General features: G+C 39.0%; 3 protein-coding genes and 1 long non-coding RNA gene across 5 annotated transcripts in view; 1 reads left to right on the plus strand and 3 right to left on the minus strand.

Annotated features, from left to right (window-relative positions):
• Positions 1 to 1281, minus strand: part of LOC135476148 (fatty acid-binding protein, liver-like) — a 2796-nt gene extending 1515 nt beyond the window's left edge. Inside the window, exon 1 of the mRNA XM_064756069.1 lies at positions 1165 to 1281. Within this exon, the coding sequence (XP_064612139.1) occupies positions 1165 to 1234 (70 nt within the window). The 5' untranslated portion in view covers positions 1235 to 1281. The remainder of the gene's footprint in view (positions 1 to 1164) is intronic.
• A 3670-nt stretch (positions 1282 to 4951) lies between these two features.
• LOC135477249 (fatty acid-binding protein 1-like) lies at positions 4952 to 96272 on the minus strand. 2 transcript variants are annotated; one of them, XM_064757431.1, is made up of 4 exons: positions 96098 to 96272; positions 93399 to 93586; positions 6029 to 6127; positions 4952 to 5125 (listed from the first exon to the last, which is right to left on the minus strand). In XM_064757431.1, the coding sequence occupies exons 1-4, from the start codon at positions 96147 to 96149 to the stop codon at positions 5075 to 5077; spliced, it is 390 nt and encodes a 129-aa protein (XP_064613501.1). In that variant the 5' UTR covers positions 96150 to 96272; the 3' UTR covers positions 4952 to 5074. The 2 variants fall into 2 exon arrangements, with proteins under 2 accessions (XP_064613501.1, XP_064613500.1); XM_064757430.1 differs by lacking the exons at positions 93399 to 93586; positions 96098 to 96272 and adding exons at positions 6516 to 6703; positions 7178 to 7286.
• Positions 31587 to 40995, minus strand: LOC135476304 (uncharacterized). Its single transcript, XR_010445113.1, has 3 exons — positions 40882 to 40995; positions 31905 to 32003; positions 31587 to 31670 (listed from the first exon to the last, which is right to left on the minus strand). It is a non-coding gene; the product is annotated as an uncharacterized LOC135476304 (long non-coding RNA).
• Positions 85506 to 89012, plus strand: LOC135476095 (uncharacterized). Its single transcript, XM_064755993.1, has 4 exons — positions 85506 to 85572; positions 86021 to 86208; positions 88352 to 88450; positions 88680 to 89012. The coding sequence occupies exons 1-4, from the start codon at positions 85548 to 85550 to the stop codon at positions 88728 to 88730; spliced, it is 363 nt and encodes a 120-aa protein (XP_064612063.1). The 5' UTR covers positions 85506 to 85547; the 3' UTR covers positions 88731 to 89012.
• Positions 96273 to 117053: the final 20781 nt, after the last annotated feature.

Here is a 117053-nt window from a genome sequence, read left to right on the forward strand (position 1 = left end):
ATTTCTATTAGTTGTATGTATGACTAATGTTTGTTTTGTCTTGTACACATGTTGTCGAGGAGACCCTGAATGGTCATTAGGCTGTGGGGAATCCTCGCTAAACAAATAGAGTATTACATTACATGACAGAATGTAGAAAAAAGTATTTGAAATGCTTATGAGAAAGTACGGAACTATGGAAGGAGCATACGAAAAAAACCTCTTTATACAACAAAGACACTTTAATCTATAATCATAATAAAAGTATAAAACTGCCTTTTTAAGGGAGATCCTAAACAATTTTTTTTACTCATTATTGGCGGAGTAAAAATGAAAAAAAGTCTTTGAAAAGGTGCAAAACAGAGATTTTTTTCTGAAGAGTTACTGTTACAATAAATTATAGATCATTCAGCAAAGATCAAGTTTTCATATGAAATGCGCCAGACAAGATAACGTACTTCATTGATACAAGGTATGCTGTATGCTTGTAAAACCAAACATGCATCATCCCTTGGGCTTACCCTATGATACATGTATGTTCAAACAAGTAAATGAATCTATAAAAATTTAGCAAACTTAACTAGCGGTAGAGGTACGTGTACATTTACGTTCAAACGCTGATGGTCCCCAGTTAAAGTAAGTCAACGTTTTTATTTAATACATTCAAGCAACTCTGAAAACCGAATTAGCTAGGGTTGGATATATCCTTCACGGAAGCTGGGAATCTCTTGTGTCACCTTTGTGGAGAATCGCTCATACGGCATAAGTGCTACATGTATAGGGTAATACAGTATTACTGGGTTTCACTTAAGAACTGATTTTGATATGCTTATTTAATTGGGGCCACAATACTATCTCAGGCCTCGCGATAATCATCCAATGAAAAGTAACCATTTGGGACGTACGTTCCTCTATAAATAAATTCTCTTTTTGTTGAGCCTTCAAAAGGATAATTTTTTTTCTCCTTAGCTATAAAAATTGGGTATAAAAAATTCTCTTTTTTTTTTCATCTTCGAAAAGACAAATTTTTCATCTTTACTGTGACAATGATGAGTACAAAACTCTTATTGCACCCCCCTTTTCTCTATAATTATAACTATTTATTAATATGTCTTTTTTGTATTCAAAAAAAAATTTTGCATGTCCTATCCATCGGCTCGGGACCTGTCAACACAGGTCACTTACCTGTTGCCTTCAGATAGTTTTCCATGTTCTCTGTGGCTGTCTGTTCCCACTTTCCAACGAATTTGTCCATGGCGACTGTTCAACGTGAGTAGGTCTACAAGATCGGAGAGGTCAGATAACTCTGCTGTGGAGGCTGTTTGCTTGTGACATCGCTGAGATTCTGTCCCGTTTTATAGGGTCCGGCAGGCTTCACTTTGGTAACATCTGTACAGGTGTGTTTCACTTCACCCCGCCCCCACGTGCGATTCCCAACCCTTCGACACGCCCATCAATCTCGCCAACCAATGGTTCCAGGCAACACGTGTTTAAAGCATACAGTGTTTTGTTTCATCTCGCAGCTGTCTAGTCCTGGAGTGCAAATCAGCCTGGATGGGTAAACACGGGATTTGGCGTGAATGTTTTCAATTACCATTTGGACCATCGACACCTATCGTTGGTTTAAAACAAGTGTTTTACATAGTTTTACATAACAAATGCTGTCTTGGATGTATACAAAGTGAAACTTATTTATAAATGTAAAAACACAGTCAATAGAGAAAAGCGCAGATGTTTCTTCAGGTTTCCGAACAGTATACCGCACCAGTTATCAGTGTCTCCACACTAACTTACTATCAGAAAAAGGAGAACATTTCACTCACTGATCTCATTTGGCTAATCAATACTTGTCGTGTTCGAGGTAGTAGGAACAAGCTATGATGTTGTGAGTTTTTATGATATTTTCATCAATCTTAAATGAACAATCTTTTCTATATGAACTTTCTGCTGAACGAAGTTGACTCCAGCTGCTATGTACGCCATCAATGAGTGACGTTGTTCAGCTCAGGGGAACCAGTATGTCCTAGGACAGATGCGGCATGTTGGGTCAGGAATTTAGTTTCTAAATGAGTTAGGCATTAAGTATTCTAACCATCACGTGATGTAACTTTCTGCCTGCTGTGAAGATACAGATTAGATTCAAAATGCTAAAAAAATTTTAGAAAACACCACGTACAAATCAATGTGAGTAAGTGTTTGGCCCAATATAATGTATAGGAAACTGTGCATCTTTAAATATTTATTTGATTGGTGTTTTATTCAAGAAAATTTCACTTATACGACGGCGGCCAGCATTATGGTGGGTGGCAACCGGGCAGAGCCCTGGAGAAGCCCGACCATCTGCTACTTGCAGACAGACCTTCCCAGGTACGGCCGTAGAGGGAGCCAGCATAAACTGGACTTGAACTCAACGCGACCGCATTGGTTTTAGCTCCTGGGTTTAGCGCGCTAACCAACTGAGCCACAGAGGCCCCTGGATCTTTAATGAATTCGTATAAAAGTAGACTACCCAGAATGCAAAGCGGCATACTTCCGGCAAGTCACATTTGCAATGGGTAACCCACAAAAGACATGTCATGAAACAAATGTTGCTATTTCTATTGTTTCAATCCTATGGCGGCGAACAAAAGCATTTTACATCACGAGTTTTGTTAATTTCCTACGAAATAAGCCACGACTCGCATAGACGTTTTCATTTTATTTAAAGCCTTTTGGCGGTTCAGATAAATCGTAAAGTTTTGGTTTTGACAGTTACGTAAATGAGCTGACCACTGAAAACGGCATCTATAAAACGGCGCGTCCCATAGATGCGTAAAAATGCATGACTAAAAGTTGATTTATATAGTTGTCATGCAAGTCATAAAGAAAATGTCCGTGGACTTTTAGGTGTGTTTTTACCCCACTTCCTAAATACATCAGGTTTGTTGCTTTTCTTTTAAATTTAATAATTATTCCATAATTCCAGCGACACCAAAACATTAACCTAAGACCTTGTCTCGCCTCTCTGACAGCTGACGTTAGGAGTTGACGTTTATTTCTATGATGTGAAATCTTGATTCTCCGTAGAGAAGGGATCTTGTCGTTAAAGCTCTGACGTGCGTGTCTGCGAACAACTTGCCTTATATGGTCGCGTTTTCTAATTTGTCGAAATTTCTGCACTGATGCAGATAAAATTTTAGTCACCCCGATACAATGATTCCAAAGCTTGGCTCTGTGTACTAAAAAATCGGTACAATGAGCGATTTCTACACCTGCTTGTGGTCGAGTAAAATGGGTTATAAAGAATGCTGTTTGTATACACTGTAAATATTTATTAGAATATTTTCATTCCTGATTTAGTTTCCAAAGTTTTCTAATGCATTTAAACTAATAATAATTGCACAGTTACGTCTCTATTTTCGACCTTGAAAACAATTTACATGGAACAAGAAAACGATAATCGGTGCGACATGGACAAATATCATACATCATATATATATATATATATATATATATATATATATATATCGTTCTCGAACTACTTTTGTTCGATCTTGGTCAGCCATCATGGTATTCATCAAAATGGACGAACGTCAGACATATCCATCGGCCTCAGATCCATTCAGGCCTCAGATTCATAAAATTTCATGAAACCTAGAACATGAGTATTGCGTGAACTTTCTTTCATAAATCACGTTGCCCACGGTTTTACAGGTAACGCCACTTCCTAATGAGAAGAAGCTGTAAACAGGAAGCTGGTGCTGATTTCAGATTTCATTTCGGATGTCATTTAATAGGTGAAATATTGATGTTTACATTGTAAGCCACTGATGGAATTCGCTGTCAAACTGGAAATCTACGCATAGCACATGCATCGGAACTATGTACTTGTTTATTCATTTGGACTGTTGTTTAAGCATGAAGCTCAAGAATTTTTCACTTATACGATGGTGGTTAGTTTTACGAGAGGAGGAAAACGACGAACCCGGAGTAAACCACCGGTCTTTGGTAACCTACTGGCCAACTTTCCCACACTTGATATACAGACATTCACACCAAACGGGATGGAAAGCTAGTGTGTCTTCAACGAATGTAAGGCTGCGCAAAGTGCACACGAGATCCGTCGTCAGCAAGGTTCCATGAGCAGTTCCATAAGGTTCCACAGCCAGTTCCACAAGGTTCCACAACCAGTTCCACAAGGTTCCACAAGGTTCCACAAGGTTCCACAACCAGTTCCATAAGGTTCCACAACCAGTTCCACAAGGCTCCACAAGGTTCCACAAGTAGTTCAAGGTTCAACAAAATCGTACACTTATGTAGGTGAACAGTCACTCAGGCCTATCTCGCACACGATAAGAATTTCCATGTGGACAACCTAACAAACTTCCCGGCATTTTTGTTTACTTATTTAATTGATTGATGACAAACGCCATCCTCATGAATATTTCTCTTATACGATGGCATTGTGATGGGAGGATACCGGGCAGAGATCGGGGGAAACTCATGACCCTACGCAGGCTGTCGCCAGATCTCCCCACGTAGACAGTATGAACTGGACTTGAACTCAAGACGACCGCATTGGTGAGAGGCTTCTGGGTCATTGCGCCGCGATGGCACGCTAGTCGTCCTCTTGCCGACATTAAAGTGTCGATTTGCCAACAGAGGCTGAATTTCAATAACATCTGCAACTCCAGTTAAGCATCTTTGCACACGTGGTCATCAGGAAGTGTTAGTGTTCTGAGTGATCGTCTTTTTCATATATCATGACGACATCGAATAGAACGTAACTTAGATGAAATAGTTAAAACATTTACCCTGCTTGGCAGATCTGAATATTATCTCGGATCTCCAACTGCTGCTACTATAAGTACTGAAAAGCTGATCCACCTGTAACACATGGCCCCGGTGGGTATCGAATCCCGTGATGTATGAGAAAGGCCATCGTCCCAATGATAACAAATCTCACAGAGGAAATACACCATAGAGTGTTCATATAGATCAAATTTATTTTCAGAAGTACACATTCATATTCATCTCTTTAAGAAAAACAAGAGTAACATCATGCGCTATTACTGATGACGTGATGAGTCATCTTTCTCACGTCGCATCTGCCCACTCACGCCTTTTTAAACGTGCGCGTTGCTGTCACGCCACCGGCTGTCAAAACCTGTATGGTTGGAAAAACATATTACATGTTTTGCTTAAATTTGCATTATTTAATATGAAGGTATTAAATGAACTGAAGGTGAACGAACAGTTTTAGATTCGCCCTGTTTATATAAATGATCTGCGCAATAATGTACCTCCCATTGCTCTATGCAATATTTATTTATTTATTTGATTGTTGTTTAATGCCGTGCCCAAGAATATTCCATTTATACGACGGTGGCCAGCATTATGGTGGGAGGAAACCGGGCAGAGGCGGGGGAATCCCACGATTATCCGCAGGTTGCCAGACCAGAACAGAGAGGAAGCCAGCATGAGCTGGACTTGAACTCACAGCCACCGCATTGGTGAGAGACTCCTGGGTCATAACGCTGCGCTAGCCCGCTAACCGACTGAGCTACGGAGGACCCTCTCTATGCAATATGGTTGACATGTAATTATTTACATGTAATGTTTAATTTGCCATCTTGTAGCATGCTATAGCTGTATCACCATTAAACAAAAGTTTAAATCGGCATTTTGTTTAAAATATTTCCTTTAAATTCCTTACATGAGCGAAAAGAGTTGTAGACCGCTCATGTCTGTATACACTGTCTACGTAAAAAAGTAGCTTCAGTCCTTTTACACAATCTGATTTACAAGTAGAAAATACATAATGTATAGTTTGTTGTTTTTTGTCATGTTATATTCAATTAACTTGTAGGGGAAATATTTGCTTTTGTATCTGAGAGAGACATGGGCTTAGAGCTTAAAACCCTTTAGGGAAAAAAACGAATAGGATTTTTAATAAAGGCCTGACTTTCACTATCTACATACATAATAATATATTCAAAAATTTACGAAATAAACCTATAACTGACAACGAAAATCTGACTGTACTCTAGACAGACAGCTGTGCGCTTACATGTGTCATTGTGCTCCCTTCGACCTGCCGTACAACCCGTGTGGCGTGTGTACCCTTTGTTGTCTCCACCAAATCGCCACCCTCCAAAGTGAATGACAACTGAAACCAGAAAAAAAACATTATGTTAGCCTAAATGTTTAAATGGGGTATAGAGATGAGCTCTCAACAGTGGTGTTGTCCTGACGTTTGCTGAATGACAGTTCCGTACCTTCAGCTCGCTCCTTGTCCTTATTTTGTTGAATAAAACAAATGAAATTGTGTTTTCTTTGCATTGGCAATATGCCTCGAGGGACACGAGAGTAGCCGTACGCAAAATCTAAGTGCTGGTGGAATAAAATGTGAGACAAGTTCTGTAACATTGATAAAACACAAGAACATATTTATGTTTACTTTACTTTTAACTCATAAAGACAGATAAATGGTAAATGCCTTATCAGTAACAATCGCGGCTGTCAAATAATCAGAAAATTGTCACAGCTTTATTTACCTTGCAGGTTTGCCCCGAGCGGTATGTGAAGTCCACTTCCTTTCCCAGGGTGCCTTTCTTCACCTGCTGATTGGTGGAAGTGTTGCCACTTTCAGTGATGGTGACGTCATTTCCGGAAACTTCGATTGTCTCGTGCAAACCGGAACCCAGTAGTTCCATGGTCTTCATGACACCAGTTTCAGAAACATCTACAAATTTGAATAAAGAGTTTTTTTTAATTACTGCTGTTTCTTAAGCAGAGTTGTCTCTGAAAATCTGGAGAAAAATAAGTTTTGTGGCACTAAAATGATCAAAGCTTTACTGTAACTGTCGCTCGGGTTCTTTAGATTGCCACAATAAACGCTAACTTTGTCTTCAATCGCTGCAACAGAATGTAGAACAAAAGTAAACTTTAAAGTGATCACTTGAAATAAAGCCTTCCACTTACAGAAATACCCAAATGAAATGTTTAACGCGCATGACATACAGTTCAGAGCATGTATCAACGTTATGATATATACCTGTGCATCCGAAATACAATCTGGTAGACCAGCAAATGAAAACTATCGTCTATCGTACAGTCGCTGGTCTGACAGAAACTAAAGTTGTTACGTATGTTGCTAATATTAATTCGTTACATCTTTTACTGGAAACAGTCAGTTCAAATGCAGGTTTATACTTACCTGTGGCCTTCAGATAGTTTTCCATGTTCTCTGTGGCTGTCTGTTCCCACTTTCCAACGAATTTGTCCATGGCGACTGTTCAAGGTGAAAACAAGGTTGGTAATATGAGATCACTCTGCAGTGGAGACTGTTTCTGTGTGACATTCCTGAGAATCTGTCCCTTAATATACGGTCTGGCCTGCTTTACTTTGGTAACACCTGTACACGTGTGTTTCACAACTCCCCACCCTTCGCCACGCCCATCAATTTCGTGGACCAAAGATTCCATGCAGCACGTGTTTAAAGTATACAACATTTTGTTTAAACTGACAACTGTCAAGTCCTAGACTTCGCGTCAGTCTGGAATGGTCTATGCAAGATTTGAAAGCAAACGAACAAGAGAATGTTTACAATCATCATTTGGATCATCAACAATTGTTGGTTGTTTAAAACATGTGTTCATATTTGATCATCACAAAATTGTTTCTCCTATATCATTTATTAACAGAGAGATGACAAAGAAAAGCACCGAAGTTTTTTTCAGGTTTGTGAACAGTGTGATCAAAAGTGTATTAGGGGTCTCCGTAGATCTGTGGGTTAGTAGCGTAATGACCCTGGGGAGGTCTGGTTCCAACCTGCGGCTGGTCGTGGGTTTCCCCCGGGCTCTGCCCGGTTTCCTCCACTATAATGCCGTCGTATAAGTGAAATATTCTTGAATAAGTCATAATATGTATTTATGATTTTAAGAATACCCATCAACAAATACAACTCTACAGAGACCAAATAAACAGCAGATTTAGTTCATATATTTTTGTAAACATCATTTATTGTGTTTAACAAGTAAATAAGGCGAAGACTTATTTTGTGCACATAATCATGATACAAATAACAACAAATATCTTGTAACATTACCCTATGCCCCTAGTTCATATTTAATTTTCCTTCTAAAACAGTTAGGCATTACGGGTTCAAACAATACCGTGATGTAACATTTTTATTCGTTGCCAAGGGACAGATTAGAGCGAAAACCGTGAAAAAACTTCGCATGCGTCGGATAGACATGAGTAAATATTTTGGCCCTATATAATGTATAGGGAAGTGTAACATAATCTTAAATCGCTCGAATAAAAGCAAACTTCCCAAAATGCAAAGCGTCACACTTCTCGGAAATCACGCACAGAAGATATGCAGTGAGTGACCCTTTATCAAATTTAGTACAAAAATATTGTCATTTTTATTATTTATTATTTTATAATGGATATTACATCAAAAGTTTTGTCAAATTTGTACTACATGTGTTATGACTCGTACAAGCGTTTTAGCTCGTAATTTTCTTTTAAAAACAGAAATAATTTTGTCATTTTCGTGAACAGATTACCAAGTACTATAAACTGGTGGGTAATTACTTCATTAAATTTAACTTTTATTCCAAACGCCACATTTTAAAACGACCTATTTACCAAAAGAGTTTGACACGAAGGCTTTGACCTTAATCTAGCTCTCTCTGACAGCTGACAGCTGGTCAAAAATGTGCTGATACCGATGCAATGGCCGATTTCTGGAGATGTGCTTGTGGTCATGTGAAATTGCTGACAAATAATGCTGTTTTATACTTATTTTATTTATTTATTTCATTAGTGTTTTACGCCGTACCCAAGAATACTTCACTTATATGACGGAGGTCAACATACTGATGGGAGGAAACTGAGAAAAGCCCGGAGGAAATCCACGTCCATACGAAGGTTGCTGACAGACCTCCCCACGTACGACCGGTGAAGAAGACAGCGTGAACTGGACTTGAACTCACACTGACTGCATTGGTGAGAGGCTTCTGGGTCATTGCACCTCCTGAGTCATCGCGCCGCTCTGACGTGCTAACCACCTGGGCCACGGAGGCCTCTGATGTTTTATAACCTACACTCTTAATATTTTCAGCATTCATTTAGATTTTGTAATATACTTAAGGAAAACTGAAAGATTTCAGATGAATTTGTACGTGTGCATTTTGACTTTGAAACTTTGTCCAAGAATTTTCGGTCAACCAATCAAACTTTGCCATTTTTATAACACACATTTACCATAAAAAAAATTCATGACAGAACGAAAGGTATATTCTCTTGGAGATACATTTTAAAAACACCACTGTACACAACACTTGTCCTGTCACGTGACGATATACATCATAAATAGTGCCCACTTTTTAAACTTATACAATGGTGATTAGTTTCATGAGCCAGAGATAAACCCCTGATCTCTGGTAACTTACCCGCAAACTTTCCCACACGTGATACACAAACTTTTACACCAACACTCAGTACTGGTGGAAAACTAGCGGTCTTCCACCAATGTAAGGCTGGGCAAACTGAGACTAGAGATAAGTTGTCAGAGCTGTGAGATATATGGATAATCACTGAGGCCTGTCTCGTACAAGGGAAAGAGTATCATGTGACAACATGACAACTTAGCGATATTAAAGGAGTCAGCGGTAGCTGAATTCCAATAATACAAGGCGATCCAGGAAAAGCTCCTGTGCTAACCTGTTCATCGGTGAGTATCACAGTCCTTGGTGATAGTTTTTTTTCTCCAGATGTTCTTATATGTACCTATTGCGATCAGCAAAATTGGCCTTACGACCACATCGAATTGATCGTAAATCAGATGTAACGGTTAAGCTTTCACTCTTTGGGTCAAATCAGGATGAGCAGTCCTTTGTCCAACTGCTGCTAATAAAAGCTAGAAATCCGAATCAGATGTTTTACATGGTCACGTGACGTGTATGGAAATAGTGTATATAGAATGTCATGACCCTGATAATAGTAATATCTTGCAGAAGAAACACATGATGCAGTGTTTATAGAAAGCAAATTTATTTCCTGAAGTGCACATCCATGTTCATGTCATCAAGCAGACAAGAGTAGAATCCGCCATTTCTGGGGTTTTTGATCATCCATCCTCTTTACGTCACTTCCTCCAAATCACGCCTTTTTAAACGTGCGCGTTGCTGTGACGTCACCGGCTGTCAAAACCTGCATGATTTAAAAAAAACAAAACAGGCGTTTTATTAACCGGTACTAAACAAAGGTTTAAGTTTGCATTTTTGTCATTCAAGTTCTTAAGGTGAGTGAAAAGATTTTTGGATTCTCGCCGTGTGTATAGATGGAGTACGTAAAAAGTAGCTCCCATTGTTCTATGCATTGTGGTCTACATGATGTTATTTGTACGTAGTGTATAACTTGTCATCTTTTCCCATGTTTATATTCATTAAGAACTTGTAGGGAGAATTTAATTCTTCTCTATCTAAAATAGAGTAATATAGGATTACAGATTCTCCAAACAAAGGAATAATTTACTCAAGAACTGACTCAAGTGTCTACATACATAATAATATTTCAGACATCAATTATATCAATAAATCCACGCCAAAAGCCAGTGACTGACAACGAAAACACGACTGTTGTAGAAAGACAGCTGTGCACTCACATGTGTCATAGTGTCGCCATCGACCTTCCGTACAACCTGTGTGGTGTATTTACCCTTTATTGTCTCCACCAAATCACCACCCTCCAAGCTGAATAACAGCTGAAACAAGGAAAACATTATGTTAGGATTTAAATAGGGCGTAGATAGGGCTCTAAACGGCGTGATTGTCACGGCGTTTGCTGAATGATATATCGGGCGCTTCAGAATGGCCCGTCTCGTATTTAATAAATGGACTAAATCAAATTAAACGTTTTCTTAGCACTGGCCTCACGAAACGAGAGTATCTCCACGCAAAATCCAAGCCAATAAGTGGAATAAAATATGAGGAATACATTTGCGTTCAGCTGCATACCACTGAAGAATTTTTTTCCATGTTACCATAAAGACAGATCAACGATAAACATCCAATCAGTGAAAACCTGTGCAACAACCATAGTGCTCTCAGATGTATTTACCTTGCAGGTTTGGCCCGAGTGGTATGTGAAGTCCACTTCCTGTCCCAGAGTGCCTTTCTTCACCTGCTGATCGGAGGAAGTAGTGCCACTATCATTGATGGTTACGTCATTTCCGGAAACCTCGATAGTCTCGTACACACCAGAACCCAGCAACTCCATAGCCTTCTGAATACCAGTTTCGGAAACATCTGCAAATAAGTCAAATAAAGAGTTTTTCTTTAATAATTGGTGTTTATCAAGAGTTGTCTCCGAAAATCTGCAGTACAGTAAGTTTCGTGGCACAAAAATAACAAGAGCTTCATTGGAACCTTCGCTCACATTGTTTAAATTCCCATCATATCTCCATGGTCTTTTTAATACCAGATTCGGAAACATCTACAAAGACAGAGTTTTTGCATAATTATGGCTTCTTAAACAGGATTCTGTCCAAATACCTGCCGCAATGAAATTTTTGGCCAATAAAATAGAGCCAGATCTTTATTCTAACTGTCCCCCACTTGATTTAACCGGCTACACTAAACGCTCGTTTAAGTTTTAGAAATGTCTGAAACAGAATGTAGAAAGACTATTTTCAAAAATGCATGTAAGGAATGCCTTTCACTTACGGAAAAATTTGAAAGAAAATGTTATGAAGTTATAAATAAAGGAAGCATGAAATGAGCTGTGATTTAGAACCAGTAAATGTAAAATATGGTCCCTGGTGTGGCAAAAAATGAAATTGTTACATGTGCTGTTAACATTAATTAATGACATCGTTTAGTCCGAACAGTTCGCACATGTGTAGGTTTAGTCGCTGTGTCATCCATGCCTGCCAAACTCGGGACTCCACTCACCTGTGGCCTTCAGGTAGTTTTCCATGTTCTCAGTGCCTGTCTGCTCCCACTTTCCAACGAATTTGTCCATGGTGACTGCTCAAGGTGAGTGCAATATCGGTAAGGTCAGATAACTCTGCTGTTGAGACTGTTCGCTTGTGACATCGCTGAGGTTCTGTCCCGTTATATACGGTCCGGTCGGCGTCACCTTGGTAACACCTGTACAGGTGTGTTTCATGTCTCCCCGTCCCCACAGGCGGCTCCCACAGCGTTCGTCAGGCCCATCAGTCTTGCTAACCAAAGGTTCCACTTGTTTAAAGTATACAGTATTTTATTTCATCTGACGGCTTTGAAGTCCTAAACTTAATGCATGATGTGCAAACAAACAAGCTTGGAAGATCAAAAGTTGTGGCTTGTGTAAAACATATTAATAATTAATATTTGTACATAAAAATTGTTTACTATATAGAAAGTAAAAATCCTAATTCTAAAGCGCGGAAATGTAGGTAACTTTTCAGTTTATATCTGGTTGTACCTTTTTCTCTTCACGATGTTCGAAGGTCGTCATATAACTGTTGCATTTTATCACAGGTTGTTAGAGTTTTGTGAACAAGGTGGATGTTGGTTTTGTTACACATACATGTATATGATGCAATAAAACTAGCAGAAAGAAATTTATCCTGATAGAGAATGAGTTAGTTCCTCAAAGCCAGAAATATATTGCAGTAGATCGAGACGACCAGATTGAGCACAAATTATTTTTATATTGGCCTTTTTTTCCATAAAATTGAGAGAAATATCTTGCACTGTAAAGTTTGAAAACTGTGAAAATTGTTTCATGGAAATATCAAAGGACAGCCCGCGTATCTTGGGTTGATCAGTGAGGAAAGAAATAGCTAATAGTTTCAGTTATGAGATTTTTAATTACACTTCCTTGGACGGCAATATACGAAAGGGTCTTTGATATTACATATTTCGCGTGCTAGAATTAATTGGATTTCGTTGCTTTCAATCATCGTCACAAGTTAATATACGAAAAGTATACTGTGTCAAGGATATTTCAGCTAACGCCTTCAGTGACAGATCGTAATTGGTTGTTAACAGCACCGCTTGTTTTTGCCCTTTTATTAGTGCTAAGGTGCTACTTTTTGAGTATTTACATGAACAGTTTTAATAAACCTCCTAATTAACAGGAAGCCGTATATAACCGGTTCCGTCTCATTACTGATTTACCCACTATCACAGTGTGGTCGATGCTGTGGTTTTACTCTCCGTGCTGTAGTCTTTTTTTTTAAATTTAAGACTACAATAATACTACAATGAAACCTAGTGTGTTAGTGATATTCCAGGAAAGTCCTGTCTCTTAGTTTGTTGACATTTACGTTGAGTTGTTCTCCGGAATGTAAGTAGCTAAGAATGTTCAAAATCTCTGGCACTCTGCTTCATAACTGTGTCTAATTCCGCTTAACCTAACACAAGGTGGGGTAGTTGGGGTGGGGTGCAAAACAATACCACATTGCATTGTATGTATGAATAGTTGAAATTAAAACGCACCTGTGGTATATATTTTAAATGACAGCTTATAATGGATTTAGTTCTCGACTTGGATACTGATCGATTTTATGCACCTAGAACATTCCTTTCGTCTCATCGGCATTATTGAAATCTGCTTCTCTTTATAAGAATCCATCTTAAACTTCTTACTAAGTTTCTTTGTGGTTTGTTATCAGTTTGTTATTGAAACTTGGAATAACCATTTTGGTTGATGACGGGATACAAAAGTTTTGACCCCTGAATTTTTAGCTTCCATATCTTAATACCTTTTTCTGACAATATTAAATTCCTCATTCTATGCACGCCTTAATTATTGTACAGTGCAATCATCAGCACACGGGATACACAACAGGTGCCATTGTTGGTGACGTCAATAATGAATTCCACTAGCTGTATGGCTTGAATCGCTAGGGTCGCTAAGTTACCCTGCTCTGAAGGAATATGTGTCCGTTTATCTGGCCGAGGATCGGTGTGTCTATGTGAACAATGTGTCGATGGGAAAACGTAACTAATAAAATCCGGTCTCTTGTCTTGTTTATCTCGGTTATGATTTTATTCCAACTGTCCATGTATCTGTAAAGAAGGTAACAACCTGTGGAAGGTTGTCTGTTTCCCTAGGACTCTGGCCAGTTTTCTCATGTCATAATCCTGGCAGCCGGCGTGGAAGTGAAATATTCTTGAGTACGGCGAAAAACATCAATGAAATAAAAAGGAAATAAATATCTTTTATATTCGCAGATTATTCAAAGTTCTAAATGAACACAGCATGACTCTGAAAGCTGAAGTCCACTTTTAATACAAGATTGCTCCGCCATTAGGTTCGACAAAATTTGGTTCAGCCATTGATGGCCCCAAAACAACGCCAGAGCGCGCTCCATTTAAATTTCTGATGCAATTGCCGTAGCACTTTCCACAGAGACAAAACTTCTTCGTCCAACACGTCTGCACGGAAATAAGTTTGCAGTAGCACACATGTCAGTAAGCACAACGGCCATTGGTTATTTCCAAGGCCTTTTGGGCCAGAGATTCTTTGGTAATGTTCAAAGTGATCCACTGTATTGAGACTTTGGAATATTTGACAAGAACAGGTAACTGCATCAAGTTTTCAATTGGAGCGCGCTCTGACTTTGGTTTGGCTTCATCTTCGGACAAACAAAAGTTTGCCAAAGCTAACGTCAGAGCAATCTCGGACTCGCCACTTTGTCTACGACATTTTGTAGTGTAAGATTCCCACCAATGCTGCAATCCAAAGATCATTACTGCCAGGAACGTTGTTCTCATGTGCACTCCATTTCACCACTTGAGATCAATATCCAAATAAAAATATTCATCTTAATTCATCTTTCAACTTGGCAGTTCATCCCCTTCTGTGTGACTAAAGTCAAACGTTACATTTCCTTAATTTATATACAAGTAATTTCCGAGAGTGAAAATGGGCGCGACGAAAAGAAATACATGTATGTCCACATTTCTAAATTTATTTATTTATCGTTATTTTAAAAACGTGACTGGATCTAGAAAGATTTCTGAGTAATCTAAGTAGCTATCTAAGCGGACAACTTGACCTACAAAGTCCAGTGTGACAGCTCGCGAATGAGCCGGCTGCGTCCTTATGCCAGTGGGATTGTCACCGAATAGCCGAGGCGTGGTGGTTTCCTATGGCGCAGTCCGGAGTTTCTCATCGCTGCACGGTACAGATATCATAGTCATGCGTGCAATATAAATCAGGTGCATCGGAACTTAAGATATGCTGATATCACTCAAGTTTATATCGAACGGGCGAAAAGTTCCATGTAAGCAATCTAAAAAATTGCCAGTATAGTGGTAGGTGAGCTCTAAAACAAAGACAACAGGTGAAAAAACATGTGTTAATGCAAATTTTATTCACAATATACATCACATCGTATACATTAAACATGTGTTTTAAGATAATCAGTTGTCAGACACATTTCAGCTTTTGTTGAATCTCCATCCTTTCCACTCTCTTCACATCACATCCGCCCAATCACGCCTTTTTAAACGTGCGCGTTGCTGTCACGTCACCGACTGTCAAAACCTATAAAATAAAAGAATTCTTTTTATATACCCGTACTAATGAAAAATACAATTTTCTGTTGCCCTAAATGCATATTTCGCTGAAATCATTTTAATGGATGAAATGAATTTCGCCTTGAAGTCGTGCCCGGCGCTCGAAGTCATGGGCTAGCCCTTATTTAAAAACATACTTGATAAAATAAGTTTCATAAATGAATTTGAAAATATGATAGAAAAACGGCTGTGCACTCACATGTGTCATTGTGTTCCCATCGACCTTCCGTACAACCTGTGTGGTGTGTTTACCCTTTATTGTCTCCACCAAGTTGCCATTCTCCAAACTGAATAACAACTGAAACAATGAAAACATTACGTTAGTCTGAAATATTTAAAAAGGGTATAGAAAGGTGGGCCTACACTACAACGCCGATCTTGACATAAGACAAAACTTAAAAGGTTTTGGTACTGGAACAAATTTCTCTTCAGATGACATAGATGAGGTGGACAAAAGTTTAAATTCCAAACATCAGATTTAAAATTGCATTAAAATGTTAAGGTAAGTCAGAGACGTTGTTGCTGTATCGCTTACAGGTCATTATCTGTATGAAGCAAAACCTCAGGAGGCTTGTTGTCTATTGGGCCGTTCTCGACAAAAATATGAAAACTATATTTAGGTAGTCATGTCTTTGGCACACTTCCTGACGTAAAGCTGCAACTTGGACCGCGACACCTGTGGCCTAGGTGTGTCTGATTACATGAAATTACACATAATATGCAGCATAAAGAACCATGGCAGTCCCACGGATTTATTTACCTTGCATGTTTGCCCAGAGGAGTATGTGAAGTCCACTTCCTGTCCTAGAGTGCCTTTCTTCACCTGCTGATTGGAGGATGTGGTGCCACTTTCAGTGATGGTGACGTCCTTTCCGGAAACTTCGATAGTCTCGTGCAAACCGGAAGCGATTAAAACCATCGTCTTCTTGACATTATCATCGGAAACGTCTAAAAAGACAAACCAAAAGCTCTGTTTTACTGTTCCTTACGTTCGTTGTGCAAAATTCTCAGACTAAATAAAATCTTTTTCCAAATTTTTTAAAGAGAATATTTAATACATCTGAAATGCAATTCGGGCGACACGTGCCTTTAAAGTCTCTTTTGTCCTATGTAGTTGCTGGTTTTCAAATTCACACAGCTAGCATTGATTTACGAAAACTTCACCGCAAACACTATGTAGTCAATATCTATTAAAGTCTATTATAACCATTAGTTGCAGAAACATCTAATAAAGGACCAAATCAAAAGTTTCTGATAGGCATGAATAAAGTTTGCGAAACAGCTAAGTACCCAAAAAATGTAGGAAAAAATTTTAACTTATTTAAGATTACAAGATTCTATCTGGTATTTGGTTACACAAGCAAAGTCAGGGGACTCTCTGACAATTTCTGACCTTGTTTGTGCGAACTGTCTAGATGAAATAAAACCTTTCACTGAAGTCTTCAAAAGAAAATGTTTACTGTCAAAGGCATTCAGTTGACTGAAAGGACTCAAAAAGAAAAAGAAAATCAGTTTGAAACATACGCCTGAAATGCAAACAGCCGGCATCAGCCAATGAAGTCTTTTGTCTCATATATTTCTCGGTTTTGAGGGAAGAAAGTCGTTACTACATCTCAGTAGTTAACATTAATTTAGGACAGCCTCTAATATGAACTCTCTGCGCACTTACAGGTCTGTACATAGTGTCGACGCCATCTGTCAGGACACTTACCTGTGGCCTTCAGGTAGTTTTCCATGTTCTCTGTAGCTGTCTGTTCCCACTTTCCAACGAATTTGTCCATGGCGACTGTTTAAGGTGAGTACCAGATCCGAGAGGTCAGATAACTCTTGCTGTGGTGACTGCTCGTTTTTGACATTGGTGAGATTCTGTCCCGTTATATACGGTCCGGCCTGCTTTAATTTGGTAGCATCTGTACAGCTGTGTTTCACATCTGCCTGCACCCACGAGCGACTCCCCACACGTCGACACGCCCATTTCAATCTCGCCGACCAAAGCCTCAATGGAGCACGTGTTTAAAGAAAACAAAGTTTTATTTCATCTTTCGCATGTCAAGCCATACACTACTTATCGGCCTGGGAGGGTCAAAAAAGGGTCTTTTCAATCGCCATTTAAATCAATGACAGTTGTCTTGTCGTAAAAACATGTATTAAAACAGTGAGAAGTCTTAGAAGAAAATATTGAACGCGTTTTAGACCATAATAAAAAAAGATGTCATTATCGTACGAGACCTTAACGAGAGCCTTCTAGACCTTTCAAACTTTAAGTTGCGAGATATTATTTCTCGTTTGGGATTGAGTTCGATCCGGCAACATAAGTAAAAAAGGATGGTGGAAAATAGCTAATTCATTTCGAACGGGTAAACTAGGTCAGGCTGTCACTTTTCCGCCACTAATAACCGATGATGGTTCATACGAGTATAACTCAAGCACAAAGGCCACCATATTAAATAACTATTTCTCCAGCATATGTACAGTAGAAAAATCAAAAATAGATCTACTAGCTCAAACACTGTAATCTGAAGCAATTCTGCAGGAAATCGTTATCACACGAGAGGATATAAATGATATCATACGTGGTCTCGACACTTCCAAAGCCTCTGGCCCAGATGGAATAAGTCCCAAACATCTAGTTGAAGGAAAGGACACTCTCACACCTGTATTGTCGCACCTTTTTTAAGATGTCCCTCACTGTAGGTAAATTCCCAAAGTTATGGAAAATTGGAATGTAACTCCAATTTATAAAAAAGGAAATATATACGATCTTAGAAATTACAGACCCATATCTCTACTAAGCTGCTTAAGTAAAGTATTTGAAAGAGCTGTGTTGAAATATGTTTTCCAGTTTTTGCAAAATAACATCTGTACAACGCAGCACGCATTTCTTCCACTTAGATCAACGGTGACTCGACTGCTAGATATATATTTTGACACAGAGATCTACAATTGTTCAACAGCTGACGAGAACTTATTTTACCTTAGACTATCGGAAGAAGGAATTATGCACAAACCCTTTATCTGGCTTGCAAGATAAATAAATCTAAAAGATTTTTAATTTAACAGCCGCAGTTTTCACTTATTGCACATTTATCTTTGGTAAATCTCTATGCATTCAAACTAAACATGTTTCAATAATGTACAGCTTAATCTAAATATGTACTTGTGTTTGGTAAATGTTACAAAATACTCTTGTCTTATGCTTTGTTCCACTAGTATATCGATTTTACATTTCCCTACTACCTTTCCATTGGGCATATTGCCAATGACAACAAAACATTTAACTTTATTTCTTTGATTTATTCAGTAAGGGCTTGGGGCTTTCTAAATACGCCGATGTTTAGGCAGTCACAATCTTTAGAGTTCTATCTGTACACCATTTAATACTTGTGCTAATATGATAGGGTTTTTTCTGGTTTCAGTTGTTATTCAATTTGGAGGGTGACGAATTGGTGGAGACAATAAAGGGTAAACACACCACACGTGTTGTGCGGAAGGTCAATGAGATGACAGTGACACATGTAAGTCATATTTTCTTTGTCATTCATAGGCTTTTGGCGTGTATTGAATTATGTAATTTGATTCTTGAAATCAAAAGTCATATTATTATGTATATAGGATCTAAAAATCAGTATTATGTTTTGCGAAACCCTGTTCCTTTTTCAATATACAATTGTTTAGTTTTTGATGACTATAGGCAAATATTAGGCAGATATAGCTACAGATAAATTATCTCAGATGTAGGACAAAATCTCCGTACCAATTATTTATGACTACATCCCTTGTCAAAAGAGGACAAATTGTGCACGTATCAATAACTCTTTGTATCAACCATAATCCACAGACATATAGAACATATAGACTTTTTGCGTACATCATCTATACATGCAGAGCCCTCTGATTCGTTGATATTAGGAATTTTGGCAAAATGCTTTAACACAATATTCAGGTTTAAACCTTTGTTTATAACTGTCTTTATGGTGGGGAAATAAATAGCATTTTTTAATCCTGAAGGTTTTGACAGCCGGTAACGTGAGAGGAACGCGGACGTTTAAAAAGGTTTGATTGGGCGGAAGTTACAACACCCGGATGTAGATATACACGATCCACACCACCGGAAATGGGGGATTATTTTACTCTTAATATATCTTAAACACATTCCTACCTTGATGTGTACTTCAGAAAATCAATTTGATATATATTAACACTCCATCGTATATTTCATCTGTAAGATATACTATTATTGGCTTGTTAGTGATGGCCTTTCGCATACACCATTTGCAAAGATTCCATGAGACCACGGGTAACAGTTCGCGGGATCAACATTTCAGTACTTTCAGCTGTAGCAGTTTTAGATCCGAGTCCACATACTGATTTGACCTAAAGAGTATATATGTTAACCATTACATCAGTGCCTTCAATGTCGTTGTGATAATGATTTTTCTAATCGCAATGGGTACATGTGAGAACGTGCTACCCAAAAAAGACCATTGCACCGGCGTCTGATACTTGCATTTGTGTCGACAGATTTGTCAGGTTGTCACATGGAACTCCTTCTCTCTCCCTCTGGATCATTTCGATAGCCCCTTATCTACGATTCCGATCCGCACAGATACAGTTTGAACACAGTGTGTTATCGGATAGTGCACTCCGTTGAAGATTTACACTGAACACAAAATAAGTCAACTGAGGTCTTTCATGGCTTTCATACAACAACACCCCGAAAGGTCACCTCAGTGATAATAGACGAATATCATTTTTCACTTGTTAGAGTTTTCGCGTTGGTAGTGCAACTCTTGTACATGACAATGACCGTTATGTTTAATACTGGACATTTGCGGTGTACAAGCAAATTATTTCCCCCATCAATTGGTTCTGCTAGTGAGATTTATTTCATTTAATGTTTTATGTGCTTATCAGAACATTTACTAATAAGCGTTTTACAAAAGCATGACTACACGATGTACTACAATTGAGTTGAAAGAAAGACAACACCAGACTAGATATTTTTAGGGTTAGGCATCGATAACGGTTCTCACATGGAGTTTAAAACCACAACTTTTTGCGTTTGTGATGTTGCATAAGTCAAATTTTTCAGTTCACAGTAAGCAAAATTGTGCACACTGAGAATCTCGAAAGCGCCACGATGTTGTCAGTCTTGCCCAATCAGGTGCCAGTTACCCAGGTAGCTGACAAGATCTTTGACAAACAGCCGCAGATGACCAGCGCGATATGAAGTCGAGAGCGTCAGTTTGAGCAAGATCAAAACTTGCGAAACCGGCCCCAATGGCTCAGTTAGTCGAGCGTCCCTTCGGTAGATCCAGGGTCAGTCCTGGGTAGGGTCACACCTAAGACTTTAAAAGAGAAAGCTATAGCTTCTTCGCAATATATTTGCTCGGGTGAGGCGGCTTATTTTCTTTCGTTAAGTGGTCTCAGTGAAGCAGCGTTAGATAAAACAGCTGTAGAAATCTGACCTGCAACAAAGAGGTACTTATACTTATATGCACTCTAAGGACTCCTTCGTCGTCATATGGCTGAAAAATTGTTATGTACAAGGTTAAAATCTAAGCGCTGACTCACTCACGGCCTACGACAAGACACTACATCAATGATGGAATTCCTCAAAATTCTGATGACTTCTTTGGTAGAAAGTTAAACCATTTTCATTTGCCATGGATAGCAATTTTTCCCATCTTATTACCTCCTCATTTGGTGCACATTTTATTGTACGTGTTCGTGCCTTGTGTTTAACATCGCATTTGACAATTTTTCAGCCACATGACGACGAGAAATAATAAGGTGTGTGTCCATGGCGTCAAAGTGCTGCCAACACTGAGGTATCATGCCCAAGACACCAGACGTGACACCCCAATTACTCAGATTACGCTGTCTCCGGGCCAACCAGTTCTCTTTCCTTGATGTATAACTTTCATTGCTGAGCGAGACAGCAAAAAGTACCATTTTAAAAGTCTTTTTCATAACGGTTCTCCTGAATAGGTGGACGACACGCTATCCATTAGCCTACCAAAGCCGTTCAAATCTGATTGTACACCTATTATGTGTTGGGAAAAACGCATTTCTTCACAGAAATATTTTAAAAACTAAAAGTGGTCATGAAAAAAGCTTATGTGTTATTATTCACTCTTTGTCTACACATCTCATTCATATGTTCAATAATTCGAAGCCCTCATTGGTGAAAAGTAAAATTTGCTCAAGTTATTAGATCAGTCTCACAAATTTAGTCAATTAGTTTTACTAATTTCTTAAATCACGGTTTGGAAGCGATGTCTTTAACAAATTCACGTCATAAAAATATGACCAAAGGTTGGATTAAGGAAGTTTCCTCAAATTGCCCGCTCGCTCTGAGCCAGCTGCGTCCTTGTGTCAGTGGTATTGTCACCGAATATCAGCCGAGGCGCGGTGGTTTCTCATTGGCGCAGTCCGGAGTTTCCCATCACTACACCTTACAGATATCATAGTCGTGCGTGCAATATAAATAAGAATTTAATCGGAATTTAAGATATGCGGATATCACTCAAATCCATCTCGTGCAAGGCCAAAAGTTCCATGTGAGCAATCTAAAAGATTGCTAATATAGCAGTATGTGAGCACTGACACAAAGACAACACGTAAATTAATTCAAAGATGAAAACGTGTTTAAAACACAAATTTTATTTACAATTTACATCACATCATATACATCAAACATGTGTTTTAAGATAATCAGTTGTCAGACACATTTCAACTTTTGTTGATTCTCCAACCTCTCTACTCTCTTCACATCACATCCACCCAATCACGCCTTTTTAAATGTGCGCGATGCTGTCACGTCACCGACTGTCAAAACCTATAAAATAAAAGAATTCTTTTTATATACCGGTAGTAATGAAAATTTTAGTTTTCTGTTGCACCAAATGCATATTTCGCTGAAATCATTTTAATGCATAAAAGGGAATTTTGTCTTGAAGTCGTTTCTAGGCGACCAAAATTTAGCCCTTATTTAAAAACATACTTGATAAAAATAAGTTTCATCAATGAATTTGAAAATGTAATAGAAAGGCGGCTGTGCACTCACATGTGTCATTGTGTTCCCATCGACCTTCCGTACAACCTGTGTGGTGTGTTTACCCTTTATTGTCTCCACCAAGTCGCCACCCTCCAAGCTGAATAACAGCTGAAACAAGGAAAATATTACGTGAGTATAAAATATTTTAAAAAGTTAGAGAGAGAGAGAGCCGTCAGCGGTGTAATAGCCGAGGGCCGACACCACAAAGCCGATTGTGACTTAAGTCAAAGATTAAATGTTTTTTCTACTGGAAGTTTAAGTTTAGACTATTTTGTCTTCAGATAAAGCAGTTGAGGTGGTCAAAAGATTAAATTCCAAACATCACATTTAAGATTGTATTAAAATGTTGACTTAAGTAGGAAACGTTGTTGCTGTATCGGTTACAGGTCATTATCTGTATGAAAGAAAACCTGAGGAAGGCTGGTGTCTATTGGTCCGTTCTCGACAAAAATATGAAAACTATAGTTAGCCGATCTTAACACTGGGGATAACGTCAGAAAGATTGATATGCATTGGGCCATTCTCAACAGTGAGGAAAAACTCGTAATACGCATTTTCCATTTGACCGTTCTCAACCATGTTTTACTTGTGTGATAGTAACATTTTCGACAGTGATCAAAACTGGAAAGAAGCCGGATGGAAACCACCGCAAGTAGTCATGTCTCCGGCACACTTCCTGACGTAAAGCTGCAACTTGGACCGCGACACCTGGTGCCTAGGTGTGTCTGATTACACGAAATTACTCATAATATGCAGCATAAAGAACCATGGCAGTCGCACGGATTTATTTACCTTGCATGTTTGCCCAGAGCAGTATGTGAAGTCCACTTCCTGCCCCAGAGTGCCTTTCTTCACCTGCTGATTGGAGGAGGTGATGGCACTTTCAGTGATGGTGACATCATTTCCGGAAACTTCGATAGTCTCGTGCAAACTGGAAGACAGTAACGCCATAGTCTTTTTCACATCATCTTCAGAAACGTCTGAAAAGACAAAGAAAAATTTCTGAAAAGCTGGTGTAACTGCATGCAATGGAAAGACTTGGATTACAATTTTCATCTGGAATTTGGTCGCTGAAGAGAATGTTTAATACATCTGAAATGTAATCAGGCGACACGTGCCTTTAAAGTCTCTTTTGTCCCTAATAGTTGCTGGTTTCAGCATTCAAACAGCTACCACGAATTTACGGCATCTATCAAAGTCTATTAAAACATTAGTTTCACAAACATCTAATAAAAAACCCAATCAAAAGTTATGATAGACACTAATAAAGCTTGCAAAACAGCTAGGCACCACAAAAATGTAGGAAAATTTTTTTATCTTATTTAAGATTACAAGATTCTATGTGGTATTTGGTCACACAAGCAAAGTCAGGGGACTATCTGACAATATCTGATCTTGTTTGTGCAAACTACCTAGATAAAATAAAACCTTTCACTGAACACTTTAAAACCAAATATTTACTGTCAAAGGCATTCAGTTGACTCAAAGGACGCAAAAAGAGGAACAAAAGGAGTAAGGAAAACACATCCGAAATGCAAACAGTCGGCATCTGCTAATGAAATCGTTTGTCTATTAAATATTTCCCGGTTTCCGGAAAAGAAAGTCGTTACTACATCTCAGTAGTTAACATAGATTTAGAACAACCTCTAATATGAACTGTCTGCGCACTTCCCGGTCTATACATATTGTCGACGCCACCTGTCAAAGTCAGGACACTTACCCGTGGCCTTCAGGTAGTTTTCCATGTTCTCTGTGGCTGTCTGTTCCCACTTTCCAACGAATTTGTCCATGGCGACTGTTCAAAGTAAGTACAAGATCAGAAAGATCAGATAAATCTGGTGACTGCTCGCTTGTGACACCGCTGAGATTCTATCCCGTTATGTACTGTCCGGCCTGCTTTACTTTGGTAACACCTGTACAGGTGTGTCCTGCACCCACGGGCGACTCACCACACTTCGCCACGCCCATTTCAATCTCACTGACCAAAGCTTTAATGCAGCACGTGTTTAAAGTAAACAGGGTTTCATTCCATCTTACGCCTGTCAAGCCATACACTACTTATCGGGACGGATGGGTCAATAAAAAATTAGACCAAACAAGCGAATCTTTACAATCGTCATTTGGATCAATGACAGTTGTCTTGTCTTTAAAACAAGTATTCGTATTTGTACAAGAAAAAACTATATCGAAGTTTTGATTGAAAACTACTAATGCACAACTAATTTGTAGGTATTGATTTCAACGTGAGACGTGAGGTTATTTCTTGAAGTATTTCTTTCTCTCTCTCGCCTTCTAACATTCTAATTTTGCTCTTACACGTCACAACAGCGGAAACTGTTGATATGTAGTCCATTCAGCACTGTACGTTCCCACCAAAAGCACTTTGTCTTGCACATGTAATTCGCTAGCCTGATTACATTGTATATATATACACACATACAGTTAATTATCTGTCAAATTCTTGTACTCATCAAATGGGTCACAGTATAAGTCAAGGCTTATTGTGGTCCCAAAGATTACTAAATAAAAGACTATATGAAAAAAAAAACATGCATTTGTATTTGCACAAGGAAAACTATATCGCATGTATAGACATTGAAAACCACTTATATAGGGCTCATTTGCAGGTATTAACTTCCACGTGAGACCTGACGTCATTTCTGGAAGTATTTCTTTCTCTCCCTCATTTTCTAACATCCTCATTTTGCTTTTACACGTCACAACAACTTGTTACACTTGTGTTAACATTGTAAATGTGTGTTGTGTTATTGGGAAAAGATTCCTGATTGCGTAGCTTTTGGTTGACAGCTGGTGTACGAAAGTCACTTCTGACGTTTAGATGCAAACGATTATTATCCTCAAGCGAAAGAATTATCAATAAAACGACAAGAGTACATAATCTCATTTGGCTAACTAGCTCATGGTTCAATTCATAATGCTTTAAGTGGTATGAATAAATTTTTCTGTCGCCATTATCTGCATCAGTTTTAATAAAACCTTCTCGTTTATATGGATTCTCTTTTCATCAAAGCTGACTCATGCTGCCATACAGGCCATAACAGTTTGTGTGGACCAGTATGGCTGAGCACCGATACGGCATATTGAACAAGCAATGTTATTTCGAACAATCGGGTTTTGGTTTTTTACACTACGACTTCAAACCATCAACTTATGTAATATTCTGTCCGCTGTGAAGTTACAAATTATCAGGGAAATTCGCAGAATCCTTCGACTACGCCTTGTCATGTACACACCGATATGTGTATAAGTGTCCTTACTTATATCATGTATAACTCCGTTTTTGTTTTATTGAATTGTTCTCCAGAACTATTTAGATAGAGTATGTCGTCTGGTAGTAACTATTTTACAAATACTGATATCAGTGTGTAGTCACTGTAAATACCTGACACAAACCAATAGACGTTGCTATTTGCTTTCATTGCCCAAATCAAGATAAAATAAATTGAGGAATAAACAGGCTATATAGAATGAGTGAGTGCTTGGGGTTTAACGTCGTACTCAACAAATTTTCAGTCATATGACGACGACGGAATCTTTAGGGTGTATGTAATGTGCCTCCTTGTTGCAGGACGGATTTCCATAGCTCTTTTATCTAGTGCTGCTTCACTGAGACCACTTACCGAAGGCAAGTTAGCCGTCCAGCCTGAGCCATTATACTGATACGGGTCAACCAGTCGTTGCACTATCCCTGTACGCCGAGCGAGGAAGTTACAACTTCCTCTTTTAAAGCCTTAGGTGTGACTCGACCCAGGATTGATCCTGGATGTATAGCGCCCGAGGCGGACACTCTACCAACTGTGCCATCTGGCCGTTAACAGGATATGTAAGCGATGCCGTCAAATAATTCAAATATATAGTCAACTATGTAGAACGTTTGCTGAACATGATAACAGTCTACACAGTGAACCAGAATATGTTCGCTGTAATGTTGATCATCGCATGGAACAACCTTACAGGCAATGTCCCATCGAGGAAAACACTTTAAAAACCTTTAAAACAACTGTTGATAGTCCAAATGGTAATTGTCAACATCCGCTTGTTTGTTTTCTACTCTTGTATTGACATTCTGCGCTGATGCGTAATCTAGGACTCGACTTTCCATGGATGAAATAAAATACTGTACACGTTGGTGTACAGTATGGTGTAGTAAATCTTTTATGGGAGAGATGGAATGGGCGCGGCGAAGGGTGAGGGTGGGGGTGGGAGTAGCCTTTGAGGGGGTGGGATTTGAGACACACCTGTGCAGGGGACATATAACGGGACAGAATCTCAGCGATGTCACAGACGAACAATATCTACAGCAGATCTTACCCATAGTGTACTCACATTAAACAGTCGCCATGGACAAATTCGTTGGAAAGTGGGAATAGACAGCTACAGAGAACATGGAAAACTACCTGAAGGCCACAGGTAAGTGTCCTGTGTTCACGACAAAGCTTTGGTCCTGAACATCCGCAGGCTGTTCTCAGTAAAAGATGTCATAAATGTTGTCATACGTAAGAGCTTTTTTTCTGTCAGACAAGCGACTGTACCAATAGCGACTGATGCCATTTGATGGTCTTGCCTGCCTGCATTTTGAAAGCACATGTAAAAATCAAAATGAATGTTTTACTTATTTGGTCCATGGTCAGAACAGTAGTTTTTTTTCTACATTTGGCTGCTGCAATTTGTAGGACAAAGTAAGTGTTTATCATGGCAATTTATACAATGTAAGACACAGTTAGAAAAAAGTCTTTTCTCTGTTCTACTTACCAAAAACTTATTTTATCGTAGATTTCTTTTAGATTAACTGGATTAGGAAACAGGAGCTATGGAAAAACTCTGTACTTGTTTTCGTAGATGTTTCCGACACTGGCGTCAACAAGGCGATGGAGCTACTGGGTTCTGGTTTGCACGAGATTATCGAGGTTTCCGGAAATGACGTCACTATCACTGAGAGTGGCTCCACATCCTCCAATCAGCAGGTGAAGAAAGGCACTCTGGGACAGGAAGTGGACTTCACATACCACTTGGGGCAGACCTGCAAGGTAAATGAATCTGTAACAGATCTAGAATTGTTCAACAGCTGACGCGAACTTATTTTACCTTAGGCTATTGGAAGCAGTAATTATGCACAAACTCTGTATCTCGCCTACAAGGTAAATACATCTAAAAGTTTTCTAAGTTTTGAACAGCCGCACTTTTCACTTATTGGACATTTATCTTTGGTATATCATTATGATTTCAAACTAAACATTCCTAAGTGATGTACAGCTTAATCCAAATATGTACTTGTGTTTGATAAATGTTACAAAAGACTATTGTCTCATGCTTGGTTCCACCAGTACTTCGATTTTACGTTGGCCTACTACCTTTCCATTGGGCGTATTGCCAATGACAACAAAACATTTATCTTTGTTTCTTTTGATTTATTTAAAAAGGGCCTGGGGCATTTTCAATTCGTCGATGTCGTGACACTCACACTGTTTAGAGTTCTATCTATACCCCATTTAATACTTATGCTAACATAAGTTTTTTTCTGGCTTCAGTTTTTATTCAATTTGGAGGGTGACGATTTGGTGGAGACAATAAAGGGTAAACACACCACACGTGTTGTACGGACGGTCAGTGAGATGACAATGACACATGTAAGTCATATTTTCGTTGTCATTCATAGGCTTTTGACGTGTATTTATGTATGTAATTTGATTCTTGAATCCGAAAGTCATATTATTATGTATAAAGGCTCGAAAAATCAGTATTTTGTTGAATAAATTATTCATTTCTTTTGGGAAATCCTGTTCCTTTTTTTGCCATTAAATTGTTTAGGTTGTGTAGACTGTAGGAAAATATTAAGCAGATATAGCTACAGATAAATTATCTCATATGTAGGACAAAATCTCCCTACAAATTATTTATGACTACATCCCTTGTCAAAAGAGGACAAATTGTGCACGTATAAATAACTCTTTGTATCAACCATAATCCACAGACATATGGAACATTTTTGCATACATCGTCTATACATGCAGAGCCCTGTGATTCGTTGATCTTAGGAATTTTTGCAAAATGTTTAAACACAATATTCAGCTTCAAACCTTTGTTTATTACGGCCTTTATGATTTTTTAATCATGTAGGTTTTGACAGCCGGTAACGTGACAGGAACGCGGACGTTTAAAAAGGTGTGATCGGGCGGAAGTTACAGGACATAGATAGATATATAGATATACACTATCCACAGCACAGGAAATGGCGGATTACTTTACTCTTAATATATGTTAAACACATTCCTACCCTGATATGTACTTGAAGATATAAATTTCATACATATTAACACTCCATCGTATGTTTCATCTGTAAGATATACTATTATTAGATTGTTAGCGATGGCCTTTCGCATACATCATTTGCAAAGATTCCATGGGACAACGGGTAACTGTTCGCGGGATCAGCATTTCAGTACTTTCAGCAGTAGCAGTTTTAGATCCGAGTCCACATACTGATTTGACCTAAAGAGTATATATGTTAACCACTACATCAGTGCCTTCAATGTCGTTGTAATAATTATTTTTCTAATCGCAATGGGTACATATGAGAACGTGCTATCCAAAAAAGACCATTGCACCGGCGTCTGATACTTGCATTAGTGTCGACAGGTTTGTCAGGTAGTCACATGGAACTCCTTCTCTCTTCTTCTAGATCATGACGATAACCCCTTACCTACGATTCCAATCCAAACAGATACAGTTTGAACACAGTGTTTTATCGGATAGTGCACTCAACTGAGGTCTGAAACGTGCATGTGCCGATAAAATAGTGCATAAAAAGGAAAGCACCGCACGTCACCAAGTGTGCTGACAATTCTCATGACTCTAGGCTACAGTCGACAAATATCGTTGCTACATGCCTTTCATACAACAACAACACCCTGAGAGGCGGCCGAAAACCTGATTGATAACAGACGAATATCACTTTTCATTTGTTTGGGTTTTCTCGTTGGTAGTGCAACTCTTGTACATGATAATGACCGTTATGTTTAATACTGGACATCTGCCATGTACAAGCAACTTATTTCCCCCATCAGTTGGTTCTGGTAGTGAGATTTATTCCATTTAATATTTTATTTGCTTATCAGAACATTTACTAATAAGCCTTTTACAAAAGCATGACTACACGATGGACTACAATTGAGTTAAAAAAAGACAACACCAGACTAGATATATATTTAGGGTTAGTCATCGATAACGGTTCTCACATGGAGTTTAAAACCACAACTTTTTGCGTTTGTGATGTAGCATAGGTCAAATTTCTCAGTTCACAGTAAGCAAAATTGCGCACACTGAGAATCTTGAAAGCGCCACGATGTTGTCAGTTTTGCCCAATCAGGTGCCAATTACCCAGGTAGCTGACAAGATCTCTGACAAACAGCCGCAGATGACCAGAGCGATATGAAGTCGAGAGCGTCAGTTTGAGCAAGATCAAAACTTGCGAAACCGGCCCCAATGGCTCAGTTAGTCGAGCGTCCCTTCGGTAGATCCAGGGTCAGTCCTGGATCGGGTCACACCTAAGACTTTAAAAGAGAAAGCTATAGCTTCTTCGCAGTATACTGGCTCGGGTTGGGCGGGCTTATTTCCCTTCGTTAAGTGGTCTCAGTGAAGCAGCGTTAGATAAAACAGCTGCAGAAGTCTGGCCTGCAACAAAGAGGTACTTATACTTACATGCACTCTAAGGACTCCTTCGTCGTCATACGGCTGAAAAATTCTTAAGTACAACGTTATAATCTAAGCGCTCACTCACTCACTGCCTACGACAAGACACTACATCAATGATGGAATTCCTCAAAATTCTGATGACCTCTTTGGTAGAAAGTTAAACCATTTTTATTTGCCATGGGTAGCAACTTTTCTGATTTTATTACCTCGTCATTTGGTCCACATTTGATTGTATGTGTTTGTGCATTGGGTTTAACATGGTATTTGACAATTTTTCAGCCACATGACGACGAGAAATAATAAGGTGTGTGTCCATGGCGTCAAAGTGCTGCCAACACTGAGGTATCATGCCCAAGACACCAGACGTGACACCCCAATTACTCAGATTAAGCTGTCTTCGGGCCAACCAGTTCTCTTTCCTTGATCTATAACTTTCATTGCTGAGCGAGACAGCAAAAAGTACCATTTTAAAAGTCTTTTTCATCCCGGGTCTCCTGAATTCGTGGACGACACGCTATCCATTAGCCTACCAAAGCCGTTCAAATCTGCTTGTACACCTATTATGTGTTGCGAAAAACGCATTTCTTCACAGAAATATTTTAAAAACCAAAACTGGACATGAATAAAGCTTATGTGTTATTATTCACTCTTTGTCTACACAACTCATTCATATGTTCAATAATTCGAAGCCCTCATTGGTGAACAGTAAAATTAACTCAAGTTATTAGATCAGTCTCACAAATTTACTCAATTAGTTTTACTAATTTCCTAAATCACGGTCTGGAAGCGATGTCTTTAACAAATTCACGTCATAAAAATATGACCAAAGGTTGGATTAAGGAAGTTTCCTCAAATTGCCCGCTCACTCTGAGCCGGCTGCGTCCTTGTGTCAGTGGTATTATCACCGAATATCAGCCGAGGCGCGGTGGTTTCCTATTGGCGCAGTCCGGAGTTCCCCATCACTACACCTTACAGATATCATAGTCGTGCGTGCAATATAAATTAGAATTAAATCGGAATTTAAGATATGCGGATATCACTCAAATCCATCTCGTGCAAGGCCAAAAGTTCCATGTGAGCCATCTAAAAGATTGCTAATATAGCAGTATGTGAGCACTAACACAAAGACAACACGTAAATAAATTCAAAGATCAAAACGTGTTTAAAACACAAATTTTATTTACAATAAACATCACATCATATACATCAAACATGTGTTTTAAGATAATCAGTTGTCAGACACATTTCAACTTTTGTTGATTCTCCAACCTCTCCACTCTCTTCACATCACATCCGCCCAATCACGCCTTTTTAAACGTGCGCGATGCTGTCACGTCACCGACTGTCAAAACCTATAAAATAAAAGAATTCTTTTTATATACCGGTAGTAATGAAAATTTTAGTTTTCTGTTGCCCTAAATGCATATTTCGCTGAAATCATTTTAATGCATAAAAAGGAATTTTGTCTTGAAGTCGTTTCTAGGCGACCAAAATCATGGGCTAGCCCTTATTTAAAAACATACTTGATAAAAATAAGTTTCATAAATGAATTTGAAAATATAATGGAAAGGCGGCTGTGCACTCACATGTGTCATTGTGTTCCCATCGACCTTCCGTACAACCTGTGTGGTGTGTTTACCCTTTATTGTCTCCACCAAGTCGCCACCTTCCAAACTGAATAACAGCTGAAACAAGGAAAATATTACGTGAGTTTAAAATATTTTAAAAAGTTAGAGAGAGAGAGCCGTCATCGGTGTAATAGTCGAGGGTCGACACCACAAAGCCGATCGTCACTTAAGTCAATAATTAAATGTTTTTTCTACTGGAAGTTTAAGTTTAGGCTATTTTGTCTTCAGATAACGTAGTTGAGGTGGTCAAAAGTTTAAATTCCAAACATCACATTTAAGATTGTATTAAAATGTTGACTTAAGTAGGAAACGTTGTTGCTGTATCGGTTACAGGTCATTATCTGTGTAAAAGAAAACCTGAGGAAGGTTGGTGTCTATTGGGCCGTTCTCCACAAAAATATGAAAACTATATTTAGCCGATCTTAACACTGGGGATAACGCCAGAAGATTGATATCCATTGGGTCTTTCTCAACAGTGAGGAAAAACTCGGAATGCGCATTTTCCATTTGACCGTTATCAACCATGTCTTACTTATATGATACTGACATTTTCGACAGTGATCAAAACTGGAAAGAATCCGGATGGAAACCACCGCAGGTAGTCATGTCTCCGGCACACTTCCTGACGTAAAGCTGCAACTTGAACTGCGACACCTGGTGCCTAGGTGTGTCTGATTACATGAAATTACTCATAATATGCAGTATAAAGAACCATGGCAGTCCCACGGATTTATTTACCTTGCACGTTTGTCCCGAACAATATGTGAAGTCCACTTCATGTCCCAGAGTGCCTTTCTTCACCTGCTGATTGGAGGAGGTGGTGCCACTTTCAGTGATGGTGACGTCCTTTCCGGAAACTTCGATAGTCTCGTGCAAACCGGAAGAGAGTAACGCCATCGTCTTTTTCACATCATCTTCAGAAACGTCTGAAAAGATAAACAAAAATTTCTGAAAAGCTGGTACAACTGCATAAAATGGTAAAACTGGGATTACAATTTTCATCTGAAATTGGGCCACTGAAGTCAAGGGTTTATTCTACCTGTTCATCACGTTGGCTGTGTAAAGTTCTCAGATTAAATAAAATCTTTTTCCAAATCTTTGTAAAGAGAATGTTTAATACATCTGAAATGTAATCAGGCGACACGTGCCTTTAAAGTTTCTTTTGTCTCATATAGTTGCTGGTTTCCACATTCAAACAGCTACCATGCATTTACGGCAGTTTCACTGCAAACATTTTATGGTCAACATCTGTCAAAATCTATTAAAACATTAGTTTCAAAAACATCTAATAAAAGACCAAATCAAAAGTTATGATATGCATGAATAAAGCTTGCGAAACAGCTAAGTAACCAAAAGATGTAGGAAAAATTATTAGCTTATTTAAGATTACAAGATTCTGTCTAGTATTTGATCACACAAGCAAAGTCAGGGGAGTATCTGACAATATCTGATCTTGTTTGTGCAAACTACCTAGATAAAATAAAACCTTTCTCTGAACACTTTAAAACAAAATATTTACTGTCAAAGGCATTCAGTTGACTCAAAGGACGCAAAAAGAGGAATAAAAAGTAGGAAAGACACGTCCCAAATGCAAACAGTCGGCATCTGCTAATGAAGTCGTTTGTCTATTAAATATTTCCCGGTTTCCAGAAAAGAAAGTCGTTACTACATCTCAGTAGTTAGCATACATTTAGGACAACCTCTAATATGAATTGTCTGCGCACTTCTAGGCCTATACATATTGACGACGCCACCTATCAAAATCAGGACACTTACCCGTGGCCTTCAGGTAGTTTTCCATGTTCTCTGTGGCTGTCTGTTCCCACTTTCCAACGAATTTGTCCATGGCGACTGTTCAAGGTGAGTATAAGATCGGAAAGATCAGATAAATCTTGCTGTGGTGACTGCTCGCTTGTGACACCGCTGAGATTCTGTCCCTTTATATACGGTCCGGCCTGCTTTACTTTGGTAACACCTGTACAGATGTGACCTGCACCCACGGGCGACTCACCACACTTCGCCACTCCCATTTCAATCTCGCTAACCAAAACTTCAACGCAGCACTTGTTTAAAGTAAACAGGGTTTTATTTCATCTTACGCCTGTCAAGCCATACACTACTTATCGGGACGGATGGGTCAATAAAACATTAAACCAAACAAGCCAATCTTACAATCGTCATTGGGATCAGTAAGACAGTTGTCTTGTCTTTAAAACAAGTATTCGTATTTGTACAAAGAAAAAACTGTATTGCATGTAAAGACATTGAATACTACTAATGCACAACTAATTTGTAGGTATTGACTTCAACGTGAGACGTGACGTTATTTCTAGAAGTATTTCTTTCTCTCCCTCACTTTGTAACATTCTAATTTTGCTCTTACACGTCACAAGAACTTGTTACACTTGTTTTAATATTTTGAATGTGTACTGTGTTATGGGGTGGTATAATAAAAACAGCAGAGAAAAGGCTCGTGACTGAGCAGCAGTTTGGTTGACGGCTGGTATACGAAAGTCTGTGATGACGTCTAGATCCAAACGATTATTATCCTCAACCGAAAAAATTACCAGTGAAACGAGTACATAATCTCACTTAGCTAACCAGCTCGTTCTTCAATTCGTCATGTTCTGTCAAGTGGTGTGAATCAATTTTTCTGTCACCATTATCTGTATAAGTTTTACTAAAACCTTCTCGTTTATATGGATTCTCTTTTCATCAAAGCTGACTCATGCTGCCATAGAGGCCATAAAAGTTTGTGTGGACCAGTATGGCCGAGCAATGTTAGCAATGTTATATCGAAAAATCAGGATTTGTGTTATTCGCACTACGACAGAAGTGACCATTTTACAAATACTGATATCAGTGTGCTGTCACTGTAAATGCTTGACACAAACCAATAGACGTTGCTATTTGTTTTCATTGCCCAAATCCAGATAAAATAAACCTGCTATATAGGCGACGCCCTCAAAAAATTCAAATATAGAGTCGAAGTCGACTGTGTAGAACGTTTGCTGAACATGCTACCCGCCTACACGGTCAACCAGAATACTGTCGCTGTAATGTTGATCATCGCATGGAACACCCTTGGAGGCATGTCCCATGGAGGAAATCATTTGTGTTAGACGGCACAAGGGTCGTGTATCAGGTTTCACTTGGTACGCACGGCAGGTTTCACCTTTTACGCACGCGAGACGGTTTTGTTACGTATAAATGTAAACACCTTTAAAACAGCTGTTGATGGTCTAAATGGTAATTGTTAACATTTGTTTGTTTGCTTTCTACTCTTGTATTGACCTTCCAGGCCGATGCGTAAGCTAGAACTTGACAGTCCTTTGATGAAATAAAATACTGTATACCTTAAACGGGTGTTTTTGTAAATCTTTAGTGCGAGACATTGAATGGGCGCGTCGAAATATTGGGGGAGTAGCCTTTGAGGGGGGGGGGGGGGAATGTGAGACACACCGGTGCAAGTCAGACTATATATAACAGGACAGAATCTCAGCAATGTCACAGACGAACAATATCTACAGCAGATCTTGCCCATAGTGTCCTGACATTAAACAGTCGTCATGGACAAATTCGTTGGAACGTGGGAACAGACAGCTACAGAGAACATGGAAAACTACCTGAAGGCCACAGGTAAGTGTCCTGTGTTCACGACACAGCATTCATCCTGCACATCCGCACACTGTTTTCAGTAAAAGATGTCATAAATGTTGTCATACGTATGTTAACAACATACGTTAGAGCTTTATTTTCTGTCAGACAAGCGACTGTACCAATGCTAATTGATGCCATTTGATGGTATTACCTCGCCTGCATTTTTGAACGCACATGTAAAAATCAAAATGAATTTTTTACTCTGTATATACTCTGTATTTATCTTTGCAGATGTTTCCGACACTGGCGTCAAGAAGGCGATGGAATTACTTGGTTCCGGTTTGCACACGAGATTATCGAGGTTTCCGGAAATGACATCACCATCACTGAAAGTGGCACCACATCCTCTCAATCAGCAGGTGAAGAAAGGCACTCTGGGACAGGAAGTGGACCTTCACATACCACTCGGGGCAGACCTGCCAAGGTACATTGAATCTATAAGAGTTCTAGAATTGTTCAACAGCTGACGCGACTCATTTTACCTTAGGCTATTTGAAGCAGTAATTATGCACAAACTCTGTATCTCGCTTACAAGGTAAATACATCTAAAAGTTTTCTAATTTTTGAACAGCCGCACTTTTCACTTATTGGACATTTATCTTTGGTATATCTTTATGCTTTCAAACTAAACGTTCCTCAGTGATGTACAGCTTAATCCAAATAGTACTTGTGTTTGATAAATGTTACAAAAGATTATTGTCTCATGCTTGGTTCCACCGGTACTTTCGATTTTACATTGGCCTACTACCTTTCCACTGGGCGTATTGCCAATGACAGCAAAACATTTATCTTTGTTTGATTTATTTTATTTGAAAAGGGCCTAGGGCATTTTCAATTCGCCGATGTCGGGACACTCACACTGTTTAGAGTCCTATCTATACCCCATTTGATATTTGTGCTAACATAATGTTTTTTCTGGCTTCAGTTGTTATTCAGTTTGGAGGGTGACGATTTGGTGGAGACAATAAAGGGGAAACGCACCACACATGTTGTACGGACGGTCAGTGAGATGACAATGACACATGTAAGTCATATTTTCGTTGTCATTCATAGGCTTCTGACGAGTATTTATGTATGTAATTTGATTCTTGAATCCGAAAGTCATATTATTATGTATAAAGGCTCGAAAAATCAGTATTTTGTTGAATAAATTATTCATTTCTTTTGGAAAATCCTGTTCCTTTTCTTGCCATTAAGTTGTTTAGGTTTTGTAGACAGTAGGCAAATATTACGCAGATATAGCTACAGATAAATTATCTCAGATGTAGGACAAAATCTCCGTACAAATTATTTATGACTACATCCCTTGTCAAAAGAAGACAAATTGTGCACGTATAAATAACTCTATGTGTCAACCATAATCCACAGATGTATAGAACATATAGACTTTTTGCGTACATCGTCTATACATGCAGAGCCCTGTGATTCGTTGATCTTAGGAATTTTGGCAAAATGTTTAAACACAATATTCACATTTAAACCTTTGTTTATTATTGTCTTTATGGCATGGAAATAAAATGCATTTTTTATCATGTAGGTTTTGACAGCCGGTAACGTGAGAGGAACGCGGACGTTTAAAAAGGTGTGATTGGGCGGAAGTTACAAGACCCGGATGTAGATACACACTATCCGCAGCACCGGAAATGGCGGATTATTTTACACTTAATATATCTTAAACACATTCCTACACTGATGTGTACTTCAGAAAATAAATTTCATATATATTAACACTCCATCGTATATTTCATCTGTAAGATATACTATTATTGGCTTGTTAGCGATGGCCTTTCGCATACACCATTTACAAGATTCCATGAGACCACGGGTAACAGTTCGCGGGATCAGCATTTCAGTACTTTCAGCTGTAGCAGTTTTAGATCCGAGTCCACATACTGATTTGACCTAAAGAGTATATATGTTAACCACTACATCAGTGCCTTCAATGTCGTTGTAATGATGATTTTTCTTATCGCTATGGGTACATGTCAGAACGTGCTAGGCCATTGCACCGGCGTCTGATACTTGCATTAGTGTCGACAGATTTGTCAGGTTGTCACATGGAACTCCTTCTCTCTCCTTCTGGATTATTTCGATAACCCCTTATCTACGATTCCGATCCACACAGATGCAGTTTGAACATAGTGTGTTATCGGATAGTGCACTCCGTTGATGGTTTACACTGAACTCAAAATATGTCACTTGTCAACTGAGGTCTGAAACGTGCATGTGCCGATAAAATAGTGCATAAAAAGGAAAGCACTGCACGTCACCAGGTGTACTGACAACTCTCATGACTCTAGGCTACAGCCGACAAATATCGTTACTACATGGTTTTCATATAACAACACCCTGAAAGGCGGCCGAAACCTGATTGATTTACAGACGAATATCACTTTTCACTTGTTGGGATTTTCACGTTGGTTGTGTCACTATAGGCACTTGATAATGACCGTTATGTTTAATACTGGACATCTGCCATGTACAAGCAAATTATTTCCCCCATCAGTTGGTTCTGGTAGTGAGATTTATTCTATTTAATGTTTTATGTGCTTTTTTGCGTTTGTGATGCAGCATAAGTCAAATTTCTCAGTTCACAGTAAGCAAAATTGCGGACACTGAGAATCTCGAAAGCGCCACCATGTTGTCAGTTTTGCCCAGTTACCCAGTTACCCAAGTAGCTGACAAGATCTCTGACAAACAGCCCCAGATGACCAGCGCGATATGAAGTCGAGAGCGTCAGTTTGAACGAGACCAAAACTTGCAAAACCGGCCACAATGGCTCAGTTGGTCGAGCGTCCCTTCAGGTAGATGCAGGGCCAGTCCTGGGTAGGGTCACACCTAAAAGAAAAAGCTATAGCTTCTTTGCAGTATAATGGCTCGGGTGGTGCGCTTACTTCCTTTTGTTAATTGGTCTCAGTGAAGCAGCGTTAGATAAAGCAGCTGCGGAAATCTGGCCTTCAACAAAGAGGTACTTATACTTATATGCACTCTAAGGACTCCTTCGTCGTCATATTTTCTGAAAAATTGTTATGTACAAGGTTAAAATCTAAGCGCTCACTCACTCACGGCCTACGAGAAGACACTAGATCAATGATGGAATTCCTCAAAATTCTGATGACCTCTTTGTAAGAAAGTTAAACCATTTTCATTTGCCATGGGTAGCAACTTTTGCCATCTTATTACCTCGTCATTTGGTCCACATTTGATTGTACGTGTTCGTGCCTTGGGTTTAACATGGCATTTGACAATTTTTCAGCCACAAGAGGACGAGGAGTAATAAGGTGTGTGTCCATGGCGTCAAAGTGCTGCCAACACTGAGGTATCATGCCCAAGACACCAGACGTGACACCCCAATTACTCAGATTACTCTATCTCCGGGCCAACCAGTTCTCTTTCTTTGATCTATAACTTTCATTGCCGGGCGAGACAGCAAAAAGTACCATTTTAAAAGTCTTTTTGACCCCGGGTCTCCTGAATTCGTGGACGACACGCTATCCATTAGCCTACCAAAGCCGTTCAAATCTGATTGTACACCTATTATGTGTTGGGAAAAACGCATTTCTTCACAGAAATATTTTAAAAACTAAAACTGGACATGAAAAAAGCTTATGTGTTATTATTCACTACTTGTCTACACATCTCATTCATATGTTCAATAATTCGAAGCCCTCATTGGTGAACAGTAAAATTTGCTCAAGTTCCTACCTAAGTCTCACAAATTTAGTCAATTAGTTTTACTAATTTCCTAAATCACGGTCTGGAAGCGATGTCTTTAACAAATTCATGTCATAAAAATATGACCGAATGTTGGATTAAGGAAGTTTCCTCAAATTGCCCGCTCGCTCTGAGCCGGCTGCGTCTTTGTGTCAGTGGTATTGTCACCAAATATCAGCCAAAGCGCGGTGGTTTCCTATTGGCGCAGTCCGGAGTTCCCCATCACTACACCTTACAGATATCATAGTCGTGCGTGCAATATAAATTAGAATTTAATCGAAATTTAAATATGCGGATATCACTCAAGTCCATCTCGTGCAAGGCCAAAACTTCCATGTGAGCAATCTAAAATATTGCTAATATAGCAGTATGTGAGCTCTAACACAAAGACAACACGTAAATAAATTCAAAGATCAAAACGTGTTTAAAACACAAATTTTATTTACAATAAACATCACATCATATACATCAAACATGTGTTTTAAGATAATATGTTGTCAGACACTTTTCAACTTTTGTTGATTCTCCAACCTCTCCACTCTCTTCACATCACATCCGCCCAATCACGCCTTTTTAAACGTCCGCGATGCTGTCACGTTACCGACTGTCAAAACCTATAAAATAAAAGAATTCTTTTTATATACCCGTAGTAATGAAAATTTTAGTTTTCTGTTGCCCTAAATGCATATTTCGCTGAAATCATTTTAATGCATAAAAGGGAATTTTGTCTTGAAGTCGTTTCTAGGCGACCAAAGTCATGAAAATGTAATAGAAAGGCGGCTGTGCACTCACATGTGTCATTGTGTTCCCATCGACCTTCCGTACAACCTGTGTGGTGTGTTTACCCTTCATTGTCTCCACCAAGTTGTCACCCTCCAAACTGAATAACAGCTGAAACAAGGAAAATATTACGTGAGTTTAAAATATTTTAAAAGTTCTACAGAGAGAACCGTCAGCTGTGTAATAATCGAGGGCCGACACTACAAAGCCGATCGTGACTTAAGTCAAAGATAAAATGTTTTTTCTACTGGAAGTTTAAGTTTAGACTATTTTGTCTTCAGATAACGTAGTTGAGGTGGTCAAAAGTTTAAATTCCAAACATCACATTTAAGATTGTATTAAAATGTTGACTTAAGTAGGAAACGTTGTTGCTGCATCGGTTACAGGTCATTATCTTTATGAAAGAAAACCTGAGGAAGGTTGGTGTCTATTGGGCCGTTCTCGACAAAAATATGAAAACTATATTTAGCCGATCTTAACACTAGGGATAACGCCAGAAAGATTGATATGCATGGGGCCTTTCTCAACAGTGAGGAAAAACTCGGAATGCGCATTTTCCATTTGACCGTTCTCAACCATGTCTTACTTATATGATACTAATATTTTTGACTGTGATCAAAACTGGAAAGAAGCCGGATGGAAACCACCGCAAGTATTCATGGCTCCGGCACAGTTCCTGACGTAAGGCTGCAACTTGAACTGCGACACCTGTTGCCTAGGTGTGTCTAATTACACGAAATTACTCAAAATATGCAGCATAAAGAACCACGGATTTATTTACCTTGCATGTTTGCCCAAAGCAGTATGTGAAGTCCACTTCCTGTCCTAGAGTGCCTTTCTTCACCTGTTGATTGGAGGAGGTGGTGCCACTTTCAGTGATGGTGACGTCCTTTCCGGAAACTTCGATAGTCTCGTTCAAACCGGAAGCGAGTAACGCCATCGTCTTTTTCACATCATCTTCAGAAACGTCTGAAAAGACAAAGAAAAATTTCTGAAAACCTGGTGCAACTACATAGAATGGAAAGACTTGGATTACAATTTTCATCTGGAATTTAGTCGCTGAAGAGAATGTTTGATACATCTGAAAATGCAATCAGGTGACACGTGCCTTTAAAGTCTCTTTTGTCTCATATAGTTGCTGGTTTCCACATTCAAACAGCTACCATGAATTTACGGCATCTATCAAAGTCTATTAAACATTAGTTTCACAAACATCTAATAAAAAACCAAATCAAAAGTTATGATAGACATGAATAAAGCTTGAAAAACAGCTATGCACCACAAAAATGTAGGAAAATTTTTTTTATCTTATTAAGATTACAAGGTTCTATGTGGTATTTGGTCACACAAGCAAAGTCAGGGGACTATCTGACAATATCTGATCTTGTTTGTGCAAACTACCTAGATAAAATAAAACCTTTTACTGAACACTTTAAAACAAAATATTTACTGTCAATGGCATTCAGTTGTCTGAAAGGACGCAAAAAGAGGAATAAAAGGAGTGGAAAAACACGTCCGAAATGCCAACAGTCGGCATCTGCTAATGAAGTCGTTTGTCTATTAAATATTTCCCTGTTTTCGGAAAAGAAAGTCGTTACTACATCGCAGGAGTTAACATACATTTAGGAGAGCCTCTAATATGAACTGTCTGCGCACTTCCAGGTCTATACATATTGTCGACACCACCTGTCAAAGTCAGGACACTTACCCGTGGCCTTCAGGTAGTTTTCCATGTTCTCTGTGGCTGTCTGTTCCCACTTTCCAACGAATTTGTCCATGGCGACTGTTCAAAGTGAGTACAAGATCGGAAAGATCAGATAAATCTGGTGACTGCTCGCTTGTGACACCGCTGAGATTCTGTCCCGTTATATACGGTCCGGCCTGCTTTACTTTGGTAACACCTGTACAGGCGTGACCTGCACCCACGAGCGACTCACCACACTTCGCCATGCCCATTTCAATCTCGCTGACCAAAGGTTTAATGCAGCACGTGTTTAAAGTAAACAGGGTTTAATTTCATCTTACGCCTGTCAAGCCATACACTACATATCGGGACGGATGGATCAATAAAAAATTAAACCAAACAAGCCAATTTTTACAATCATCATTTGGACCAATGACAGTTGTCTTGTAACTACTTGTTGTCTAATACTACACAACTTATTTGTAGGTATTGACTTCAACGTGAGACGTGACGTTATTTCTTGAAGTATTTCTTTCTCTCCCTCGCCTTCTAACATTCCAATTTTGCTCTTACACGTCACAACAACTTGTCACACTTGTGTTAACATTGTGAATGTGTGTTGTGTTATTGGGTTGTGTAATAAAACCAGAAGAGAAAAGGCTCGTGATTATGCAGCCTTTGGTTGACGGCTGGTATATGAAAGTCTGTATTGACGTCTAGATCCAAACGATTATTATCCTGGACCGAAAGAATTATCAGTGAAACGAGTACATAATCTCACTTAGCTAACCAGCTCGTTCTTCAATTCGTCATGTTCTAAGTGGTGTGAATAAATTTTTCTGTCGCCACTATATGCATAAGTTTTAATAAAACCTTCTCGTTTATATGGATTCTCTTTTCATCAAAGCTGACTCATGCTGCCATACAGGCCATAAAAGTTTGTGTGGACCAGTATGGCCGAGCAATGTTAGCAATGTTATATCGAAAAATCAGGATTTGTGTTATTCGCACTACGACAGTAGTGACCATTTTACAAATACTGATATCAGTGTGCTGTCACTGTAAATGCTTGACACAAAACCGTCAAAAAATTCAAATATAGAGTCGACTGTGTAGAACGTTTGCTGAACATGCTAACCGCCTACACGGTCAACCAGAATATGTTCGCTGTAATGTTGATCATCGCATGGAACACTGTTGGAGGCATGTCCCATGGAGGAAATCATTTGTGTTAGACGGCACAAGGGTCGTGTAACAGGTTTCACTTGGTACGCACGGCAGGTTTCACTTTGTACGCACGTGAGACAGTTTTATTACGTATAAATATAAATACCTTTAAAATAGCTGTTGATGGTCTAAATGGTAATTGTTAACATTTGTTTGTTTGCTTTCTACTCTTGTATTGACCTTCCAGGCCGATGCGTAAGCTAGAACTTGACAGTCCTTTGATGAAATAAAATACTGTATACGTTAAACGGGTTTTGTTGTAATTTTTTAGTGGGAGAGATTGAATGGGCTCGGCGAAGTGTTGGGGAAGTAGCCTTTGAGGCAGGGGGTGTGGGGGGGAGGTGGGGGAGATGTGAGACACACCTCTGCAAGTCAGACCGTATATAACAGGACAGAATCTCAGCAATGTCACAGACGAACATTATCTACAGCAGATCTTGCCCATAGTGTACTCATATTAAACAGTTGCCATGGACAAATTCGTTGGAAAGTGGGAACAGACAGCTACAGAGAACATGGAAAACTACCTGAAGGTCATAGGTAAGTGTCCTGTGTTCACGACACAGCTTTGGTCCTGAACATCCGCAGACTGTTCTCAGTAAAAGATGTCATAAATGTTGTCATACGTAAGAGCTTTATTTTCTGTCAGACAAGCGACTGTACCAATGCTGATTGATGCCATTTGATGGTTTTGCCTTCCTGCATTTCAAACGTACATGTAAAAATCAAAATGAAATTTTTACTTATCTGGTCCATGGGCAGAACAGTAGTTTTTTTACATTTGGCTGCAGCAATTTGTAGTACAAAGTGAGTGTTTATTGTGGCAATTTATACAAAGTAAAACACAGTTAGAATAAATTCTTTTCTCTGTTCTACTTACCCAAAATTTATTTTATAATAGATTTTTTTTACATTAGTTTTTTTAAGGAACAGGAGTTATGGAAAAACTCTAAATTTATCTTTGCAGATGTTTCCGACACTGGTGTCAAGACGGCGATGGAGTTACTGGGTTCCGGTTTGCACGAGATTATCGAGATTTCCGCAAATGAGATCACCATCACTGATAGTGGCACCACATCCTCCAATCAGCAGGTGAAAAAAGGCACTCTGGGACAGGAAGTGGACTTCACATACCACTCGGGGCAGACCTGCAAGGTACATGAATCTATAAGAGTTCTAGAATTGTTCAACAGCTGACGCGAACTCATTTTACCTTAGGCTATTTGAAGCAGTAATTATGCACAAACTCTGTATCTCGCTTACAAGGTAAATACATCTAAAAGATTTCTAATTTTTGAACAGCCGCACTTTTCACTTATTGGACATTTATCTTTGGTATATCTTTATGCTTTCAAACTAAACATTCCTCAGTAATGTACAGCTTAATCCAAATATGTACTTGTGTTTGATAAATGTTACAAAAGATTATTGTCTCATGCTTGGTTCCACCGGTACTTCGATTTTACATTGGCCTAGTACCTTTCCACTGGGCGTATTGCCAATGACAATCAAGCAAAACATTTATCTTTGTTTGATTTATTTTATTTGAAAAGGGCCTAGGGCATTTTCAATTCGCCGATGTCGGGACACTCACACTGTTTAGAGTTCTATCTATACCCCATTTGATATTTGTGCTAACATAATGTTTTTTCTGGCTTCAGTTGTTATTCAATTTGGAGGGTGACGATTTGGTGGAGACAATAAAGGGGAAACGCACCACACATGTTGTACGGACGGTCAGTGAGATGACAATGACACATGTAAGTCATATTTTCGTTGTCATTCATAGGCTTTTGACGAGTATTTATGTATGTAATTTGATTCTTGAATCCAAAAGTCATATTATTATGTATAAAGGCTCGAAAAATCAGTATTTTGTTGAATAAATTATTCATTTCTTTTGGGAAATCCTGTTCCTTTTCTTACCATTTAATTGTTTAGGTTTTGTAGACCGTAGGCAAATATTAGGCAGATATAGCTACAGATAAATTATCTCAGACGTAGAACAAAATCTCCATACGAATTATTTATGACTACATCCCTTGTCAAAAGAGGACAAATTGTGCACGTATCAATAACTCTTTGTATCAACCATAACCCACAGACATATGGAACATTTTTGCGTACATCGTCTATACATGCAGAGCCCTGTGATTCGTTGATCTTAGGAATTTTTGCAAAATGTTTAAACACAATATTCAGCTTCAAACCTTTGTTTATTCCGGCCTTTATGGCGGGGAAATATAATGCATTTTTTAATCCTGTAGGTTTTGACAGCCGGTGACGTGAGAGGAACACGGACGTTTAAAAAGGTGTGATTGGGCGGAAGTTACAAGACCCGGATGTAGATACACATGACCCACACCACCGGAAATGGCGGATTACTTTACTCTTAATATATCTTAAACACATTTCTACACTGGTGTGTACTTCAGGAAATAAATTTGATATATATTAACACTCCATCGTATATTTCATCTGTAAGATATACTATTATTGGATTGTTAGCGATGGCCTTTCGCATACACCATTTGCAAAGATTCCATGGAACCACGGGTAACAGTTCGCGGGATCAGCATTTCAGTACTTTAAGGAGTTAGCAGTTTTAGATCCGAGTCCACATACTGTTTTGACCTAAAGAGTATATATGTTAACCATTACATCAGTGCCTTCAATGTCGTTGTAATGATGATTTTTCTAATCGCAATGGGTACATGTGAGAACGTGCTACAAAACGAAAAGACCATTGCACCGGCGTCTGATAATTGCATTAGTGACAGATTTGTCAGGTTGTCACATGGAACTCCTTCTCTCTCCTTCTACATCATGGCGATAACCCCTTTACCTACGATTCCGATCCACGCAGACACATTTTGAACACAGTGTGTTATCGGACAGTGCACTCCGTTGATGATTTACACTGAACTCAAAATATGTCACTTGTCAACTGAGGTCTGAAACGTGCATGTGCCGATAAAATAGTGCATAAAAAGGAAAGCACCGAACGTCACCGAGTGTGCTGACAACTGTCATGACTCTAGGCTACAGCCGACAAATATCGTTGCTACATGGCTTTCATACAACAACAACACTCTGAGAGGCGGCCGAAAACCTGATTGATAACAGACGAATATCAATTTCACTTGTTTGGGTTTTCTCGTTGGTAGTGCAACTCTTGTACACGGCATTGACCGCTATGTTTAATACTGGACATTTGCGGTGTACAAGCAACTTATTTCCCCTATCAGTTGGTTCTGCTAGTGAGATTTATTCCATTTAATGTTTTATGTGCTTATCAGAACATTTACTAATAAGCCTTTTACAAAAGCATGACTACACGATGTACTACAATTGAGTTAAAAAAAGACAACACCAGACTAGATATGGTATTTAGGGTTAGGCATCGATAACGGTTCTCACATGGAGTTGTCACAACTTTTTGCGTTTGTGATGTAGCATGAGTGAAATTTCTCAGTTCACAGTAAGCAAAATTGTGCACACTGAGAATCTCGAAAGCGCCACGTTGTTGTCAGTTTTGCCCAATCAGGTGAAAGTTACCCGGGGAGCGGACAAGATCTTTGACAAACAGCCCCAGATGACCAGCGCGATATGAAGTCGAGAGCGTCAGTTTGAGCGAGACCAAAACCTGCGAAACCGGCCACAATGGCTCAGTTGGTCGAGCGTCCCTTCGGTAGATCCAGGGTCAGTCCTGGGTAGGGTCACACCTAAGACTTTTAATGAGAAAGCTATAACTTCTTCGCAATATATTTGCTCGCGTGGGGCTTATTTCCCTTCGTTAAGTGGTCTCAGTGAAGCAGCGTTAGATAAAACAGCTGCGGAAATCTGACCTCCAACAAAGAGGTACTTATACTTATATGCACTCTAAGGACTCCTTCGTCGTCATACGGCTGAAAAATTGTTATATACAAGGTTAAAATCTAAGCGCTGACTCACTCACGGCCTACGACAAGACACTAGATCAATGATGGAATTCCTCAAAATTCTGATGACCTGTTTGGTAGAAAGTTAAAACATTTTGATTTGCCATGGGTAGCAACTTTTCCGATCTTATTACCTCGTCATTTGGAGCACATTTGATTGTACGTATTCATGCCTTGGGTTTAACATCGCATTTGACAATTTTTCAGCCACATGACGACGAGAAATAATAAGGTGTGTGTCCATAAAGTGCTGCCAACACTGAGGTATCATGCCCAAGACACCAGACGTGACACCCCAATTACTCAGATTACTCTGTCTCCGGGCCAACCAGTTCTCTTTCCTTAATCTATAACTTTCATTGCTGAGCGAGACAGCAAAAAGTACCATTTTAAAAGTCTTTTTGATCTCGGGTCTCCTGAATTCGTGGACAACACGCTATCCATTAGCATACCAAAGCCGTTCAAATCTGATTGTACACCTATCATGTGTTGCCAAAAACGCATTTCTTCACAGAAATATTTTTAAAACTGAAAGTGGACATGAAAAAAAGCAATTGTGTTATTACTGACTATTTTTCTACACGTCTCATTCATGTGTTCAATAATTCGAAGCCCTCACTGGTGAAAAGTAAAATTTGCTCAAGTTCCTACCTAAGTCTCACAAATTTAGTCAATTAGTTTTACTAATTTCCTAAACAAGAGCCTGGAAGCGATGTCTTTGACAAATTCATGTCATAAAAATATGACCGAAGATTGGATTAAGGAAGTTTCCTCAAAGTGCCCGCTCGCTCTGAGCCGGCTGCGTCCTTGTGTCAGTGGTATTGTCACCGAATATCAGCCGAGACGCGGTGGTTTCCTATTGGCGCAGTCCGGAGTTTCCCATCACTACACCTTACAGATATCATAGTCGTGCGTGCAATATAAATTAGAATTTAATCGGAATTTAAGATATGCGGATATGACTCAAGTCCATCTTCTGCAAGACGAAAAGTTCCATGTGAGCAATCTAAAATATTGCTAATATAGAAGTAGGTGAGCTCTAACACAAACACAACACCTATATAAATTCAAAGATCAAAACGTGTTTAAAACACAAATTTTATTTACAATATACATCACATCATATACATCAAACATGTGTTTTAAGATAATCAGCTGTCAGACACATTTCAACTTTTGTTGATTCTCCAACCTCTCCACTCTCTTCACATCACATCCGCCCAATCACACCTTTTTAAACGTGCGCGATGCTGTCACGTCACCGACTGTCAAAACCTATAAAATAAAGGATTTCTTTTTATATACCCGTAGTAATGAAAATTTTAGTGTTCTGTTGCCCTAAATGCATATTTCGCTCAAATCATTTTAATGTATAAAAGGGTATTTTGTCTTGAACTCGTTTCTAGGCAACCAAAATCATGGGATAGCCCTTATTTAAAAACATACTTGATAAAAATAAGTTTCAATGAATTTGAAAATATAATAGAAAGGCGACTGTGCACTCACATGTGTCATTGTGTTTCCATCGACCTTCCGTACAACCTGTGTGGTGTGTTTACCCTTTATTGTCTCCACCAAGTTGCCACCCTCCAAACTGAATAACAGCTGAAACAAGGAAAATATTACGTGAGTATAAAATATTTTAAAAAGTTAGAGAGAGAGAGCCGTCAGCGGTGTAATAGCCGAGGGCCAACACCACAAAGCCGATCGTGACTTAAGTCAAAGATTAAATGTTTTTTCTACTGGAAGTTTAAGTTTAGACTATTTTGTCTTCAGATAACGTAGTTGAGGTGGTCAAAAGATTAAATTCCAAACATCAGATTTAAGATTGTATCAAAATGTTGACTAAAGTCGGAGACGTTGTTGCTGTATCGGTTACAGGTCATTATCTGTATAAAAGAAAACCTGAGAAATGTTGGTATCTATTGGGTCGTTCTCGACAAAAATATGAAAACTATATTTAGCCGATCTTAACACTGGGGATAACGCCAGAAGATTGATATCCATTGGGCCGTTCTCAACAGTGAGGAAAAACTCGGAATATGCATTTTCTATTTGACCGTTCTCAACCATGTTTTACTTATGTGATAGTAACATTTTCGACAGTGATCAAAACTGGAAAGAAGCCGGATGGAAACCACCGCAAGTAGTCATGTCTCCGGCACACTTCCTCACGTAAGGCTGCAATTTGGACTGCGACACCTGTTGCCTAGGTATGTCTGATTACACGAAATTACTCATAATATGCAGCATAAAGAACCATGGCAGTCTCACGGATTTATTTACCTTGCATGTTTGCCCAAAGCAGTATGTGAAGTCCACTTCCTGTCCTGGAGTGCCTTTCTTCACCTGCTGATTGGAGGAGGTGGTGCCACTTTCAGTGATGGTGACGTCCTTTCCGGAAACTTCGATAGTCTCGTGCAAACCGGAAGAGAGTAACGCCATTGTCTTTTTGACATCATCTTTAGAAACGTCTGAAAAGACAAACAAAAATTTCTGAAAAGCTGGTGCAACTGCATAAAATGGTAAAACTTGGATTACAATTTTCATCTGTAATTGGGTCACTGAAGTCAAGGGTTTATTCTACCTGTTCATCACGTTGGCTGTGCAAAATTCTCAGATTAAATAAAATCTTTTTTTACAAATTTTTCTAAAGAGAATGTTTAATACATCTGAAATGTAATCAGGCGACACGTGCCTTTAAAGTTTCTTTTGTCTCATATAGTTGCTGATTTCCACATTCAAACAGCTACCATGAATTTACGGCAATTTTACTGCAAACAATTTTTAGTCAACATCTATCAAAGTCTATTAAAACATTAGTTTCACAAACATCTAATAAAGGACCAAATCAAAAGTTATGTTATGCATGAATTTTTTTAGCTGATTTCAGATTACAAGATTCTATCTGGTATTTGGTCACACAAGCAAAGTCAGGGGACTATCTGACAATATCTGATCTTGTTTGTGCAAACTGCCTAGATAAAATAAAACCTTTTACTGAACACTTTAAAACAAAATATTTACTGTCAAAGGCATTCAGTTGACTGAGAGGACGCAAAAAGAGGAGCAAAAGCAGTAGGAAAAACACGTCCGAAATGCAAACAGTCAGCATCTGCAGTCGTTTGTCTATTAAATATTTCCCGGTTTTCGGAGAAGAAAGTCGTTACTACATCTCAGTAGTTAACATAGATTTAGGACAACCTCTAATATAAACAAGGTGAGTACAAGATCGGAAAGATCAGGTAAATCTGGTGACTGCTCGCTTGTGACACCGCTGAGATTCTGTCCAGTTGTATACGGTCCGGCCTGCTTTACTTTGCTATCACATGTACAGGTGTGACCTGCACCCACGGGCGACTCACCACACTTCGCCACGCCCATTTCAATCTCGCTGACCAAAGCTTTAATGCAGCACGTGTTTAAAGTAAACAGGGTTTCATTTCATCTTACGCCTGTCAAGCCATACACTATTTATCGGGACGAATGGGTCAATAAAAAATTAAACCAAACAACCCAATCTTTACAATCGTCATTTGGATCAATGACAGTTGTCTTGTCTTTAAAACATGTATTCGTACTTGTACAAGAAAAAACTGTATCGCATGAAAAGTACTACTACACAACTAATTTGTAGATATTGATTTCAACGTGAGACGTAGCGTTATTTCTTGAAGAATTATTTTCTCTCCCTCGCCTTCTAACATTCTAATTTTGCTCTTACACGTCACAAGAACTTGTTCCACTTGTGTTAACATTGTGAATGTGTGTTGTGTTATTGGGTGGTGTAATAAAACCAGAAGAGAAAAGGTTCGTGACTGTGCAGCATTTTGGTTGACGGCTGGTATACTAAAGTCTGTTTTGACGTCTAGATCCAAACGATTATTATCCTCAACCGAAAGAATTATCAGTAAAAACGAGTACATAATCTCACTTAGCTAACCAGCTCGTTCTTCAATTTGCCATGTTCTAAGTGGTGTGAATAAATTTTTCTGTCACCATTATCTGCATAAGATTTTATAAATCCTACTCGTTTATATGGATTCTCTTTTCATCAAAGCTGACTCATGCTGCCATACAGGCCATAAAAGTTTGTGTGGACCAGTATGACCATTTTACAAATACTGATATCAGGGTGCAGTCACGGCAAATGCTTGACACAAACCAGTAGACGTTGCTGTTTGTTTTCATTGCTCGTCACCGGATAAAATAAATGATGGAATAAATCGCCTATATAGGCGACGCCGACCAAACATTCAAATATAGAGTCGACTGTGTAGAACGTTTGCTTGACATGCTAACCGCCTACACAGTCAACTAGAATACGGTCGATGCAATGTTGATCATCGCATGGAACACCGTAGGAGGCATGTCCCATGGAGGAAAACATTTGTGTTAGACGGCACAAGGGTCGTGTAACAGGTTTCACTTGGTACGCACGGCAGGTTTCACCTTGTACGCACGCGAGACGGTTTTGTTACGTATAGATGTAAACACCTTTAAAACAGCTGTTGATGGTCTAAATGGTAATTGTTAACATTTGTTTGTTTGCTTTTTACTCTTGTATTGACCTTCCAGGCCGATCCGTAAGCTAGAACTTGACAGTCCTTTGATGAAATAAAATACTGTATACGTTAAACGGGTGTCGTTGTAAATCTTTAATGGGAGGGATTGAATGGGCTCGGTGAAGTGTTGGGGGAGTAGCCTTTGAGAAGCGGGGGGGGGGGGGAGATGTGAGACACACCGGTGCAAGTCAGACTGTATATAACAGGACAGAATCTCAGCAATGTCACAGACGAACAATATCTACAGCAGATCTTGCCCATAGTGTCCTGACATTAAACAGTCGTCATGGACAAATTCGTTGGAACGTGGGAACAGACAGCTACAGAGAACATGGAAAACTACCTGAAGGCCACAGGTAAGTGTCCTGTGTTCACGACACAGCATTCATCCTGCACATCCGCACACTGTTTTCAGTAAAAGATGTCATAAATGTTGTCATACGTATGTTAACAACATACGTTAGAGCTTTATTTTCTGTCAGACAAGCGACTGTACCAATGCTAATTGATGCCATTTGATGGTATTACCCGCCTGCATTTTGAACGCACATGTAAAAATCAAAATGAATTTTTTACTCTGTATATACTCTGTATTTATCTTTGCAGATGTTTCCGACACTGGCGTCAAGAAGGCGATGGAGTTACTGGGTTCAGGTTTGCACGAGATTATCGAGGTTTCCGCAAATGAGATCACCATCACTGATAGTGGCACCACATCCTCCAATCAGCAGGTGAAAAAAGGCACTCTGGGACAGGAAGTGGACTTCACATACCACTCGGGGCAGACCTGCAAGGTACATGAATCTATAAGAGTTCTAGAATTGTTCAACAGCTGACGAGAACTTATTTTACCTTAGGCTAATTGAAGCAGTAATTATGCACAAACTCTGTATCTCGCTTACAAGGGAAATACATCTAAAAGATTATTAATTTTTAACAGCCGCAGTTTTCACTTATTGGACATTTATCTTTGGTAAATCTCTATGCATTCAAACTAAACATGTTTCAATAATGGACAGCTTAATCCAAATATGTACTTGTGTTTGATAAATGTTACAAAAGACTATTGTCTCATGCTTGGTTCCACCAGTACTTCGATTTTACGTTGGCCTACTATCTTTCCATTGGGCGTATTGCCAATGACAACAAAACATTTATCTTTATTTCTTTTGATATATTTAAAAAGGGCCTGGGGCATTTTCAATTCGCCGACGTCGTGACACTCACACTGTTTAGAGTTCTATCTATACCCCATTTAATACTTATGCTAACATAAGGTTTTTTTGGCTTCAGTTGTTATTCAGTTTAGAGGGTGACGAATTGGTGGAGACAATACAGGGTAAACACACCACACATGTTGTACGGTCGGTCAGTGAGATGACAATGACACATGTAAGTCATATTTTCGTTGTCATTCATAGGCTTTTGACGTGTATTTATGTATGTAATTTGATTCTTGAATCCGAAAGTCATATTATTATGTATATAGGCTCGAAAAATCAGTATTTTGTTGAATAAATTATTCATTTCTTTTGGGAAATCCCGTTCCTTTTCTTCCCATTAAATTGTTTAGGTTTTGTGGACTGTAGACAAATATTAGGCAAATATAGCTACAGATAAATTATCTCAGATGTAGGACAAAATCTCCGTACAAATTATTTATGACTACATCCCTTGTCAAAAGAGGACAAATTGTGCACGTATAAATAACTCTTTGTATCAACCATAATCCACAGACATATAGAACATTTTTGCGTACCTCGTCTATACATGCAGAGCCCTGTGATTCGTTGATCTTAGGAATTTTTGCAAAATGTTTAAACACAATATTCAGCTTCAAACCTTTGTTTATTCCGGCCTTTATGGCGGGGAAATATAATGCATTTTTTAATCCTGTAGGCTTTGACAGCCGGTAACGTGAGAGGAACGCGGACGTTTAAAAAGGTGTGATTGGGCGGAAGTTACAAGACCCGGATGTAGATACACATGACCCACACCACCGGAAATGGCGGATTACTTTACTCTTAATATATCTTAAACACATTCCTACACTGGTGTTTACTTCAGGAAATAAATTTGATATATATTAACACTCCATCGTATATTTCATCTGTAAGATATACTATTATTGGCTTGTTAGCGATGGCCTTTCGCACACACCATTTGCAAAGATTCCATGGGACCACGGGTAACAGTTCGCGGGATCAGCATTTCAGTACTTTCAGCAGTAGCAGTTTTAGATCCGAGTCCACATACTGTTTTGACCTAAAGAGTATATATGTTAACCATTACATCAGTGCCTTCAATGTCGTTGTAATGATGATTTTTCTAATCGCAATGGGTACATGTGAGAACGTGCTACAAAACGAAAAGACCATTGCACCGGCGTCTGATAATTGCATTAGTGACAGATTTGTCAGGTTGTCACATGGAACTCCTTCTCTCTCCTTCTACATCATGGCGATAACCCCTTACCTACGATTCCGATCCACGCAGACACATTTTGAACACAGTGTGTTATCGGACAGTGCACTCCGTTGATGCTTTACACTGAACTCAAAATATGTCACTTGTCAACTGAGGTCTGAAACGTGCATGTGCCGATAAAATAGTGCATAAAAAGGAAAGCACCGCACGTCATCAGGTGTGCTGACAACTGTCATGACTCTAGGCTACAGCCGACAAATATCGTTGCTACATGGCTTTCATACAACAACAACACCCTGAGAGGCGGCCGAAAACCTGATTGATAACAGACGAATATCAATTTCACTTGTTTGGGTTTTCTCGTTGGTAGTGCAACTCTTGTACACGACATTGACCGCTATGTTTAATACTGGACATTTGCGGTGTACAAGCAACTTATTTCCCCTATCAGTTGGTTCTCCTAGTGAGATTTATTCCATTTAAAGTTTTATGTGCTTATCAGAACATTTACTAATAAGCCTTTTACAAAACAATGACTACACGATGGACTACAATTGAGTTAAAAAAAGACAACACCAGACTAGATATGGTATTTAGGGTTAGGCATCGATAACGGTTCTCACATGGAGTTTAAAACCACAACTTTTTGCGTTTGTGATGTAGCATGAGTGAAATTTCTCAGTTCACAGTAAGCAAAATTGTGCACACTGAGAATCTCGAATGCGCCACGTTGTTGTTAGTTTTGCCCAATCAGGTGAAAGTTACCCGGGGAGCGGACAAGATCTTTGACAAACAGCCCCAGATTACCAGCGCGATATGAAGTCGAGAGCGTCAGTTTGAGCCAGACCAAAACCTGCGAAACCGGCCACAATGGCTCAGTTGGTCGAGCGTCCCTTCGGTAGATCCAGGGTCAGTCCTGGGTCGGGTCACACCTAAGACTTTTAAAGAGAAAGCTATAACTTCTTCGCAATATATTTCCTCGCGTGGGGCTTATTTCCCTTCGTTAAGTGGTCTCAGTGAAGCAGCGTTAGATAAAACAGCTGCGGAAATCTAACCTGCAACAAAGAGGTACTCATACTTATATGCACTCTAAGGACTCCTTCGTCGTCATACGGCTGAAAAATTGTTATATACAAGGTTAAAATCTAAGCGTTGACTCACTCACTGCCTACGACAAGACACTACATCAATGATGGAATTCCTCAAAATTCTGATGACCTGTTTGGTAGAAAGTTAAAACATTTTGATTTGCCATGGGTAGCAACTTTTCCCATCTTATTACCTCGTCATTTGGTGCACATTTGATTGTACGTATTCATGCCTTGGGTTTAACATCGCATTTTACAATTTTTCAGCCACATGACGACGAGAAATAATAAGGTGTGTGTCCATAAAGTGCTGCCAACACTGAGGTATCATGCCCAAGACACCAGACGTGACACCCCAATTACTCAGATTGCGCTGTCTCCGGGCCAACCAGTTCTCTTTCCTTAATCTATAACTTTCATTGCTGAGCGAGACAGCAAAAAGTACCATTTTAAAAGTCTTTTTGATCTCGGGTCTCCTGAATTCGTGGACAACACGCTATCCATTAGCCTACCAAAGCCGTTCAAATCTGATTGTACACCTATGATGTGCCAAAAACGCATTTCTTCATAGAAATATTTTTAAAACTCAAGGTGGACATGAAAAAAGCTATTGTGTTATTACTGACTATTTTTCTACACGTCTCATTCATGTGTTCAATAATTCGAAGCTCTCACTGGTGAATAGTAAAATTTGCTCAAGTTCCTAGCTAAGTCTCACAAATTTAGTCAATTAGTTTAACTAATTTCCTAAACAACAGTCTGGAAGCGATGTCTTTGACAAATTCATGTCATAAAAATATGACAAAAGGTTGGATTAAGGAAGTTTCCTCAAAGTGTCCGCTCGCTCTGAGCCGGCTGCGTCTTTGTGTCAGTGGTATTGTCACCGAATATCAGCTGAGGCGCGGTGGTTTCCCATTGGCGCAGTCCGGCGTTTCCAATCACTACACCTTACAGATATCATAGTCGTGCGTGCATTATAAATTAGAATTTAATCGGAATTTAAGATATGCGGATATCACTCAAGTCCATCTCGTGCAAGGCCAAAAGTTCCATGTGAGCAATCTAAAAGATTGCTAATATAGCAGTAGGTGAGCACTAACACAAAGACAACACGTAAATAAATTCAAAGATCAAAACGTGTATAAAACACAAATTTTATTTACAATAAACATCACATCATATACATCAAATATGTGTTTTAAGATAATCAGTTGTCAGACACATTTCAACTTTTGTTGATTCTCCAACCTCTCCACTCTCTTCACATCACATCCGCCCAATCACGCCTTTTTAAACGTCCGCGATGCTGTCACGTCACCGACTGTCAAAACCTATAAAATAAAGGATTTCTTTTTATATACCCATACTAATAAAAAATTAAGTTTTCATTTGTCTTAAATGCATATTTCGCTACAATCATTTTAATGCATAAAAGGGAATTTTGTCTTGAAGTCGTTTCTAGGCAACCAAAATCATGAAAATGTAATAGAAATGCGGCTGTGCACTCACATGTGTCATTGTGTTCCCATCGACCTTCCGTACAACCTGTGTGGTGTGTTTACCCTTTATGGTCTCCACCAAGTCGCCACCTTCCAAACTGAATAACAGCTGAAACAAGGAAAATATTACGTGAGTCTAAAATATTTTAAAAAGTTCTACAGAGAGAGCCGTCAATGGTGTAATAGCCGAGGGCCGACACCACAAAGCCGATCGTGACTCAAGTCAATAATTAAATGTTTTTTCTACTGGAAGTTTAAGTTTAGACTATTTTGTCTTCAGATAACGTAGTTGAGTTGGTCAAAAGTTTAAATTCCAAACATCACATTTAAGATTGTATTAAAATGTTGACTTAAGTAGGAAACGTTGTTGCTGTATCGGTTACAGGTCATTTTCTATATGAAAGAAAACCTGAGGAAGGTTGGTGTCTATTGGGACGTTCTCCACAAAAATATGAAAACTATATTTAGCCGATCTTAACACTGGGGGATAACGTCAGAAAGATTGATATCCATTGGGCCGTTCTCAACAGTGAGAAAAACTTGGAATGCGCATTTTCCATTTGACCGTTCTCAACCATGTCTTACTTATATGATACTAATATTTTTGACAGTGATCAAAACTGGAAAGAAGCCGGATGGAAACCACCGCAACTATTCATGTCTCCGGCACACTTCCTGACGTAAAGCTGCAACTTGAACTGCGACACCTGGTCCCTAGGTGTGTCTGATTACATGAAATTACTCATAATATGCAGCATAAAGAACCATGGCAACTCCACGGATTTACTTACCTTGCATGCTTGCCCCGAACAATATGTAAAGTCCGCTTCCTGTCCTAGAGTACCTTTCTTCACCTGCTGATTGGAGGAGGTGGTGCCACTTTCAGTGATGGTGACGCCCTTTCCGGAAACTTCGATAGTTTCGTGCAAACCGGAAGCGAGTAACGCCATCGTCTTTTTCACATCATCTTCAGAAACGTCTGAAAAGACAAACAAAAATTTCTGAAAAGCTGGTGCAACTGCATGCAATGGTAAGACTTGGATTACAATTTTCATCTGGAATTTGGTCGCTGAAGAGAATGTTTAATACATCTGAAATGTAATCAGGCCACTCGTGCCTTTAAAGTTTCTTTTGTCTCATATAGTTCCTGGTTTCCACATTCAAACAGCTACCATGAATATACAGCAGTTTTACTGCAAACATTTTATAGTCAGCATCTATCAATCTCTATTAAAAATTAGTTTCACAATCTAATAAAGGATCAAATCAAAAGTTATGATAGACATGAATAAAGGTTGCAAAACACCTAGGTACCACAAAAATGTAGGAAAATTTTTTTCTTATCTAAGATTACAAGATTCTATCTGCTATTTGGTCACACAAGCAAAGTCAGGGGAGTATCTGACAATATCTGATTTTGTTTGTGCAAACTGCCTAGATAAAATAAAACTCAACACTCAACACTTTAAAACAAAATATTTACTGTCAAAGGCATTCAGTTGACTCAAATTACACAAAAGAGGAATAAAAGCAGTAGGAAAAACACATCCGAAATGCAAACAGTCAGCATCTGCTAATGAAGTCGTTTGTCTATTAAATATTTCCCGGGTTCCTGAAAAGAAAGTCGTTACTACATCGCAGGAGTTAACATACATTAAGGACAGCCTCTAATACCAACTCTCTGCGCACTTCCAGGTCTGTACATATTGTCGACGCCACCTGTCAAAGTCAGGATACTTACCCGTGGCCTTCAGGTAGTTTTCCATGTTCTCTGTGGCTGTCTGTTCCCACTTTCCAACGAATTTGTCCATGACGACTGTTCAAGGTGAGTACAAGATCGGAAAGATCAGATAAATGTTGCTGTGGTGACTGCTCGCTTGTGACATTGCTGAGATTCTGTCCCGTTATATACGGTTCGGCCTGCTTTACTTTTGTAACACCTGTACAGGTGTGACCTGCACCCACGGGCGACTCACCACACTTTGCCACGCCCATTTAAATCTCGCTGACCAAAGCTTCAATGCAGCACGTGTTTAAAGTAAACAGGGTTTTATGTCATCTTACACCTGTCAAGCCATACACTACTTATCGGGACGAATGGGTCAATAAAACATTAAACCAAACAAGCGAATCTTTACAATCGTCATTTGGATCAATGACAATTGTCTTGTCTTAAAACATGTATTCGTATTTGTACAAGAAAAAACTGTATCGCATGTAAAGACATTGAAAACTACTACTGCACAACTACTTTGTAGGTATTGACTTCAACGTGAGACGTGACGTTATTTATTGAAGTATTTCTTTCTCTCCCTCACTTTCTAACATTCTAATTTTACTTTTAAACATCACAACAACTTCTTACACTTCTGTTAACATTGTGAATGTGTGTTGTGTTTTTGGGTTGTGTATTAAAACCAGAAGAGAAAAGGTTCGTGACTGTGCAGCATTTTGGTTGACGGCTGATATACGAAACTCTGTTTTGACGTCTAGATCCAAATGATTATTATCCTCAGCCGAAAGAATTATCAGTGAAACGAGTACATAATCTCACTTAGCTAACCAGCTCGTTCTTCAATTTGCCATGTTCTAAGTGGTGTGAATAAATTTTTCTGTCACCATTATTTGCATAAGATTTAATAAATCCTACTCGTTTATATGGATTCTCTTTTCATCAAAGCTGACTCATGCTGCCATACAGGCCATAAAAGTTTGTGTGGACCAGTATGACCATTTTACAAATACTCATATCAGTGTGCAGTCACGGTAAATGCTTGACACAAACCAGTAGACGTTGCTATTTGTTTTCATTGCCCGTCACCGGATAAAATAAATTATGGAATAGATCGCCTATATAGGCGACGCCGACAAAACATTCAAATATAGAGTCGACTGTGTACAACGTTTGCTGAACATGCTACCCGCCTACACAGTCAACCAGAATACGGTCGCTGTAATGTTGATCATCGCATGGAACACCGTAGGAGACATGTCCCATGGAGGAAATCATTTGTGTTAGACGGCACAAGGGTCGTGTAACAGGTTTCACTTGGTACGCACGGCAGGTTTCACCTTGTACGCACGCGAGACGGTTTTGTTACGTATAAATGTAAACACCTTTAAAACAGCTGTTGATGGCCTAAATGGTAATTGTTAACATTTGTTTGTTTGCTTTTTACTCTTGTATTGACCTTCCAGGCCGATGCGTAAGCTAGAACTTGACAGTCCTTTGATGAAATAAAATGCTGTATACGTTAAACGGGTGTCGTTGTAAATCTTTAATGGGAGAGATTGAATGAGCTCGGTGAAGTGTTGGGGGAGTAGCCTTTGAGAAGGGGGGGGGGGGGGGGAGATGTGAGACACACCGGTGCAAGTCAGACCGTATATAACAGGACAGAATCTCAGCAATGTCATAGACGAACAATATCTACAGCAGATCTTGCCGATAGTGAACTCACATTAAACAGTCGTCATGGACAAATTCGTTGGAAAGTGGGAACAGACAGCTACAGAGAACATGGAAAACTACCTGAAGGCCACAGGTAAGTGTCCTGTGTTCACGACACAGCATTGATCCTGCACATCCGCACACTCTTTTCAGTAAAAGATGTCATAAATGTTGTCATACGTATGTTAATAACATACGTAAGTGCATTTTTTTTTTTCTGTCAGACAAGCGACTGTACCAATGCTTATTGATACCATTTGATGGTCTTGCCTGCCTGCATTTCGAACGCACATGTAAAAATCAAAATGAATTTTTTACTTATCTGGTCCATGGTCAGAACAGTAGTTTTTTCTACATTTGGCTGCAGCAATTTGTAGGACAAAGTAAGTGTTTATCATGGCAATTTATACAAAGTAAGACACAGTTACAATCAAGTCTTTTCTCTGTTTTCCTGACCCAAAATGTATTTTATAATAGATTTTTTTTACATTAATTTGTTTAAGAAACACGAGTTATGGAAAAATTCTGTATTTATCTTTGCAGATGTTTCCGACACTGGCGTCAAGAAGGCGATGGAATTACTGGGTTCTGGTTTGCACGAGATTATCGAGGTTTCCGGAAATGACGTCACCATCATTGAAAGTGGCACCACATCCTCCAATCATCAGGTGAATAAAGGCACTCTGGGACAGGAAGTGGACTTCACATACCACTCGGGGCAGACCTGCAAGGTACATGAATCTATAAGAGTTCTAGAATTGTTCAACAGCTGACGCGAACTTATTTTACCTTAGGCTATTGGAAGCAGTAATTATGCACAAACTCTGTATCTCGCTTACAAGGTAAATACATCTAAAAGATTTCTAATTTTTGAACAGCCGCACTTTTCACTTATTGGACATTTATCTTTGGTATATCTTTATGCTTTCAAACTAAACATTCCTCAGTAATGTACAGCTTAATCCAAATATGTACTTGTGTTTGATAAATGTTACAAAAGATTATTGTCTCATGCTTGGTTCCACCAGTACTTCGATTTTACGTTGGCCTACTACCTTTCCATTGGGCGTATTGCCAATGACAGCAAAACATTTATCTTTGTTTGATTTAATTTATTTAAAAAGGGCCTGGGGCATTTTCAATTCGCCGATGTCGGGACAGTCACACTGTTTAGAGTTCTATCTATACCCCATTTCATATTTGTGCTAACATAATGTTTTTTTGGCGTCAGTTGTTATTCAATTTGGAGGGTGACGATTTGGTGGAGACAATAAAGGGTAAACACACCACACGTGTTGTACGGACGGTCAGTGAGATGACAATGACACATGTAAGTCATATTTTCGTTGTCATTCATAGGCCTTTGACGAGTATTTATGTATGTAATTTGATTCTTGAATCCGAAAGTCATATTATTATGTATATAGGCTCTAAAAATCAGTATTTTGTTGAATAAATTATTCATTTCTTTTGGGAAATACTTGCCTACAGTTTTATAGACTGTAGGCAAATATTACGGAGATATAGCTAAAGATAAATTATCTCAGATGTAGGACAAAATCTCCGTACAAATTATTTATGACTACATCGCTTGTCAAAAGAAGACAAATTGTGCACTTATAAATAACTCTTTGGATCAACCATAATCCACAGACATATAGAACATATAGACTTTTTGCGTACATCGTCTATACATACAGAGCCCTGTGATTCGATGATCTTAGGAATTTTTGCAAAATGTTTAAACACAATATTCAACTTCCAACCATTGTTTATTATTATCTTTATGGCAGGGAAATAAAATGCATTTTTTAATCCTGTAGGTTTTGACACCCGGTAACGTGAGAGGAACGCGGACGTTTAAAAAGGTGTGATTGGGCGGAAGTTACAAGGCCCGGATGTAGATATACACGATCCACTCCACCGGAAATGGCGGATTATTTTACTTTTAATATATCTTAAACACATTCCTACACTGATGTGTACTTCAGAAAATAAATTCCATGTATATTTACACTTCATCGTATATTTCATCTGTAAGATATACTATTATTGGCTTGTTAGCGATGGCCTTTGGCATACACCATTTGCAAAGATTCCATGAGACCACGGGGGTAACAGTTCGCGGGATCAGCATTTCAGTACTTTCAGCTGTAGCAGCTTTAAATCCGAGTCCACATACTGATTTGACCTAAAGAGTATATATGTTAACCACTACATCAGTGCCTTCAATGTCGTTATAATAATGATTTTTCTAATCGCAATGGTTACATATGAGAACGTGCTACCCAAAAAAGACCATTGCACCGGCGTCTGATACTTGCATTTGTGTCGACAGATTTGTCAGGTTGTCACATGGAACTCCTTCTCTCTCCTTCTAGATCATGCCGATAACCCCTTATCTACGATTGCGATCCACACAGATACAGTTTGAACATAGTGTGTTATCGGACAGTGCACTCCGTTGAAGATTTACACTGAACACAAAATAAGTCAACTGAGGTCTGAAACGTGCATGTGCCGACAGTGCATAGAAAGGAAAGCACCGCACGTCACCAAGTGTGCTGACAACTCTCATGACTCTAGGCTACAGCCGACAAATATCGTTGCTACATGGCTTTCATACAACAACACCCTGAAAGGTCACCTCAGTGATAATAGACGAATATCATTTTTCACTTGTTAGAGTTTTCGCGTTGGTAGTGCAACTCTTGTACATGACAATGACCGTTATGTTTAATACTGGACATTTGCGGTATACAAGCTAATTATTTCCCCTATCAAGTGGTTCTTGCTAGTGAGATTTATTTCATTTAATGTTTTATGTGCTTATCAGAACATTTACTAATAAGCCTTTTACAAAAGCATGACTACACGATGTACTACAATTGAGTTGAAAGAAAGACAACACCAGACTAGATATTTTTAGGGTTAGGCATCGATAACGGTTTTCACATGGAGTTTAAAACCACAACTTTTTGCGTTTGTGATGTTGCATAAGTCAAATTTTTCAGTTCACAGTAAGCAAAATTGTGCAGACTGAGAATCTCGAATGCGCCACCATGTTGTCAGTCTTGCCCAATCAGGTGCCAGTTACCCAGGTAGCTGACAAGCTCTTTGACAAACAGCCGCAGATGACCAGCGCGATATGAAGTCGAGAGCGTCAGTTTGAGCAAGATCAAAACTTGCGAAACCGGCCCCAATGGCTCAGTTAGTCGAGCGTCCCTTCGGTAGATCCAGGGTCAGTCCTTGGTAGGGTCACACCTAAAACTTTAAAAGAGAAAGCTATAGCTTCTTCGCAATATATTTGCTCGAGTGAGGCGGCTTATTTCCCTTCGTTAAGTGGTCTCAGTGAAGCAGCGTTAGATAAAACAGCTGCAGAAATCTGACCTGCAACAAAGAGGTACTTATACTTATATGCACTCTAAGGACTCCTTCGTCGTCATATTTCTGAAAAATTGTTATGTACAAGGTTAAAATCTAAGCGCTGACTCACTCACTGCCTACGACAACACACTAGATCAATGATGGAATTCCTCAAAATTCTGATGACCTCTTTGGTAGAAAGTTAAACCATTTTCATTTGCCATGGGTAGCAATTTTTCCCATCTCATTACCTCGTCATTTGGTCCACATTTGATTGTACGTGTTCGTGCCTTGGGTTTAACATGGCATTTGACAATTTTTCAGCCACAAGAGGACGAGGAGTAATAAGGTGTGTGTCCATGGCGTCAAAGTGCTGCCAACACTAAGGTATCATGCCCAAGACACCAGACGTGACACCCCAATTACTCAGATTACGCTGTCTCTGGGCCAACCAGTTCTCTTTCCTTGATGTATAACTTTCATTGCTGAGCGAGACAGCAAAAAGTACCATTGTAAAAGTCTTTTTCATCCCGGGTCTCCTGAATTCGTGGACGACACGCTATCCATTAGCCTACCAAAGCCGTTCAAATCTGATTGTACACCTATTATGTGTTGGGAAAAACGCATTTCTTCACAGAAATATTTTAAAAACTAAAAGTGGTCATGAAAAAAGCTTATGTGTTATTATTCACTATTTGTCCTACACATCTCATTCATATGTTCAATAATTGGTGAAAAGTAAAATTTGCTCAAGTTATTAGATCAGTCTCACAAATTTAGTCAATTAGTTTGACTAATTTCCTAAATCACGATCTGGAAGCGATGTCTTTAACAAATTCATGTCATAAAAATATGACCGAAGGTTGGATTAAGGAAGTTTCCTCAAATTGCCCCCTCGCTCTGAGCCAGCTGCGTCTTTGTGTCAGTGGTATTGTCACCGAATATCAGCCCAGGCGCGGTGCTTTCCCATTGGCGCAGCCGGAGTCTCCCATCACTACACCTTACAGATATCACAGTCGTACGTGCATTATAAATTAGAATTTAAGATATGCGGATATCACTCAAGTCCATCTCGTGCAAGGCCAAAAGTTCCATGTGAGCAATCTAAAAGATTGCTAATATAGAAGTAGGTGAGCTCTAACACAAAGACAACACGTAAATAAATTCAAAGATCAAAACGTGTTTAAAACACAAATTTTATTTACAATATACATCACATCATATACATCAAACATGTGTTTTAAGATAATCAGTTGTCAGACACATTTCAACTTTTGTTGATTCTCTAACCTCTCCACTGTCTTCACATCACATTCACCCAATCAGGCCTTTTTAAACGTGCGCGATGCTGTCACGTCACCAACTGTCAAAACCTATAAAATAAAGGATTTCTTTTTATATACCCGCACTAATAAAAATTTCAGTTTTCTGTTGCCCCAAATGCATATATCGCTGAAATCATTTCAATGGTTGAAAAGGAATTTCGTCTTGAAGTCGTTTCTAGGCAACCAAAATCATGGGCTAGCCCATATTTAAAAACATACTTAATAAAAATAAGTTTCATAAATGAATTTGAAAATATAATAGAAAGGCGGCTGTGCACTCACATGTGTCATTGTGTTTCCATCGACCTTCCGTACAACCTGTGTGGTGTGTTTACCCTTTATTGTCTCCACCAAGTTGCCACCTTCCAAACTGAATAACAGCTGAAACAAGGAAAATATTACGTGAGTCTAAAATATTTTGAAAAGTTAGAGAGAAAGAGAGAGCCGTTAGCGGTGTAATAACCGAGGGCCGACACCACAAAGCCGATCGTGACTTAAGTCAAAGATTAAATGTTTTTTCTACTGGAAGTTTAAGTTTAGACTATTTTGTCTTCAGATAAAGTAGTTGATGCGGTCAAAAGTTTAAATTCCAAACATCAGATTTAAGATTGTATTAAAATGTTGACTAAAGTCGGAGACGTTGCTGCTGTATCGGTTACACGTCACTATCTGTGTGAAAGAAAACCTGAGGAATGTTGGTGTTTATTGGGCCGTTCTCGACAAAAGTATGAAAACTATATTTAGCCGATCTTAACATCGGGGATAACGTCAGAAGATTGATATCCATTGGGCCGTTCTCAACAGTGAGAAAAACTCGGAATGCGCATTTTCCATTTGACCGTTCTAAACCATGTTTAACTTATACGATACTAACACATATGATAGTGAATAAAACTGGAAAAAAGCCGGATTTAAACCACCGAAGGTAGTCATGTGTCCAGCACACTTCCTGACGTAAAGCTGCAACTTGGACCGCGACACCTGTTGCCTAGGTGTGTCTGATTACATGAAATTACACATACCATGCAGCATAAAGAAGCATAGCAGTCCCACGGATTTATTTACCTTGCATGCTTGCCCCGAACAATATGTGAAGTCCACTTCCTGTCCTAGAGTACCTTTCTTCACCTGCTGATTGGAGGAGGTGGTGCCACTTTCAGTGATGGTGACATCATTTCCGGAAACTTCGATAGTTTCGTGCAAACCGGAAGCGAGTAACGCCATCGTCTTTTTCACATCATCTTCAGAAACATCTAAAAAGACAAACAAAAATTTCTGAAAAGCTGGTACAACTGCATGAAATGGTAGAACTTGGATTACAATTTTCATCTGTAATTGGTTCCCTGAAGTCAAGGCTTTATTCTGACTGTTCATCACGTTGGCTGTGCAAAATTCTCAGATTAAATAAAATCTTTTTTCAAAATTTTTCTAAAGAGAATGTTTAATACATCTGAAATGTAATCAGGCGACACGTGCCTTTAAAGTCTCTTTTGTCTCATATAGTTGCTGGTTTCCACATTCAAACAGCTACCATGAATTTACGGCAGTTTTACTGCAAACATTTCATAGTCAACATCTGTTAAAGTCTATTAAAACATTAGTTTCACAAACATCTAATAAAGGACCAACTCAAAAGTTATGATAGACATGAATAAAGCTTGCAAAACAGCTAAGTGCCCAAAAAAGGTAGGAAAATTTTTTTTAGTTTATTTAAGATTACAAGATTCTATCTGGTATTTGGTCAAACAAACAAAGTCAGGGGACTATCTGACAATATCTGATCTTGTTTGTGCAAACTGCCTAGATAATATAAAACCTTTCACTGAACACTTTAAAACAAAATATTTACTGTCAAAGGCATTCAGCTGACTGAGAGGACGCAAAAAGAGGAATGAAAGCAGTAGGAAAAACATGTCCGAAATGCAGTCGGCATGTGCTGAAGAAGTCGTTTGTCTATTAAATATTTCCCGGTTTCCAGAAAAGAAAGTCGTTACTACATCTCAGTAGTTAACATACATTTAGGACAACCTCTAATACGAACTCTCTGCGCACTTCCAGGTCTGTACATATTGTCGACGCCACCTGTCAAAGTCAGGGCACTTACCCGTGGCCTTCAGGTAGTTTTCCATGTTCTCTGTGGCTGTCTGTTCCCACTTTCCAACGAATTTGTCCATGGTGACTGTTCAAAGTGAGTACAAGATCGGAAAGATCAGATAAATCTTGCTGTGGTGACTGCTCGCTTGTGACACCACTGAGATTCTGTCCCGTTATATACGGTTCGGCCTGCTTTACTTTGGTAACACCTGTACAGGTGTGACCTGCACCCACGGGCGACTCACCACACTTCGCTCACCACACTTCGCCACGCCCATTTCAATCTCGCTGACCAAAGCTTTAATGCAGCACGTGTTTAAAGTAAACAGAGTTTTTTTTTCATCTTACGCCTGTCAAGCCAAACACTACCTATCGCGACGGATGGGTCAATAAAACATTAAACCAAACAAGCGAATCTTTACAATCGTCATTTGGATCAATGACAGTTGTTTTGTCTTTAAAACATGTATTCGTACTTGTACAAGAAAAAACTGTATCGCATGTAAAGACATTGAAAACTACTACTACACAACTATATGCTTTGTAGGTATTGACTTCCACGTGAGACGTGACGTTATTTCTTGAAGTATTTCTTTCTCTCCCTCACTTTCTAACATTCTAATTTTACTTCTACACGTCACAAGAACTTGTTACACTTGTGTTAACATTGTGAATGTGTGTTGTGTTATTGGGTTGTGTAATAAAACCAGAAGAGAAAAGGTTCCTGACTGTTCAGCATTTTGGTTAACGGCTGGTATACGAAAGTCTGTTTTGACTTCTAGATCCAAACAATTATTACCCTCAACCGAAAGAATTATCAGTGAAACGAGTACATAATCTCACTTAGCTAACCAGCTCGTTCTTCAATTCGTCATGTTCTGTCTAGTGGTGTGAATCAATTTTTCTGTCGCCACTATATGCATAAGTTTTAATAAAACCTGCTCGTTTATATGGATTCTCTTTTCATCAAAGCTGGCTCATGCTGCCATACAGGCCATAACAGTTTGTGTGGACCAGTATGGCCGAGCACCGGTACGGCATATTCAGCTAGCAATGTTATATCGAAAAATCAGGATTTGGGTTAGAACGTTTGCTGAACATGCTAACCGCCTACTCAGTCATCCAGAATATGGTCGCTGTAATGTTGATCATCGCATGGAACACCGCAGGAGGCATGTCCCATGGAGGAAAACATTTGTGTTTGACGGCACAAGGGTCGTGTAACAGGTTTCACTTGGTTCGCACGGCAGGTTTCACCTTGTACGCACGCGAGACGGTTTTGTTACGTATAAATGTAAACACCTTTAAAACAGCTGTTGATGGTCTAAATGGTAATTGTTAACATTTGTTTGTTTGCTTTCTACTTTTGTATTGACCTTCTAGGCCGATGCGTAAGCTAGAACTTGACAGTCCTTTGATGAAGTAAAATACTGTATACGTTAAACGAGTGTTTTTGTAAATCTTTAGTGGGAGACTTTGAATGGGCTTGGCGAAGTGTTGGGGGAGTAGCCTTTGAGGGTGGTGGGGGAGATGTGAGACACACCGGTGCAAGTCAGACCGTATATAACAGGACAGAATCTCAGCAATGTCACAGACGAACAATATCTACAGCAGATCTTGCCCATAGTGTACTCGCATTAAACAGTCGCCATGGATAAATTCGTTGGAAAGTGGGAACAGACAGCTACAGAGAACATGGAAAACTACCTGAAGGCCACAGGTAAGTGTCCTGTGTTCACGACACAGCATTCATCCTGCACATCCGCACACTGTTTTCAGTAAAAGATGTCATAAATGTTGTCATACGTATGTTAACAACATACGTTAGAGCTTTATTTTCTGTCAGACAAGCGACTGTACCAATGCTAATTGATGCCATTTGATGGTATTACCCGCCTGCATTTTGAACGCACATGTAAAAATCAAAATGAATTTTTTACTCTGTATATACTCTGTATTTATCTTTGCAGATGTTTCCGACACTGGTGTCAAGAAGGCGATGGAATTACTTGGTTCCTGTTTGCACGAGATTATCGAGGTTTCCGGAAATGACGTCACCATCACTGAAAGTGGCATCACATCCTCCAATCAGCAGGTGAAAAAAGGCACTCTGGGACAGGATGTGGACTTCACATACCACTCGGGGCAGACCTGCAAGGTACATGAATCTATAAGAGTTCTAGAATTGTTCAACAGCTGACGAGAACTTATTTTACCTTAGGCTATTTGAAGCAGTAATTATGCACAAACTCTGTATCTCGCTTACAAGGGAAATACATCTAAAAGATTATTAATTTTTAACAGCCGCAGTTTTCACTTATTGGACATTTATCTTTGGTAAATCTCTATGCATTCAAACTAAACATGTTTCAATAATGGACAGCTTAATCCAAATATGTACTTGTGTTTGATAAATGTTACAAAGGACTATTGTCTTATGCTTGGTTCCACCAGTACTTCGATTTTACGTTGGCCTACTATCTTTCCATTGGGCGTATTGCCAATGACAACAAAACATTTATCCTTATTTCTTCTGATTTATTTAAAAAGGGCTTGGGGCATTTTCAATTCGCCGACATCGTGACACTCACACTGTTTAGAGTTCTATCTATAACCCATTTAATACTTATGCTAACATAAGGTTTTTTTGGCTTCAGTTGTTATTCAGTTTGGAGGGTGACGAATTGGTGGAGACAATAAAGGGTAAACACACCACACGTGTTGTGCGGAAGGTCAATGAGACGACAATGACACATGTAAGTCATATTTTCCTTGTCATTCATAGGCTTTTGGCGTGTATTTATGTATGTAATTCGATTCTTGAATCCGAAAGTTCTATTATTATGTATATAGGCTCGAAAAATCAGTATCTTGTTGAATAAATTATTCATTTGTTTTGGGAAATCCTGTTCCTTTTCTTGCCATTAAATTGTTTAGGTTTTGTAGACAGTAGGAAAATATTAGGCAAATATAGCTACAGAAAAATTATCTCAGATGTAGGACAAAATCTCCGTACCAATTATTTATGACTACATCGCTTGCCAAAAGAGGACAAATTGTGCACGAATAAATAACTCTTTGTATCAACCATAATCCACAGACATATAGAACATATAGACTTTTTGCGTACATCGTCTATACATGCAGAGCCGTGTGATTCATTGATCTTAGGAATTTTTGCAAAATGTTTAAACACAATATTCAGCTTCAAACCTTTGTTTATTACGGCCTTTATGGCGGGGAAATATAATGTATTTTTTAATCCTGTAGGTTTTGACAGCCGGTGACGTGAGAGGAACACGGACGTTTAAAAAGGTGTGATTGGGCGGAAGTTACAAGACCCGGATGTAGATACACATGACCCACACCACCGGAAATGGCGGATTACTTTACTCTTAATATATCTTAAACACATTCCTACACTGATGTGTACTTCAGAAAATACATTTCATATATATTAACACTCCATCGTATGTTTCATCTGTAAGATATACTAAAATTTATTATTGGCTTGTTAGCGATGGCCTTTCGAATACACCATTTGCAAAGATTCCATGGGACCACGGGTAACAGTTCGCGGGATCAGCATTTCAGTGCTTTAAGGAGTTAGCAGTTTTAGATCCGAGTCCACATACTGTTTTGACCTAAAGAGTATATATGTTAACCATTACATCAGTGCCTTCAATGTCGTTGTAATGATGATTTTTCTAATCGCAATGGGTACATGTGAGAACGTGCTACAAAACGAAAAGACCATTGCACCGGCGTCTCATAATTGCATTAGTGACAGATTTGTCAGGTTGTCACATGGAACTCCTTCTCTCTCCTTCTACATCATGGCGATAACCCCTTATCTACGATTCCGATCCACGCAGACACATTTTGAACACAGTGTGTTATCGGACAGTGCACTCCGTTGATGCTTTACACTGAACTCAAAATATGTCACTTGTCAACTGAGGTCTGAAACGTGCATGTGCCGATAAAATAGTGCATAAAAAGGAAAGCACCGAACGTCACCGAGTGTGCTGACAACTGTCATGACTCTAGGCTACAGCCGACAAATATCGTTGCTACATGGTTTTCATACAACAACAACACCCTGAGAGGCGGCCGAAAACCTGATTGATAACAGACGAATATCAATTTCACTTGTTTGGGTTTTCTTGTTGGTAGTGCAACTCTTGTACACGACATTGACCGCTATGTTTAATACTGGACATTTGCGGTGTACAAGCAACTTATTTCCCCTATCAGTTGGTTCTGCTAGTGAGATTTATTCCATTTAATGTTTTATGTGCTTATCAGAACATTTACTAATAAGCCTTTTACAAAACAATGACTTCACGATGTACTACAATTGAGTTAAAAAAAGACAACACCAGACTAGATATGGTATTTAGGGTTAGGCATCGATAACGGTTCTCACATGGAGTTTAAAACCACAACTTTTTGCGTTTGTGATGTAGCATGAGTGAAATTTCTCAGTTCACAGTAAGCAAAATTGTGCACACTGAGAATCTCGAAAGCGCCACGTTGTTGTTAGTTTTGCCCAATCAGGTGAAAGTTACCCGGGGAGCGGACAAGATCTTTGACAAACAGCCGCAGATGACCAGCGCGATATGAAGTCGAGAGCGTCAGTTTGAGCGAGACCAAAACCTGCAAAACCAGCCCCAATGGCTCAGTTGGTCGAGCGTCCCTTCGGTAGATCCAGGGTCAGTCCTGGGTAGGGTCACACCTAAGACTTTTAATGAGAAAGCTATAACTTCTTCGCAATATATTTGCTCGCGTGGGGCTTATTTCCCTTCGTTAAGTGGTCTCAGTGAAGCAGCGTTAGATAAAACAGCTGCGGAAATCTGACCTGCAACAAAGAGGTACTTATACTTATATGCACTCTAAGGACTCCTTCGTCGTCATACGGCTGAAAAATTGTTATATACAAGGTTAAAATCTAAGCGCTCACTCACTCACGACCTACGATAAGACACTAGATCAATGATGGAATTCCTCAAAATTCTGATGACCTGTTTGGTAGAAAGTTAAAACATTTTGATTTGCCATGGGTAGCAACTTTTCCGATCTTATTACCTCGTCATTTGGTGCACATTTGATTGTACGTATTCATGCCTTGTGTTTAACGTCGCATTTTACAATTTTTCAGCCACATGACGACGAGAAATAATAAGGTGTGTGTCCATAAAGTGCTGCCAACACTGAGGTATCATGCCCAAGACACCAGACGTGACACCCCAATTACTGAGATTGCGCTGTCTCCGGGCCAACCAGTTCTCTTTCCTTAATCTATAACTTTCATTGCTCAGCGAGACAGCAAAAAGTACCATTGTAAAAGTCTTTTTGATCTCGGGTCTCCTGAATTCGTGGACAACACGCTATCCATTAGCCTACCAAAGCCGTTCAAATCTGATTGTACACCTATCATGTGTTGCCAAAAACGCATTTCTTCACAGAAATATTTTTAAAACTGAAAGTGGACATGAAAAAAAGCTATTGTGTTATTACTGACTATTTTTCTACACGTCTCATTCATGTGTTCAATAATTCGAAGCCCTCACTGGTGAACAGTAAAATTTGCTCAAGTTCCTAGCTAAGTCTCACAAATTTAGTCAATTAGTTTTACTAATTTCCTAAACAAGAGTCTGGAAGCGATGTCTTTGACAAATTCATGTCATAAAAATATGACCGAAGATTGGATTAAGGAAGTTTCCTCAAAGTGCCCACTCGCTCTGAGCCAGCTGCGTCCTTGTGTCAGTGGTATTGTCACCGAATATCAGCCGAGGCGCGGTGGTTTCCTATTGGCACAGTCCGGAGTTTCCCTTCACTACACCTTACAGATATTATAGTCATGCGTGCAATATAAATTAGAATTTAATTGGAATTTAAGATATGCCGATATCACGCAAGTCCATCTCGTGCAAGACGAAAAGTTCTATGTGAGCAATCTAAAATATTGCTAATATAGCAGTAGGTTAGCTCTAACACAAACACAACATCTATATAAATTCAAAGATCAAAACGTGTTTAAAACACAAATTTTATTTACAATATACATCACATCATATACATCAAACATGTGTTTTAAGATAATCAGCTGTCAGACACATTTCAACTTTTGTTGATTCTCCAACGTCTCCACTCTCTTCACATCACATCCGCCCAATCACACCTTTTTAAACGTGCGCGATGCTGTCACGTCACCGACTGTCAAAACCTAGAAAATATAGGATTTCTTTTTATATACCCGTAGTAATGAAAATTTTAGTGTTCTGTTGCCCTAAATGCATATTTCGCTGAAATCATTTTAATGTATAACAGATAATTTTGTCTTGAACTCGTTTCTAGGCAACCAAAATCATGGGCTAGCCCTTATTTAAAAACATACTTGATAAAAATAAGTTTCAATGAATTTGAAAATATAATAGAAAGGCGACTGTGCACTCACATGTGTCATTGTGTTCCCATCGACCTTCCGTACAACCTGTGTGGTGTGTTTACCCTTTATTGTCTCCACCAAGTCGCCACCCTCCAAACTGAATAACAGCTGAAACAAGGAAAATATTACGGGAGTATAAAATTTTTTAAAAAAGGTAGAGAGAGAGAGCCGTAAGCGGTGTTATAGCCGAGGGCCGACACCATAAAGCCGATCGTGACTTAAGTCAAAGATTAAATGTTTTTTCTACTGGAAGTTTAAGTTTAGACTATTTTGTCTTCAGATAACGTAGTTGAGGTGGTCAAAAGATTAAATTCCAAACATCAGATTTAACATTGTATCAAAATGTTGACTAAAGTCGGAGACGTTGTTGCTGTATCGGTTACAGGTCATTATCTGTATAAAAGAAAACCTGAGGAAGGTTGGTATCTATTGGGCCGATCTCGACAAAAATATGAAAACTATATTTAGCCGATCTTAACACTGCGGATAACGCCAGAAAGATTGATATCCATTGGGCCGTTCTCAACAGTGAGGAAAAACTCGGAATATGCATTTTCTATTTGACCGTTCTCAACCATGTTTTACTTATGTGATAGTAACATTTTCGACAGTGATCAAAACTGGAAAGAAGCCGCATGGAAACCACCGCAGGTAGTCATGTCTCCGGCACACTTCCTGACGTAAGGCTGCAATTTGGACTGCGACACCTGTTGCCTAGGTATGTCTGATTACACGAAATTACTCATAATATGCAGCATAAAGAACCATGGCAACTCCACGGATTTATTTACCTTGCATGTTTGCCCAGAACAATATGTGAAGTCCACTTCCTGTCCTAGAGTACCTTTCTTCACCTGCTGATTGGAGGAGGTGATGCCACTTTCAGTGATGGTGACGTCATTTCCGGAAACTTCGATAGTCTCGTGCAAACCGGAAGAGAGTAACGCCATTGTCTTTTTGACATCATCTTTAGAAACGTCTGAAAAGACAAAGAAAAATTTCTGAAAAGCTGGTGCAACTGCATAAAATGGTAAAACTTGGATTACAATTTTCATCTGTAATTGGGTCACTGAAGTCAAGGGTTTATTCTACCTGTTCATCACGTTGGCTGTGCAAAATTCTCAGATTAAATAAAATCTTTTTTTCCAAATTTTTCTAAAGAGAATGTTTAATACATCTGAAATGTAATCAGGCGACACGTGCCTTTAAAGTTTCTTTTGTCTCATATAGTTGCTGATTTCCACATTCAAACAGCTACCATGAATTTACGGCAATTTTACTGCAAACATTTTATAGTCAACATCTATCAAAGTCTATTAAAACATTAGTTTCACAAACATCTAATAAAGGACCAAATCAAAAGTTATGATATGCATGAATTTTTTTAGCTGATTTCAGATTACAAGATTCTATCTGGTATTTGGTCACACAAGCAAAGTCAGGGGACTATCTGACAATATCTGATCTTGTTTGTGCAACCTGCCTAGATAAAATAAAACCTTTCACTGAACACTTTAAAACAAAATATTTACTGTCAAAGACATTCAGTTGACTCAAAGGACGCAAAAAGAGAAGCAAAAGCAGTCGGAAAAACACGTCCGAAATGCAAACAGTCAGCATCTGCAGTCGTTTGTCTATTAAATATTTCCCGGTTTTCGGAGAAGAAAGTCGTTACTACATCTCAGTAGTTAACATAGATTTAGGACAACCTCTAATATAAACTGTCTGCGCACTTTCAGGACTATACATATTGTCGACGCCACCTGTCAAAGTCAGGATACTTTACCCGTGGCCTTCAGGTAGTTTTCCATGTTCTCTGTAGCTGTCTGTTCCCACTTTCCAACGAATTTGTCCATGGCGACTGTTCAAGGTGAGTACAAGATCGGAAAGATCAGATAAATCTTGCTGTGGTGACTGCTCACTTGTGACACCGCTGAGATTCTGTCCAGTTGTATACGGTCCGGCCTGCTTTACTTTGCTATCACCTGTACAGGTGTGACCTGCACCCACGGGCGACTCACCACACTTCGCCACGCCCATTTCAATCTTGCTGACCAAAGCTTCAATGCAGCACGTGTTTAAAGTAAACAGGGTTTCATTTCATCTTACACCTGTCAAGCCATACACTATTTATCGGGACGGATGGGTCAATAAAAAATTAAACCAAACAACCCAATCTTTACAATCGTCATTTGGATCAATGACAGTTGTCTTGTCTTTAAAACAAGTATTCGTACTTGTACAAGAAAAAACTGTATCGCATGTAAAGACATTGAAAAGTACTACTACACAACTAATTTGTAGATATTGATTTCAACGTGAGACGTAGCGTTATTTCTTGAAGAATTATTTTCTCTCCCTCGCCTTATAACATTCTAATTTTGCTCTTACTCGTCACAACAACTTGTTCCACTTGTGTTAACATTGTGAATGTGTGCTGTGTTATGGGGTCGTGTAATAAAACCAGAAGAGAAAAAGTTCGTGACTGTGCAGCATTTTGGTTGACGGCTGGTATACCAAAGTCTGTTTTGACGTCTAGATCCAAACGATTATTATCCTCAACCGAAAGAAATATCAGTGAAACGAGTACATAATCTCACTTAGCTAACCAGCTCGTTCTTCAATTCGTCATGTTCTGTCAAGTGGTGTGAATCAATTTTTCTGTCACCATTATCTGTATAAGTTTTAATAAAACCTTCTCGTTTATATGGATTCTCTTTTCATCAAAGCTGACTCATGCTACCATACAGGCCATAAAAGTTTGTGTGGATCAGTATGACCATTTGACAAATACTGATATCAGTGTGCAGTCACGGTAAATGCTTGACACAAACCAGTAGACGTTACTATTTGTTTTCATTGCCCGTCACCGGTTAAAATAAATTATGGAATAAACCGCCTATATAGGCGACGCCGACGAAACTGTGTAGAACGTTTGCTTAACATGCTAACCGCCTACACAGTCAACCAGAATACGGTCGCTGTAATGTTGATCATCGCATGGAACACCGTAGGAGACATGTCCCATGGAGGAAAACATTTGTGTTAGACGGCACAAGGGTCGTGTAACAGGTTTCACTTGGTACGCACGGCAGGTTTCACCTTGTACGCACGCGAGACGGTTTTGTTATGTATAAATGTAAACACCTTTAAAACAGCTGTTGATGGTCTAAATGGTAATTGTTAACATTTGTTTGTTTGCTTTTTACTCTTGTATTGACCTTCCAGGCCGATGCGTAAGGTAGAACTTGACAGTCCTTTGATGAAATAAAATACTGTATACGTTAAACAGGAGTCGTAAATCTTTAATGGGAGAGATTGAATGGGCTCGGTGAAGTGTTGGGGGAGTAGCCTTTGAGAAGGGGGGGGGGGGGGGCATGTGAGACACACCTGTGCAAGTCAGACCGTATATAACAGGACACAATCTCAGCAATGTCACAGACGAACAATATCTACAGCAGATCTTGCCGATAGTGAACTCACATTAAACAGTCGTCATGGACAAATTCGTTGAAAAGTGGGAACAGACAGCTACAGAGAACATGGAAAACTACCTGAAGGCCACAGGTAAGTGCCATTTGATGCCATCTGCATTTCGAACGCACATGTAAAAATCAAAATGAATTTTTTACTTATCTGGTCCATGGTCAGAACAGTAGTTTTTTTTACATTTGGCTGCAGCAATTTGCAGGACAAAGTAAGTGTTTATCATGGTAATTTATACAATGCAAGACACAGTTACAATCAAGTCTTTTCTCTGTTTTCCTGACCCAAAATTTATTTTATAATAGATTTTTTTACATTAAATTGTTTAAGAAACACGAGTTATGGAAAAACTCTGTATTTATCTTTGCAGATGTTTCCGACACTGGCGTCAAGAAGGCGATGGAATAACTGGGTTCCGGTTTGCACGAGATTATCGAGGTTTCCGGAAATGACATCACCATCACTGAAAGTGGCACCACATCCTCCAATCAGCAGGTGAAGAAAGGTACTCTGGGACAGGAAGTGGACTTCACATACCACTCGAGGCAGACCTGCAAGGTACATGAATCTATAAGAGTTCTAGAATTGTTCAACAGCTGACGAGAACTTATTTTACCTTAGGCTATTTAAAGCAGTAATTATGCACAAACTCTGTATCTCGCTTACAAGGTAAATACATCTAAAAGATTTCTAAGTTTTGAACAGCCGCAGTTTTCACTTATTGGACATTTATCTTTGGTATATCTTTATGCTTTCAAACTAAACATTCCTCAGTAATGTACAGCTTAATCCAAATTTGTACTTGTGTTTGATAAAAGTTACAAAAGATTATTGTCTCATGCTTGGTTCCACCAGTACTTCGATTTTACGTTGGCCTACTACCTTTCCATTGGGCGTATTGCCAATGACAGCAAAACATTTATCTTCGTTTCATTTATTTTATTTGAAAAGGGCCTGGGGCATTTTCAATTCGCCGATGTCGGGACACTCACACTGTTTAGAGTTCTATCTATGCCCCATTTCATATTTGTGCTAACATAATGTTTTTTCTGGCTTCAGTTATTATTCAGTTTGGAGGGTGACGATTTGGTGGAGACAATAAAGGGTAAACACATCACACGTGTTGTACGGACGGTCAATGAGATGACAATGACCCATGTAAGTCATATTTTCGTTGTCATTCATAGGCTTTTGACGAGTATTTATGTATGTAATTTGATTCTTACATCCGAAAGTCATATTATTATGTATATAGGCTCGAAAAATCGGTATTTTGTTGAATAAATTATTCATTTCTTTTGGAAAATCCTGTTCCTTTTCTTGCCATTAAGTTGTTAAGGTTTTGTAGACAGTAGGCAAATATTAGGCAGATATAGCTACAGATAAATTATCTCAGATGTAGGACAAAATCTCCGTACCAATTATTTATGACTACATCGCTTGCCAAAAGTGGACAAATTGTGCACGTATAAATAACTCTTTGTATCAACCATAATCCACAGACATATAGAACATATAGACTTTTTGCGTACATCGTCTATACATGCAGAGCCCTGTGATTCATTGATCTTAGGAATTTTGGCAAAATGTTTAAACACAATATTCAGCTTCAAACCTTTGTTTATTATTGTCTTTTTGGCAGGGAAATAAAATGCATTTTTTAATCATGTAGGTTTTGACAGCCGGTAACGTGAGAGGAACGCGGACGTTTAAAAAGGTTTGATTGGGCGGAAGTTACAAGACCCGGATGTAGATATACACGATCTACACCACCGGAAATTGCGGATTATTTTACTCTTAATATATCTTAAACACAATCCTACACTGATGTGTACTTCAGAAAATAAATTTCATATATATTAACACTCCATCGTATATTTCATCTGTAAGATATACTATTATTGGCTTGTTAGCGATGGCCTTTCGCATACACCATTTGCAAAGATTCCATGGGACCACGGGTAACAGTTCGCGGGATCAGCATTTCAGTACTTTCAGCTGTAGCAGTTTTAGATCCGAGTCCACATACTGATTTGACCTAAAGAGTATATATGTTAACCATTACATCAGTGCCTTCAATGTCGTTGTAATGATGATTTTTCTTATCGCTAAGGGTACATGTCAGAACGTGCTAGACCATTGCACCCGGCGTCTGATACTTGCATTAGTGTCGACAGATTTGTCAGGTTGTCACATGGAACTCCTTCTCTCTCCTTCTGCATCATTTCGATAACCCCTTATCTACAATTCCGATCCGCACAGATACAGTTTGAACATAGTGTGTTATCGGACAGTGCACTCTGTTGATTTTTTACACTGAACTCAAAATATGTCACTTGTCAACTGAGGTCTGAAACGTGCAGGTGCCGATAAAATAGTGCATGAAAAGGAGAGCACCGCACGTCACCAGGTGTGCTGACAACTCTCATGACTCTAGGCTACAGCCGACAAATGTCGTTACTACATGGTTTTCATACAACAACACACTGAAATGCGGCCGAAACCTGATTGATTTACAGACGAATATCACTTTTCATTTGTTGGGGTTTTCACGTTGGTTGTGTCACTATAGGTACTTGATAATGACCGTTATGTTTAATACTGGACATTTGCCATGTACAAGCAAATTATTTCCCCCATCAGTTAGTTCTGGTAGTGAGATTTATTCCATTTAATGTTTTATGTGCTTTTTTGCGTTTGTGATGTAGCATAAGTCAAATTTCTCAGTTCACAGTAAGCAAAATTGTGCACACTGAGAATCTCGAAAGCGCCACCATGTTGTCAGTTTTGCCCAGTTACCCAGTTACCCAAGTAGCTGACAAGATCTCTGACAAACAGCCGCAGATGACCAGCGCGATATGAAGTCGAGAGCGTCAGTTTGAGCAAGATAAAAACTTGCGAAACCGGCCCCTATGGCTAAGTTAGTCGAGCGTCCCTTCGGTAGATGCAGAGTCATTCCTGGGTCGGGTCACACCTAAGACTTTAAAAGAGAAAGCTATAGCTTCTTTGCAGTATAATGGCTCGGGTGGTGCGCTTACTTCCTTTTGTTAAGTGGTCTCAGTGAAGCAGCGTTAGATAAAACAGCTGCGGAAATCTGTCCTGCAACAAAGAGGTACTTATACTTATATGCACTCTAAGGACTCCTTCGTCGTCATATTTCTGAAAAATTGTTATGTACAAGGTTAAAATCTAAGCGCTGACTCACTCACTGCCTACAACAAGACACTAGATCAATGATGGAATTCCTCAAAATTCTGATGACCTCTTTGGTAGAAAGTTAAACCATTTTTATTTGCCATGGGTAGCAACTTTTCCCATCTTATTACTCGCAATTTGGCCCACATTTGATTGTATGTGTTCGTGCCTTGGGTTTAACATGGCATTTGACAATTTTTCAGCCACATGACGACGAGAAATAATAAGGTGTGTGTCCATGCCGCCAAAGTGCTGCCAACACTGAGGTATCACGCCCAAGACACCAGACGTGACACCCCAATTACTCAGATTACGCTGTCTCCGGGCCAACCAGTTCTCTTTCCTTGATCTATAACTTTCATTACTGAGCGAGACAGCAAAAAGTACCATTTTAAAAGTCTTTTTCATCCCGGGTGTCCTGAATTCGTGGACGACACGCTATCCATTAGCCTACCAAAGCCGTTCAAATCTGATTGTACACCTATTATGTGTTGCCAAAAACGCATTTCTTCACAGAAATATTTTAAAAACTAAAACTGGACATGAAAAAAGCTTATGTGTTATTTTTCACTATTTGTCTACACATCTCATTCATATGTTCAATAATTCGAAGCCCTCATTGGTGAAAAGTAAAATTTGCTCAAGATATTAAATCAGTCTGACAAATTTACTCAATTAGTTTTACTAATTTCCTAAATCACGGTCTGGAAGCGATGTCTTTAACAAATTCACGTCAAAAAGATATGACCGAAGGTTGGATTAAGGAAGTTTCCTCAAGTGCCCGCTCGCTCTGACACGGCTGTGCCCTTGTGTCAGTGGTATTGTCACCGAATATCAGTCGAGGCGCGGTGGTTTCCTATTGGCACAGTCCGGAGTTTCCCATCACTGCACCTTACAGATATCATAGTCGTGCATGCAATATAAATTAGAATTTAATCGGAATTTAAGATATGCGGATATCACTCAAGTCCATCTCCTGCAAGACGAAAAGTTCTATGTGATCAATTTAAAAGATTGCTAATATAGCAGTAGGTGAGCTCTAACACAAACACAACACGTATATAAATTCAAAGATCAAAACGTGTTTCAAACACAAATTTTATTTACAATATACATCACATCATATACATCAAACATGTGTTTTAAGATAATCAGTTGTCAGACACATTTCAACTTTTGTTGAATCTCCATCCTCTCCACTCTCTTTACATCACATCCTCCCAATCACGCCTTTTTAAACGTGCGCGATGCTGTCACGTCACCGACTGTCAAAACCTATAAAATAAAGGATTTCTTTTTATATATCCGTACTAATAAAAATTTCAGTTTTCTGTTGCCCCAAATGCATATTTCGCTGAAATAATTTCAATGGATAAAAAGGAATTTCGTCTTAAAGTCGTTTCTAGCCGATCAAAATCATGGGCTAGCCCATATTTAAAAACATACTTGATAAAAATAAGTTTCATCAATGAATTTGAAAATATAATAGAAAGGCGGCTGTGCACTCACATGTGTCATTGTGTTCCCATCGACCTTCCGTACAACCTGTGTGGTGTGTTTACCCTTTATTGTCTCCACCAAGTCGCCACCCTCCAAGCTGAATAACAACTGAAACAAGGACAATATTATGTGAGTCTAAAATATTTTAAAAAATTAGAGAGAGTCGTCAGCGGTGTAATAGCCGAAGGCGGACACCACAAAGCCGATCGTGACTTAAGTCGAAGATTAAATGTTTTTTCTACTGGAAGTTTAAGTTTAGACTATTTTGTCTTCAGATAACGTAGCTGAGGTGGTCAAAAGTTTAAATTACAAACATCACATTTAAGATTGTATTAAAATGTTGACTTAAGTAGGAAACGTTGTTGCTGTATCGGTTACAGGTCATTATCTGTATGAAACAAAACCCGAGGAAGGTTGGTGTCTATTGGGCCGTTCTCGACAAAAATATGAAAACTATATTTAGCCGATCTTAACACTGGGGGATAACGTCAGAAAGATTGATATCCATTGGGCCGTTCTCAACAGTGAGAAAAACTTGGAATGCGCATTTTCCATCTGACCGTTCTCAACCATGTTTTACTTATGATACTAACATTTTCGACAGTGATCAAAACTGGAAAGAAGCCGGATAAAAACCAGGTAGTCATGTCTTCGGCACACTTCCTGACGTAAAGCTGCAACTTGGACTTCAACACCTGTTGCCTAGGTGTGTCTGATTACATGAAATTACTCATAATATGCAGCATAAAGAACCGTGGCAGTCCCACGGATTTATTTACCTTGCATGCTTGCCCCGAACAATATGTGAAGTCCACTTCCTGTCCCAGAGTGCCTTTCTTCACCTGCTGATTGGAGGAGGTGGTGCCACTTTCAGTGATGGTGACGTCCTTTCCGGAAACTTCGATAGTTTCGTGCAAACCGGAAGCGAGTAACGCCATCGTCTTTTTCACATCATCTTCAGAAACATCTAAAAAGACAAACAAAAATTTCTGAAAAGTTGTTACAGCTGCATAGAATGGCAAAACTGAGATTGCAATTTTCATCTGGGATTTTGTCGCTGAAGTCAAGGGTTTATTCTAACTGTTCCTCACCTTGGTTGGGCAAAATTCCCAGGTTAAATAAAATTTTCCCAAATTTTTCTAAAGAGAATATTTAATACATCTGAAAATGCAATCAGGTGACAAGTGCCTTTAAAGTCTCTTTTGTCTCATATAGTTGCTGGTTTCCACATTCAAACAGCTGCCATTGATTTACGGTAACTTTACTGCAAACACTTTATTGTCAACATCTATTAAAGTCTATTAAAACATTATTTTTACAAACATCTAATAAATGACCAAATCAAATGTAATGACAGGCATGAATAAAGCTGGCGAAAGTATCCAGAAATGTAGGAAGAAATTTTAACACATTTAAGATTACAATATTCTATGTGGTCGCACAAACAAAGTCAGGAGACTCTCTAGCAATTTCTGACCTCGTTCGTGCGAACTGTCTAGATAAAATAAAACCTTTCATCGAACACTTTAAAACAAAATATTTACTGTCAAAGGCATTCAGTTGGCTGAGAGGACGCAAAAAGAGGAATAAATGCAATGTGAAAAACACGTCCGAAATGCAAACAGTCCGCATCTGCAAATGAAATCTTTTGTCTCTTATTTATTTCCCGGTTTCCGGAAAAGAAAGTCGTTAATACATCTCCGTAGTTAACATTAATTTAAGACAACCTCTAATGTGAGCAGTCTCCGCACTTTTGGGTATATACACAGTGTGGACGAGGCCTGTCAATGTCAGGACACTTACCCGTGGCCTTCAGGTGGTTTTCCATATTCTCTGTACCTGTCTGTTCCCACTTTCCAACGAATTTGTCCATGGCGACTGTTCAAGGTGAGTACAAGATAGGAAAGGTCAGATAACTCTTGCTGTGCTGGTTGCTCATTTGTGACATCGCAGAGATTCTGTCATGTTATATACGTTTCGGCCTGCTTTACTTTTGTAACACCTGTACAGGTGTGTTTCACATCTGCCTGCACCCACGGGCGACTCCCCACACTTCGCCACGCCCATTTCAATCGCGGCAACCAAAGCTTCAATGTAGCACGTTTTTGATGTAAACAGAGTTTTTTTTTTACGCCTGTCAAGCCATACAATCATACATACATTATCGGTCTGTAAGGGTCAGTAAAAATTAAAAGCAAACAAGTGAATGTTTACAATCGTCATTTGAATCAATGCCAGTTGTATACTCTTTAAAACATGTATTCGTATTTGTACAAGAAAAAACTGTACCGCATGTATAGACACTGAAAACCAGTTATATAGCGCTTATTTGTAAGTATTAACTTCCACGTGAGACGTGACGTTATTTCTGGAAATATTTCTTTCTCTCCCTTAATTTCCACTATCGTCATTTTGCTTTTACATGTCACTCTAACATGTTACACATCTGGTTAATTTAGTTAATGTGTGTTGTGTTATTGGCTCGAGTAATAAAGCCTACAGAGAAAAGGTTCGTGACTGTGCAGCATTTTGGTTGACAGCTGGTATACGAAAGTCTGATTTGACGTCTAGATCCAAACGATTATTATCCTCAACCGAAAGAATTATCAGTAAAAACGAGTACATAATCTCACTTAGCTAACCAGCTCGTTTTTCAATTCGTCATGTTCTGTCAAGTGGTGTGAATAAATTTTTCTGTCACCATTATCTGTATAAGTTTTAATAAAACTTTCTCGTTTATATGGATTCTCTTTTCATCAAAGCTGACTCATGCTGCCATACAGGCCATAAAAGTTTGTGTGGACCAGTATGGCCGAGCACCGATACGGCATATTCAACTAGCAATGTTATATCGAAAAATAAGGTTTTGGTTGTTCGCTCCACGACTTGAAACTTCAACTGATGTAATATTCTGTCCGCTGTGAAGTTACAATTTATCAGGGAAATGCGCAAAATCCTTCGACTACGCCTTGCCATATATACACCGACACGTGTACAAGGGTCGTTATTTATATCATGTATAACTCCGTTATTGTTTTATTGAAATGTTTTCCAGAACTATTTAGATAGAGTATGTCGTCTGGTAGTAACTATTTTACAAATACTGATATCAGTGTGCAGTCACTGTAAATACCTGACACAAACTAGTAGACGTTGCTATTTGGTTCCATTGCCCAAATCCAGATAAAATACATTGTGGAATAAACAGGCTAAACAAGAAAAGCGGTCAAATAATTTAAATACAAATTAACCTTGCAGAATGTTAGCTGAACATGATATTAGGCTACACAGGGAACCAGAATATGTTCGCTGTAATGTTGATCTTCGCATGGAACACCCTTGCAGGCAATGTCTAGTGGAGGAAAACACTTGTGTTACTTGACACTGTCATGTACGGCAGGTTTCACTTTGTACGCACGCGAGACAGTTTTGTTATGTATAAATATGAAAACCTTTAAAACAACTGTTCATGGTCCAAATGGTGATTGTAAACGCCCACTTGTGTTTTTTCTCTTTTGTTTGATTTTGTTTTCGCATCCTGTATTCACCTTTCAGCCTGATACGTTGATTTATTTATTTAATTGATTGATGTTTTACGCCGTACTCAAGAATCTTTGACTTATACGGCGGCAGGCAGTATTGTGGTTTAAGGAAAAAGGTCACAGCCCCACGTCCATCCACAGGTTTCTGGAAAACCTTCTTACTCAGTGGCCAGAGAGGAAGCCAGCATGAGCTGGACTTGAACTCACAGCGATCGCATTGGTGATAAGCTCTTCTGTCATTGCGCTGCGCTAGTGCGCTAACCAACTGCTAACTGCTAACTGGTGCGTATTCTCGAACCTGATATCCTTTAGATGAATTAACACAATGTATACTTTACACACATGTTGTATCAATTTTTAGTTTGAGAGACGGATGGGAGTGGTAAGGGGTGGGGAGTAGCCCCTGGGGGCGGGGTGATGTGAAACACAACTAAACAGGTGTTACCAGTATATAACGGCAGACCATATATAAAGGGACAGAATCTCAGCGAAGCCACAATTGAGAAGTCTGTACAGCAGAGTTATCTGGCGTTTATGATCTTGTACTTACCTTGAACAGTCGCCATGGACAAATTCGTTGGAAAGTGGGAACAGACAGCCACGGAGAACATGGAAAACTATCTGAAGGCCACAGGTGAGTGTTCAGACTTTTACAGCTGCCAACCTCACGGAACACTTTGACAGGTGTCGACGACACTGTGTATAGACTCGAAAGTGTGCAAACTGTTAACATTAGAGGTTATCCCGGATTAATATTAACTGTTGCGATGTAGTAACAACTTTGTTTCGCCAAAACCAGCAAATATATCAGACACAAATGACTTCTTCTGGCCTGTTTGGGTTTCAGACGTACTGGATCTATCATCATATTTTCGTTTAGATTCCTGAAAGAAAAGCTTTCTTTGATCTAGACAATTTGTGTCGAAGTAAGGAACTGTCAGAAAGTGTACTAATTTTATTTCTCTGACCAATTACCAGATAGGAAATTGAGTTATAATTTTACTATACGATATTTGGATACAATGTTGTTTCGGGATTCTAATATCCATCTGTCGTATCATTTTTGTTTGGCCTGTTATTAGGCGTTTCCGAACCTGATGTCAAAAAAACGATGGAATTACTCGGTTCCGGTTTGCACGAGATTATCGAAGTTTCCGGAAATGACGTCACCATAACTGAAAGTGGCACCATATCCTCAGATAAGCAAGTAAAGAAAGGCATACTGGGACAGGAAGTGGACTTCACATATCACTCTGGGCAAACTTGCAAGGTAAATAAACTCGTGAAAGTCTCTGGGCTGTAAAAGTAAACACTTTTGAATTTTATACGCACCTTAAGACAGATTTAAAACCACTCTTGATTAAGATTTAAGACACCTCACAAACAGAACTCAGCGGTTTGTCATCAATGGCCATCAATCAGAAATAAGCACACTAGAAGCAGGAGTACCCCAGGGTTCGGTCCTTGGGCCCCTATTGTTCTTAATATACATTAATGATCAACCGGAAAGCATCATAAATAACTTACGGATGTTTGCGGACGACACGTGTCTATACATAATATCGGAAAATCTCAACGATCCCCTTGATGTTCATTGCCTTCAGAAAGATTTACGGAATACTGAGGAGTGGTCCAAACAATGGCTCGTTAAATTTAATTCTGACAAAACAAATGCTTTACTTGTGTCCCGACGCAAAACAACATCCATTCTAACCTTTACCTTTCAACTCAGTCACAATTAAAACATCCCCGTCCATTAAACAGCTGGGTCTGACGCTATCAGAAAATGTCACTTGGAAGGAGCATATCGACAATATTATTTCTGGTTTATGTAAAAAGATAGGAATATTTAGGAGTCTTAAATACATACTGGACAGGATAAGTTTACAAATTATGTATAAAACTTTTGTTAGACCCTCCCTTGAGTATGTTGATGTAGTCTGGGTTAACCTTACGGAACAACAAATAAATCGAATTGAAATGCTTCAAAAGGACGCCTCGAGAACTATAACTGGTGTTAGAAGAAGTAGTACAACGACACTGTTGTATGAAGAATCTAGGTTCTTGCCTTTAGCAAAAAGACGTGTCATCCACAGACACTTTTCCATAAAATAGTTTTTCAAACACCAACTCATGTTCTAAATCGTCTAATCCCAGACTTTTCTTCTAACTGAAACCCCTGTCTGTTGCTCTCTGTTGAAGCAATTATCCATTTCTTCTGCCGAGCAGAACAGTTCAGAAATTCATTCTTCCCTCGCACTGGTTGATATTGGAATGCTCTCCCCACTCATGTGAAACAACTCAGTGATCCACCGCATTTTAAATCTAAGCTCAATTTATTGCTTCCGTTGACAAAACCACCTCCAAGGTACTACTCAGAATGTAGATTGACAAACATTTTAATACGTTTCCGATTTCGAAATGGCTGCAGTAATCTCAATGGCGATCTGTTTGGACAACTTCCTCTCTGATTCTCCAAAATACGCTTGCGGCTACAAGCTGAACATTACCTGAAAATGTCATCTGTATGATGCACAGAGGGTAAAAACTAATGGATGGTGTTACGGCGTCGGGTTATACTGTTGTTTTTACGCCTGTTACGTTACTTTTTGGGGACAACACATTTGCGGCAAAATCTAATGAAATAATTATGCAACACGTGGGTTGCTTTATTATTGAGAGCCAGAGATTTAATTAGCAGTGTGTATTTATATCATCAGTCTCAGGTACCCTATTTGCATATTTAGCTGTATAATTTTAGTAAACTTTCCAAAATATTGTTCTTAGATATCTGTCGAATTTCCTATTTATTCAAGCACATGCCTATATTATATCGTCCATTTTGAACTGTTGATATGTAGCCCATTCAGCACTGCACGTTCCCACCAAAAGTGCTTTCTCGTGCACATGTAATTCGCTAGCCTGATTACATTGTATATATATACACACATACAGTTATTTATCTGTCAAATTCTTGTATTCATCAAATGGGTCACAGAATAAATCCCGGCTTAATGTGGTCCCAAAGATTACAAAATAAAGATTATGTAAAAAAAATTTGAGACACCTTGAAATTTCACACTAAATATGTAATATTATTTCCTGTAGTTTACCTAAACTATCTTTCACGGCTACTCCACTCACTTTTAATCAAGTTGAGAGCTGTATTGATGTTTCGTGGGAAGCTATGATGATATCCCACTGGAAAAGAGTTTATACCAAAAGTGAAATGTTATGACCTTTATTTGTCTGTGATGTTCACATTTTTGACCTCATCTTGAAACAAACAGTGAGACAGAGCAGCTTGTTGCATCCAATATCACATTCCCTGGTCGTCGAGACAGTCACAATGTAGCTAGCACTCTCTATACCATTTAAATATTTATGCTAGTATATTGTTTTCCTTGTTTTAGTTGTTATTCAGTTTGGAGGGCGAGAGTTTGGTGGAGACTGCAAAAGGTAAATACAGCACAAAAGTTGTACGGAAGGTCGATGGGAACACAATGACACATGTAAGTGCACAGCTGTTTTTCTAGTCTACAATCATATTGTTAATGTTTAAGCGTGTATTTGATTTCAGAATCAATTAAATTATTATGTATATTAAGACAAAAATTTTATATTTTTTTGAAATTAAAGCTTCATTTTAAATGTTTGTTCGAAATATTCAGAACGGTGAAAACTTTAAGCTTTGCACCGGCAGATAACATATTTTTTTAATGTTTCTACTCACTCATGCAGGTTATGACAGCCGGTATACTGACAGCAACGCGGACGTTTAAGAAGGTATGACTGGGCAGATGTGACCTAAAGAGGATAACGTATCAACAGCACCGGAAATAGCGAATCACTCTACTCTTGTTTTTCTTGAAGACATGAACATTGAATGTATACATCAGAAAATAATCAGAAGAAAATAATACATCAGATTTATCAAGATACTTTTTCTCACTTTTACTTCTTCAGACATTTCTTTCCCTGGTGCGTTGGCATTTTTCCATATAAGGTTATTTTGTCCACGTGACCATCTCTATCGACCGGAGTAACTTGTCCGTTTTTATAATAGCAGTGGGAATTTCATTTTAGCTCAGTTGGAGTGTTGGAACTCGCATAAATTCAAGCGTCAACGCAGACATTCATATACCAGCCGTCAACAATAATGGACGTTGCAGGTTAATAATTGCAGAATAATTCTGAAGAGTGTTCAGAACCTGTTGCGCTCTGACTGAAGATTGTGTCAAACACCGATTAAACCGGGGGCTAGGGCTTGTATATTCATCGTGTTGAATTTGATCGTTATGTTGGATATATGAACAGTTGTAATCAAAGCGCAGCTGAGACACATATTTTGTATCAAGAACTCATATTCTAGTTTGATACACGATTTGAATACGGATTCGCTCAGTCGCCTAAAACGTACCTTGCGTCTTTCTAAGAGAAAACTGCTTCTCTTTGCATGATTCTGTCTTACTTTCGTCCTTTATTTACTTTCTTGGTGGTTTTTGTTATCCGTCGTTTTGGGAATTGCCCTTACGATTATTGACCTGGGACGTCCTTATTAGTTGACGGCTCGAATTCGAATGATTCACAAACTTTCGACCCACATGTTGGAATCAAGTGACTGACCACTTTTTTTAAAAAAAAAAAATATAAATGGCAAGCTTATGAAGCCTTTTACACTTACGTGGTAATGCGTCAATTTCATAATTATTATCCTTCTCTGGATGGTAAATAGAGAAAAAGCTTCATGATTGTGTCCACTTGCCATGTAGCCCTGGACAATAGGGGCCTGTATATTTATCATGTTGAATCAGGTCGCCATGTTGGATATGTAAAAAGTAACGCAAGTGAGACACATATTTTGATTTTCTACAACTCTAGCACGGCACGCCATTTGGATACTGATTTCATTCATTCGTCCAGAACATACCTTGTCTTTCCTTCATCACTGAAAACTGCTTACTGCTTCTCTTATGACATGATTCCGCCCCCTTCTTGACACGTATCTGCTTTCGGTAGGGAGAATAGAACCAAAACATTTATCTTCAGTCTGAAACTATTAGGAAATTTCGATCTCAGAATGCGGCGTTTTGGGCACAAGGGAGATAACTCTTGCGATGTAACTACTAGGATGATGATGAGTGCCGCATCAGTGCCTTTGTGAATAATACTAAATTAAACAGTCAAGTTACCGATACGTATAATACATATGCTATGTCCTTTGCTAAACTATCATTAATTCACCACCAGGTAAGTGAAAAGGATCTTGCCTTAAACTGATAATTTTTTTGTTTCTGTATACAGTCGTATTCATATGAAAACAGTTATGGATTACCCAAAATGAAGTGCGCATTTCGTACCAATTGTAATACCTACGCCCTCCAGCATTATGACATCACGGAGTTTCACATACAGATGATATTCACGAGAAACTGTGGTATAGAGAGCAGAGAAAGTCGAAGTGGATACGTCTCCGACTTGCTCTTCCGTCTTCTTTTTGTTAAGCCGACTGCCATAGCTTGATTTATTTATTTATCTGATTGTTGTTTTACGCCGTACTCAAGAATATTTTACTTATACGACGGCGGCCAGCATTATGGTGGGAGGAAACCGGGCACAACCCACCCACGACCATCCGCAGGCTGCTGACAGACCTTTCCACGTACGGCCGGAGAGGAAGCCAGCATAAGCTGGACTTGAATTCACAGCGACCGCATTGGTCCTTAGCTTGATGCACTTGTTTGCGTTATTACACATGGTAAGCGATTACATAATAAACCGAGTTCCTTTAGCCCCCTGGTTTATTATGTTATCGTTTAATAAGCGCATAATTGCGCTCACAAACTTCAAACCAGTGTCGATAAACTACTTACATAATGACGCTATTGCTCGACCGCGAGTGCTTTATTTCACGTTCAGTTGTTCAGTTGTTCAGTTTCGAGTGACAATTCTTAGGACATGCATTGGCATAATAAATAATCTTAATGTTGAATTTAAGCTTTATTCATTAGAAAGCAGGTTGGCTGTCAGAAACGTATACAGTAAAGATACATGTAACACCCCACAATGACGACATAATTAAACACTTTCTGGAGAGTACATATATTGACACTTTTTTATGTCAACATGCAGCCTTCGATCAACCACAACGTCTGGAGAGTACATATATTGACACTTTTTTATGTCAACAAGCAGCCTTCGATAAACCACAACGTCTGCAGCTTACAGTTCAGCTTGGACAGATAACAAATAAAGGTATGAATACTGGTATCTATAGAAGTGTGGCATTTGTGAAAAAATAGAAAAAAATGGATCTTTGTGTCCATCTTACACAGCTGAATAACTAACCTATGGAAATACCCCTCAGAAAACACGGGATACATAGAACATATCAAGACTGTACACTGATCACGTGCTTTCTAATTCTGCCGTTTCCGACAATGTAGACTCTTCATCCTGTTCACTCACGTCCGCCCAGTCACACCTTTTTAAACGTCCGCGTTGCTGTCACATCACCGGCTGTTAAAAGCTACATCATAAAAAAGTGTTAATTCTCCTTTTTTTGTAATATTTCTCTCACAATGTGTAAAATTTACGGGCGTTTTCACTTCTTTTTCTCTGTTTTTAGATTGTCAGTACGGAAACTAGCTTAGATACACTCCCATACATTATTTGCTAAATTCTCTCCAAGGTAGTGAACAAAATTTCCATAATTTTGAATCCTACAATTCAGCTATTTGTTGATCCACTTTTGGTTTAATTTGCAGAGATAACATATACAACTTAAAAAACTAAAAGCTTTATCATCAGATAGTGAACAAACAGAACTTCTCTGAACAAGTGAAACAGGTAAACAACTTATATAACAATATAACTTTAGTATTCCGGAATGAAATTTCATAAATAAATAAAAAACTGAAGTATTGCTCTACAATAGGCAAAATGGCTGTGCGCTTACGTGTGTCATTGTGTTGCCATCGACCTTCCGTACAACCCGTGTGGTGTGTTTACCCTTTGATGTCTCCACCAAATCGCCACCCTCCAATGTGAATGACAACTGAAACAAGGAAAAAGTTATGTCTAGCGAGAGCTATTAACAGTGTGATTGTCTGAAAGTTATCTGAGCGAAAGGATTCTGAAATTTCTTTGGCCATTCGGGAATTCTCAACAATGAAGAAAGCTCCAGCAAACCTTCTTGTTCACTAAGCCATTTGGTTCTTAACAATACATAAAGTTTCAGAAAGCTTGTTTTCCTGTTTTCCTTTGACCATTCTCAGCAATAATGACACAACCGCGTTTTACAATCCAGCGCGTAAATCTCTTGACACAAGGCAGTAGTCTAACCAACGAGCTCTTGATTCAAACACGCGATCTCGCTGGTCTAGAGATAACTGTTACCTAGCCCCTTCTGTGTTCGTCTAACCGTAAATTTTACCACCATCATATAGAGGAAATAGCTTATGCAAAACTCCAATGAACTAAATAAATTCAAAGTCTCGTTATTGGTGACATTATATATGCTGTAACAAATTACACTGTAACAGTGAAAAGTGCTGTCAATCTTGTTACCAGTTCTTTTCACTGTAGATTTACAAGATGTGGTGTTTAATATTTACACCCAAAATAGTAGTATATTTCCACATATACCATTGTAAATAATCAGTTAACTCCATTGCAAATAAACAAAATTTACATGTCTACCAAGACAACCAGTATATAATTACAGCAAAGTGCACTGTAACTGGTCAAACCACTACAGTTTTACGGACAATGCTGTAAACACACATCGACTAGAGTAAAACTACACCTCATAGGTGCAGAATTGTGCTGCAAAATGGTGTAAAATATTTACAACATGATTTACTGTAACAATGTACAGTGCTTCAGGCTGTAAATTTGCATTCAGTTCTTACAGTGTATGCCTAATTTATTCGTCTTTCCGACATCACTGAAAACTGTTTTTCACTTGTATGATTCCGTCCTACTTTTGTACTCTTTCGTACCAATACTTTCTTAGTTCTTTGGTGATTTGTGTCATCCGTTATATTTTGGGTATTGGCCTTGCTATTATTGGCCTGGAACGGCCTTATTTGTTGACTGGTATACGAATATCTGTTTCGGCACATAGATTCGCGACATTGCTAGAGTTTTCCTCTCCCGGGTTTGCTCTCACCAAAATACTGGCCGCCGTTCTATAAGTGAAACATTCTTGAGTACCACGGGTAAAACCCGATGAAATAAAGAAATAAATGAAATGCTAATTTTAATTGTTTCAAATCCTAGTCAAGGATGTTCGATAAAAGAGATGGATCACAGCTGCAGATCTGTGTTAAATTGCACATCATTGACAGGTGTTTACTTTTGACGGCATACATATCCACAGTAAATGACCAGTCGGTGGGACTTGCGGCTGTGTTACAACCATAGCTGTCTATTTATCCTAGCCCTCGATTTATTTACCTTGCAGGTTTGCCCCGAGTGGTATGTAAAGTCCACTTCCTGTCCCAGAGTGCCTTTCTTAATCTGCTGATCGGTGGAAATGGTGCCACGCTCAGTGATGGTGACATCATTTCCGGAAAATTCGATGGTCTCGTGCAGACCGGAACTGAGTAACTCCATCGTCTTCTTAATACCATTTTCTGAAACGCCTAAAAGCGAAATACAGAGTTTTGGTTTGCAGCTTGTGACATATTACAGTGTTCAAAAAATATAGTTAAGACTGTTAAATCACCAACAGCACAGCAAAATAGAGTCAGGATTGTGTCCAATTTGAATACCAATAACACAGCAAAATAGAGTCAGGATTGTGTTCAAATTGATTACCAATAACACAGCAAAATAGACTCAGGATTGCCTCCATTTTGATCACCAATAGCACAGCAAAATAGAGTCAGGATTGTGTCCAAATTGATTACCATTAACACAGCAAAATAGACTCAGGATTGCCTCCAATCTGATCACCAATAGCACAGCAAAATAGAGTCAGGATTGCGTCCAATTTGATTACCATTAACACAGCAAAATAGAGTCAGGATTGTGTCCAATTTGATTGCCATTGACACAGCAAAATAGAGTCAGGATTTAGTCCAATTTGATCACCAATAACATGGCAAAATAGCGTCAGGATTGTGTCCAATTTGAATACCAATAACACAGCAAAATAGAGTCAGGATTGTGACCAATTTGATCAAAAAGTGCACAGCAAAATAGAGTCAGGATTGTGTCCAAATTGATTGCCAATAACACAACAAAATAGAGTCAGGATTGTGTCCAAATTGATTACCAATAACACAGCAAAATAGAGTCAGGATTGTGTCCAATTTGATTACCAATAACACAGCAAAATAGAGTCAGGATTGTGTCCAAATTGATCACCAATAACACAGCAAAATAGAGTCAGGATTGTGTCCAATTTCATTACCATAAAACAGCAAAATAGAGTCAGGATTGTGTCCAAATTGATTACCATTAACACAGCAAAATAGAGTCAGGATTGTGTCCAATTTCATTACCAATAACACAGCAAAACAGAGTCAGTATTGTGTCCAATTTGATTACCAATAGCACAGCAAAATAGAGTCAGGATTGTGTCCAATTTGATTATCAATAACATGGCAAAATAGCGTCAGGATTGTGTCCAAATTGATTACCAATAACACAGCAAAATAGAGTCAGGATTGTGTCCAAATTGATTACCAATAACACAGCAAAATAGTGTTAAGATTGTTTCCAATTTGATTATCATTTTATTCCTCAACACACCCCTCAGGATAACGGTCCGAGTTGAATTCGGACAAGACATAATATTCAAAATTTATACATAGCACAAAAAAGCAACCCTTGCCACAGGTAAGGACAATACTCTGCATTTATGTACTATGGTAAAAGGAAAAGAAATGTCATTTTCGATTTATTCTCCAAGGTTCCGGATCTTTGGGGGAGGTGGACGGAGGATTTGCCAGTGCTGTTATATTGGCTGTTAAGAAGACAAAGACAGTTATCCAAGTCTTAACGTGGTTTAGCTATAACATAAGACGCAACTTAATGTACTGAATAAACGAAAAATCACAAACGTGTGGTTTATTAGTGCCAAATTATATTTTTCCCAAGGAAATTACATTTTTTACGAGGAAATTTGCGGGGGGGGGGGGAGGCAGAGATAATGATTGTTTTATCATGAAAATAATTTCCACCGCGGTGGAATATAATTTCCTCTGTAAAATAAGTAATTTTCTGTGTAAACTGATTGCCTATCTAAAAAAACAGCTCAATAAGCTACTTTAGTAGCAAGTATATACAGAAAACAGTCAAAACTTCAAATGAAACTGGATGGCACTATATAAGCCACCATACAAACGACAGTCGCCGATGACAGTTGCAGTTTCGTCTGTACAAGCTTACGAAGTTTTGACCCACATACCGTGACGACATTAACATTATGTACGCATCTACAATGCAAACAAACAGATGAAATACATTGTCCCTCGTACATTGTCCCTCATACATCGTCCCTCGTACATTGTCCCTCGCACACGCACTGGTCGGACTGAAAACTAGGTCGTTACATACACAATATGCATAAAATGAATGTAGAGTAACAATTGATACAATAAGTCTGTAAGTGTATATTTTAGCTAACTGCTTCGGTCATGGTGCTTTGGAGTTTTCATGTTGCTACCTTTAAAGCATATACCTGAACATTCGAATAAAACCCTGACTGAGGTAAATTGACAACAGGATGGATTTCACTGGTTACGCGTGACCAGTTTTCAACTATCATAATGACGTCTTTGTTCTGATTTTACTCGGGATGCTTTAGTCTTTTATATGTACTTGCCAATCTGTATCATTGCTAGACGGATAAAGATGAAATTTTGTGCATGGTGACCAGTTCATCAAATAATAATGCCCTAAGCAGAATAGGTAAAAAAGCACTGACATTAATTTATCAAACACCACTGGTCTTCATTTACACGGCAGTGGCCAGCATTATGGAGGGGGGAATCCCCGAGGGATCCAGGCGAAACGCACGACCATCCGCAGGTTGTTAGTAGACCTTCTCACGTACGGAAGGAGAGAAAGGTCATTACATACACAATGTGCATAGCCTTAATGTTGAACAACCATGTGTGCATTCAGTCTACGCATGTGGATTTCACCTGAGGCTTTTAAGTATAGTTTTCCACCTTCTCCATAGCGATCTGTTCCCATTTTCCAACGAATTTGTCCATGGCGGCTGTTCAAGGTGATTACAAGATCGGCAAGGTCAGATAACTCTGCTGTGGAGACTGCTCGTTTGCGACATCGCTGAGATTCTGTCCCGTTATATGCGATGTGGCAGGCTTCACTTTGGTGAAACCTGTACAGGTTTGTTTCACCTCCCCGCGGGGCACTTCCCAATTTCGCCATGCCTATCAGTCTCGCCTAAACAAAGGTTCGATGCACCATATGTTCAAGGTATAGAGCATTTTATTTTATCTACCGACCTGCCAAATGTTAGAGTACACGCTTGGATAAGGAATTGTCAATATAGGATATGATAACAAATAATCAAGAGGAAATTTTAATGTAGAACATCGACAGCTGTCACAAACATGTTTGCATATTTCTACTAAGCTATATCTGAGTTAGAGGAAAAGCGAATATATTTGTATACATGTCATTCACTTCAGATGTGCGCATATAGCTTAAAAGGCAGGAAACGGCTTTTCATTTTACTACGCATCACTTTTGTTAGCCCATGTTTCCATGCATTTAATGAATTACAGAGAAATATTAAAGATGACTTTTGTTAAGGAAGACACCAAGATCTGTAGACTCCCCTGTATGTCACATTGTCCTTTAATGTTTACAGCTTCGACTCCACGGGAGACTTCTACATGCAGCTCTCTCCATTAATATCACAATTCGCGATCGCGACAATACGGGCTAATGTTACTGGAATCTTAATTTTGAAATAAACCTTCTAATGTCGCAAATCAGCATGTTATAATTATTATGCTTACAGGACGTCGAATGTGGTGCATGTATGTTTGCATCATCTCTGGGCCATCGCCTGCCCAGCGTGTGTTTTAGTCTGTACGATCGATATGCCGACCCTATGCACACATGTATTTGGTCAGCAGACAATTAATCTGGTTATTTTAACATGTCATTTCTGTATATAATAAATGTAAATCATGCCAAATCCATTTTCAAAAACGTAGTATCTCTTTGTTATCAGCAAAAACCGAAAAGAAAAAATCAAATTACGATATTAGGGGAGAGCTTAGTTATTCAATTCCACTTATGGGTGTCTCATCACATTAAGTCGCAATTGCGACATTATAGTGCATTAGTGGAGTCTACAAATGGTGCATTAAGTCGCAATTGCGACATTATGGTGCATTAGTGGAGTCTACAAATGTTCTGATTTGCAGTTGTACACATATTACCTTGTGCTGAGTCAGTGACGTCCAATCTTGTAACAACTTGTAGACATGTAGAAGTGAATGAATGGATGCTTGGGGTTTAACCTCGTAACAAATTTTCAGTAATGTGACGACGAACAGTCATTGGTGTTACATATACTGGGTCCTCTTGTGGCAAGGCGAGTATATTCCGCCAAAGTGCAGTGGCCCACTTAAGTATCATATCGAAGACACCAGGCATGACACCCCATGCACTCAGTCAGATTATACTGACCATTTTAGCTAGTACCAGTCTTTTAAATTTTTTATATCACCCGACCCTTGTTTGATCTCGGGGTCTTCCGGCTTCGAGGCGGACGCTCTAACTATTAGTGACAGCAAAAGTTACCTTTGAAATAAACATATCGGGCGATCCTGGTTGGGGTTTGGGGGGGGGGGGGGGGAAGGCACCACACACACACACACACACACACATACATATCTTTGCTCTAACTTCTCAGTCTTTGGTATGATCCGACCTGGGTTTGATCCCGGGACATCCAAGCGGACGTTCTAACAATTAGGCCACCGAAGCGTTCCTAGTGGGGCAAATGAAAAACATAACAAATGTATATATATTTGTAGATAGATAGATGGATAGATATGTGTTCCCAATAATGGCTGAATGCATCCGATAAACATTACAGAGATAAATTGGAATTTAATGACAAACATAATGGATTCAAAACTGTCCGCTATCCACCAGATCAATTATACCTTACCTTTCGCTGAATACAACGAAAATAGTCTAGGATGATCTCTTTTTTTTTCCTTTATGGGTTTGTTTGATTAGAAGAAAAAGAGAGCTATAATGTTTTGTCGGGGATTTAATATGTACAATTAATTCCTCTCTTTTCATTTCGGTTTTTGTTGGGCATTTTTTTTATATATTAGTCGGGTTATTATTGGGTATCATCAGATAGCTAACGTAACGCAAAAGTCTTTTTACGTTTCCTGTTTTGATCCCGCCAAGATTGCCTTTCATCTTGCTATATGCTATCTCCACCAATCGTAATCACTCGGTAATCTTCGGTTTCATTACGAAACTGACTATATCTAGAGCATTTGTTGAGAATTTACGAAAAGCACCGACTACACCCAATACATTGAAAAAGGCAGTGTACGGAAGGTAACCTCATACAGCCTGAAGTTACCATCGCTGGCTCGGACGACTATAAAAACGCTGCTCTGGGGTCGTTCCGTGAAAGTCCTTGACCAAGGTTAGAATCCAACTTTCCAGCCTTAATTCAGGTGATTGTGAAATGATTTCACTGACCAGTAGCTGATACCAAATTATAACGATTTAGTGTAAGATGCATAAAAGCGGTATGTGTCTGTGTGGGTGAAGTCTGCAAAGTGACCTATATGACAGTATATGTTAGGTATACGTGTGCTATCTTGATGCTATCTGAGGCGATGTCTTCAGGTCATTTTCATATTCATCCAGTTATCTAAGCCCAGTATTCTATCAATCATGGTAACCGATCGCTCTACTTGCCCGCTACATAACAGTCAGTTAAGAACTGTGACCTTTTCTGATAACAGTTCGGTATTTAAAGAGAGTTCAGGGTCGCCATGGTTATCATGTCATTTTTCACCTTCATCACAATGGATGAAATGAACAGATAAAAGCTATTTTGGACTGATATATGTGTATAAACGCCGGCCTAAACATGACAAACTGCCTATATTTATAAATTGTAAATTCTATTATTTTTTCTTTTACATTCGTATCTCTAGTCATGCAGTATGAGGCTAAATAAGCTCTTTTCTCTTCTAAACCTGGTTGAGAGAGTCTTTTTACATTAAGATCATGTTTGATCAGACAAGATTTGACACAAAATGACATAACTTGATAACATTTTGCAAACAACTATATAATGGGAGAAAACTACTGGAAAAAGTATTTTAAATTGCCATTATATAAATACTTCTTTCTTTCTTATAAACATACTTTAAAAATACTGGGGAAAATGTAATAATAACAAAAAACGAATTTCGAGGGACACTTATTTTTTTATTTATTTTTCTTTTTGCGGTTTTGTGCGAAAGACTTTCAGTTTATCAGAATGAAAGATGCACGAAAGGGGTGCGAAAACGGCCAAAAGAGCGCCGTCGACTGTTCCATTTTCTTCGCAAAACTACGTGCTTACTATTATATTACCGTGGTAAAAATTATGAGTAGAAAACAAATGGAGTCCGGAGGAAGACAATGTTCCTAAAATACAAGTCCAGGGCATAACCAGAGAGAGCTGGATTCGAACTTCCTACCTGGGTGGTATGGACTATAGGCTTAATTGGTATCCGTGTGAAGGCCATTATGCGCTTTGTTTTGCTTTGGGACACATGTCAGGAGCTCTGAAACTTAATATTTACACAAACTGAATTATGATGGACAGCTTTGATTCATTTATAACTTTATCACTTCATCACTTCATCACTTCATCGATTCATTGTTCCTTTCTAACTGCTATTCAGTTTTACTTTCTTCGCAAGAACTTGTTCACCTATGCGTCATGTGGTTTGCTCACACATTATGTTCTCCCAATCTTGACAATCCGTGTAAATCAGGGCAGCTCTACACCAAAAACTTTATACCCATTATTGATACAATTTTATTTATTTATTTATTACATTGGTGGCTTAGGCCGCACTGGAAAATGTTTCACTTATACGACGGCAGCCGGCATTGTGGTGGGAGGAAACCGGACAGAGCCCGGAGGAAACCCACGGCCACCCGCATGTTACCGGCAGGCCTTCCCAGACCTACCGCCGGAGAAGAGACCAGCAGGTACAAAATTTTCTCACACCGTCTATTTTATTTATACAACAGTATCATGTTCATATATTCTATTTTTGTCAGTGTGGCCTAAATAGGGCAGAATATTTCTGTTCGTCCTTTTACAAAGTAAAATATCCATTGAATAAACTTACAAGCGAATTTCTACTATTTTTATCTCAAGAATTAATTATAGCAAATATATTCCGATTATTAGGTTGATAACGACAGGTGTTAACGGTCGACCGGCAAGCCGGATTGTTAATCCCTGATAGACCACATAAAATGATGACGTCACGACGAAACGATGACAATGATAACTCCCTAAAGACTCACCAGGTAGATAACACTTGTATTATGTCGACTGGGAGAGAGAGAGAGTTAGAAGTTATGACAGATATTTCTCATTTATTTTATTAACTACTCAGTTGAAGTATTTACTTCTTTTATTACACAAAAAACGACACCTAGGCCAGCCAGGTGATACTATGAAAATATCATATTGTTCATTGATAAATAGAACTGACTAATTTATTGCTTCAAACTCAACTTTTATTATTTCTGTTCGGTTGTACATGTCCGTGAATGCATATAGCCATTCTCACTCTTTAAGTACTGTTTTAATGTAATTAAAGACGTACAGCATGGAGGGTAAACCCAGAGTAGCGACGGCTGTGTGATGGCTAGCAAATGGTCCCACGTAACAGGTGAAATAGGGCCTTTTGTCAATTTACCTCAATTAGGGTTGTATTTTAACTGTTTAAACAGTAGTAAACTACACACCTCTTACACTATGGATTAAGCAAAACAAGGTAAACAAAATACAGCATGTTAAAAGCAATTTATTAGGCTTCACTGCTCTAGAATTACTCAATATGCTGTGTTGTCATCACATTTAACATACATTCAGATTAAAACAATGAAAATGGACCAGCCCTCGGGCATGATGACTCCGCCAGCAGGGACCAGGCCTCGGGAACGCTTAGTCCACCAGCAGGGCCCAGACCTCGGGAATGCTTAGTCCACCAGGAGGGTCCAGGCCTCGGGAATGCTTAGTCCACCAACACGGTCATCATATTACAGTCATCATTATTACAGTCAAATTGCAGACTTTTATAAACATAAGATTGTTTGATCGATTGATTGATTGATGATATAGGCCAGTGATGTTGATTAGGATTTGCCAAGCAGTAGTATAGTAATACATATTTTCACATTGATGCATATGTGTCAAATACACTGACACTCTCACTCACAGCTTCCAGTAAGTATACTATCCAGAAGCCTTTCAATTTTCTCTTTTGAAACCACGTTAGAAACTGAACAATCTGTAAACACTTAGTCCACGTTTGAATGACTGATGTATGCCCACTGTACAAAGGGCTGAATAACAGAGGGAAAATGTTTGATTAGAACTAAAGTATTTATTTATTTATTTCATTGGTGTTTTAAGCCGTACTCAAGAATATTTCACTTATACGACGGCGGCCAGCATTACGGTGGGAGGAAACCGGGCACAGCCCGAGATAAACCCACGACCACCCGACCACCTTCCCACTTACGGCCGGGGAAGAACTAAAGTAGGACGGCTGGTTTTTAACATCCGGTGAACTATACATGTAACGACAGTGTCATCAAAAGTCAAGGAAACGCCCGTAATATTATTCTTGGTAGTTTTAAGTACTTTTATAGATTCTCTGTAGTCTTTATCTAACAATAGTATGACCTTTATTAGACGTTCTATACATCTATAATGTATATACACACACTTTCAGTACTTTTTGTATGGTGATATACGGGTCCACATAATAGTGTTGTCTCATTATACACAGATGCTTTGATATCCCAGACACTGAGTAATAAGGGTAAGCACGAAAAAAATTGGATTAAAATCAATAGGGTTGTGAATGGATAGCTATGGGGGGGGGGGGGGTCAAGGACAAGGACCGAATAGTTTTATATAGTTTTAGATAAGATTAGCATTCTCAAGACTTAATAATATCTACCTTTTAACATTGCTTTATAAGGTACAAAATATTATTTTTGCAGGGGGTGGGGAGAGGGCATACGTTATATATACAAGCTGAACATATTTGCAATTGCTATTTTCCACACGTGTTAGAATTGATGTTATAAAATATAGTTTCGAAGATAAACGAGACAAAATGCCTTACAACTGCATTCCTTTAAATTCTTACCTATTCTGATGGTATGTATCCGTATCTTGTAAATTCTTGCTCATGCTGGACTCCTCTCCGGTCGTACGTGGGAAGGTGTCTTCGGTTCCCACCGTAATGTTGTACAAGTGTAAAAAAACAATTAAATAAATAAATCATAACTTTGCTGATAACCATAATTGCTCTTGCATTTAACATAGAGATTGTTTTTCAAAAAGATTGTTTTCCCCTCATGAGTCATCAAATATTAATTGACAGTAAAGGCATTACATGATAAACAAATAGATCACGCCAGGCACTCACACTTTGGAACAACAATAAGAATAAGCAAAACTATTACTGCAATGCAATATAAAATCACAAATTGTGTTTTCCGTGTATTTTGTCGCTTAGGTTGTGCGACCTGAGGTGACGTGATTCACCGCAAAATCTTGCGACAAAAAGCTTTGGGACGTTTTCCCTGTTCTCACATTCGCACGTTGTGATGCATCAAAAGCGAATTAAAGTTGATATTACATCACCAACGCATCCCCGTTTATCAAGTATAAATTTTGAAAACAATCTATAGGAAAAAAAAGTTGATACGAAAGGTGAAAATAAATGCGAAGGAGAAAAAGTTGATAGCAAAAACAGAAACAAATGTGAATGAGAAAACATCTCATGTGAAACTGGAAAGGTTGATAGAGAAGACGAAATGTGTAGCTGCACCTAACAAATTGTCTTCTTTCTTCCTGGGCGAGGAGATTTTCGTAGAGCGGCAAAAGCACAAAGCCCCCTTGGGCTCTGTAAGGTTTCTTCCTACCATAATGATGCCCGCCGTCGTATAAGTGAAATGTTCTTGAATACGCCGTAAAATACCAATCAAATAAATAAATCAATCAAATAAATCAACAAAGACCAATCATTTATTCACCAACATGATGTAAAGTTACAGCTAAAACTAGTGTACACATACACGTTATCCAATGGTAAGTCATTACTGTAAGCCTACAGTAGATTTTACATTAAACATTAAATATTACATAAAGCGTATGTTTTTACTGATATTTGGTTAAAAAAAAGTTTTAAGAAGATACGTTTTAAGTCAGCAAGTCAGCAAGTCAGCAAGTCAGCAAGTCAGCAAGAGTATAATCATAGTAGCAATATGAATTTAAATACAAGGTTAACGTACGACCAGGTAAAAACCTAGGACAAATTGAGACGCACAAAACCAGCTATGACATCTTGAAATGTGGCGAGTTTGGCACACCTATACCTTAGACTCACAGGTGGATCGTCATACGATATCGTCACAGTGTAAACGCTTGACGGAGCATTCCAACTGAACAGTGAACATCTATATCACGAAATCTCTTCATCATGGACATTACACAGGAGATCACAATGTGTTATACACTGCTGATGAAGACATTATGTAGACACTGCACGTGCACATCAGCATGCAGGCAACGTTATACAGATTACAAAGGCAATACTAGGCATATCTGCAATTTTTGAAAATAGGGAAAAGAGCAATAAACTGTGATAACATCAACGCCCCATAGGTGAAAATGATCAAATTTTAATTTTTATGTATTTTCTGGTAGTTATAGAATATATGCGAATGATATCAGATTAAGAGGAACAAGACAGTTCAACTCGCTTGACATGCATTGGAGGAGTTAGATAGCGATGCATGAAGCCATTAAGAGAAGATGCACTTAACGATGTGGAGCCAAATAGCAATGTATGAAGCCATTAAGTGTAGCGGCACTTAACAACAAGTAGCAATGCATGAAGCCATTAAATGTAGCGGCACTTAACGACATGGAGCCAAATAGTGATGCATGAAGCCATTAAGTGTTGAGGCATTTAACGACAAATAGCGATGTATAGAACCATTAAGAGAAGAGGCACTTAACGATGTGGAGCCAAATAGCGATGTATAAAGCCATTAAGTGTAGGGGCACTTAACAACAAATAGCAATGCATGAAGCCATTAAATGTAGCGGCACTTAACAATGTGGAGCCAAACAAATAGTGATGTATGAAGCCATTAAGTGTTGAGGCACTTAACGACAAATACCGATGTAAGAAGCCATTAAATGTAGAGGTACTTAACGATGGGGAGCCAAATAGCGATGCATGAAGCCATTAAGTGTTGAGGCACTTAACGACAAATAGCGATGTATGAAGCCATTAAGTGCAGAGGCACTTAATTATGTGGAGCCAAATAGCGATGTATGAAACCATTAAGCTATTAAAAGTAGAGGCACTTAACAATGTGGAGCCAAATAGCGATGCTTGACGTCATTAAAGAATAAAGCCACTTAATGATGTGGAGCCAAAAAGCGATACTTGAAGCCATTAAGTGCAGAGGCACTTAATAACAAATAGCGATGTATGAAGCCATTAAGTACAGAGGCACTTAACAACAAATAGCGATGTATTAAGCTATTAAAAGTAGAGGCACTTAACGATGTGGAGCCAAATAGAGATGTATGAAGCCAATAAGTGTATGGGGCACTTAACGACCTGGAGTCAAATAACGATGTATATGGCCATTTATCGATTTACCACTTGGCGATATACATAGGTACTTAACAATGTGTAGAGGCACTTAACAATGTGGAGGCCACTTAGCAATGTACATAGTCACTTGGCGAGCACTTAACAATGTGGAGGCCACTTAGCAATGTACATAGTCACTTGGCGATGTGAAAAGCCACCTGGCGATGTACAGAGCCACTTATCCATGTACCGGTATGACGCAGCGGTCGCAGGGCAAAGCCACATGCAAAACTATAAGCACCTAATAGCGTCGCTGCTTAACAATGCATAGAAGCAGGCCGCGACGCATAGAGCCACTTATCGATGTGTATGGTACCTACAGATAACATATGGAACCACTTCAAACAAAGCGTAAAACCACTTAGCGATGCATGTGAGGAACAATCTAGCGACGTATGGAGCCATTTAGCGAATTATGGAAACACCAAGCGATGTGTTGAAAGACCTAGAGATATAAAGGGCCATTTAGCGATGTATTGAGACATTTAGCGAATTATGTAGCCACTTAGCCATATGTTGAATGACCTATCGATGTATAGAGACATTTAGCGAATTATGGAACCACATCCAACCAAATGACTTTGTATCCTTGAAATGACGTTGTCTGTATATATAAAACTTTCACTGAATGCAAAATCCAACCAGATGGCGCAAACTGAACTCGTTCACCATTGTATCGAATGATTTCAAAATGGAAAATGAAATCAGTGATCATAGATCATAATATATCTCCGTTGTTTATTTCGGAATATGTTACACTCATAAAATTAATCTTTTAATTTTAACGGACAGTCTGAGTGATTCTAGAATGTATTCTTTTATTATAACACAATATTCTGTCATATTCAAAATAATATCCTGATTTTAGTCTAATAGAATCTTCATGTTCAATTAATAGACTATGTGTGACACATTTAACAAAACAATATGCTGCAATAACAGAGTACTCAGACAGAATCACTCAGACTTTCGGTTGAAATTAACAAATTGATTTTCTGTGTGTACATCAAATATTTCGGGCACATCCATTGCACAGTGGGTCTGTCATAGAAGACGTATGTACACATGAGTTTATATATAGGCCTGATTGTGAAGTGAAACTACTTCTGCCACACGATGCTCACCCAGTTCTCTGATAAAGAAGCCCCAGTCGAGGCTCAAGGTGAGCTATTCACTGTTCGTAAATATACCGCTGTTTTGTTCTGGGTTTTTTTTTTGGGGGGGGGAAGGGAGGTAATTATAGCTGAACTATTATAATACACCTGATTCACCTGAAGATATGGTCGGCTTTTGTTTTTATTGCTTTTTAGCCACGCCCGTATATTAATAATCACTGTGATGAAAACGCCAATTCCAGTCAAGGCGGGCTGAAGTTACACATTTATTTATTTACATGATTGGTGTTTTACGCCTCATTCAAGAATATTTCACTTATACGACGGCGACAAGTATTATGGTGTTAGGAAACTGGACAGAGCCTTTTTTCCATCCGCAGGTTATCAGAGGACCTTCCCACATACGGTAGCTTGCGCTGGACTTGAACTCACAATGAGTGGGTCCTGAGTCATTGTGTCGTGCTGGCTCACTAACCACCTGGGTTTCACATATACACTGCTCATTTGTATATCCAGATGTCGTCGTAATGACTATCAGATATCCACAAATACATATAAGAAATGCCGCAGGAAAAACCATCGTCCGTCTGATTACATCATTACATGAAATACAGCTGACCTTTGACCCATGCCTTATACACGAAATAAAGTTCATGCCACTGTCGGATATTTTTCTCTGTACATGATACAAGAACATTTTTCTTATTAAACGCCGTTCGGTTTGGGGAATAAAGAAAACCATAGATCTTCGGGGTTTTTTTTAGCTTCGTTTTTTGATGGGCCGACAGATTCGAACGAGCCTATTATCTTTCTCACCTTATAGTTATTTTATTTAAATTACACTGCCTATTCATATAACTGCTATAAATATTTTAGCCATTTTGACTTTGTATGACTTCGACATCTTTGTTCAGGAGATAAAAGCGAGATAACGCCTAAGATAACACACCTGTCACCTGTGGTGTCAGAGGTTAGATGTTATGGAGTAAGTAAATAGCATGTAATAATCTGACACGGGTTAAAATGCACCTGTGTGGCCTAACGGATTATACCAGCAAATACATGTATGCGCCACACGCTGATAACCGTAAAAGAAACAACATTAGATAAACCTTGACCTTCCCTCGGAGACCTCAGTAGTCTAGACTCGTCAACTAAATCTGACATCATATTATCGTGCACTGGTGGCTAAGACACAAGAAGCCAGCCTTCACATGTCTTTCAAACCGGTGTAAATTTATCACAGCAAAAGTTGTGAACATTTACCGAGAAAAATCCCATATAGCAGTTTCACGGATTTGAACCTTAAACAAGAAACCTATGTTTTATACACTACATTGTAAATATTAAAGTGTTTCATTTATAAACACATTTCTATTACAGTTTATAAACTTTGTTTATTTATAAGGACTATGGTTTGCAATAAAAGAAAAGTGTTTAGTACAGTAAACACATGAAATGTTCACACAGCACTGTGGTGGATATTTCAGTAAACGCAAGTAATCCGGTAAACATGACTGTGTTATGACCTGTAAAAGGCCGATAAACCTGTAATAGTGTCTCCTATCGTAAGTGTCACATAGTAAACATGTGACATGTCCACATAGCAAATATCACATGTCAAATATTACACAGAATAAATATGTGACATGTTCACATAACAAATATCACAGGTCAAATATTACACAGTATAAACACGTGACATGTTCACATAACAAATATCACAGGACAAATGTTACATAGTATAAAAATGTGACATGTTCACACAGCAAATATCACACGTCAAATCTTAGATAGTATAAACATGTGACATGTTCACATAACAAATATCACAAGTCAAATGTTACACAGTATAAACATTTGACATGTTCACATAGCAAATAGCACACGTCACATGTTACACAGTATAAACATTTGACATGTTCACATAGCAAATATCACAAGACAAATGTTACACAGTATAAACATGCAACATGTTCACATAGCAAATATCACAGGTCAAATGTTACGTCGTAAAAATATGACATGTTCACATAGCAAATATCACAGGTCAAATGTTACATAGTATAAACATGTGACATGTTCACATAGCAAATATCACACGTCAAATGTTACATAGTATAAAAATGTGACATGTTCACATAACAAATATCGCAGAGTCAAATGTTACATAGTATAAAAATGTGACATGTTCACATAACAAATATCGTAGAGTCAAATGTTACATAGTATAAAAATATGACATGTTCACATAGCAAATATCACAAGTCAAATGTTACATAGTATAAAAATGTGACATGTTCACATAGCAAATATCACAGGTCAAATGTTACATGGTATAAACATGTGACATGTTTACATAGCAAACGTAACAAGTAATAAATATCATAGTATGACACAATGTGGTAATCGTCTATTACCATGCTAGATTTTTGGCAACTCTAATGTGTACACCATCCGTGGACGAATTCTTGAGAAAAAAATCTTTTAGTACCCTAAATGCTTTACTCACAAAGTAACTGCATTTACATTTAGAAAGTGTCAGTGAAGACAAAAAGATAAAGTTATCTATTGATCACTTCAGTCATCATTACTTTGCTGAATAATTACCGATACATCGCTTTATCAACATCTCTCGGGTCATCCTTAAACAATTTCTTTTTGTTTTTCAAATGCGCGACAAATTATAACATCTGGAATGGTCTATTGATTGGTATTTTTTTCAGAAAGAATTCTATTCGCTATAACATTCCCAGCAGATGTGATACGATAAATGGCATCTACACGAGTTCGTCAGATAACAATTACTCGTAAATTTAATTAGGAAAAGATCAGATAAGAGAAAAATGTCGAAGGGGCTATATAAGCGAGTACCATTAAGTTTGATGCACAGATCATCGGCTGAACAGCATCGGTGAGATACTACTGAGGCGGTAAGTATTACGGTCATAGAATTATCATAACTGCATTTTCTTTTCCTCTGATACTTTTTAACTCCTAGTGCTAAGGGGCGTGCAATTTGCTGCTACTTAAACATTTTAATGATCAGTTACAATAAATCCCAAGGTATTTTGACAGGAGGCCGAATTTCACTAATTAGGCTTTATGCTATTATGACCATTATCACCCCCATGTTACTCTCTACACTGTAAGTCTTTTATTATGATGTAAGAAGGCAGAGTGGCTTGGAAGTGACTTAAGGTATTAAGTAATGTCCCAGTCCCATGATTTTGTTCAAGTGTGTCTTGTGATTTATGTATTTATTTGACTGGTATTTTACGCAATGCTGTAGAATATCTCACTTATACGACGGCGACTAACGTTGGACTAACGGGCGAAGTCGGGGTGGGGAAGGGGTTGGCCTCGGGGAAACCCACGACCATTCTCCCGTTCGACAGGAGAGGACTTCAACTCACTGGTGAGATGCTCCTGGAGTCAGATATGTTTGAGTACGACGTAAATCTCCAATCGTAGATAAATAAATAAATATTTTAAGTCTTAGCTCCAATGTACAATGTATAACTGCAGACACAGTGGGATAGATAGGCGAAACCATGCATAGCCGGGCTGATAATTGATATGAAAATCACCAATGCGGTCGCTGTGAGTTCAAGCCCAGTTCATACTGATTTCTTGCCCAGCCGTCCGTGAGAAGGTCTGTCAGCTCGGTGGGCAAATTATTGCAGTCTTAACATATGTAGACATATGTTCTGTTAACGACTTTTTGAACAAATGTGGATATTTTTCATTTTTAATCACCCTCGTGTTACTATGGTGAGTGCAAATATTGTACTGAGAGATGGAGTCTATATGTAATTTGTTCCTAGGTTATGACGCCCTATCTCAGTACAATAATGTCTTCCTATGCAGCTGTATATTATATAAAGCTAGATAAGAGGTAATTGTATTATATTTATTTATTTATTTATTTGATTGGTGTTTTACGCCGTACTCAAGAATATTTCACTTATACGACGGCGGCCAACATTATGGTGGGTGGAAACCGGGCACAGCCCGGGGGAAACCCACGACCATCCGCAGGTTGCTGCAAGACCTTCCCACTTACGGCCGGAGAGGAAGCCAGCATGAGCTGGACTTGAACTCACAGCGACCGCATTCGTGAGAGGCTCCTGGGTCATTACGCTGCGCTAGCGCGCTAACCGACTGAGCCACGGAGGCCCCAATTTTATTATAATGCACCTGTCGAACATGACAGCACTTTTACCTAATTATGCTTAATTATCAAACCATGGTGGCAGTGGGTGGGGGGTGTAAGTTCCCAGTATTTAACAGCTTACCTGAACATTTAGAAGAAAAATCCTTGAAATTGACAAAAGGCCGGGTTTCACCGGTTAAGTTGTAACCATTTGCCAACAATCACATTGTCGTCACTGCTCTGGTTTCACTATCTATACTGTAGTCTGTTCTTTTCATAGGACACACATCAGAGGGCATGATGGGCTTACACATATCTAAGATGATCTTTATTCCGTCTTATCATCAATAATTATCTTAAACGAAACCAATGACCAAGTCAGGGAGTGAAAACAAAGACTATGCTTCAGCGGTTAAAGACATCTCGCATCACCGATAACGCTTGTATGTTTGTGTCAGAAAAATTGTTTTTTCTTTAGTTTCTCTATATGTCTTCAGATCGAAAAGTTGATAATGACGACAATGACAGGGGCATATGTCCTTGCCTTTATTTGGTTATCAACACTATGTGGGGGCTCCGACGCTTACACCCTGCACAGGACGGCAAAGCGAAGTAAGTTGAGTTAAACAGAGAATCGTGATTAAGTTCAGGAACTAAATGGCTTATTTCTTTTCCACATACACCAGAAGAGTATGTATGTACGCTTGGGTTTTAACATCAATTTTTCAGTCATATGACGTCTTGGAATCATGAGGTGTGTGTACATATACTGTGCCTTCTTTTGACAAGCTGCGTCCATGCCGCCAAAGTGTTGCCGCCACTGACGTATGACACAAGAGGCCTTTTAGCAGAGTGAAACTCATGCGCAGGAACGAATAAAAGGGAACTCGTAGCTTTTTTGGGCTTTATAAATTAATTGCTTGACGAAGTTATTAAGTGCAACAATTCAGATCAAGTACCGAAAAATAAGTTTTATTCATAGTACTCACGTTCGGCCAGTTCTATAATACTTAACCAAGGATGCGTCTGAGGTATGTGTTATGTTACCAATAACCAGTTATGCCCACTCTACTTCCAAAGACAGAACCTTTTCGACTGCCTGTTTCTTACCATCGCTCTCCGACTAATGGTCTCCGGAAGGTCGTTGGGTTTCTCCGCCAGGCCACTCCGGTTTCCTTCATCAAAACAAGTGAAACATTCTTGAGCATGACGGTAAACAACCATCAGATAAATAATTATATAAATAAACAAATATTTTGTTTAACAGGTGCTCACGTTGCCCCAAGGGGCTGGCATTATTACAGGTACAATGCACCTGGTTACGAACCCGTAACAGATTATGACAGTCCCAGGAATCTTGGCACCGTTGAGTTTCCCCGAAATTCACCCACCTTGAACGTTAGGGCACCGGTCCGCACAGTTCCGGCGGGTCCGAATGTGGTTGTAACTGACGAGGAACCACGACCTACAAACCCAGCTGCAACTAACCCAGCGAGGAACCTGCCGGATATGGGACGGCCTCTGGATCCCACAATGGCCCCAACAGCGTCTAATTCCAACCCGTCAAATAGTTCAGGCCGTAGGAACCCTGCGAACGTTGTGCCCCAGGAGCAGCTCAATTCGCCGACCATGGTGGCGCCGGGCACCCCGCAATCGGCCCTTGTTGTAAATAGGGGAAGCCAGGTGAATATTCCTCTGACGAGACCTCAGTCCGGCGCCCAATCTTTTGTTCCAGCTGCCTCCCGCAATCATGGAGAGGGCAGTCTCGGTTATAGCGGCCACTCCTTTGTTCCGAGAGCCCCACACAGTCATGGAGTTGCAAATCCGGGTTATGCTGGCCAGGCCTTTGTCCCTGGCGGACGGAGAGTGGCCATCCCTGCAGTCGTACCGAACCACCATCACCACGGTTCCAACCCAACCATCATCCAGGTTCCCAGCTACATCCCAGTCAACCCTACCGGACCGATAATCATTAACCCTCCGGCTCAACCCACAGAGCGAGAACCAAACCGAGAGACACCAGCGCCCATACCCCTTGACCCACGACCACTGGCAGCTGACGATAACGGCACACCCTTGACAGCCTTGATAACCCTTTTACAGCAAATATTTGGGATCCAGAACCCCCAGGGGGTAACGGGGTCAGGTAGCAGCGAGGAGAACGGGGGCAGTAGCGATTAGACCAAACTTTGGTCCGTTTATCTAATAAGCCAAAATTTAAAACTTTAATATGTTGAATAGTTTTATAGGCCCAAGAAGTTCAAATACACCCATGGAGTTATCTTAACACATGTTCCAAATTTTAATTAATGGTACCCAAAGTTAAGCGTTTTCATATTCACACCCAAAGCTTGTTTTGTGGAATCAGTATTAAGAATCCCAGAACCGACAATGTGTATTTCAGACTGGTGTTTCTTTGGATTACAGCTATGCCTTTGACACTTGCTCTACCTCCAGAATGGGGAGGTTTCGAGTTGAACTCTTTTATCGCTAAAGGTAAAAAAAAAAACAGCCCAAACGTACCATGTGAAAAATGTTAGACTTTTGCTGATAATTTACCGATAACATGTCTTACCATGTTCCATAGACACAAATTACGTCTCTTTCAAGCTCACAAGCGTTCAGCTCCTTAATTTTCTCCAAGGTTCGTCTACTCCAAAGTACTTTGTGTGGATCTTTTTTCAGACACCCACGTTACAGTAAATGTGATCAAAAATAGTTGCCTAACATTTTTGACAGGTCACATGAAACAGTATGCCTTTTTAGCGATAAAAGAATTCGTTATTGCTGTTGGATTCGTATAATGGTGTGCATTACATGTTTTTCGCAGTCAAACCATTTTGGTATATTAAGGTATTCTAACTACTGAGCTCTTCCCTTACCGAAAACACCTGGCATATGACAGTGGTATATACTATAAGCCAACTGAAGAGCGGACAAATTTACCCTGTCTCAAAACTATACCGTTAGCAAATGTATTATAAAATTTGTATTAATCCGTTTTAAAGCCCCGCCTTACATTGACATCAATTGCAAAACAATGTGTTAAATGGCAACAAATGTAAATCTGTTATATTGTATATTTTTTAAATTGAAATAAATATACATAAATATGTTCAATTGATTTGAAAATTAACTAGAAAATTATATTGTACATGAGTTGATTTATTTATTTGATTGTTCTTTCATGTCTTACTCAAGAATATTTCACGTATACGATAGTGGTGAGGATTATGGTGGGGGGATAAATCCGGGGGAACATTATGGTGGGGGGATAAATCCGGGGGAACATTGTACATGAGTTGATTTATTTATTTGATTGTTCTTTCATGTCTTACTCTAGAATATTTCACGTATACGATAGTGGTGAGGATTATGGTGGGGGGATAAATCCGGGGGAACATTATGGTGGGGGGATAAATCCGGGGGAACATTGTACATGAGTTGATTTATTTATTTGATTGTTCTTTCATGTCTTACTCTAGAATATTTCACGTATACGACAGTGGTGAGGATTATGGTGGGGGGGATAAATCCGGGGGAACATTGTACATGAGTTAATTTATTTATTTGATTGTTCTTTCATGTCTTACTCAAGAATATTTCACGTATACGACAGTGGTGAGGATTATGGTGGGGGATAAATCCGAGAGAGCATTGTACATAAGTTGATTTATTTATCTGATTGTTCTCTCATACCTTACTCTAGAATATTTCATGTATACGACAGTGGTCAGGATTATGGTGGGAGATAAACCCAGGAGAACATTGTACATGAGTTGATTTATTTATTTGATTGTTCTTTCATGTCTTACTCTAGAATATTTCACGTATACGACAGTGGTGAGGATTATGGTGGGGGGGGATAGTTAATGGGTTAAATGGGAGTTAAATGAGAGTTAAATGGTTTTGTTGGTTCTGTTCTGAGTCTAAAGAAGTTGCTGTTAAGAAGGTTACCAGGCTTCCTGGCATCACCGTATTTCTCTGAAATAATACAACAGAACCTTATCTTATTGTAACTACCAGGTAGAGACCGAGTCCATCATGTCATTTCTGGCTTTAGTCAAAACATAAAGCCTCACTACACGTCCTAATTTTTGTTAATGAAAGATAAAATTTTGACATATTCATTTTCAGATCATAAATGAAGTCTTCAAAATCTCAATTTCCACGTGCCAATAATAAGCGATAAAATCGTAAAATTTTTGGACAGGACGAAGAAATCAGAGACATTCGCAGTAAAATGCACAGTGAAATCAGTGAAATTGGCATTGAAATTAGTATTCAAACATTGTATTATGGTATGTTGTCGATAATCAAAATATGTACCTCAATTATGCATGAACTGCATCTCCTCATATATCCAAAGTGGCGATTGTTCCCTGTTATTCTCCTTAAGAAGCTACATTATGTTACACACTGTACATATGAGGTGTGCGTTATAGTTTAGATTATTCAATTATATTAGGGAGGGGAGGGGGGGGGCCTCCGTGGCTCAGTTCGTTACCGCGCTAGCGCAGCGTAATGATCCAGGAGCCTCTCACCAATGCGGTCGCTGTGAGCTCAAGTCCAGCTCATGCTGGCTTCTTCTCCCGCCGTACGTAGGAAGGTCTTGCAGCAACCTGCGGACGGTCGTGGGTTTCCCCCGGGCTGTTTCCTCCCACGATAATGTTGGCCGCTGTCGTATAAGGGAAACATTATTGAGTACGGCGTAAAATACAAATCAAATGAAATGGAATCAAATAAATCAATTATATTAATAGTCGATCGATCAATTCCATTTAGGTGAACGCGTCACAGTGTGTGCAGGGGGTAACAGACACTACATATCGTAACACAGCATTCGACAAATTATTTCCCACAATTCTCCAGCATATCCTTGTGAATTTTTTTGTGTTAAAGTATGTGTAAAGTACGTGTAAAGATTTACACAACAACCGCCCCCATTCTCTGCCGCACAAATCAACTTTATTTTACTGTATTTTTGGTTAAATGTGTTACATGTAACAGAACAACAAAATTGAGTGGGGGGGATGGTCCATTAACAAGCTTGTATATGGAGCTGTTCGATGAAGACGCAAGAACAATTTTCGCGCACTTTCATGTCGCATCTGACTGAAGCCATGGCGTACGCCTGAAGGATTTCTTTCTCGGTCAACAAATTCTCACTGCTCTGTGAGTTCAAGTCCAGCTCATGCTGGCTTCTTCTCCGACCGTGCGTAGGAAGGTCCTCCGCAAACTGCGGATGGTCGTGGGTTTCCTCCGGGCTTTGCCCGGTTTCCTCCCACGATAATGCTGGCCGCCGTCGTATAAGTGAAACATTCTTGAGTACGGCGTAAAATACCAATCAAATCAAATCAAATAAATCAATGATATTAATAGTCGATCTATCATTTACATACATACATACATACATACATACATACATGCATACATGCATACATGCATACACGCGTCCACGCATACACGCATACATACATACCTACATACATACATACATACATACACATATTTTGTTCGCATTTAGATAATAGTCATCTCTGGTCTCCCAGTTTTAAATTTATTTGTTTACGTATTCGTGGGAAAACCCACGACAATTCGTAGGTTGCTGCAAGACCTTCCCATGTACGACCGGAGAGAAAACCAGAATGAGCTGGACATGAACTCAGAGCGACCGCATTGGTGAGTGGCTTGTGCATGTAAGGGTCATTCTGCTGCTCTAGCGCGCTCACCACTCGTCCATGGTCAGTGTAATGTGACTGGGTGCATGGGGTGTCATGTCTGATGTCTTCGATATGATATTTAAGTGGGCACTGCACTTTGGCGGCATGGACTCGCCTTGCCACAAGAGGACCCAGTATATGTACACACAATGGCTGTTCGTCGTCACAGTACTGAAAATTTGTTACGAGGTTAAACCCCAAGCATCCATTCATTCACTTCTAGATGTCTACAAGTTTGCTACAAGATTGGACGTCACCGACTCTGCACAAGGTAGTATGTGTACAACCGAAATCAGAACATTTGTAGACTACACTAATGCACCATTTATAGACTCCACTAATGCACCATAATGTCGCAATTGCGACTTAATGCACCATTTGTATACTCCACTAATGTACCATAATGTCGCAATTGCGACTTAATGTAATGTAAATGCAGAAGCATCCCCTACATAATGTGACCATCTACACCTTATGAGACACCCATAAGTGGAAAGGAATAACAAAGCTCTCTCCTCATATCGTAATTTGATTTTTTTTTTGATCATTGAGAATGTGTGTGGTTTTTAGCTTACCACGTTACCTATAAAATACCCACATTGAGAACAAAGTATGTATAAAGATTTTCACACAACAAACGTCACCATGCTCTGCAGCACAAAAGCATCTTTATTTAGCTGTATTTTTTGTTAAACGTGTTATACGTAAAAGAACAATAAATTTGGGGGGAAATAGTCCTTGTTTAAGCATTAGCAAGGTGGTATAAGGAGCTGTTTGATGAAGAAGGAAGAACGATTTTAGCACAATTTCATGTCGCATCTGCCTGTAGCCACGGCGTAGGTCTGTATTATTGTTATCTTTTTCCATTTTTATGCTGTGCAGGGAAGTCAAAATCAGCTGAACGCTTACTTTTGCCTGAAACAAGAAGATTAAATCCTACTTGCAATATTTGTTGCATTTTAATGCATCCTTTCATTTCCTCTCTGATCGTACGTGGATGAACATGTTTCTCCCCGGCTCCGCCCGGTTTCCTCCCACCATAATGGTGACCGCCGTCGTATGGTTTAAATATTCTTGAGTACAGCGTAAAACACAAATCAAATAGATAAATAAAGTATCTTTTTATTGAAGTCATTATCCGGAGTCGGAAATATAATTTCTTGTCG

This window comes from Liolophura sinensis, chromosome 10 (genome assembly GCF_032854445.1).
Source record: "Liolophura sinensis isolate JHLJ2023 chromosome 10, CUHK_Ljap_v2, whole genome shotgun sequence".
NCBI lineage: Eukaryota > Metazoa > Mollusca > Polyplacophora > Chitonida > Chitonidae > Liolophura > Liolophura sinensis.

Coding starts and splice junctions, on each gene's coding strand:
- LOC135477249 (XM_064757430.1), bottom strand. CDS start 7,247: ATGGACAAATTCGTTGGAAAGTGGGAACAGACAGCCACAGAGAACATG. Junction 6,128..6,515: donor GCTCGGGGCAAACCTGCAAG/GTAAATAAAGCT, acceptor TTCTGGTTTCAG/TTGTCATTCACTTTGGAGGG. Junction 5,126..6,028: donor AAGGGAGCACAATGACACAT/GTAAGCGCACAG, acceptor CCAACCATACAG/GTTTTGACAGCCGGTGGCGT.
- LOC135476095 (XM_064755993.1), top strand. CDS start 85,548: ATGGAAAACTATCTGAAGGCCACAG. Junction 85,573..86,020: donor AAACTATCTGAAGGCCACAG/GTGAGTGTTCAG, acceptor GCCTGTTATTAG/GCGTTTCCGAACCTGATGTC. Junction 86,209..88,351: donor ACTCTGGGCAAACTTGCAAG/GTAAATAAACTC, acceptor TCCTTGTTTTAG/TTGTTATTCAGTTTGGAGGG.